General features: G+C 43.2%; 4 protein-coding genes and 1 non-coding gene across 7 annotated transcripts; 3 read left to right on the top strand and 2 right to left on the bottom strand.

Moving 5' to 3' along the window:
• Positions 1-15,972: 15,972 nt before the first annotated feature.
• LOC121584555 (glutaredoxin-1) lies at positions 15,973-17,686 on the top strand. The gene is made up of 3 exons (XM_041900504.2): positions 15,973-16,371; positions 17,176-17,296; positions 17,434-17,686. Exons 1-2 carry the CDS (start codon positions 16,165-16,167, stop codon positions 17,287-17,289), a joined length of 321 nt encoding a protein of 106 aa, XP_041756438.1. The 5' UTR covers positions 15,973-16,164; the 3' UTR covers positions 17,290-17,296; positions 17,434-17,686.
• On the bottom strand, positions 17,679-30,545 carry LOC121584554 (Rieske domain-containing protein). Its single transcript, XM_041900502.1, has 4 exons — positions 30,475-30,545; positions 24,752-24,967; positions 18,683-18,717; positions 17,679-18,346 (listed from the first exon to the last, which is right to left on the bottom strand). Exons 2-4 carry the CDS (start codon positions 24,936-24,938, stop codon positions 18,065-18,067), a joined length of 504 nt encoding a protein of 167 aa, XP_041756436.1. The 5' UTR covers positions 24,939-24,967; positions 30,475-30,545; the 3' UTR covers positions 17,679-18,064.
• A 41,527-nt stretch (positions 30,546-72,072) lies between these two features.
• LOC121584553 (ubiquitin-conjugating enzyme E2 R2) lies at positions 72,073-79,482 on the bottom strand. Its single transcript, XM_041900501.2, has 5 exons — positions 78,230-79,482; positions 75,561-75,647; positions 75,120-75,217; positions 74,616-74,750; positions 72,073-74,396 (listed from the first exon to the last, which is right to left on the bottom strand). The coding sequence occupies exons 1-5, from the start codon at positions 78,404-78,406 to the stop codon at positions 74,153-74,155; spliced, it is 741 nt and encodes a 246-aa protein (XP_041756435.1). The 5' UTR covers positions 78,407-79,482; the 3' UTR covers positions 72,073-74,152.
• Positions 79,483-111,822: 32,340 nt separating this feature from the next.
• Positions 111,823-131,347, top strand: LOC121584552 (ubiquitin-associated protein 2-like). 3 transcript variants are annotated; one of them, XM_041900500.2, is made up of 27 exons: positions 111,823-111,924; positions 113,680-113,817; positions 113,993-114,070; positions 114,243-114,353; positions 114,914-115,073; positions 115,194-115,280; positions 118,933-118,996; positions 119,186-119,277; positions 119,954-120,009; positions 120,105-120,166; positions 120,651-120,861; positions 121,024-121,270; positions 121,750-122,006; positions 122,245-122,438; positions 122,550-122,775; positions 123,090-123,129; positions 123,250-123,379; positions 123,606-123,663; positions 123,809-123,989; positions 124,133-124,224; positions 124,470-124,520; positions 124,808-124,886; positions 128,136-128,498; positions 128,764-128,868; positions 129,127-129,200; positions 129,982-130,173; positions 130,585-131,347. In XM_041900500.2, exons 2-27 carry the CDS (start codon positions 113,722-113,724, stop codon positions 130,675-130,677), a joined length of 3,399 nt encoding a protein of 1,132 aa, XP_041756434.2. In that variant the 5' UTR covers positions 111,823-111,924; positions 113,680-113,721; the 3' UTR covers positions 130,678-131,347. The 3 variants fall into 3 exon arrangements, with proteins under 3 accessions (XP_041756434.2, XP_045081561.1, XP_045081560.1); XM_045225625.1 differs by having other exon boundaries at positions 111,855-111,940; XM_045225626.1 differs by lacking the exon at positions 128,764-128,868.
• On the top strand, positions 122,863-122,940 carry LOC123492767. The gene has a single exon (XR_006661877.1). It is a non-coding gene; the product is annotated as a small nucleolar RNA SNORD121A (small nucleolar RNA).
• Positions 131,348-140,446: the final 9,099 nt, after the last annotated feature.

Genomic DNA, 140,446 nt, shown 5'->3' with positions numbered 1-140,446 from the left:
TTTAAGAGCAGTTGGAGGCTACTGAAGGAGTGTTGTATGGCATTGAAGCTCGTTTGGAGGTTTGTTAACACAGTGTCCAATGAAGGGCCAGATGTATACAAAATGGTGTCGTCTGCGTAGAGGTGGATCTGAGAGTCACCAGCAGCAAGAGCGACATCATTGGTATACACAGAGAAAAGAGTCGGCCCAAGAATTGAACCCTGTGGCACCCCCATAGAGACTGCCATAGGTCCAGACAACAGGCCCTCCGATTTGACACATTGAACTCTATCTGAGAAGTAGTTGGTGAACCAGGCGAGGCAGTCATTTGAGAAACCAAGGCTATGCCAATAAGAATGCGGTGGTTGACAGAGTCGAAAGCCTTGGCCAGGCTCGATGAAGACGGCTGCACAATACTGTCTATTATCGATCGCGGTTATAATATCGTTTAGGACCTTGAGCGTGGCTGAGGTGCACCCATGACCAGCTCGGAAACCGGATTGCATAGCGTAGAAGGTACAGTGGGATTCGAAATGGTCGGTGATCTGTTTGTTAACTTGGCTTTCAAAAACGTTCGAAAGGCAGGGCAGGATGGATATAGGTCTGTAACAGTTTGGCTCTAGAGTGTCACCCCCTTTGAAGAGGGGGATGACCGCGGCAGCTTTCCAATCTCTGGGGATCTCAGACGTTACGAAAGAGGTTGAACAGGCTGGTAATAGGGGTTGCGACAATTTCGGCGGCTAGTTTTAGAAAGAAAGGGTCCAGATTGTCTAGCCCAGATAATTTGTAGGGGTCCAGATTTTGCAGCTCAAAAGAGGGGTTTCCTTGATGGCCAAAAAGCTCAATTTTAGTCTCATCTGACCAGAGTACCTTCTTCCATATGTTTGGGAGTCTCCCACATGCCTTTTGGTGAACACCAAACGTGTTTGCTGATTTTTTATCATCTCTTCAGTAGGTTCTATGATTGAGTGTAGTCTGGCCCAGAGGTACAAAGGTGAACATCAAGGCACTGGAGTGACGAACCACCCTTGCAGTCTCTGCCTGGCCGGCTCCCCTCTTCGCACTGGGATTCTCTGCCTCTGACCCTATTACCGGGGCTGAGTCACTGGCTTGCCCATGCAGTCCCTAGGAGGGGTGCATCACGTCATGCCAGGCTTTTTCCGCTATACTCGACCTGGGTTGAGTCACTGACGTGATCTTTCTGTCTGGTTTTGCGCCCCCTCAGGCTCGTGCATTTGGGGAGATCTTTGTGGGATATACAGTGAGGGAAAAAAGTATTTGATCCACTGCTGATTTTGTATGTTTGCCCACTGACAAAGACATGATCAGTCTATAATTTTAATGGTAGGTTTATTTGAACAGTGAGAGACAGAATAACAACAACAAAAATCCAGAAAAACATATGTCAAAAATGTTATACATTTTAATGAGGGAAATAAGTATTTGACCCCTCTGCAAAACATGACTTAGTACTTGGTGGCAAAACCCTTGTTGGCAATCACAGAGGTCAGACGTTTCTTGTAGTTGGCCACCAGGTTTGCACACATCTCAGGAGGGACTTTGTCCCACTCCTCTTTGCAGATCTTCTCCAAGTCATTAAGGTTTCGAGGCTGACGTTTGGCAACTCAAACCTTCAGCTCCCTCCACAGATGTTCTATGGGATTAAGGTCTGGAGACTGGCTAGGCCACTCCAGGACCTTAATGTGCTTCTTCTTGAGCCACTCCTTTGTTGCCTTGGCCGTGTGTTTTGGGTCATTGTCATGCTGGAATACCCATCCACGACCTATTTTCAATGCCCTGGCTGAGGGAAGGAGTGCAATTGAATGCAAGCTTCACAAAAAAAGTATAATTGTTAAAACATTTCTAGCCTGTCTGTCTATGGGTAACAGGGTTGACATGTTATGCTCGACCCGTTCAGTTTTCCACCACCAAACACCAGAAAATTGCCAAAAAGAGTAGAACCAGCCCATCTGTTTTTATACTATGATTTGACTCTTCAATGTATTTTCTATTGTTTTTAAAGGATTAGTTTAACCATATTAAAATGAGAGTTCAGTTCACGTAACAGGATTGCTCTTAAAATGAGTGACAGGTGTAAATAAATTAATAATCACATTAAATAAATAATAATCTTCAGAAATGACTGTCAAAGCAACAAAATGACTAGGGCTTTACAATGATGGTGAAAACTTGGAGAAGTTTTGGGGATAAGTGGGTTAAAATCTTCCTAGAAGTCACAGAGGGTACACAGAGGGACATGTCAAAATGCTGAATCTTGGCACTTTAGTAAGTCTTTATTCAGATGTATACAATTTTCCATGTGGTCTATATTAAAGGGCACTTCATTTAATATAACAGGATTTTAAAATTCAATATTGGTGCACAATTTCTACTTAAAATATCAAAGGGACGCAAAAGGCACTCTTTCCGTGGAATGCAATATCTGTTTGCGCTTCTTGCTGTCAATTAGCAGTGTACAAATTATTTATAATTATGTTCCGGCCCCCCGACCATCCGCTCAAGAAAGAATCGGCCCGTGCCTGAATGTAGTTGGGGACCCCTGCTCTAGACTGCGGTCTATGAATTTGAGAGGGGTTACATTAACCCAGACCCATCCCTCAGCTGTATGCAAAAAAAGTGGGAGCTAGGCTACCGTTGTTTTGTTTTTTTAAATGCCAGGCTGTAGCTTTAATGAAGAAGATGAGCTCACTGTAGATGTATGAGTCATGCTTGATGTCTTTTTTCTAATGAGGAAATGGCTCACCATGGCTATGAGGTTGTGGTGTTATGTTCAATAGTGTATCTTTGTAATGTGGAATCTGTGAAATTGTAGTATTATGTTCAATAGTGTATCTGTGTAATGTGGTATCTCAAATAATATTGCATTTGTCACATGCGCCAAATACAACAGGTGTAGACTTTACCATGAAATGCTTACTTACGAGCCCCTTCCCAACAATGCAGAGTTAAAAAGTAAGATAAGATTAGCAACACAAAAAAAGAAGGAAATACTAACACAATACAATAACAATAACGAGGCTATATACAAGGAGTACCGGTACCAAGTCAATGTGCAGGGGTACGAGGTAATTTAGGTAATATGTACATGTAAGTAGGGGTAAAAGTGACTAGGCAATCAGGATAGATAATAAACAGAGTAGCAGCAACGTATGTGTGTGTGTGTGTGTGTGGCGTCAACATGCGTGTGTGTGTTTTGTGTTTGTGTGTTGGAGTGTCAGTGTAGTATGTGTGAGTGTGTGGGTAGAGTCCAGTAAGTGTGCATAGAGCCGGTGCAAGAATGTCAGTAAAAAAAAAGGGGGTCAAGGCAAATAGTCCAGGTAGCCATTTGATTAACTGTTCAGCAGTCTTATGGCTTGGAGGTAGAAACTGTTCAGGAGCCTTTTGGTCCCAGACTTGGCACTCCGGTACCGCTTGCTGTGCGGTAGCAGAGCGAACAGTCTATGACTTGGGGGGCTGGAGTCATTTACCATTTTTAGGGCCTTCCTCTGACACCGCCTGGCCTGGAGGTCCTGGATGGCAGGGAGCTCAGCCCCAGTGATGTACTAAGCCGTACGCACTACCCTCTGTAGCACCTTGCAGTCGGATGCCAAGCAGTTGCCATACCAAGCAGTGATGCAGTCAGTCAAGATGCTCTCAATGGTGCAGCTGTATAACTTTTTGAGGATCTGAGGGCACATGCCACATCTTTTCAGCCTCCTGGTGGAAGAGGCATTGTTGTGCCCTCTTCACGACTGTTTTGGTGTGTTTGGACCATGATAGGTCCTTAGTGATGTGGACACTGAGGAACTTGAAGCTCTCGACCCACTCCACAACAACCCAGTCGATCAGCTCCTTTGTCTTGCTGACGTTGAGGGAGAGGTTGTTGTTCTGGCACCACACTACCAGGTCTCTGACCTCCTCCCTGTAGGCTGTCTCATCATCATCGGTGATCAGGCCTACCACTGTCGTGTTGTCTGCAAACTTAATGATGGTGTTGGAGTCATGCATGGTCATGCAGTTGTGGGTGAACAGGGAGTACAGGAGGGGACTAAGAACGCACCCGTGGGGCCCCCGTGTTGAGGGTCAGCATGGCGGATGTGTTGTTGGCTACCCTCACCACCTGGGGACGGCCCGTCAGGAAGTCCGGGATCCAGTTGCTGAGGGAGGTGTTTAATCCCAGGGTCCTTAACTTAGTGATGAGCTTGGAGGGCACTATGGTGTTGAACACTGAGCTGTAGTCAAGGAACAGCATTCTCACGTACATGTTCCTTTTGTCCAGGTGGGAAAGGGAAGTGTGGAATGCAACATAGATTGCAAAACATGCAGGTATTACAGACTGGGTCAGGGAGAGGTTGAAAATGTCAGTGAAGACACTTGCCAGCTGGTCAGTGCATGCGCCGAGTACGCGTCCTGGTAATCCGTCTGGCCCTGCAGCCTTGTGAATGTTAACCTGTTTAAAGGTCTTACTCACATCGGCTACGGAGAGCGTGATCACACAGTCGTCCGGAACAGCTGGTGCTCTCATGCATGGTTTAGTGTTGCTTGCCTCGAAGCGAGCATAGATGCTATTTAGCTCGTCTGGTAGGCTCGTGTCACTGGACAGCTCGCGGCTGGGTTTCCCTTTGCAATCCGTGATAGTTTGCAAGCCCTGCCACATCCGATGAGCGTCAGAGCAGGTGTAGTAGGATTCCATCTTGGTGCAGTATTGACGCTTTGCCTGTTTGATGGTTAGTCGGAGGGCATAGCAAGATTTCTTATAAGCTTCCATTTTAGTGTCCCGCTACTTGAAAGCGGCAGCCCTTTAGCTCAGTGCGGATGTTGCCTGTAATCCATGGCTTCTGGTTGGGATATGTACGTACAGTCACTGTGGGGACGACGTCGTCGAGGCACTTATTAATGAAGCCGGTGACTGATGTGGTAAATTCCTCAATACCATTGGATTAATCCCGGAACATATTCTAGAATCTGCTAGTGAAACAGTCCTGTAGTTTAGCATCCACTTTCATCGGAGCACTACCATTTTGAGCGCATCACTGGTACTTCCTGTTTGAGTTTTTGCTTGTAAGCAGGAATCAGGAGGATAGAATATTGGTCAGATTTGCCAAATCATTTACATTTACGTCATTTAGCAGACGCTCTTATCCAGAGAGACTTACAAATTGGTGCATTCACCTTATAGCCAGTGGGATAACCACTTTACAATATGTTTTTTTTCTTTCTTTGGGGTGGGGTAAGGGGGGATAGAAGGATTACTTTATCCTATCCCAGGTATTCCTTAAAGAGGTGGGGTTTCAAGTGTCTCCGGAAGGTGGTGAGTGACTCCGCTGTCCTGGCGTCGTGATGGAGAGCTTTGTATGCGTCTCTGTATTTGGAGTAAAGGTGATCTAGAGTTTTTTCGAGTTGCACAGGTGACATGCTGGTAGAAATTAGGTAAAACGGATTTCCGTTTTCCTTCATGAAAATCACTGGCCAAATGGGTGAAAATGTTATTGTTTGCTTATGGCCGTATACAGCTAATTGAGTGCGGTCTTAGTGCCAGCATCGGTTTGTGGTGATACATATAGATGAGAACTCTCTTGGTAAATAGTATGGTCTACAGCTTTCATAAAGTGTTCTAACTCAGGAGAGCAGAACCTCGAGACTTCCTTAATATTAGAGATCGCACACCAGCTGTTGTTTACAAAGAGACACACACACCCGCCCCTGAGCTTCCACGACACTGCCGTTCTGTCCTGCTGATATATATTTTCCATGTCCTTGTTTAGCCACGCCTCTGAGAAACATAGGATATTGCAGTTCTTTAGATCACATTGATAGGATAGTCTCGAACGTAGCTCGTCCAGTTTATTCTCCAGTGATTGCACGTTCGCCAATAGAATGGAGGGTAGAGGCTGTTTATCCACTCTCCGACTAGTCTTGTCAGGTATTCTGCACGCCGGCCTCTATAGCGCCTCCTTCTCCGAGTGTCGGGGATTTGGGCCTGGTCCGGGATAATCAATATGTCCTTCGCCTCCAACTCATTGAAGTAGAAATCCAAATCGAGGTTAGTGATAGCTATTTTGATGTCCAGAAGCTCTTTTCGGTCGTAGGAAATTATGGCGGAAACATTATGTTAAAAAAAAGTTAAGGTCACCGCAAAAATACACAAAATAGCACAATTGGTCAGGAACCCGTAAAACGGCTGCTATTCCCTCCAGTGCCATTTCTGTGAATTTATGGTGTTATGTTCAATAGTGTCTCTGTGTAATGTGGTAGTTGTGAGGTTGTGGTGTAACGTCTTGGAATTGTTTGACACTCAATGCATGGGCAGGAAAATATTCACACGCTCATGATTTAAATCACAAACAGGGGTGAAGTGTGTGGTGTACATGGCTGTGTGTGAGTGTGTTCATGTTCACAAACTAACCTATACATATCAGTGGAGACTAGTGGGAGGAGCAACAGGAAGACAAGCTCATTGTAATGGCTGGACTGGAATTTATGGAATGGAGTCAAACGTGGTTTCTATTTGTTTGATGCCATTCCATTGATACCATTCCAGCCATTACAATGAGCCTGTCTTCCCATAGCTCCTTCAACCAGCCTCCACTGATACATATGCAGTAAGTATGTACATGTGTGCCACAGGAGGTTGGTGGCAACTTAATTGGGGAGAACGGGCTCGTGTTAATGACTGGAGCGGAATTGGTGGAATGGTATGAAATACATCAAACACATGGTTTCCAGGTGTTTGCCATTCTATCTGCTCCGTTCCGGACATTATTATGAGCCGTTCTCCCCTCAGCAGCCTCCTGAGATGTGTACATACAGGACTAACCTAAATACATACAGTGAGGGGGAAAAGTATTTGATCCCCTGCTGATTTTGTACGTTTGCCCACTGACAAAGAAATGATCCGTCTATAATTTTAATGGTAGGTTTATTTGAACAGTGAGAGACAGAATAACAACAACAAAATCCAGAAAAACGCATGTCAAAAATGTTATACATTGATTTGCATTTTAATGAGGGAAATAAGTATTTGACCCCCTCTCAATCAGAAAGATTTCTGGCTACCAGGTGTCTTTTATACAGGTAACGAGCTGAGATTAGGAACACACTCTTAAAGGGAGTGCTCCTAATCTAGCTTGTTACCTGTATAAAAGACACCTGTCCACAGAAGCAATCAATCAATCAGATTCCAAACTCTCCACCATGGCCAAGACCAAAGAGCTCTCCAAGGATGTCAGGGACAAGATTGTAGACCTACACAAGGCTACAAGACCATCGCCAAGCAGCTTGGTGAGAAGGTGACAAAAGAACTGTCAATCTCCCTCGGCCTGGGGCTCCATGCAAGATCTCACCTCGTGGAGTTGCAATGATCATGAGAACAGTGAGGAATCAGCCCAGAACTACACGGGAGGATCTTGTCAATGATCTCAAGGCAGCTGGGACCATAGTCACCAAGAAAACAATTGGTAACACATTACGCCGTGAAGGACTGAAATCCTGCAGCGCCCGCAAGGTCCCCCGGCTCAAGAAAGCACATATACAGGCCCGTCTGATGTTTGCCAATGAACATCTGAATGATTTAGAGGAGAACTGGGTGAAAGTGTTGTGGTCAGATGAGACCAAAATGGAGCTCTTTGGCATCAACTCAAATCGCCGTGTTTGGAGGAGGAGGAATGCTGCCTATGACCCCAAGAACGCCATCCCCACCATCAAACATGGAGGTGGAAACATTATGCTTTGGGGGTGTTTTTCTGCTAAGGGACAGGACAACTTCACCGCATCAAAGGGACAATGGACGGGACCATGTACCGTCAAATCTTGGGTTAGAACCTCCTTCCCTCAGCCAGGGCATTGAAAATGGGTTGTGGATGGGTATTCCAGCATGACAATGACCCAAAACACATGGCCAAGGCAACAAAGGAGTGGCTCAAGAAGAAGCACATTAAGGTCCTGGAGTGGCCTAGCCAGTCTCCAGACCTTAATCCCATAGAAAATCTGTGGAGGGAGCTGAAGGTTCGAGTTGCCAAACGTCAGCCTCAAAACCTTAATGATTTGGAGAAGATCTGCAAAGAGGAGTGGGACAAAATCCCTCCTGAGATGTGTGCAATCCTGGTGGCCAACTACAAGAAACGTCTGACCTCTGTGATTGCCAACAAGGGTTTTGCCACCAAGTACTAAGTCATGTTTTGCAGAGGGGTCAAATACTTATTTCCCTCATTAAAATGCAAATCAATTTATAACATTTTTTACATGCGTTTTTCTGGATTTTGTTGTTGTTATTCTGTCTCTCACTGTTCAAATAAACCTACCATTCAAATTATAGACTGATCATGTCTTTGTCAGTGGGCAAACGTACAAAATCAGCTGGGGATCAAATACTTTTTTCCCTCACTGTATGTACACATATCTAAAACTCGCTCAGTCCTTTTTGTACTGTGAACGCATGCACACACAAAGATCCATATCCGGTACATGCAAAAGGACCATTTTAGACCCACATGCAGCAGCATGTATTCTCCCTAAGCCACACATAACTACAATGAAGTAGATACACACAGAATGCCAACGTGGTTATCATGTTCTCCATGAACCATTATCCATGTCTCATGTTATCTCCCACAGCCTGTGCTTTAACCAACTGAGGGAATAGACTGTCTAAAACCACAAACCTCCTTTAGGCCCAACAGAGAGAATGAAAGACAGAGTGAGAGAGAAGGAGAAAATAGTTAAAATGAGTGATTGTGAGAGTGTGTCACTGCACTAAGGGACATAGCAATTGAGGAATACAGCCTGTGTTGGTGTCAGGGTGGTGGACTTTGGACTCAGTAGGGTCCTGGGGTGAGATATCAATCTCTCTACTATTATGTTTTCCTCACTCACACACATTAACACGTTAACACACACAATCCCTCATACAAGAACACATTTAGTCACTCATAGGCATACACATAATATGCACAATATACTTTACATACACATTTTCCCAACCACAAGTTCCCAAAAGAAAAACCCTGGCTACCCAAACTTGATCTCCCACTCTCTCCCATCGCCCCTATATAGTATCTCCTATAGCTATATTCCCCATGTGCCCCCCACCCCTAGTCCCCATGCACGTGAGCAGCTTCCAACGGGCTGCTGACCAGCCAGAGTAGGATTACATAACAAGTGGAAAAAGGGAAAAGCGCTTACACTCACTGCATTCGAGGGACTTCCTCCCCACCTCAACATTTTCACACACAACAGACTAGGGTTCAAATAGTATTTTTAATATTTCCAATACTTTAAGCTTGTGCTTGAGCCTGCCTGGAATGCCAGGTGGACAGGGGTTCTATTCGTCCATTAAGCCTGAAAAGCTCAATCAGGGACAGCTAGTGCTAAGTTTCAAATACTGTTTGAACCCTCAACCCAGGTCTGACATGGGCAATTCCATGGTAAGAGTGATGCTGAGACTAAGATTTTTCACTTTAAAATGTACAGTATAGAGCCCCACAGTGGAGGTGTCATAATACCCATAAAACCTAGCGGTCAAACAGGGAAATGGTTCCAATTGTGTTTCCACCATTCATTTTTCCCATAGGGGATTTTTGAAACAATTAAAATAAGGGCTGTGTTTCGTGTAGGCTTACCCTGCTGTAACATTTTGATAACCGTGTAAATCTCTCTCAGACAAGGTGACTTTTATCAATATATTTGTCTCTATTTACTCTCAGATTCGAAAAATACTAATTAGCATCAAAGTGGACATCATGCAAAACTACAAATCCCTGCAAGCTCCTGCACGTCATCTGTAGCTGACACCTTTGCTAACAGGTATTGTGTCAATTTAAAACATGCACAAGACAGTTCACAGAATTGTCCATTGAAATATATATATATTTTTATTCATTAGTACATTTAGCTAACATTAGATAGTTAATCCAGAGATTCTTAGCTTTGCCTTGATGCGGCAGTCTCATCCAGATCATCATGGCATTTGTAGTTCTTTATGATAGCCACATTAGCTGCTAATTAGCATTTAATTTTGGGGGGGTAAATACAGACGAATATATTGATAAAAGTCACCTTGTCTGAGAGAGATTTACACGGTTATCAAAATGTTACAGCAGTTTAAGCCTACACGAAACACAGCCCTTATTTTAAATGTTTCTAAAATCTCCTTTGGGAAAAATGAATGGTGGAAAAACTATTGGAACCATTTCCCTGTTTGACCGCTAGGTTTTATGGGTATCATGGCTCATACAGTAGTACTCTATGTCAATTAAAAACCAATGATTGCAAAGTTAAACAAACCATTCAACTCTATGCACAAGGTCTACTTTTAACAATTTCCATGGAACATTTTACAAAAACACATTTACTTGAAGAATAGTGCAGATGCAAAGTTTGGTAACAGAATGACGGCACAAACAGCACAAACCGTAATTCTGTTACCAGATCACAGCCACCCTCCTCCACAAAATCTTCCTCCCCAACCCCTCTGCCCTATGAGCCATTTTGTCAATCTGATTTCGCCCACCCCCTTCCCGCAAACACATGGCTATCAGGACCAACAGGTGTGATTGAGTCATTCAATCAACGCCTGTCAGCTCAATCAATCAACAACTGAAAACCGATCAGCTCTTTGTTTATTATTTTCTTTGTACAAAGACCTTTTTGCCTCGTGTGTGTGTGTGTGGGGTGGGGGGGGGGGGGGGGGGTGGATAAGGGTTAGGAGTTAGGGTTAGAGGTTAAGGTTAGGGTAAGGGTTAGGTTTAGGGTTAAGGAATATAGAATTTTGAATGGAAATACATTTGAGGTCCCCACGAGGATAGAATAACAAAACGTGTGTGTGTGTGTGTGTGTGTGTGTGTGCATCTCAGTCTACACATCTCAACACGTTGCTCCACATAGCAGTAAAACGGGTATGCCAGGTTGTAACAGAGAGGAACAGAAGTACTACTAATTCTTATCTAAAGGTACTAGCACAGTCTTCAGGAGAGCCAGACATCTTCACCACAAATAGCAACTTCTACAAAGCACTCTACTACAGGCAACTATCAAGGCATAACTTGTTAGACATAACCCACTGATATATATGTATTTTCAACGTCTTGTGCTCAGTGGGTTATGTCTAACAAGTTATATCTTGAACTCATCAGCCTTCAATGTAGTACACAAAGAACATTCTCAAACACACATGAAAACAGTGGGCATAATTAGCATACAGTGTGTGTATGTGTGTATGGGGGATGAATAGAATAATCTAGAAGATGTTTCCTGTGACAAGCAGTGGTCTTTGGTCACCAAATCTGGCGTGCGCTCTGGCTAGTCTGTCAGGAATGACAATGCCTGGTTCCAGTTTTAATGGCCAGAACTACCTATAGGTCCACCACAGGCGACTGGTGGCAGCTTAATTGGGGGAGGACGAGCTCAGAGTAATGGCTGAAATGAAATAAATGGAATGGTATCAAACACATCAAACACCTGGTTTCAATGTGTTGGATACAATTACATTCACTACATTCCATCCTTTATTATTAGCCGTCCTCCCCACACTAGCCTCCTGTGAGTTCCACATAGGCCATGGACAGTCTATAAGACTGTGAAATGAAACTGATTACCAGGAGTAACAAGATCAAGGAACACGGTGGGGAGCTGACTGCTCAGTAGGACACAGGATGGGTACAGTGCACTGGAGAGGGGGGCAGATACGGCGTGTTAGAAGTGCTCTTTAGTATGTAAATACAAAGAGTGAGAAGAGCCTGTGCCATGTGTGTGATGTGGATAGTTAGTATGTCTTCTCTGTATTCCTGTCCTGATCTCTACTACGGTGCTCCCCTGCCCCCCTCCTCGGCAGTACGAGGGCCCTGAAGAATGTTATCCGTCAACAAACCCCAATCACCAGCCCATGGCTCCCAGTTCACCATCCCTACCCCCTCTAAATACCACCCACCTCAATCTCATTTTACCACCTCTGTCCCGCCCCCTCCTCAGTCTCTCCACTGACCCCTGACCCCAACCTCTGCTCATCATCATTACCATCACCACCATCCCTGACTCTCTGTACCTCCCTTCCCCTGCCAGGCTGCCACCCACTCACCATGAACCTACCACACCAGTGATAATAATCAGAGGTGTCACAGGGGAACGTGCCCCCACAGATTTGTCCTGTAAAAGTAAAAATATTTGTTTGTTTGTTTGTTTCTCTGTAATACTACTAGCCAGCTAGCAAGTTTATGAAGTTGGCTTTAGCTAGCCCAGATTGGTTCCCAATCTCCAAACCTCATAACTAGCTACCAAGAAGCCATTTCAGGCTGTCAATCAAGTTAGAGTAGCTAGCTTGTCTAACTATCTTAGCTGGCATTCCTGCTGGCAAGGCTGGTAGACTTTAGAAAAGCAAGCAATAACTAAATGTACTGAATAAGACTCATATTCCTTTCAATCTTTTACCCAGAGTTTAGCAGAGCTTCATGGAAGAATATTTAGTTTCTTTTAAAAAATAACCACCAGTCAGGAGGATACAGACGGCTCAAGAGGTATGCTTAGATTTGCAGAAAAAATATACATATTTTTTTTACATAGAATTAAGCATAATGATTATGGCTCTAGATTGTCGGAAAAAGCTGTTTCAGGTGTTTGAATGCAAAATTGCCCCCTCAGATTTTTGGGGTGCATGACGCCCCTGATAATAATGCCCCTCTGTTCCCTTGGGGTGCATGGACAAAGATAGTACCACCCTGACACATAGCTGAGCATGTTGGAAATGAATCTGAGTGGCTCATCTAGGCATTCATATCAGGGAGCAGAGTGAGTGATGAGCATATAGCAGTACATCCATTGGGCTGTCGCTCAATCCCCCATAAAGGGAGCAGCAACTGCTTTGGCCAGTCATCAGTCAACAGTAAGCATGAAGACACATGCACATGTGCTCTCTCTTCCCTCCCTCCCCACTTACTTTTTCTGTCTCTGTCTGTCTTTCATTCTCTGTCTTTCCTTTATCTTTTTAGTCAGCCCCCCAGGCATGTGGCTGGAGCTTATTTCCGCCATGCCAAAGTCCCAGATGTGGTGGTCAGATCAACATACTGTAAGCAAGCTGCAGCAGTTTAGTCCAAGGGGGTAGGGTTGGGGATGGAGGTGGCATGAGAGAGTGAGGGGGTAGATGGTGAAAGGAAACAGGAGTTTTTGGCCTCAATGGCCTGACCCCTTGATCTGTGTGCAAATGTGTGCAAACTGCACAAGGAAAACCTCCTTTGAAAAAGCCTAACTTGGCAAACTTGTTGAATTGAAATGGCGAATAGCATCATTAGGTATAATGTGAGCTTTCTGTGTTCTATCAACACGAACCTAGAATGCACACTGAGTTCCATACTCTCTTGAGCAACTGTAAAGTCAAACTCTTATGCTTAGCATATTATTTTATCAGTTGGACTGCAGGGGTGGCAGGTAGCCTAGTGGTTAAGAGTGTTGGGCCAGACTGGTTCAAATCCCTGAGCTGGCAAGGTGGAAAAAAAAAAAACGGTTCTGCCCTTGAGCATGGCAGTTAACCCCCAACAACTCCACCCCGGGAGCTGACGATGTGGAGCTTGATTAAGGCTATGTAGATCTGTAGAATATAAAAATTATGACATTTTTAAGGCAGCAAAATGTGAGGACTGAATAGAAATACAAAAATGGAGAAGGCTACAGTACTACAGAGTACTGTACTAATTTCAACAGTAAGATCACTCCCTGGTGCGTTGATCGTGTCATGACACCTAATTCCATATCCAAACTTCACATACTGACTCATAAAGAAAACTGACTGACAAAAGTCAAAATTTAACTCCCTCTAAATCATTTCTCGGTAACCTCTCATTAGTACTACTGGCCTCTACTCCCTCGTCACACACCAGTTGCTGTCACACATCCATCCTCTGTCTAAAAGACGACCATAGGAGAGATGTGTGAACTCCATTCTGTGCAATTCTATGAAATTTGCTGCCCTTCCTGTGCAAGTGAGACATGCTGAAAAACACCAAACCCTTGTCTGAAAAGGAGGAAAATAGCCTCTGTCATTATATCGGTTTACATGAGTGTGAGCCTGCCATGTAGACAACATGGTACCATGTCTTGTCATCTTTTGAATTGTGTGTCGTATTATCAGTCCAATGATTTGTATTATAGACATAGTTTTTGTGTTTAATACACTACAGTAGGAGTTAGGGTTGGTCTGGACACTCCTAAGGTTCTCTCATGTTGGTTTGTAAGGGATCAGGGAAAGGAAGAGGTGGCAAGAGGCAGCCACACTGCAGTACATGACATAATGCACATACCATAATACATGACCCCGACAGCAATGATACATGAAGATTGCCTGTGTCGTGATGGCATTTTCCTGGAAGGAGACAGCTGTGACCGCAGCAGGCCATGTTTCATCAGTGAATAAAATACCCTCTTGCTCGCTAGAGACACTAAGTCAACAGATGATCCGTGTGTGAATAGTGCACCTTTTTAACTTTAATGGATTACACACCATGTATTTGGCTACACGTGTTATTGTGTGTGAGTATTTTTACATTTTAGTCATTAGGGTTAAGTGCCATGCCCAAGGGTACAGACTGAATTTTCACCTAGTTGGCTCGGGGATTCAAACCAGTGACCTTTCAGTTACTGGCCCAACGCTCTAAACCACTAAGCTACCTGACGTATGTAAAGACAATGCTGTATGGCTTTATGATATGGGTTTCCTACTTCTGGTGCGTGAGGAGGCATAAACTGAGAGCATTTCTTTAACCATCTCACACCAACTTTCCAGGTTAACGACCTAGCTACAACTTAAGGCACAAGAATGTATAGGCTCAACTTTAAGTATTGATCTTTGGGGCAATAGTGAACGTGATCTGGTCAAAAGTATCTGTGCCACAACCTTGTTTAACACTACAGTGAAGGTAGTGCACAACATACAAAAAAGGGTGTGAGATTCAGTATTGTAGTCTTAAGACTACAGAGATGGTCTCTGTATTGTCTTGGGATCGGACACCTTTGTAGGCTACTCGGTCTTGACTCAGTGTCTCGAAACAATATGTTAATTGATGTATAATAGTGCATTATTTCCTGTGATTGCAGACTGTGGATGGCCAGAAGACATTTAGGCAAAATTGGTGTTAGAAAATACCTTTTTCGAATCCCAAATATTTCATGGTCTCGAAACCTCCCATCCAGTCTTGGATCATCATTCTCCTCCTCCTCCTCCTCTTACTACTCCTCCTCCTCCTCTTACTACTATTACTATTACTACTCCTCCTCCTCCTCCTACTACTACTCCTACTCCTCCTCCTCCTCCTCCTCCTCGTTGGGTAAGGGCGGACTCTACTGGACAAAAGTGAAAATTAATAATGATTGGGGGGATATACAGTGAGATTATTGATTGTTTATAATAATTATTTATGTTTATCCAAATTAGTTTTATTACACATAACAATTTCAACACTTTCTTCAACAAAGAATAGGCGTAATGCTCAACTCACCACTTACCTTGTGAATGTTTTCACACACCCCATAAAGTCAAATACAATTTTGTCCAACTGATTTGAAGGTGTTTTATAATATGCAGTTCTGTATGGATCTCATGTACAATTTTGATAGATTGAAATTTGAGCTGACGTGCTTTACTATGGTCCATCCCACTATTCAAGTGAACTTGCTACTACAACTCCCTCACGCTGCACTGGTTTCGCTAGCCAGAATAGATTTCCACCATAGGCTTGCTTACACTGGAGTTGGACAGACTTCCTGTTTAGATTAAGACACTGTGGAGCCGGCAGGAGATATGGCTCCGAAAAATGTACCTGAATCTAGGGATGAGAAATGCGTTGTACTCCAAATTACCGCATTATCCCAACTGTGACACCGAGAAGATTGAACAACTGCTAAAAAACTAGCAGTCATTCGATTTTCTCAGTGTAACAGTTGGGATAATGGGACAATTCATTTCTCAGTACAACACATTTCTCATCCCTGTATTGAGGTACGTTTTCAAAGCCACATCTTGCGCTGGCTCCACAGTGTCTTAATCTAAACAGGAAGTCTGTCCGACCCCAGTGCAGCTGTAAGCAAGAGTAAGGTTGGAATCTATTCTGGCTATGGTTTTGCCAACTCTCTCACAACTTCAGTCATAAATATTTACAATCTGTTGGATCACTCTATTCATAACGCTGCGGCTCTCTAAATAGCAACATGGCTCAGGAATTTGTTACGGACAGAATTAAAGGGGATAAAGTAGTCGTGTTTCTAAAACCGTCATGCCCATATTGCGTAATGGCAAAAGATGTTTTGTCAAAGTATGGATTCAAATCTGGACACTTGGAATTCATAGACATCACTGGACAAGATGACATGAGTGAAATCCAGGATTACCTAAATAAAATAACTGGTGCGCGAACGGTGAGTGAACGCATGTTTGTTTCGCTTTGTTATCCATCCATTTCTAGACTTTTACTAGCCTATTTTTGTAACTTTTGTACAAGCCGACTGTTTTTCCCCCCCAGAAGGAGCCATATTTATTTTGTATATGGCAACCCTTCAAAGTACATAGAAGTAGCCTAATTTTGATAGTGAATTCATACTTTAATTTGACTCTTGCCACTATCAGTCACAGTGACTCAGCAAATGAGCCATGTTCAGAAAGGCGGGCAGAAGTTGCGCAACAAGGGTCTGCAGCACGCCTAACACTGCGTGCACACAGGTTGCATCATTACATTGCTGTACAGTAAATGTTAAGTAGTCTTCGCAATCCATGTACTGCATCAGAACAAAAAGAATCATGCTACACATTAGAAACTTATTCGGTGGTTTATCTATTTCCGTGTCTGATACCGCACAGAAAAGCAACACACATGCGACACACTGTGTAGTGTCCGCATAGTCCGCATAGTCTGGCAGATGAGTTGCAGTGGTACGGATTGCCTCCCATTGAAATGAATGGACTTCCGCTGGAAGGCATTCAGTTTGACACAACCGGTGTGCACAAGGCTTAAGTCCATTCCTTTCAGTGGGCTACTGTAGCCCCGCTGATTTCCCATTGAATTGTCAGGAAAACAGTACATTATGGAAATGAAAACAATCTGATACTTTGCAATGTTGATACCATCATGATCCAATTCTAATTAATCATCAAATTCCTACATTCATTTGCAGATATAATATTGCTTCTGCCTAATAATCCATATGAATTGTGTGTGTATGAAGGTGCCACGGGTGTTCATCGGTAAGAAATGTGTTGGTGGGGGCAGTGACGTTAAAGCGCTGGACAACAGTGGGAAACTGGAGGGAATGCTGAAGTCAATCGGATCGCTGCAATGATCTTCAGGTACTGCGATGAACAACATTTCACACTGTACAAGGCTTCTTCTTGATACTGTGACTGTGTAGGATGTCAGTGCTAGCTCACCTCTGTCTTTCCACACAGCCTCTCATCTCTCTGTCCTTCTCCTCTTTTTTGGCCAGAGGCAGCTGTGAATATCTGCGCCACCTGGAAGACCACTTGCCTTTGGTCTGTCTGCTGAACTGAGACCAAACACCGTGTGTGTCACCTATTGATATTAGAGGAAGTTTCTTCGTTCGTCACCTGTCTGTCTTCATGACTGTAGGCCTGTCTCGATTCCTCCAGTAATATTCCTCCAGTGATGTTTACATCTAAACATCATTAAATCACTTAACCACCATCTTTCGTACAAAATAAAAGACACAAAAACGTTTACTAGTTCTGCTTTTGTTCTTGAAGTCGTTTGCTGTACAGATGCAGACATTACAAGTCAAACAAAACTGAAGAAATATAGGAAGACTGCAGCTGTACAAAAATAGAACATCTTCAAAAAAATATTTAAGTGTGTACAAGTTTGGAAACCTGGGGGAAAAAATTGAGATTGAGCTCAGTCAGTGCACTGGAGGATACAAAAGTATAACCCAGAGATGACGCATTGAGCTGCTGATAAGGAAGCATTTAGTCAGTCTTGTACCTGCACCGCCCCTTTACTATTCCACGGCGCTAAAGAAAGACAAATTTAGTATGACTAGCGGTTTTTCCCTGACCAAAATGGCCCAAATCCTTACACTTCCTGCTCGTCAACTTCTCGTGTCATTTCTTAGTCTTGGGCTGGGCCTTATTCATAGTGGCCCTGTATCTCTCTGTCTGGTAGAAGTCAGAGTCAATGGCGTCCAGCGAGTCGTTAAATGTGACATACACATCCCTGTTGACCTCTGTGACCTGGTGAACCCTCTGTTTGACCCCTTTGGAGCGCCAGGTGGGTTTAGGGGGTGTAGCCGAGGGGTTCACCGCCTGGTACAGCCCCTCGCCTTCCGCCAGGGTGATCTTGTACTTGTGCCACGGACACACGATGCACATCCGCCCGTCAAACTCCTGGGCACATCAGAGAAATGAATGAATGAATGAATGAATGAACAAACAAACAAACAGAAAAACACAAAATAGTGTTTAGCTATGAGAATGGGCTGAGGAAGGAGAGAGAAGCGAGGGGCTCTTCTCAACTGTCTGTCCTCGCTCCCTTTTCAAAATGCAATGGAGATCCCTCCCCTCTAACATTTTCCTCCACTGCGTTTTGATGAGGCAAGGAAAGAGGACGGAAGGAATCGAGGAGAGACAATGGAGAAAGAGCCTGGGAGTCCTGGTAAAGCACGGGATTGATGAGGACAGTGTGGAACAAGTAGTAGGTCAAAGAGAAATCAGACGTCTGACCTCGATATCTCCTTCCTGCAGTGGTCCACCGGTATCTGGCAAGATAAGACAGTACAGCACCACTGGCATTCAGTGTCAGGGATAGATAGTATATCCTAATATAGCCCATTCATAGACGCAAACATCTAAAGACCTACAGTACCAGTCAAAAGTTTGGACACAACTACTCATTCCAGGGTTTTTCTTTATTTTTACTATTTTCTACATTGTATAATAATAGTGAAGACATCAAAACTATAAAATTACACATATGGAATCATGTATTAACCAAAATAGTGTTAAACAAATCAAAATATATTTTATATTTGAGATTCTTCAAAGTATCCACTCTTTGCCTTGATGACAGCTTTGCACACTCTTGGCATTCTCTCAACCAGCTTCATGAGGTAGTCACCTGGAATGCTTTTCCAACAGTCTTGAAGGAGTTCCCACATATGCTGAGCACTTGTTGGCTGCTTTTCCTTCACTCTGCCGTCCAACTCATCCCAAACCATCTCAATTGGGTTGAGGTTGGGTGATTGTGGAGGCCAGGTCAGCTGATGCAGCACTCCATCACTCTCCTTCTTGGTCAAATAGCCCTTACACAGCCTGGAGGTGTGTTTTGGGTCATTGTCCTGTTGAAAAACAAATGATAGTCCCACTAAGCGCAAACCAGATGGGATGGTGTCTCCCGAGTGGCGCAGTGGTCTAAGGCACTGCATTGCAGTGCTAGCTGTGCCACTAGAGATCCTGGTTCGAATCCAGCCGGGAGACCCATGGGGCGGCGCACAATTGGCTCAGCGTCGTCCAGGGTAGGGGAGGGAATGGCCGGCAGGGATGTAGCTCAGTTGGTAGAGCATGGCGTTTGCAACGGCAGGGTTGTGGGTTCGATTCCCACGGGGGCCAGTATGAAAAAAATTAAAATTATGCACTCACTAACTGTAAGTCGCTCTGTTAAATGACAGCAGAATGCTGTTGTAGCCATGCTGGTTAAGTGTGCCTTGAATTCTAAATAAATCACTGACAGTATCACCAGCAAAGCACCCCCACACCATCATGCTTCACGGTGGGAACCACACATGCGGCTAACATCCATTCACCTACTCTGTGTCTCACAAAGACACGGTGGTTGGAACCAAAAATCTCAAATTTGGACTCATCAGACCAAAGGACAGATTTCCACCGGTCTAATGTCCATTGCTCGTGTTTCTTGGCCCATGCCAAGAAACACGCATCTTCTTCTTATTGGTGTCCTTTAGTAGTGGTTTCTCTGCAGCAATTCGACCAATAAGGCCTGATTCACGCAGTCTCCTCTGAACAGTTGATGTTGAGATGTGTCTGTTACTTGAACTCTGTGAAGCATTTATTTGGCCTGCAATCTGAGGTGCAGTTAATTGCCGATTTCTGAGGCTGGTAACTAATGAACTTATCCTCTGCAGCAGAGGTAACTCTGGGTCTTCCTTTCCTGTGGCGGTCCTCATGAGAGCCAGTAAAATGTTTTATTTTATTTATTTTTATTTAACCTTTATTTATTTAGACAGTTTCATCATAGTGCTTGATGGTTTTTGCGACTGCACTTGAAGAAACTTTCAAAGTTCTTGAAATTTTCCGGATTAACTGACCTTCATGTCTTAAAGTAATGATGGACTGTCGTTTCTCTTTGCTTATTTGAGCTGTTCTTGCCATAATATGGACTTGGTCTTTTACCAAATATGGCTATCTTCTGTATACCAATCCTACCTTGTCACAACACAACTGAATGGCTCAAATGCATTAAGAAGGAAAGAAATTCCACTAATTAACTTTTAACAAGGCAGACCTGTTAATTGAAATGCATTCCAGGTGACTAACTCATGAAGCTGGTTGAGAGAATGCCAAGACTGTGCAAAGATGTCATCAAGGCAAAGGGTGGCTATTTTAAAGAATATAAAATATAAAATATATTTTGATTTGTTTAACACTATTTTGGTTAAAACATGATTCCATATGTATTATTTCATAGTTTTGATGTCTTCACTATTATTCTACAATGTATAAAATAGTAAAAATAAAGAAACTTTTGACTGGTACTGTACATCACTATACTGAGAGTGTCCGTTTCTATAAGGAAGTATTTGGGGGTCTTTTGCGTGCCCTGATACTGCACAAAGAGCAATCTCAAAATCAAGCCAAATCACACAAAATAATGTCTGGGCCCTTCTACAACAATACATTTAGATAAAAAAATAGAGATTTACTTCAGAAATAGGAAAATTCTCATTTAAGATCACAAATGCTTGCTCTAAAAGTTAACACACATCAATTGTGGTACGGTTTTGGAAACATAAGGAACATATCTTTCATATCAGCAATAAATAATCATTTAAAAAAGGTTAAATTACTACACACTTTTATAGGGTTAGGGTTCCCACACGGCCATATTTTATTGTTACTGCGCTTGTTTACGGAAAACAGACGGAAGACAGAGTCGACTACCTAAGCTAATTAGCTATCTGCATCTCCGAACACCTGTGTGTAGGCTAAATGGAAGACGGACGCCACAAACATGTTGTCACTGAAAAATACTGTTGGCTGCAACTGTGTTAAAACCGGTTAAAACTGTATATTTAGCATTTGTGCATTTTTTAAAATGTGATATGAAAGTAGCGCCTCTAAACAGAACATGTAAGGTCCTTGGACTATTAGGCTCCTTTACTCCATTATTGGGCTAATCCTAATAATGACTTTATTGTGCTGCTTTTAAAGGTCAACTGGTATGCTGTCCATCGTAAAACATGGGGAATGGTGTTTTGGAGGAGTGGAATTTTCTAGCCCCAACCCATTCCTTTCCCCAACCAGGGGTGTAGTTCTGCCGGAGCATGGAGGAGCGGGCGCTCCCTCACTTGTTTCAATTTGAGAATACACGGAGCTGGTAAAACTATTTCTGGCTAAATAAATTATATTTAATTACCACTAAAATGAAAAACAATAGAATGACAAACCAAATAAATACGTAGGTAAATGGTGTTTTCTTCTCTGGCAGTGGTAAGAATGAAGAAGTACTATAAGCTACGTGTGTGCACTGCGGAGGCCCGTCGGAGTCTTGACAACTTTGGCCAATCAGAATGGCCAAAGTGGGCGACACCGTTCTGCCGAGGACACCCAAACCAGAGAGGCCACCGTAAAGCCCAAGGAGCCTGACCCTCTCAAGAAGTTGCTGTAGCCCTGCTTGGGATATTGGCTATTGGTTGAGACGCAGGGCCCGTTCTAGCTTGGTATGTCAGGGTGGGCTATTGGAAATGCGAATTGGGCCAAGTTGGAGGTAATAATGCATTTAGGTTATAGTTTATTGAGATGCACGAATACATTACACCAAAAGCTTGATTTTATGGCTGTTTTAAAACGAATTTCTTGCAATTCTACGTGGTAATTATTTATGTTCACTATTCAATTGATTTGATAGTATTTAATCTGTGCAAATAAATTATATGAATTGATAGTTCACCTCTGTTTTATTTTATTATGTAATAGGGTATTTTGTAATCATGTGTTCAAGCTAATCAAATCAAAGTTTATATATAAGCTACACAATACAATGAAATGCCTACTCTCAATAAAGCTCTCCTCACAAACAGTGCAATGATATTAAGCTATATGTATTTGTATTTATAGTGAACAAAAATATAAATGCAACATGTTACAATTTCATTTATTTTACTGAGTTACAGTTCATATGAGGAAATCAGTCAATTGAAATAAATTCATTAGGCCTTAATCCAGGGGTGCAACTTTCACTGGGGACAGGGGGGACATTTTCGTGTCCCCCCCCCCCCCCAGTTTTATCATTGGAATGTGATACAAAACGAGGCAACTGTGTGTTTTAGGACCATGCGGACGCCTCCGAGCATCTGATAGGCTGTTTGGTGTGTTTAACCGATTGGATAAAAAATATATATAAAACCAAAGTTGCGCCCCTGCCCTAATCTATGGATTTCACATGACGGGGAATACAGATATGCATCTGTTGGTCACAGATACCTTAAAATAAAATGGGCCTCACAATGGGCCTCAGGATCTCGTCACAGTATTTTTGTGCATTCAAATTGCCATCGATAAAATGCAATTGTGTTCATTGTCCCTAGCTTATGCCTGCCCATACCATAACCCCACCGCCACCATGGGGCACTCTGTTCACAACGTTGACATCAGCAAACCGCTCGCCCACACGACGCCATACACGTGGTCTGCGGTTGTGAGGCTGGTTGGACATACTGCCAAATTCTCTAAAACAACATTGGAGGTGATTTATGGTAGAGAAATTAACATCCACTTCTCTGGCAACAGCTCTGGTGGACATTCCTGCAGTCAGCATGCCAATTGCACGCTACCTCAAAACATGAGGCATCTGTGGCATTATGTTTTGTGTGACAAAATTGCACGTTTTAGAGTGGCCTTTTATTGTCCCCAGCACAAGGTGCACCTGTGTGATGATCATGATGTTTAATCAGCTTCTTGATATGCCACACCTGTCAGGTGGATGGATTACCTTGGCAAAGGAGAAATGCTCACTAATAGGCATGTAAACAAATTTGTGCACAACATTTGAGAGAAATAAGCTTTTTGTGCGTATGGAACATTTCTGGGAACTTTTATTTCAGCTCATGAAACATGGGACCAACACTTTACATGTTGCGTTTCTATTTTTGTTCAGTGTACATTAGGCTGTAGCCTACTAATAGTCTCCTGAGTGGCGCAGTGGTCTAAGGCACTGCATTGCAGTGCTAGCTGTGCCACTAGAAATCCTGGTTCGAATCCAGGCTCTGTCGTAGCTGGCCGTGACCAGGAGACCCATGGGGCGGCGCACAATTGGCCCAGCGTCGTTCAAGGTAGGGGAGGGAATGGCCGGCAGGGATGTAGCTCAGTTGGTAGAGCGTGGCGTTTGCAACGCCAGGGTTGTGGGTTCGATTCCCACGGGGGGCCAGTATGGAAAAAAAAAATGAAAAAAAAAAGATAATAATGTATGCACTCACTAACTGTAAGTCGCTCTGGATAAGAGCGTCTGCTAAATGACTAAAATGTAAATGTAAATGTAATAGCTATACCACGTAGTCGTAGGCCTACTGCAAATTGTTGTTTGTTCCTGAACTGGCCGAATAGCAGAGCTTCCTTCAGCTATCCTTCAGCACCACTTGTTGGTTCAACTTCTTTAACAACATTGCACGATCCTGGCGCTGTCTTTCAGCTCCACATATGGGTTCGTCTCCAATCGCTTACAATTACATCTAATCAAGATCTGTTGCCTTTGCCTAATAGTCCTCCTCATCACTTATTACATATAGAAGATTATCACTTCTCACAATGGTGCTCGTTTAGTAAAGTTAGATCAAAAGCTAAATCAATGTCTCGTAAGATCACATAATGAATCGTTTGTATTTTACATAAGAGAACTGAATATACAGTAATACCATAGCATAGTAGGCCTATAACGTTACTGTTACACCAAAAACACCTCATTTCGAATGAGATTTTAGGATGGATAGCTGAAGCTGAATAGTCACATTTTTTCTGTCATGTGCCAAAACTCAACAGGATATATGTTTGTATTGAAACAAAATACAAGAAAGGCTATTAGTTTGTTAACACCATCTGCTCTAGTTCGCTCATGAAACAGTAATTCAAGAAGATCTAAATGCATATTCCCATTAAACTGATTGAGAACAATCAAATGATTGGCATGTAGATGCAGTTTGGACGTTTCACCGGTAAAATGTGAAGAATTGTCATGCACGATTGACAGTGATGATGGCCTATTTTGAAATGAGGTAGCCTATGCCTAACTTGGTGTTTGAGGGTATTGAAAATATAACATTTTCTTAAGACAATGTGTGTGGGCAGAGGCAGATGTTGCAATTGGAGGATGGATTTTATGCATATTCTATAATGATAGGATATTCAATTGGCTACATCTGTTGGTACAAACTTTGATTGAGGAAATTCCGACATCATGGAGAAGAAGAAAAAAAGGTACTCCCTCACCTAAAAAAAATAACAATACACCGCTGTCCCCAACATCCATTTTACACACACACACACCCATGACCCGATCCTTACGGTAGCAGCGCATGTCCATGGCGTGGAGCTTGCCCTGATGGCAGAGGACCAGCACGTCCCTCCCGCCCACCAGCTTGGTGACACGCTTGGCCTGGACCACGTCTTCTTTCCTCCCGATGAAGTGAGAGGATGGAGGTGGCGATGAAGAGGAGGATGTAGGGGATGTCTGCTCTTCCTCAGAGAACATGTTGGCAACTTCCAAATGTAGATGCACTCCTGAGAGAGAGAGATAAACATTTAGTCGTTTGTGTTTGTGTGTGTGTGTTTTAACATCAACCTGAACTAGGCCTGTAGGGGATGTCTGCTCTTCCTCAGAGAACATGTTGGTAACTTCCAAATGTAGATGCACTCCTGAGAGAGATAAACATTTAGTCGTTTGTGTTTGTGTGTGTGTTTTAACATCAACCTGAACTAGGCCTAAATTAGTTAAAGATCACTGTAATCTCAAATGCACCTGTGTCTGGACAGATTCACGAGTAAACTGCAAAGTGACAATTTCCGCAAGGATTTTACTTATGGGTAACTGAGATTAGCATTCATCAAGCACTCTGGCATGTTCCACAATTTGTGTTGCATGTTAAACCTTGTTCACGTTACCCATAAGCTCTGTTGCGAGACGGACACCGCATACTTTGATATTTTTCAAACTTTCCGTCGTCTTCAGTCCAGCCAGAATCCGTCGAAGAACAGGAAGTTACCAAACCACAGAATACATTTTTGGTGATGGCTTTATGGGATAGCTAGCAACTTGTAAACAATTACCCATTACTACAAGTTAGTACTATTTGAATAGTAATTTTAAATAATACACATTGGCTGTTAAGCCAATTATATTATATGACTGTTGCCTCCCGTTTAAGTTTGTGATGGTACATTCTTTTTTATTATTATTATTAGGTGGAGGTCGCTACAATGGTCTCTTCAACCTAGCCTAACTTGCTATAAAGTTTGAGGAACAAATTGAGCAAAAAGTAACACAACAAAACATATCACGTTGAAACAATATATTTATACTGTCTTGAATGAAAAGGTCATATTTTGCAATATCCCAAAATAAATGCGATCTCTGAGCGAGACACTCTCCGCCATCTTGCGTTACAAAAACTCAGGGTTACCAGAGCAAGAAAAAAATTCTAGCCCAATGACCTCTCAAAACCTGCCCACAAGGATTGAAAACTAGCCCAAAACATTTTATTTGCAGCAAGAGAAGAGTTGGCATATTTTCCAATAAACCCTTTTCCATAACGTTATCGAGCGAATTAAGATGGAATATCGGCTTAATTTATAATGACGTAGGCTAAGAAGCAAAATTCGGTTTTCCATCAGAAGAATAATTATTGTGAGCTTAAGAATATGTCCATCAATGGATGTTGATTTAACTTGTTTTGACTGCTATGATTAAGCAATAAGGCCCAAGGAGGTGTGGTATATGGCCATATACCACAAACCCCTGAGGTGCCTTATTGCTATTATACACTGGTTACCAACGTAATTAGAACAGTAAACATACTTTTTTTTTGTCATACCCGTGGTACACGGTCATATACCACAGCTTTCAACCAATCAGCATTCAGGGCTCAAACCACCCAGTTTATAATTGTAAATAAATCCCTTTTGTGCATGTGCATCACTATAGATAAATTCGACAGGAGAGTTTGAGTGATGAAAGTTGGACAGAGGATCTCGAAATTCAAAAAAGATATGTTTTCTGGCAATTGTGCCGTTATTATGTGCCAGATGTTAAGACTACAAACCATTATAAATGGCCTATTTGCGAGATTTACTTGTTATTTCAATAGGCATAGGCTACTGACTAAAATCTGGGTTTATAATTGCAATTCAACTTTGCCATGGTTTGCTGAGCTACATGCAGGTAGCCTATAGCCCCTGATAGGCCAACATCTAATTTCAGGGACCACAATGAAACTAACATTACATGTGGAGAATGATACATTTGCGATAGAGCTGTGACCATGATCACAATTGATAACCTCCAATTTAAGTAGCCTAACTAAACATGGCCATTAATAATTGCATAATAACACAAGACTACAACAACAAACTGAAGTTATAGGCTATTTATTACACCCGTTTGCCAGCCCCAGGTAGGCTACACAAATGGCACAAACTGATTTGCAATGACTCCAGTGATATCCTCATTTCAACATATTTATTGTATCCAGGGGCACAACTTTCACTGGGGACGGGGGGGACATGACCTTGTCCCCCCCAGTTTTATCATTGCAATGTGATACAAAAAAATCGGCATCGGTGTGCTTTAGGACCATGCGGATGGCTCTAAGTGGTCGGGTAGGCTGTTTGGCGGTTTTAGCCAGCTGGATTTAGGACCGCATTGGACACCACAGGGCGTGCGGAAAGGCTGTGTGAAGGCAACCGGTCAAAAGTTTTAGAACACCTACTCATTCAAGGGTTTTTCTTTATTTTTGCTATTTTCTTCATTGTAGAATAATAGTGAAGACATCAAAACTATGAAATAACACATATGGGATCATGTAGTAACCAAAAAAGTGTTAAACAAATCAAAATATATTTTATATTTGAGATTCTTCAAATAGCCACCCTTTGCCTTGATGACAGCTTTGCACACTCTAATGTCCATTGCTCGTGTTTCTTGGCCCAAGCAAGTCTCTTCTTCTTATTGCTGTCCTTTAGTAGTGGTTTCTTTGCAGCAATTCGACCATGAAGGCCTGATTCACACAGTCTCCTCTGAACAGTTGATGATGAGATGTGTCTGTTACTTGAACTCTGTGAAGCATTTATTTGGGCTGCAATTTCTGAGGCTGGTAACTCTAATGAACGTAACCTCTGCAGCAGAGGTAACTCTGGGTCTTCCATTCCTGTGGCGGTCCTCATGAGAGCCAGTTTCATCATAGCGCTTGATGGTTTTTGCGACTGCAGTGGAAGAAACTTTCAAAGCTCTTGAAATGTTATGTATTAACTGACCATGTCTTAAAGTAATGATGGACTGTCATTTCTCTTTGCTTATTTGAGCTGTTCTTGCCATAATATGGACTTGGTCTTTTACCAAATAAGGGCTATCTTCTGTATACCCCCCCCCCCCCCTATAAGAAGGAAAGAAATTCCACAAATTAACTTTCAAGAAGGCACACCTGTTAACTGAAATGCATTCCAGGTGACTACCTCATGAAGCTGGTTGAGAGAATGCCAAGAGTGTGCAAAGCTGTCATCAAGGCAAAGGGTGGCTATTTGAAGAATATAAGATGTTTTGCAGAACTCTCAACCTATGCTATACTTATGAGAAAGTTTTTGTTCATTTCATTTACGAGTTTTGTCAATTTATTCATCGTCTTTTGTTTGAAACGCTCCTGTCAATGTTGAGTAAGGATACGCAACCGATTACGCATAAAGAAGTAGGACTAGTCTACCTGGCCTGCGTGCAAATGTAGGCCTATAAATCTGGCCACTTGGGGATGTCTGAAGTGCTATAGTACTTCAGGAGCATAATGGCAGAATCTGTAAAGGCCAGCAGCTGGAGAAGGAGGGTTGGGAACAGTTTTTTCTTCTTCTGGTTAGGCTATCTTGATCTCTGGCTCCCTCTTGAGCCATTTGTTTGTCTTCATTATTTAATCAAACAGTGTGCTTAAAGCATCAGACAAGTTCAGTACATACAGTTGATTTTGTTAAAACAAATAGTGTGTGTCTATATATGGAAAATACACGTTTAAAAATGTCAACCAAGATTTATTTTTTGTCAGGGACAGCCTAGTAAAAAAGCAGGAAATGAACTTTAGCCTACAATGGCATATAAATGAATAGCCTACTTGATGGCCAACAGATGCAAATGTATCATTCTCCACATTTTATGTCAGTTTCATTGTGGACTTTTTCCCCATAACAGAAGCATCCAAGGGAGTTCCATAACATCCATTGCAAATGTCCACCCAAGAACTGAGCATGTGTAATACCCTTTGCGTGATACGGTTTTCCATAAGAAAAGTCAACATTAGAATCCAGTTGACTTTAAACCACCTCTTAGCGAATTTCTCGAAAGCCTTTAGTGTGCCTAATGTCGTTATCCAGAGCTTTGTCCCCGTTATATCAGTTCTAGCACGTTAATATGTTTTATGGAAAAAGGGTTGGAAATAGGTGTCTGCAATTTAGAAGCATCCCAAAAACCCGCGACATCGATTTTAAAGTAGCCCATTTTGCCAGGAAAACCGCTGACATGGCAACCCTGACTACATTTGTCCGTTCAGTAGCAGGGCATTAGCTAGGACGTCTAAGTCATGCGTAATTAAAGTGTTGCCAGCAGCACAGTTACAGTCACCAACGCTCTGGATAACATGAAAACAGCGTAACCAGCTCTGCTAGGGCGAGTAAAATGGTCAGAGTGAGGTGTTCTCTCATTTATGTCTGGAAGTAGCTAGCAAGCTAGCCAACGTTAGCCAGTTAGCTTGGGTGCTGCTGGCAACAATTTAATTACGCTTTTTTGCCAACGTTTACTGACACCAGCCATATTCAACTGGTGTTGAGTGTTCATAAATTAATCAGTTATTCTGCGCTCTGGCACAGGTACACTCAGAAGAGAGTGCTCTGAAATCTGAGTAGATAGCCAGAGCGAATTTACGAACGCACCTGAATGTCCATTGAGAACGCACAACGACTATATCACTTACGCTTAGCTAAACTAAGAATGAAGGGAATAATCAAGTCAATAAACGTTGGGTAGTTAGTTAGATAGCATATAGTTAATATACTGGCAAGTTCGATGTATTAGTAGCCAAGTAACGTTAGGTAGCTAGCTAACATACCGGTACATAATGCTGTAATGATATGCTATGCGGTTCGTAAGGATAGTGTAGCTAAGAAATTGTCAGCCAACATAACTTATTTGTAACTTATTTGAAAAGTCATGATTTTATTACATTGCTCAACATTTTCTTAACATTTGTCATAATTAGTTAAGCAATGAATTTGTATCCGATTTCGTTTGACTTCGGCTGCATATTTTCCGCCATTTTCTTCAAATCTGAAAACGTTGTGAAGCCAAGCCCATTTTCGGAACAATTGCATTTTGGGCCCTAATACTTCGTATTTTGGCAAATGTAGTACAACATCCGGGAACTTTTGGCATTGTAACAATATCCATACTATGACCAATAAGCATACTATATACTCAATTTACGTCACAAATAGTATGGTTAGTGCGGTTAGTATGAGTATTCGAACACAGCTATAGTCATTCAAAGACCTAGCTAGCTAATCAAATTGATGAGGTTAAATTATAATTCTCTTTTTTGCATTGCAGTTTTCAGTTAACACAGGCTTAGGAGATCTTATACGTTTTGTTCTATAATATAATTGCAGTCAGTTAACATGGCCTTTATGAATTATGAAGCCTTTGTGTTTATTTTTTTATAACATACATTCAAAAAATTATATAAAAAAAGTGAAGTTAGCTGATTAATATTATCTCATACAACAAAACGTATAAGACTTCCTAAGCCTGTGTTTACCACAGACCTTATTATCGGAGTTTATCCCAAAATTCTTAAAAAACGCCATTCATTTTCCTCATAGGCTTTGTCCAACGAACCATGGCGGGACTTAGTGCCTACAAATATACGCCATTACTATTACTAAATTGAGCACATGTTCGCTCAAATCTTTTAATTATTTTTATGTTGAGCGTATTTGGCTACCTCTTGAAGTATGAAATATGATAGCTGGCGTTTACTAACCCCTCTGAAGTAAGCGTTGAACTGGCACTGACCAGACAGGAAGAAGCGAGAGATTTTACTCCGCCCAAAATCTGTCCACAAAGTAAGGACTTTTTGTATGGAGGTCATTGAGAGTGTCGAATTTGGTCAACAAAACATTTAAGAGCTAATTTTCTACGTGAGGCTTATTTGATCTAATATACGTTTTGTAATGGTTAGGTTGTAACGAATGCACTGATAGACCTAAGTTTTATTTCGGCAAATTTGAAAAAAAAAACGACTTTATATTGGAGTTATTGTGCCTGTTGTCATAAGAGATAAATAGAAAACTCATCATGCATATAACCCGTTTTAGCATGGACATTGTCATTGAGGACTTCCACCACTGTAAAATAGTCAACTGGGTGGCGATTCATTTGAATTGGGAGCAATCAGCCAATGAAGAAGAAAATGGACTACTTTAAAATGGAGATAGCTTCAATGGCGCTGCCCATGCTGTCATTGATGCTTTAATAGCACACATACAAAGATGAGTCCTATCTCTATTTCTGCCTTCATGTGCTAGTAGGAACTAGGAAACTCTGATTGTAGTTAAACATGTGCCAGGGTTTCAGTTAGCCGGTAATAGTCAGCTTTTGTCCAATAAAAAATAAATGAAAGCCTATAAATAAAATCAGCAAAAAATATGTATAAAAGCCTATAAATAATATCCGTGTCAATTGTCCCGGAGAAGAATAAAAAATCCCATTGTGAAATAATGCTTTTTAGCCTATTCATTGATGGAAATACCAATCGATGTAAATACATTTGACTAGTCATGCTTATCGGTCTATAGGGTAGTTTGCATAATTTTGTGGAATTAAATTGCTGTGTGTGTACAGTATATTTGTTATGTATTTATCACAGGTGTACAGCATACAGAGACTTTGACTAGAAAATATGTCAGACAGTGCAAGCGCTGCTGCTGCAGCATCTTGTGGTGCTTTCAAGAAAATCTGTCAGACAGTGCAAGCGCTGCTGCTGCAGCATCTTGTGGTGCTTTCAAGACAACTGGGAATTCAGAAAAATATGAGGTCAAATCATGACATCAGTGATCTTCAGGTTGGAAAGTCGGAGCTCTAGAAAGAGGCCCGAGTTCCCAAGTTGGAATTCCGAGTTGGATGACCGTTCAAAGCGATTTTTCCCAGTCGGAGCTCGTTTTTTTCCCAGGTCCAAGTTGTCTAGAACACACTGAAGTCGGAAGTCAGAGATTTCCGAGTTCCCAGTTGTTTTGAATGCGGCATCAATTGGGGATCTAACGTCCAACAACTGTTCCAGAGTCTGTTTGGAATAGGCTATTTCTTTCTTGCCAAGCTGACCAATTGAATAGGTAGTCTAAATATTTATGGTATTGACATAGGCTAGTGATTTTGCTGTTTGTTACTCAAACATGTTTAAAGTACACATCAGAATTCGGCACATCGTTGCATCCTCCCAAGTGGCGCAGTGGTCTAAGGCAATGCATCTCAGTGCTTGAAGCGTCACTACAGACCCCCTTGTTCGATTCCAGGCTGTATCACAACCGGCCGTGATTGGGAGTCCCATAGGGTGGCCCCCAATGGCCCAACGTCGTCCGGGTTTGGCCGGTGTAGGCCGTCATTGTAAATAATAATTTGTTCTTAACTGACCCAGTAAAATAAAATATAAAAAAATCCGTGACTTGCATGTTCTGTTAATATGAATGACCATGTGATTTCTGTCATTCTGAGCACCTTGGGTGGACCCCCTAATCAGGTTAAGCACCCAATGAGTCTGGTACATTTCTCAAATGTCCGGTAAATTAAACTGTTGCTGGTCAAATGTCTAGCGCCACATTTTCCTATTGGAAATCCTGACACGTGCCGCGTTCAACCAGTTAGCAAGTTGGACATTTCTGAGTTTCCTAGTTCCAGCTAGCACATGAACGCGGCATATGGCCTGTTCACACGCGTATCTGCCCTATAATTGGCTAGAATGGTCCCACCTGATCTCGCCTCTTCCCGCCTGCCTTCCATCTTTGAGGGCATGTATTTCCATTGTTAGAGCGGTTACTTGAATATCTTGTCAATATATTAGACAATCTTGGCTCTGACTGAGCCGCTGCCACGCTAATGTTTGGTGTTACATTTAATATTATCCCAATGGAAACATGTTTTATTATGTTTCATACCGCGCTGTAATTGTGAATCAGTCACGTGTTGATTTCTCATATTTCCAAAATGCCATCAATCTAATGGTTCTAGATGAGAACTGTGGGAGTTTTTAAAGGCTGTCATTGTGTTTTCATTTTTGTATGATCAATCTTTCAATTCCAAGATTGACCACGGCTACGCCCCTCCCCGTCCTCCTTTCGGCAAATCTGACCATGACTCCAGTTTTGCGGAAAAATGTGGCTACTTTGAAAACGATGTCGCAGGTGAACATGTATTGGTTGAGGGTTTTTGGCCTATTTCTAAGTTGCACCGCGGCAGCAATTACATTTCTCTTAAAAAATATATAATTCACTGTAACCTGCTGATGACTGTCAGGCAGTGAGCAGGCTGTAGCTGAGTGAGTGGTGGGGAGAGCCGGAGGGGTGTGTGTGTGTTGAGAGAGCGCTACAGCTATTGGCTGAGTCACGTGAGCGAGAGCAGCAAGCGCGCACATCTTGACAACTTTTTACCGGTTGTAGGTAGGCTATTTACATTTACATTATTTCCAACGCCTTTTCCATAAAACATATTAATATGCTAGAACTGATGCTCATCAAGAAATAATGGCAACAAAGCACTGGAAAACGACTTTGGGCGCCATAGAGCGCAACACATACATTTGCTAGGAGGTGGTTTAAACTGCATTCTAATGTTGACTTTGCTTAATGAAAACGGTATCAAGCGAAGGGTTTTATGCATGCTCAGTTCTTGGGTCTCGGGGGCTGCCCGAGTGGACATTTGAAATGGAAGTTATTGAATTCCCTCGCGTGGCTCTTTTTATGGGGAAAAGTCCTCAATGAAACTGTCACAACTTCCTCCAAAGCTGCCTCCCCTCCTTGTTCGGGTAGGCTTCGGCGTTCGTCGTCACCGGCCTACTAGCCATTGCCGCTCCATATCTCATCATTCCATTTGTCTTGTCTTGTAAATTACACACACCTGGTTCATATCCCCTCATTAGTACATGTATAAGTGTTCCCTCTGCCCCCATTGTCCTTGTGGGTGATTGTTATTTGTGAGTTGAGTGTACCCTCGGTTGAGCTACCCGTACCTTGTATTTCCGGGGATATTGTTCCCCGTGTGCCTGTATGTGCCCCTCCTGCGCCTGACTCCTTCAAATCACATTCTCACAGAATCACCCACCCGCACTATGGAGTCAGCGGGAGAGGAGCGCATGCCTGGAGTCGTGGCACGGGTCCAGGAGCATTCCACGATGCTGGCCAGCTTGGGCGAAGCGATGGATCGGATTCTTCAGGTCGTCCAACGCCTGGAGAGGAGAGGACCCGATCTGTCGAGACCAGCTGGCCAACCGGAACCTGCCACCCACACCCCAGCACCCGGAGGGATCCAGATATCCTGACCACGGGAGTTCGACGGGACGGCGGCGCTCTGCCAAAAATTCCTCCTCCATCTGGAGCTCTATTTCTCCAGCATCAGGCCTGCCCCATCGGAGTGGGAGAAGGTGTCCGCCGTCGTCTCCTGCCTCTCGGGGAAAGCCCTGGAGTGGGCCAACGAAGGAGGAGCTGCGTTGGAGAACTACGGGGAGTTTGCTCGCCTCTTTCGGGCGGTCTTCGATCACCCGCCCGAGGGTCGAGAGGCGAGCGAGCGGCTGGTCCACCTGAGGCAGGGGACGAGGACCACGCAGGACTTTGCTTTTTCGGACTCTGGCAGCGGGGTCCGGGTGGAACGAGCGGGCCCTTATCGACCATTTCCGGTGCCATCTGCTGGAGGACGTCCAATGGGAGCTAGCTTGCTGGGACACCATGTTGTCTTTCACGCAACTGGTGGACATGGCCATCCGTTTGGACAACCTGCTGGCAGCCAGAGGACGTCCTGGAAGGGGTCTGCTCGTTCCCACCCCGGCCGACTCGGATCCCGAGCTGATGGAGCTGGGTGGAGCCGCCATCCGAGAGAGCGGAGGACGACAGCGACAGTACACCACATGGAGTCATCAACGCTCTTTTGGGTCTGGAGGCGGCAGGCAGGGCACTCTCGCATTACCCCAGGTATCGAACACCCACACTCGTTCAGAGCCCTCTGCTGCGCACTGTACCCTACCCATCTACTTTCCCGATCACATGGTAGTTCCCCAGTGTAAGGCGCTAGTCGATTCAGGCGCAGCTGGGAACTTTATGGACAGGGCATTCTCACGCCGTCTAGGTATTTCATTGGTTCTCTTATGCATTCCACTCCCCATCAGAACACTTGATAGTCGACCATTAGGGTCCGGGTTTGTTCAGGAAGTTACTGCACCAGTCACCATGATTACCCAGGAGACTCATTGTGAGCAGATCACTTTTTTATTATTATTGAGTCCCCTGTTTTCCCTGTGGTATTAGGTATCCCTTGGTTAGCACTCCACAACCCCACCTTCTCATGGCCGCAGAGGGTTTTCACGGGTGGTCGCGAGAGTGTCAGGGTAAGTGTCTAGGTGTTTCCGTTGGTGCAACCACGGTGGAAAGTCCAGACAGTACCTCCACCGTGCGCATTCCCCCCGAATACCTCGATTTGGCGCACGCGTTTTCAAAGACGTAGGCTACCAAGTTACCACCTCATCGGGCGGGGGATTTGTCACAATCATTTCTATCTCTAATTAATCAAACTTAATGCTCTGAATAATTCCCAGAGGGTGTAAGGCTCTGGTTTAATCATGAATTAAACAAAGGTCCACAACCGGCAATAATGATCTGTATGTTTAATCATGGAGAGCTCTGCCGCCAAAAAACACATATACAGCCTTTTATACTACTTCACACAAAGGCACTTTGCTCCGCCCACCTTTAGGAGGCCTTTAACCAGTTTCTCAGTCCCCTTCATCCTGGAATGTTTGTCTCAGCAGTTTCTAACTCACCCCCTCTGTTAGTGGGTTTATGATGATAACCCTAACACAGTTCCAACAGTCATCATCAGTATTGGGGTTAACAATTTTAGTCATAATCATAATTCCTCTATCAGTCCACCCTTTGACTACATTTTTACACCCTTAGGATACATTTATTTACAAGCATGACCAATCTGATCTTCATACGTCAGAACTAATAAACATTTCAACCAATTGCGGTCTTTCAGGGTCAAAGTCCTCGTCATCCACCAAGCCTGGAGGATTGTTTTTCACATTCCACTGGTCAGAGTCCGGATTCCCTCCATATCTCACCATCGGTTGAGACACTGCATTCTCCAACGCCTTACTCACCCTCGGACACAGGGAACAAGACAACAACCACATAATACAAGAATACCCATATAAACGCTGGCTGCCCCCAAGATGGTGGCTGCTATGGTTTTCCATTTACCAAACATTTCATCAAACCACCCTATCCACGATGTACTAACTTCTGAGTTCTCAGCTCATTCTTCACTTAGAGCAGTTTATTCTGCAAGAGCTCTGGTGACCGTCCCATCCAGTGTGGTGTTGTTAGGGATAAATGTGCAACAATGGCTTATCATTCTATAGACACCGCCCCTTTCTGCCTGATCTAGAGCCAACCTCTTTTCCTAAGTCATGAGTGAGATGGCGGATAATTGTTCAGAGATCCCTTTTACTGCATCCCTAGTCTGGCCAATACATCGTTGTTGGTCGTAATATATATAATTAATCCAATCCACAATTTTGTTTATTGTCACCCACCAAAAGAACGTGGTAGTAAATCCTTCCCCTAATTCTTTCATAGCTTGGTATCTATCCAGTACCCCCCTTGATACCCCAATAGCATCCATCTAAATAGGGCTATTCTCCTTCTTGTTAAAACTCCTCCTACGTCTGTTTAACCCTTTCCTTGGTTCTTGGTGACTCATATTAACTAGCTGAATCAGTAGAACCAGGGCGCACGTATCTAGCCACCCTTTTGGTATTCTCTGCCTTATACTGCCTTTACTGGCACACGCCCACCACCCATCGGGTACAGGGGCTGTAAGGTTCAGAATTCTCTCCTGTGCTTCTGAACTTAAGTCAATCACATTACTACTATCTCGAATTGATAATTGGTGATGTCTTTGTTCCTCTTTACCCCCCATCTGGATGTTCAGTCGCGCCCGGTCTCATATCCCTGTCCCCAAGTGTGTTTAAACACTTGAGTCTAGGAACAATCCGCCGTGGGGGCCGAACACGAATATAATGGGATTTTATAATCCCAAATTGCTTATTGACATGTACCCCACCCGTTGGCTACGTCCCTAACCTTTATTTTGAATCCTACAGTCTGCCCTTCTCTGACTCCCATTTTGAAGGCCACTCGTCCTTGACGGTCAATATGTCGGGTTGCTTCTCTTCTCTTTTACTTCTTAACAATGGTAAGGGCATAGCGTAATTGGTGGTGGATCTTGACATATCAAGACCATTGCCGAGACTATGATGCAGCTCAAGTCACCCCCATTCCCAAAAACCGCCAACCCTCTCCTGTCCTCAGTCTTTCTGCTTGGTACTACCCCATACTCACACCCTGAGAACACACTACAGTGATGATAGGTCAGGGTAGGAGATCTTCGTTAACAGAGGTGATCCCCAGACCCTATTGGTCCAGTTCTTCTCTCTAACTCTGTGTGTGTTCAGTGGTGCTTGTATATGTTCTTACCTTTTTGCAGTGGGTAACGTGGACCCAGGTTGCTATTTCTGCTATTCTAATGGCAAAGGCAGTGACCAATATAACCTGATAGGGCCCTTCCCAACAGGCCTGCTTCCAGTCTTTCTTCTTTAGGGACTGGATGCTCACCAGTCACCTGGTTAGATAGAGTGGGTCACCTTCTCCTTTAGTTCACCTGTGGGGCACAAAACCTCTGACATACCGGTGTGGTTAATAAACTACCTTCTCACGTGTTCTGCTAGGGTGCTCTTAATTTCTATTTCTGCCTTCTCCGGTCCTCCTAACTCGGGCATTCTGTATGGTCTACCAAATCCCTTCTCCAATGGCAATAACCCTTCTTCATCTGGAGTTCTCCTGATCGTCATTAATAGTATCGGTAGACCTTGTACCCCATTTCTTCCTGCTCTCCTGTGTGTTTTCCTTAACCCCTCTCTAATCATACTGTTCACATCAGTATTCTCTTTCTAGACTGTATCTAAAAAAATTTTTTTTAAGTATTTTGTCCTCTCCTTCGTTTATTTATTATTTAATCCTACCATCTACTATCATCCCCCCTTTTGACACATGTTTCTGCTCATGTGTCAATATTACCACCTACCTAAACAATCACTTAGGTAATATTGGTAATTTATCATCCAATTGCCATCCCTTATTTATTTTTGAGACTGTCCCTTGCTTCTTTATTGCTCCTCCCACTTCCTTTGTCTCTTATGGCGGCTAAATTCGACTTTCATTCAGTTCAGAATCAATAGTAATCCAATCAATCAATCCCTTATCTTGTTAAAACACTCATGTTTAGTTCAAACTCTGTTCTACCCCGGCTCTCCCGGGCTTGACCTGAAGACTGATGGTTGGACATGACAGGTCCATACTTAAATCTTTCAAACCTAACACAAACCCCCCTTCATGCTGTAATCAATCAAGAAGATAGCAAAGGAGAGACAAAGGTTTTAGCCTGAACTCTGCTCAACCCTGGCAGCTTTTTCCTCTATGTTTGAGGAGAGAAGGAAAAGGCTCCCTTCTGCTTTCATTCACTGATAACGTAGGACAGCCGTAGGACAGCCATGGATTCCCACTTCACTTACACACCTCTAAAACATTTAATCTAACCCATGACACATTATTTACTACTGCTCATTCTCTTCCTACAATCTGCAAATGTACCAATAAATTATTTTACCATCATTACTTGTCAAGCCCTGACTCTAGGGACTTGTATTGGTTGAGTCAGGGTGTGTATTTTCTGTGTTGGGTTTGTCTATGTTAGTTTCTAGATCGTTTAGATCTATGTTGGCCAGGGTGGTTCCCAATCAGAGGCAGCTGTAGCTCGTTGTCTCTGATTGGGGACCATACTTAGGTAGCCTGTTGGCACTAGTGGGGTGTGGGATCTTGTTCCGTGTGAGGTATGTTATTTGTCTACCTTGGACTTCACGTTTCGTTTGTTGTTTTGTCGTGTGTTTAGTACGTAAATAAATATGAATGCATATCACGCTGCGCCTTGGTCCTTCTCCTTCGTAAACGAACGTGACATTACTACCCCCTTTTCTGAACACATGAGTCACAACGTCACTCATGCTTTCAAAAACAAAATGCCAACATTGTTTATTAAACCATAATAAAAATGAAATTAAAATGACAACATCTGATAATACCTCAACTTACTTCTATCCCGTAAAGTAATCCAAGATTAGTACAATTGACTAGCAACAGGTATCCCTCATTCAGGGAAAGCTCTATCTCTCTTCTGTTATTTTATGGTTCAAATTATATATCTTATTACCAAATTATAATCTTCTTCACACTTTTCACAGTATTATAAATTACCCTCAACTTGGTAAAATAAACTATCTTAAAGTCCTCTTCTCATGCCTTTAGAATTACCAGTGTGGATGATTAATTAACACCAGAAAGTTAAAACAGAGTTCAGAGGCCATTGAAATCATTCAACAAACTATTCCATCCCATAGTATAGTAAACATGACCATCATTCTAAATATTTCATAAATGTTACTTATCCCAAGTGTTCATTAAGTCCTCATGACATTTATTCTCATAAGAAATCATGTATACCCTAAACTCAGTCAAAAACCCGAAAAACTCCATAAAATTCACTGTGTGTGCTCCTTTAAGACCCATCACCTATGAACTGTTGAAAACCCCCTAAATTCAACATAACAACCCTTTATAAACATCATACTAGGTGTGTTGTTTTTTATTTGAAAAACCCAATTGAAAAACAACAACCAAAAATAGCCAGGCCCCACTTAATTTGGTAGCTCACTTTTACGACCTAAATACTGCCTAACTTCACTACTGCTCCCCCTAGCCCTGGGCAACATTCCAATGAGATAACCTAATCTCTTTCTCCCGGTTATACATTTTGTTAACCTTCAATTACCATCAGTAATCTAAAGATGGTAAGTACACACAAAACATGATACAGATATCCCCAGTCCTAACTCATCAATCTGCTCCATGTGATCTCAACTCAAATGATCCATTATCAATTATTTTACCAAAACCATAGGAAAATCTGTCTCCCCTTCTATTGTTCCTTTCACCCCTGTAAATGTCCTATTTCATTCATTAGCCAATACAATCACATACTCCGTGTAAGTAAGACATTATATTTTATTCCAGGCATCCCCTTAACATAATGCTATAGGAGACTTCCATCAATCCTGGAAGACACTATATAATACCACGTTTCATTAAGTTCACTACACCTTCTAATATAACCCTATAACCCCTTTCTATTAATTTAATCATCGCAACCTGTTGCATTGATGTTTTTAAAAATATAAACCTATTGTTTAATAACTTCATACTTATAACCAATGTTTATTCAATCCATCATCCTAATAGTCACCACTATATCCCATTGTTCAACGTACCATGAACAGATTATCGTTTTAGAAATCACCAATTATTTTCATACACCACTGGTGTTACCCAACCTATACAATAAAGTAATAACCATTAGACTTTGTCAAAGAAATGCTTTTCATTCAACTATTCAAACTTCTGCTCGATATAGTCAAGCAAGTACAACTCTTTTACCCGGGAACTAGAACCATAAATTATTTTCCTTTGTCCTCAACTTAAATAATTTTCACAGCTCTATCGCAATTTCAGTTCGCTATTCAATTTCTTTAACTGTTCTCTCTGATTAGGCCCTAATTAATAAAACAAATACTTGCTATCGTTGATAAGCATACATTTAATTATATTCCTATCATTTGAACTATGTACTGTCTCTCACCCCTCATACATACAGATTTCACCTTATGCCATTGAAATGCCCAATAAACCATAATAGTTCAATGGAACCCTCTATTGGCTCTCTACTATATTATACATTACTTCTATAACCACATTAGTTATGGTCCGATTACCCATTAAACCTTATCACATAATCAAACAACGGCACAACCTTAAACTCATATTCTCTACTTTCTCACCCATGAGGTACGTCTACGTTTGGGTTAGCATGTTCATACGTATATATCGTTAGAATTTTATAGGTACCTCTCAAATAATTCCTTCGTGGTGTTTTTAGCCAATTCTTAATCGACACAAATCACTTCTTCAAACTTTTTACCTGTGGAACCAAAAAATAGACTGTCATTTCCCGGACACTGCCCTTTCCTTTATCTCTGAAGTCGCGATGGTTATGACCTGTTTTGTTACAGTATTTACACGGGGCCTCACACTCTCTGGCAAAATGACCCTCCTTGTTACAGTTAAAGCACTTCCTATTATCTCCTCCCCTATTCTGCCTCCCTGATTTATTATAGCTCTCTAATCTCTTCAACTCTCTGTGTTTAAATTCTATAGCCCTTCTTGACTCTTTCTCTCTATCCAGTTCTTTCCTTAGCCTGCCTATTTCCTTTCTACTCTCCCTGAGTTCTGTATGTTCTTTCTCTAAAACGTCCCTCTCTTCCAACATTCCGGCTTGGCCGTCATATGGTGGGGGCGGGGACCAGTCCTAATTTTCTCCTACACATGACAACGTTATCATCTGGGCTTTCTTTCCAAGCCTGCTCTGCTAAAACTCGATATAACCTTTCTGCCCTCTGCTCTGGGGGAGGCACTGAAACCTTAACTTTTACTTCATTTTCTCTCTGCATAATTTTATTTTTTATTTTCTGTCCTTCCTCTCTCTTTCGAGCCTCCAAAAGCCATACTCTTGCTGTCTCTAGCCCCTCCCCTCGCTGTTTCTTCAAATCCGTTCCACAGTTTACATGCATCTGCCTAATCATAGCCTCTGATTTCTCTACATCGAGATGCCCAATAAATCCATACCTCTTCTCCCAAATGGATCCATAATACATATTTCTTTGATCCCTTCCTAACATATATCTTTCATCCCCCGTTAATTCTCGGACCTCTTTAGAATATTTATTTCCCATGGTAGAAAAAGAAGAAATCCCCCCGTTTAGTAATAATTCAATCAATAATTATTTTATTTGGGACTTATTATTAGGTGCGTCTTTTGAGCAAATGTTATGATCTGCTTTTGTAATCAACCATTTAAATTATTCAACCCGTAACCCAGAGTTTTTTAAGACCCCAGTTTCATGAAACGGATGGGACAACCATTTTTTTTTCTCAATCGACCTATTTTAGTCCCTTCCTTGAAACAATTATCACGTATTTCGATGGATCATTAGGTCTCACACGTATACAACCTTATACGATTTTTTGCTAACACTATCCGTAACCCAGAGGTCGTAACTGCTCTAGTTTTATGAAATAGACAGAGTTAGAGCAAATCCCCAGTTGTTTATGACTCTTGACTTGTTTAATGTATCTATCTCACACAATGATAATTATCTCCCTTCCTGTTTATATTGTAAAGACTGTATCTTGTACAATCTCAATATTAACTAGTGTATTTTGGTATAGTTCTATTACCTAGAGTCATTTTCGGACCCCCCTTCCTTCCTTTATACCCTTATGATATTTTGTTAACTATTCTCTGCCCTTCACAAGAATTACTATTCTTATACAAGTTCAAATCATTTCACCAAAATTCATGAATAAAAATGACTGACCTTATCCTTGCAGTTGGGATTTAAATGCTTTTTCAGATCTCGTCAACGTCTTTATCGTTCTTAAGGTTCATCACCGGCCTGTTTATAACCTTAACATCAAAGCCCAGGTCTATTCTATACGGATGCTATCATCCGCCCGTGCACGGTTTTCGGTGTCCTCAGAACGATAAAGACGTATTTTGAGCTCCGCTCGAAGGACCATTTGTCACGAGAATTTGTATCTCTAATTAATCAAACTTAATTCTCTGAATAATTCCCAGAGGGTGTAAGGCTCTGGTTTAATCATGAATTAAACAAAGGTCCACAACCGGCAAGAATGATCTGTATGTTTAATCATGGAGAGCTCTGCCGCCAAAAAACACATATACAGCCTTTTATACTACTTCACACAAAGGCACTTTGCTCCGCCCACCTTTAGGAGGCCTTTAACCAGTTTCTCAGTCCCCTTCATCCTGGAATGTTTGTCTCAGCAGTTTCTAACTCGCCCCCTCTATTAGTGGGTTTATAATGATAACCCTAACACAGTTCACACAGTCATCATCAGTATTGGGGTTAACAATTTTAGTCATAATCATAATTCCTCTATCAGGATTGCACTATAAACCTCCAGGTAGACGGTGTACCCCCTGTCGCAGGCTGAAACGGCGGCTATGGAAACATACGTCACTGAGTCCCTGCGCCAGGGGTATATACGTCCCTCCACTTCACCTGCCTCCTCGAGTTTCTTCTTTGTGAAGAAGAAAGACGGCGGTCTGCGCCCTTGCATTGATTATCGACCACTGAACAAGGAGACGATCAGGTTTAGTTATCCTCTCCCCCTCATTCCGTCAGTGATCGAGTCAATGCATGGGGCGCGCTTCTTCACCAAATTAGATCTCAGGAGTGAGTACAACCTGGTGCGTGTTCGGGAGGGTGATGACTGGAAGACGACATTCAGCACAACCACGGGGCATTATGAATACCTGGTGATGCCCTACGGTTTGATGAATGCTCCATGTGTCTTCCAGTCCTTTGTGAACGAGGTGTTTCGGGACATGCTTGGTCGCGGTGTAGTGGTCTACATCGATGACATTCTGGTGTATTCCGCTACGCGCACCGAGCATGTGTCCCTGGTTCGCAAAGTGCTGGCCCGACTGTTGGAGAATGACCTTTATGCCAAGGCAGAGAAGTGTATGTTTTTCCAGCAGGCTGTCTCCTTCCTCGGATACCGCATTACCACCTCAGGGGTGGAGATGGAGGGGGGTCGCATTTCAGCCGTGCGTAATTGGCCGACTCCCACCACGGTTAAGGAGGTGCAGCTCTTTCTGGGCTTTGCCAACTACTATCGGAGGTTTATCTGGGGCTTTGGTAAGGTCGCAGCTCCCATTACATCTCTGTTGAAGGGTGCGCCGTCCTGGCTCCGCTGGTCTGCTGAGGCTGACCTGGCCTTCAGGAAACTGAGGGGTCTGTTCACCTCATCCCCGGTACTGGTCCACCCCGATCCATCACTACCGTTCGTAGTGGAGGTGGATGCGTCCGAGGTAGGGATAGGTGCTGTCCTATCTCAAAGCTCGGGCACGCCACCCAAGCTCCGCCCCTGTGCCTTCTTCTCTAAGAAGCTCAGCCCGGCGGAGCAGAACTACGACGTTGGTGATCGGGAGCTGTTGGCTGTTGTCCGAGCTTTGACCATGGGGAGGCATTGGCTCGAGGGGGCGAAACACCCTTTCCTCGTCTGGACGGACCACCGTAACCTGGAGTACATATGGTAGCGAGGAGGCTGAATCCTCGCCAGGCCAGGTGGGCCCTATTCTTCACCCGGTTCGATTTTACACTGTCATACATCCCGGGTACGAAGAACGTGAAGGCAGACGCATTGTCACGGCTGTATGACACAGAGGAAAGGCCCAGAGACAACACCCCCATACTCCCGGCTTCCTGCATTGTGGCGCCGGTAGTATGGGCGATGGACGCAGATATAGAGCAGGCATTATGCACAGATCCATCTCCACCTCAGTGTCCAGCTGGGCTGTGGTACGTGCCTGCTCTTATCCGTGATCGTCTGATCTACTGGGCACACACGTCACCCTCCTCTGGTCACCCAGGTATCGGTCGTACAGTGCGCTGCCTGACCGGAAAGTACAGGTGGCCTACCTTGGCTAAGGACGTGAGGGTATATGTCTCCTCCTGCTCGGTGTGCGCCCAGAGTAAGGCACCTAGGCACCTCCCAGCGGGTAAGTTACAACCTTTACCAATTCCACAACGACCATGGTCTCATCTAAGTGTTCATTTCCTGACTGATCTTCCCCTCTCCCAAGGTAACACCACCATCCTGGTCGTTGTGGACCGTTTTACCAAGGCCTGCTGCCTTCTTCCTCTGCCCGGTCTCCCCACGGCCCTGCAAACTGCGGAGGTCCTGTTTACACACGTCTTCTGGCACTACGGGGTACCAGAGGATATAGTGTCTGAGCGAGGTCCCCAGTTCACATCCAAGGTCTGGAAGACGTTCATGGAACGTCTGGAGGTCTCGGTCAGCCTGACCTCTGGGTTCCACCCCGAGTCTAATGGGCAGGTGGAACGGGTAAATTGGGATGTAGGGTAGGTTCCTGCTGTCCTACTGCTAGGACCGGCCGGGGGAGTGGTCGGTGTTCTTGCCATGGGCCGAATATGCCCAGAACTCTCTCCGGCACTCCTCCACTAACCTAACACCATAGCCAGACCGAGGCTCCTGCGGTGGATGACTGGTTTCGGCGCACGGAGGAGACGTGGAACGCTGCCCACATCCACCTCCAACGCGCCGTGCGTCGTCAGAAGGCCGATGCTGACCGCCACCGCAGTGAGGCCCCGGTCTTCGTACCGGGTGATCGGGTCTGGCTCTGCCCCTCCGCCTGCCCTGCCGGAAGCTGAGCCCGTGGTTTGTGGGGCCGTTTAAAGTCCTGAGGAGAATCAACGAGGTCACCTATAGGTTATTACTTCCCCCCGATTACCGTATTAACCCCTTGTTTCATGTGTCTCTCCTCAGGCCGGTGGTGGCTGGTCCGCTCCAGGAGTCTGAGGTGCGTGAGGTCCCTCCGCCTCCTCTGGACATTGAGGGGGCCCTGGCGTACTCCGTCCGTTCCATCCTGGATTCGAGGTGTCGGGTGGGGGGCCTTCAGTACCTCGTGGAGTGGGAGGGGTACAGTCCGGAGGAACAGTGCTGGGTCCCGGTGAGGGATATCCTCAGTCCCTCACTGTTGCGGGATTTCCACCGTCGCCATCCGGCTCACCCTGCTCCGCGTCCTACTGGCCGTCCCCGAGGCCGGGGTCAGCGCACAGCTGGAGCTGCGCGTCAGGGGGGGGTACTGTCACGACTTCCTCCGAAGCTGCCTCCCCTCCTTGTTCGGGCATGCTTCGGCGTTCGTCGTCACCGGCCTACTAGCCACTGCCGCTCCATATCTCATCATTCCATTTGTCTTGTCTTGTCAATTACACACACCTGGTTCATATCCCCTCATTAGTACATGTATAAGTGTTCCCTCTGCCCCCCTTGTCCTTGTGGGTGATTGTTATTTGTGAGTTGAGTGTAGCTCTGTTGAGCTACCCGTACCTTGTATTTTCGGGGATATTGTTCCCTGTGTGCCTGTATTTTGTTGACGCGATCCAGCGTAACTGTGTCCTATGGAATAAACTCTGTATTCAGTGATTTACCCTCCTGCGCCTGACTCCTTCAAATCACATTCTCACAGAAACTGACATGAAATGTGGAGAATGATACATTTCACTCTGTTGGCCATCAAGTAGCCTATTGATTTATATTCCATTGTAGGCTACCATTTGATACAATACATATATTGAAATGTCGATATCACTGGAGTCATTGCAAATCTATTTGTGCCACTTGTGTAGCCTACCTGGAGCTGGCAAACCAATTTAATAAATAGCCTTGTGTTATTATGCAATTATTAATGGACATGTTTAGTTAATTATATTGAAAGTTATCAACGCTCTATCGCAATTGCCGATCAGTTGTTATGATGCATTAGATTGACGGTAACAATAGTCAGAATAGGCTACAGGTAAAAAATAAAAATGCTTGTCAACAACACTGGCTGTTGTTGACGCGCATATTCAGTTCATAAACACTGGCTGTTGTTGACGCGCATATTCAGTTCATAAACACTGGCTGTTGTTGACACGCATATTCAGTTCATAAACACTGGCTGTTGTTGACACGCATATTCAGTTCATATACATATTACTAATATTGAATTAAGTCATTGAAATTATGACCCCATCCTCAGTAGCCTATTCCAGCAGGTTATTGGGAAACACAAGCACTTCTTACCTCGAAATCGCCTCGCTATTCATGTTGAATGAATTAGTCTGTTAATTTGAACTAAGCAAGCTGCTAAATCGTTCAGTTACATCTTGCCTGGATCTTGTCTAGGCTACTGTAGACTATCTGAAATTAGATGTAGGCCTATCAGGGTCTATAGGCTACCTGCCTTTATCTAAGCAAATCATGGCAAAATTGAATTACAATCATAAACCCTGATTTTAATCTGTAGCCTAAACCTATTGAAATGACAAGTCAATCTCGCAAATGGGCCATTTATAACGGTTTGTAGTTTTAACATCTGGCACATAGCAGCACAATTGCCCGAAAATAGTCAAACATTTGTTTTTTATGTTCATCCAAGTGTTTCTCGCAGATATTTAAAAATCCTCTGGCCAACTTTCATGACTCAAACTCTCCTGTTGGATTTACAGTATCTATAGTTATGCGCAAAGGAGATTTATTTACAATTATAAACCTGGTTCGAGCCCTGAATGCTGATTGGCTGAAAGCTGTGTTATATCAGACTATATACCACGTGTATAACAAAAAATAACTTTTTACTGTTCTAATTACGTCTAACCAGTTTATAATAGCAATAAGGCACCCCAGGGGTTTGTGGTATATGGCCAATATACCACGGCTAACAGCTGTATACAGGCACCCCGCGTTGCGTCATGCTTAAGAACAGCCCTTAGCAGTAATACGAGTTAAATCGACATCCATTGATGGAAAATGATCTGGCGAGTTAAATAAGGGCAAATTATATTTTCTCTTGCCACATGTTCAAATTCCTTTATTACGTCATGTCATACATAGCTTGCAATAAATATTATTTATACCACATTTTACAAGTTACAATGATGTTTCTTCTTAATTGGCTCGATAACGCTATGGAAAAAGGGTTTATTGTATAAATATGGCAATTCCTCTCTTGCTGTGGCTCAAAATAATGGGGCTAGTTTTCAGGCCTTTGGGGTGGGTTTTGAGTGGTCAGTGGGCTAGAAATTTTAGCTAGACCTGGCAACCCTGCACGACTCCATCTTGCTCCTCCCGCCTACAAACGAGGTCCGTGCTATCTGCAATCCTTGGGATGGCCCTACCCCATTGAAGTATAAATGTAAAATGGTTAGGGTTAGGTAAGGGTTAGGGTTAACCCACCAAACAATGTTACGATGTCACGACGAACTGACGACGTACTAGTTTTGTACTAATTACATAAGATAGTTACGAAACTACAGCACAGTTTCTAAACCCAGAGGCGCAACATCGGGCTCACGCTTTTGCCACATATCTGTCTTTCGGATTTAAAGGGAATAAGCAAACAATCAAACTTTACTCGGTGTGGCGGCAGTTCGACACGGCTGTGCTGTGACTGGGTCAGAGATGGTAGGAGATCGTGATGGAGAAGAAAGTGAAGCAAGTATGGAGCATAGCGGTAAAAATAAAGGGGGGAGTAGAAAGAGAAAAATAAAAAGTATATGGAGGCGGAGATGAAGAAGAAAAGGATGTTTGAGAAGAGCAACATAGTTTCCAACGCCAGCGGCAGTTTCGGAGGTAGAGAGTGCAGAGGAAGGGCAAGATAAGTCGCAAGGGGAGCATGGAGGTGAGGAGGAGCATAAAGTGATTCGGAAGTTTAGGGAGGAAGGAGGAGTTGGGGCGATGAGTCCGATAAGGTTGTGATAAAATAGTTGATTGGGGAAGTTGTCAATGCTAAAGTGTTAAGAAATGGGAGCTTGTTGGTATTCTGTAAAGACATGGCACAGAGGGAAAAAGCTCTCAGAGTGAAGCAAATAGGGAAGTGTCAGGTGGTGTCGAACAGCTGGACTGATCAAGCAGGGAAGCAGTGGATTAAAGGGGTGATAACAGGAGTGCCTGTGAGTGTTAGCAATAAAGAGATAAGCGACAACTTGAGAGGAGGCGTTCTAGTGAATGTTAAAAGATTGCAAGAAACAAGGGATGGAGTTGGTATTTATTTTTTTAGGATCCCCATTAGCTGGGGTCCACACAAAACATGAAGCATGACATAATACAGAACATTAATAGACAAGAACAGCTCAAGGACATAACTACATCAATTTTAAAAAGGCATACGTAGCATAAATATCAATACACACACACAAACTATCTAGGTAAAATAGGGGAGCGGCATTGTGCCGTGAGGTGTTGCTTTCTCTGTTTTTTTTTAAAACAGGTTTGCTGTTCATTTGAGCAATATGAGATGGAAGGAAGTTCAATGCAATAATTGCTCTATATAATACTGAACGCTTTCTTGAATTTGTTCTGTATTTGGGGACTGTGAAAAGACCCCTGGTGGCATGTCTGATGGGGTAAGTGTGTGTGTCAGAGCTGTGTGTAAGTTGACAATGCAAATAATTTGGAATTTTCATCACATTAATGTTTCTTATAAAAAGAAGAAGTGATGCAGTCAGTCTCTCCTCAACTCTTTGCCAAGAGAGACTGGCATGCATAGTATTTATATTAGCCCTCTAATTACAATGAAGAGCAAGACGTGCCGCTCTGTTCTGGGCCAGCTGCAGCTTAACTATGTATTTCCTTGCAGCACTCGACCACACAATTGGACAATAATTAAGATAAGACAAAAATAGAGCCTGCAGGACTTGCTTTTTGGAGAGTGGTGTCAAAAAAGCAGGGCATTTCTTTATTAGGGACAGACCTCTGCCCATCTTTACAACCATCAAATCTATATGTTTTGACCATGACAATTTACAATCTAAGGTAACATGAAGTAATTTTTTTCTCCTCAACTTGTTCAACAGCCACACCATTCATTACCAGATTCAGCAGAGGTCTAGAACTTAGGGAATTATTTGTACCAAATACAATGCTCTTAGTTTTAGAGATGTTCAGGTCCAGTTTATTACTGGCCACCCATTCCAAAACAGACTGCAACTCTTTCTTAAGGGTTTCAGTGACTTCATTAGCTGTGGTTGCTGACACGTAAATGGTTGAATCATCAGCATACATGGACACACATGCTTTGTTTAATGCCAGTGGCAGGTCATTGGTAAAAATAGAAAATAGTAGAGGGCCAAGAGAGCTGCCCTGCAGTACACCACACTTGACATATTTGACATTAGAAAAGCTTCCATTAAAGAAAACCCTCTGAGTTCTATTAGATAGATAGCTCTGAATCCACTATATGGCAGAGGTTGAAAAGCCATAACACATAAGTTCTCAACAACAAGTTATGGTCAATAATATCAAAGGCTGCACTGAAATCTAACAGTACAGCTTCTTATTATCAATTTCTTTCAACCAATTATCAGTCATTTGTGTCAGTGCAGTACATGTTGAGTGCCCTTCTCTATAAGCATGCTAAAAGTCTGTTAATTTACAGAGATATAGCATTGTATTTGGTCAAACCAACAGTTTCCAACAGTTTGCTAAGAGCTGGCAGCAAGCTGATAGGTCTGCTGTTAGAACCAGTAAAGACTGCTTTACCACTCTTGGTTAGCAAAATGACTTTGGCTTCCCTCCAGGCCTGAGGACAAAGACTTTCCTCTAGGCTCAGATTAAAGATATGACAGATTAAAGATATGACAGATAGGAGTGGCTATAGAGTCAGCTACCATCCTCAGTAGCTTTCCATCTAAATTGTCAATGCCAGGAGGTTTGTTATTATTGATCAATAACAATAATTTTCCCACCTCTCTCACACAAACCTTAAAAAATTCAAACTGTTCTTTCATTATTTGTTTTTTATGCATGAGTATGATGGCTCACTGTTCGTTGTTGGCATTTCCTGCCTAAGTTTGCCCACTTTGCCAATGAACTAATCATTCAAATAATTGGCAACATCATATGTTTTTTTGATGAATAATCCATCTGATTCGATGAAAGATGGAGTTGAATTTGTCTTTCTACCCATAATTTCATTATTCTTTATATCATTGATCTTGGCTTCATAATACAGTTTCTTCTTCTTTTTGTTGAGTTTACATTTACATTTGTACATTTTAGTCATTTAGCAGATGCTCTTATCCAGAGCTTTAGTCTCATAATTTCTCAATTTGCAGTAAGTCAGCCAGTCCGATGTGCAGCCAGACTTATTAGCCACTCCTTTTGCCCCATCTCTTTCAACCATACAGTTTTTCAATTCCTCATCAGTCCATGGAGCATTAACAGTTCCAACAGTCAGTTTCTTAACAGGTGCATGTTTATCAATAAATGGAAGAAGCAATTTTATCAAGTGTAAATTGGATGCTCCTTATTAATCACATCAGACCAACAAATAGATGTGCCAAGTAAAGCTGCAACCACAACATTTCAATAACACTTGACATAAGATCTTCTCTATGCATTGCAGGGATATGGCTCTGAATATTTACAGCAACACCTCCCCCCATAAGCATTCCTGTCTCTTCTATAGATGTTAAATCCTTGAATATGTACTTTCCTCTCAAGTTCTTGGCTCTTTCCAGAACAGCTACCTTGTTCTTGAACCTCAAGAACTTGACCACTATCGGCCTGGGCCTGTCACCTGGCCCGGTGGTGGTTTTCCAGTTCTGTGGGCGCGCTCCACCTCAATCTTCCTGTGGTCCATCTTCAGTTTCTCCGAGATCATTTCCCTCACTTTGTCCGCAGACTCTGTCTAGGTCTCACGTGGAGATTTTGCAATTCCGTCCACAACCATTTTGTTCTGCCTTCATTGTCCCTCGAGATAATCTGATTTCTCCGTCATTGTTTTCATGGATTCACATACAGAACTGATGTCCTCTCTCAATGACTTACAGATTTCTGTCATCTTGCCGTTCTCATGTTTAAACTCATCGAGCTGACCCTGGGAGAACTGCAAACTGTTCTTCAGGTCCTGGACCTCTCTGGTCAGGTTGTCCATTATTTTATTAGCTGACTCCACCAGTATTTGGACAAAACACTTGAAGCTATTTTGTTGTTGTAACAACTGCTTGTAGAACTCTTTTTTGTTTGTTTAAAAGATACTTCACCTGAGATAGAGAGACACCACTGTCCTCAATGGTACTCCCGCCGGCTTTGGTCTTTGTCATGGTAGCAACGTAGGTTACGCTGTTACTCCTCGCAGTTCCAGACAGGGCAGGTCGCAGGGAACAAACAGCAGGGATCTAGATAGCCACAAGCCCGGGACAATCCACAGTCCCAGCCACAATGGCTAACCACGTCGCGGGCTGCTTTCAAGCCCTCAAGAAAACCCTGCTAGCTTGATAGGCAGCTAGCTAGCAGCTAGGCTAGCTGCTACGTTAAACAGCTCCTCAGACCCGGCTTTCGTCAGCAGAATCACTGGAAAGATAATAGCGGTCCCAGCAACTGATGCCAACCGCATAAAGTAACCATATGATATGAGGATATGAGTTATTATGTGAGGGTTTACAGTGAGGGAAAAAAGTATTTGATCCCCTGCTGATTTTGTACATTTGCCCACTGACAAAGACATGATCAGTCTATAATTTTAATGGTAGGTTTATTTGAACAGTGAGAGACAGAATAACAACAACAAAATCCATAAAAATGCATGTCAAAAATGTTATGAATTGATTTGCATTTTAATGAGGGAAATAAGTATTTGACCCCTCTGCAAAACATGACTTAGTACTTGGTGGCAAAACCCTTGTTGGCAATCACAGAGGTCAGACGTTTCTTGTAGTTGCACACATCTCAGGAGGGATTTTGTCCCACTCCTCTTTGCAGATCTTCTCCAAGTCATTAAGGTTTCGAGGCTGACGTTTGGCAACTCGAAGCTTCAGCTCCCTCCACAGGTTTTCTATGGGATTAAGGTCTGGAGACTGGCTAGGCCACTCCAGGACCTTAATGTGCTTCTTCTTGAGCCACTCCTTCGTTGCCTTGGCCGTGTGTTTTGGGTCATTGTCATGCTGGAATACCCATCCACGACCCATTTTCAATGCCCTGTCTGAGGGAAGGAGGTTCTCACCCAAGATTTGAAGGTACATGCCCCCGTCCATCGTCCCTGTGATGCGGTGAAGTTGTCCTGTCCCCTTAGCAGAAAAACACCCCCAAAGCATAATGTTTCAACCTCCATGTTTGACGGTGGGGATGGTGTTCTTGGGGTCATAGGCAGCATTCCTCCTCCTCCAAACACGGCGAGTTGAGTTGATGGCAAAGAGCTCGATTTTGGTCTCATCTGACCACAACACTTTCACCCAGTTCTCCTCTGAATCATTCAAATGTTCATTGGCAAACTTCAGACGGGCCTGTATATGTGCTTTCTTGAGCAGGGGGACCTTGCTGGCGCTGCAGGATTTCAGTCCTTCACAGCGTAGTGTGTTACCAATTGTTTTCTTGGTGACTATGGTCCCAGCTGCCTTGAGATCATTGACAAGATCCTCCCGTGTAGTTCTGGGCTGATTCCTCACAGTTCTCATGATCATTGCAACTCCACGAGGTGAGATCTTGCATGGAGCCCCAGGCCGAGGGAGATTGACAGTTCTTTTGTCACCTTCTCACCAAGCTGCTTGGCGATGGTCTTGTAGCCCATTCCAGCCTTGTGTAGGTCTACAATCTTGTCCCTGACATCCTTGGAGAGCTCTTTGGTCTTGGCCATGGTGGAGAGTTTAGAATCTGATTGATTGATTGCTTCTGTGGACAGGTGTCTTTTATACAGGTAACAAGCTGAGATTAGGAGCACTCCCTTTAAGAGTGTGCTCCTAATCTCAACTCGTTACCTGTATAAAAGACACCCGGGAGCCAGACATTTTTCTGATTGAGAGGGGGTCAAATACTTATTTCCCTCATTAAAATTCAAATCAATTTATAACATTTTTGACATGCGTTTTTCTGGATTTTTTTGTTGATATTCTGTCTCTCACTGTTCAAATAAACATACCATTCAAAATTATAGACTGATCATGTCTTTGTCAGTGGGCAAATGTACAAAATCAGCAGGGGATCAAATACTTTTTTGCCTCACTGTATGTACCAAAGCCTTTAAGATGTTATAACTGCCAGAGGTTTGGGCATGTGGCAACAGTCTGTAAAGAGAAACAGAGGTGTGCCAGGTGTGGAGGGGAGCATGAGTATGGGAAGTGTGGAGATGGTGTACAACCAAAGTGCTGCAGCTGTGGAGGTGCTCATAGTGTGGCATATTGTGAGTGTGAGGCAATGAAGCAGGTAGTGGAGGTGCAACAAGTGAGAGTGGAGAGAAGGCTGTCATATGCTGAAGCAGTGAGGGTGGTCCAGGTCCATGGAGATACAGGTTCAAGGGAGAGATGGGTAGGAGCATCTAGACCTGGGGATTACGGGGCATGTGGGCGGCGATATGGTATACATAGATAAGAGAAAGCTGGTGACGTTCATAGCAGGTGCTATCAATAGCACTGCTAAAGTAGAGTCTAAAACGGAGAGGTTTCAGCTAATAGTGAAAGCGGCTGGGAGACATCTGAGTATGACAGGGTTGACATGGGAAGAGGTTCGAGATGACCTCAATCAGCCGAGGATGGAGTCATTTATTACTGGATCTTAGTTATGGTGGTAATACTACAATGGAATGCTCAAAGCCTGTTGGCTAATGGGCAGTAGTTCAAGCAGTTCATTGTGGATATACCAGCTAAGCCTGATGTGATTTGTATGTAGGAAACATGGCTCAAACCGACTTTGGAGTTTATCATACAGGGATATGTAGTGATTCGTAGGGACAGCGATATAGGGGGAGGGGGGGATGTGCCGCCATCATAAAGCAAGGACTTCCTTACAGGATGCTAGGGAAAGGTATTGAACAGGAATATGTGGTGGTGGAGGTGTGGTTGAGAGGAGGGGTGCTAGTGTGGGGGTGGGGGTGGGGGGGAGACCAGATGGCCAAGTGATGGAAAATCGGATAGAAATGAAAGATCTGGTGTGCCTGAATGATGGCCGAGTGACCAGCATTGATGTAGCCACAGGGAAAGAGTCTGCCTTGGACCTCACTCTGGTATCTAGTGTGATGGCAGGAATCTGTGAGTGGGAGATATGGGAGGAGTCAACAGTAGGGAGTGATAATTACCCCATAGTATGCACAGTAGGCTGGAGGGAGGAGGAGGCGTTAGTGGATGGAGTAGGCAGGTGGGTGTTTGGAACGGCAAAGTGGGATCAGTTTCAGGAGCTGAGTGAGCAGGTGATGGCTCGGGTGGATTTGAGAGGGCATGTGGATAGTATGAATAACTGGGTGAGAACAGCTTTAGTGGGGGCAGCTACTGAGGCATACCTAAGAGTTCAGGGAGGAGGAAGAGGAAAGCAGTCCTATGGTGGACGGAGGAATGTGGGGCAATGGTGAGGAGTAGGAACAGGACATTTAGAGTACTGAAAAGGACGCATAACTTCCAACATCTGATTCAGTGTAAGCAGGCCCAGGCCCTGGTGAGGAGAACTTCTGTCAGGCAAAGAGGTCATGTTGGCGTCGGTTCTGTGACACCATTGGAAGGGCGACACCTGTCAGGGATGAAGAGTGGGGTCAGAAGGGAGTGGGATTATCCAGTGTTGACGAGTGGGGAGGAAATGGCAGTAACAGATGAGGAGAAGGCAGAGATGATGGCCAAAGAGTTTGTTCAAGTGCATAGCTCTGCAAATTTGTCAGAGGAGGGGCAGAGGGGGAGAGAGGGAACGAGAGAGGAGCACCCTGGAGTGCTGGATAGGAGGGAGGATGTAAATGATGATTTGAATGCACCATTTACCATGGCAGATATGAAAAGGGCAATAGGTAAGACTGGGTTAACTTCACCTGGGGAAGATGAGGTGTGCTATGTTATGATGGCCCATCTTAGTGATAAGGTATTGGTGTTGTACAACAGTGTGGGAAGAGGGGAAACTACCAGGCAGCTGGAAGGAGGCAGTAGCTGTACCAATCCGGAAGCCAGGGAAGGACCCAACAAGGCCAACAAGCTATTGGCCAATAGCTTTAACATCACATGTATGTAAGATTATGGAACGTATGATTATGGAGAGGATAACTTACTTCCTGGAGAGCAGAGGGCTAATATCGCCACATCAGAGTGTGTTCAGGAAGGGTAGGGAAACTATGGACCCAGTGCTCTGCTTAGAAGCAGAGGTCAGGAAGGCTCAGGTTAACAAGGAGACTGTTGTAGCTGACTATTTTGATGTGGAGGAGGTGTATGGTATGATGTGGAAGGAGTGGTTGTCAATCAAGCTGATATTATGGGGGTAGGAGAAAGAACATAGAAGTGGATAAAGGATTTCCTGTTTGAAAGGTCTATCCAGGTTAGGGTGGGGAAGTCTATCAGGCAGCTACACCACATGTGTAAATGTAAAATAGCCAAAGGTATGTGGACACCTGGTCGTCCAACATCTCATTCCAAAATCATGGGCATTAATATGGAGTTGATTCTCCCTTTGCTGCTATAACAGCCTCCACTCTTCTGGTAAGGCTTTCCACTATATGTTGGAACGTTGCTGCAGGGACTTGCTTCCATTCAGCAACAAGAGCATTAGTGAGGTTGGGCACTGATGTTCGGCGATTACGCCTGGCTCGCAGTCGGCGTTCCAATTCATCCCAAAGGTGTTCGATGGGGTTGAGGTCAGGGCTTTGTGCAGGCCAGTCAAGTTCTTCCACACCGATCTCGACAAAACATTTCTGTATGGACCTTGCTTTGTGCACGTGGGCATTGTCATGCTGAAACAGGAAAGGGCCTTCCCCAAACTGTTGCCACAAAGTTGGAAGCACATGATCGTCTAGAATGTAATTGAATGCTGTAGTGTTAAGATTTCCCTTCACTGGAACTAAGAGGCCTAGCCTGAACCATGAAAAACAGCCCAAGACCATTATTCCTCCTCCACCAACCTTTACAGTTGGAACTATGCATTCGGGCAGGTAGCGTTCTCTTGGCATCCGCCAAACCCAGATTCGTCCATCAGACTGCCAGATGGTGAAGCGTGATCAATCACTCCAGAGAACGCGTTTCCACTGCTCCAGAGTCCAATGGCGGCGAGTTTTACACCACTCCAGCCAACGCTTGGCATTGCGCATGGTGATCTTAGGCTTGTGTCTGGCTGCTCGGCCATGGAAACCCATTTCATGAAGCTCCCGACAAACAGTTATTGTGCTGACGTTGCTTCCAGAGGCAGTTTGGAACTCGGTAGTGAGTGTCGCAACCGAGGACAGATGATTTTTATGAGCTACGTGCTTCAGCGGTCCTGTTCTGTGAGCTTGTGTGGCCTACCACTTCACGGCTGAGCCGTTGTTGCTCCTAGATGTTTCAACTTCATAATAACAGCACTTACAGTTGACCAGAGCAGCTCTAACACGGCAGAAACTGACTGTCACTGAGCTCTTCAGTAATGCCATTCTACTGCCAGTGTTTGTCTATGGAGATTGCATGGCTGTGTGCTCGATTTTATACACCTTTCAGCAACGGGTGTGGCTGAAATAGCCAAATCCACTCATTTGAAGGGGTCCACATACTTTTGTATATATAGTGTATATTGATTTTAAAGGCTTAATTTAAACTATGTTGTCTGGTTTCTTCATATAACCACAGTTTTGTTGATACAAAATGGAGCTACTCTCTCCCCATGCGTCCTATCGGTATGCACATGCGCCTCCGCAAGGGCTTCTAACGATCATAGATTACAAAAAGAAAGCCAGTCACATCGCAGACACCAACACCGAGAGAGGCCAACGCCGCCCGTACAAGCAAACACCTTTTTCTCAAGCTTAGAGCATAAGGACAACTCTGAGCTCCCAAGGAGATCCCCTGAGGACAACGAGGGCTACATACTTAAGGTCTCCACAGAGGACGTACGCAAGTCATTCAAACATGTTAATCCTCGCAAGGCTGCTGGCCCAAATGGCATCCCTAGCCGCGCCCTCAGAGCATGTGCAGACCAGCTAACTGTTGTGTTTTGACATTTTCAGTCTCTCTAGCTCAGGCCGTTATCCCCAACTGCTTCCAGATGTCCACTATCATCCCCGTGCCCAAGAAAGGGAAAGTAACTGAACTGAATGACTACCGACCCGTAGCTTCTGTCATCATGAAGCGCTTTCAAAGGCTAGTCAAAGACCACATCACTTCCTCCCTCCCCGACACACTCAACCCTCTCCAATTCGCCTACCGCCCCGACAGATGCACGGACGACACAATCGCCATTGCACTGCACACTGCCCTCACTTACCTGGACAAAATGAATGCATATGTGAGGATGCTGTTTATCAGCCTTCAATAACATAGTGCCCTCTAAGCTCTCCACAAAGCTTATATCCCTGGGACTGAACATATGCAATTGGGCTCTGGACTGGTGGTAGACACTCTGACGGCAGGGTACCAGGTAAATAAACTCTCCCACCGGCGTCATTGGCGTAGGGTTAGCTGGACGTTTCTGACTGGTAATGGAACTGTGACAACGAGCAGCCTCTCCCGCTTGGCTCGATGGGATATGTAGTGATTTTGCCAACATAGCCAGATACAGTGCATTTGGAAAGTATTCAGACCCCTTCACTTTTTCCACATTTTGTTACATTACATTTTGTTACGCCTTATTCTAAAATTGATTAAATTGTTTTTTTCTCTCATCAATACCCCATAATGAAACAGATTTTTAACCATTTCTGCAACAACAAAAAAAAGAATACACTGAAATATCATATTTACATACGTATTCTCACCCTTCACTCAGTACTTTCCTGAAGCACCTTTGCAGCGATTACAGCCTCAAGTCTTCTTGGGTATGATGCTACAAGCTTTGCACACCTGTATTTGGGGAGTTTCTCCCATTCTTCTTTGCAGATCCTCTCAAGCTCTGTCAGGTTCGATTGGGAGCGTCGCTGCCCAGCTATTTTCAGGTCTCTCCAGAGATGTTCGATCGGGTTCAAGTCCGGGCTCTGGCTGGGCCACTCAAGGACATTCAGAGACTTGTCCTGAAGCCACTCCTGCATTGTCTTGGCTGTGTGCTTATGGTCGGTGAGCGCTCTGGAGCAGGTTTTCATCAAGGATCTCTCTGTACTTTGCTCTGTCCTTCTTTCCCTCGGTCCTGATTAGTCTCCCAGTCCCTGTCGCTGAAAAACATCCCCACAGCATGATGCTGCCACCAGCCACCACCATGCTTCACCGTAGGGATGGTATTGGCCAGGTGATGAGCGGTGCCTGGTTTTCTCCAGATGTGACTCTTGGCGTTCAGGCCAAAGAGTTCAATCTTGGTTTCATCAGACCAGAGAATCTTGTTTCTCATGGTCTGAGAGTCCTTTAGGTGCCTTTTGTCAAACTCCAGGCGTGCCTTTTACAGAGGAGTAGCTTCCGTCTGGCCACTCTACCATAAAGGCCTGATTGGTGGAGTGCTGCAGAGATGGTTGTCCTTCTGGAAGGTTCTCCCATCTCCACAGAGAAACCCTGGAGCTCTGTCAGAGTGACCATTGGGTTCTTGGTCACCTCCCTGATCAAGGCCCTTCTCCCCCGATTGCTCAGTTTGGCCGGGCGGCCAGCTCTAGGAAGAGTCTTGGTGGTTCCAAACTTCTTCCATTTAAGAATTGATGGCGGCCACTTGTTCTTGGGGACCTTCAATGCTGCAGAAATGTTTTGGTACCTTTACCCAGATCTGTGCCTCAACACAATCCTGTCTCTGAGCTCTACAGACAATTCCTTCGACCTCATGGCTTGGTTTCTGCTCTGACATGCACTGTCAACTGTGGGACCTTATATAGACAGGTGTGTGCCTTTCCGAATCATGTCCAATCAATTGAATTCACAACAGGGGGACTCCAATCAAGTTGTAGAAACATCTCAAGGATGATCAATGGAAACAGGATGCACCTGAGCTCAATTTCGAGTCTCATAGCAAAGACTCTGAATACTTATGTAAATAAGGTATCTGTTTTTTATTTTTAATACATTAGCAAAAATGTGGGTCGGGTATTGTGTGTAAATTGATGAGGGGAAAAAATAATTGTATCCATTTTAGAATAAGGCTGTAACGTAACAAAATGTGGAAAAAGTGAAGGAGTCTGAATACTTTCCGAATGCACCGTATGTACACAGTTTTATACCCCCCAAAAAATGTCAACTGACTATCGTATATTTGTTAATTAAATCGGACTTTATTAATATAATGAGTAATCCAGGAATGTTATGAGTTAATTGACACAAGGAAACTTGAGAAAATAGCAACTCTAGAAATTGCTATGACTTTTTAGCAGTGGCAGAGCTGATCCCATTCAAATAAGCAAAACAAAGAGACATCCTAGGCTGAAACATATGCAAATCATCTGATGATCATTAGATTGATGGCATTTCTGACATTTCCATGTGTGTGTGTGCTTTTAGGCAGTATATCTGTTTGGGTATGTTACTCTCCTCTCACGTACAGTGAACGATTTGAGACACACACTTCAGGGAGATAGACACAATCCTTGTGTAAGTTTTGTTCAAATGTATTCAATTCAGATGTACAGTATTATTTATAATGTTGACATACCAAACTTTGCTGATCTATTATTAGAATATTGCTCATATTTTAATATTGATGCAATATATGAATGGTAACTGCTCAACTATGTCTAATGTATTGTTTTATTATCATTAATTATATTGTTATGATATTACGTTCCTTATTGAATGAGGTGCAGTTTCAGATTTGGCTCAGAATTTAAAATAAATGCAAATGTGCATGAATTCAGATATGATTCCCCTGTAGCTCAGTTGGTAGAGCATGGCGCTTGCAACGCCAGGGTTGTGGGTTCGTTTCCCATGGGGGGCCAGTATGAAAATGCATGCACTCACTAACTGTAAGTTGCTCTGGATAAGAGCATCTGCTAAATGACTAAAATGTAAATATGATGTCATTGTTTTAGCACTAGCCACTGAGTTCAACTACCGAGCGTGATATCAGCACAATCCACTTTTTAGTTTTTTCAAATTGCCGGCATCTTGAAGCTAAAATTGAGATCATGTATACTCCACTAATAACTATACAAAAAAAGAGAGCCACGGAGAGAAATGTACAATACGCCCAACATAGCAAAACAACATTTATTTATTTTTTTGCATACATTCTTTAACACGATTTTAATGTATTTTTCCAAACAACAAATTCTGTACATTAGTTTATACTGGATTAACTGTACATTTTCGTTAACTGTAATTTTGTTAGTTATGTTCCAACACTCCCTCCGGCTTGTACCAATATTAGTTATTTTTAGGTCTTGGTTCCAAAGTTTATATTTTTTTCGAAGATAATCTTTAAAAAACAATTTTGGGGTTAGATCAGCTTTAATATTTCAGATAGATTGTAACTTCCATCAATGTAATTGTCTGCATCACTTCCAATCCCCCATATGTTTTTTTTCTCGCAAATATATACAGTGGGGAGAACAACTATTTGATACACTGCCGATTTTGCAGGTTTTCCTACTTACAAAGCATGTAGAGGTCTGTAATTTTTTATCATAGGTACACTTCAACTGTGAGAGACGGAATCTAAAACAAAAATCCAGAAAATCACATTGTATGATTTTTAAGTAATTAATTTGCATTTTATTGCATGACATAACTATTTGATACATCAGAAAAGCAGAACTTAATATTTGGTACAGAAACCTTTGTTTGCAATTACAGAGATCATACGTTTCCTGTAGGTCTTGACCAGGTTTGCACACACTGCAGCAGGCATTTTGGCCCACTCGTCCATACAGACCTTCTCCAGATCCTTCAGGTTTCGGGGCTGTCGTTGAGCAATACGGACTTTCAGCTCCCTCCAAATATGTTCTATTGGGTTCAGGTCTGGAGACTGGCTAGGCCACTCCAGGACCTTGAGATGCTTCTTACGGAGCCACTCCTTAGTTGCTCTGGCTGTGTGTTTCGGGTCGTTGTCATGCTGGAAGACCCAGCCACGACCCATCTTCAATGATCTTAATGAGGGAAGGAGGTTGTTGGCAAAGATCTCGCGATACATGGCCCCATCCATCCTCCCCTCAATACGGTGCAGTCGTCCTGTCCCCTTTGCAGAAAAGCATCCCCAAAGAATGATGTTTCCACCTCCATGCTTCACGGTTGGGATGGTGTTCTTGGGGTTGTGCTCATCCTTCTTCTTCCTCCAAACACGGCGAGTGGAGTTTAGACCAAAAAGCTATATTTTTGTCTCATCAGACCACATGACCTTCTCTCATTCCTCCTCTGGATCATCCAGATGGTCATTGGCAAACTTCAGACGGGCCTGGACATGCGCTGGCTTGAGCAGGGGGACCTTGCGTGCGCTGCAGGATTTTAATCCATGACGGCGAAGTGTGTTACTAATGGTTTTCTTTGAGACTGTGGTCCCAGCTCTCTTCAGGTCATTGACCAGGTCCTGCCGTGTAGTTCTGGGCTGATCCCTCACTTTCCTCATGATCATTGATGCCCCACAAGGTGAGATCTTGCATGGAGCCCCAGACCGAGGGTGATTGACCGTCATCTTGAACTTCTTCCATTTTGTAATAATTACGCCAACAGTTGTTGCCTCCTCACCAAGCTGCTTGCCTATTGTCCTGTAGCCCATCCCAGCCTTGTGCAGGTCTACAATTTTATCCCTGATGTCCTTACACAGCTTTCTGGTCCTGGCCATTGTGGAGAGGTTGGAGTCTGTTTGATTTCTGTTTGGTTTCTGATGTATCAAATACTTATGTCATGCAATAAAATGCAAATTAATTACTTAAAAATCATACAATGTGATTTTCTGTACCTATGATAAAAATTACAGACCTCTACATGCTTTGTAAGTAGGAAAACCTGCAAAATCGGCAGTGTATCAAATACTTCTTCTCCCCACTGTATATACATACATCCATACACACACACATATCCTTTTTTAAATTATACAGTTGAAGTCGGAAGTTGGCATACACTTTAGCCAAATACATTTAAACTCAGTTTTTCACAATTCCTGACATTTAATCCTAGTAAAAATGCCCTGTCTTAGGTCAGTTAGGATCACCACTTTATTTTAAGAATGTGAAATGTCAGAATAATAGTAGAGAGAGTGATTTATTTCAGCTTTTATTTCTTTCATCACATTCCCAGTGGGTCAGAAGTTTACATACACTCAATTAGTATTTGGTAGCATTGCCTTTAAATTGTTTAACTTGGGTCAAACGTTTCGGGTAACCTTCCACAAGCTTCCCACAATAGGTTGGGTGAATTTTGGACCATTCCTCCTGACAGAGCTGGTGTAACTGAGTCAGGTTTGTAGGCCTCCTTGCACGCACACCTATTTTCAGTTCTGCTGAGAAATTTTCTATAGGATTGAGGTCAGGGCTTTGTGATGGCCACTCCAATACCTTGACTTTGTTGTCCTTAAGCCATTTTTCCACAATTTTGGAAGTATGCTTGGGGTCATTGTCCATTTGGAAGACCCATTTGCGACCAAGCTTTAACTTCCTGACTGATGTCTTGAGATGTTGCTTCAATATATCCACATCATTTTCCTTCCTCATGATGCCATCTATTTTGTGAAGTGCACCAGTCCCTCCTGCAGCAAAGCACCCCCACAGCATGATGCTGCCACCCCGTGCTTCACGGTTGGGATGGTGTTCTTCGGCTTGCAAGCACCCCCTTTTTCTTCCAAACATAACGATGGTCATTATGGCCAAACAGTTCTGTTTTTGTTTCATCAGACCAGAGCACATTTCTCCAAAAAGTACGATCTTTGTCCCCATGTGCAGTTGCAAACCGAAGTCTGGCTTTTTTATGGCGGTTTTGGAGCAGTGGATTCTTCCTTGCTGAGCGGCCTTTCAGGTTATGTTGTTATAGGACTCGTTTTACTGTGGATATAGATACTTTTGTACCTGTTTCCTCCAGCATCTTCACAAGGTCCTTTGCTTTTGTTCTGGGATTTATTTGCACTTTTCGCACCAAAGTACATTAATCTCTAGGAGACAGAACGCGTCTCCATCCTGAGCGGTATGACGTCTGTGTGGTCCCATGGTGTTTATACTTGCGTACTATTGTTTGTACAGATGAACGTGGTACCTTCAGGCGTTTGGAAATTGCTCCCAAGGATGAACCAGACTTGTGAAGGTCTACAGTTATTTTTCTGAGATCTTGGCTGATTTCTTTTGATTTTCATATGATGTCAAGCAAAGAGGCACTGAGTTTGAAGGTAGGCCTTGAAATAAATCCACAGGTACACCTCCAATTGACTCAAATTATGTCAATTAGCCTATCAGAAGCTTATAAAGCCATGACTTAATTTTCTGGAATCTTCCAAGCTGTTTAAAGGCACAGTCAACTTAGTGCATGTAAACTTCTGACCCACTGGAATTGTGATACAGTGAATTATAAGTGAAATAATCTGTCTGTAAACAATTGTTGGAAAGATTACTTGTGTCATGCACAAAGTAGATGTCCTAACCGACTTGTCAAAACTATAATTCGTTAACAAGAAATTTGTGGAGTGGTTGAAAAATGAGTTTGAATAACTCCAACCTAAGTGTATGTAAACTTCAGACTTCAACTGTATTTCCCTTCATTACTTTCCAACCCCACCACCCCTTCCCCAATTGGAGTAAACTAGTGAACAACAACGCTTAGGCCTCTACTTCCAGCCCATACATACTATATACATTTTATGGACACAGTCAAATTCTACAATAATTATATTTTGTTTGTTTTTACTCCTGAACTTCCTCCGATCATTTTCATGATGTCCATCTGGTTTGCTTCTATATGCCATATTTTTCTAACTGTGCTTTTCACAAAAGCTCTCACCTATAACCTATATACTTATTATGGACACAGTATGCTTTACATTAGTTATCTTGTTGTTATTAGTTGTTGTTATTAGTCCCATCTTTCAGCTCCATTCAACACCTCCCATCTATCTCTTAACACCATCCATATTGGATTTCTATTTGCCATATATTTTTCAACTGTACTGTGATGTTTTACAAAAATTCTGAACCTTTCTATTCTCATTGTTTCTACATATCGTAAATTGAAATAATTTTTTTTGCTAAAAGTATTATTATATTATTGATCGATTGACTATGACTTTTCAGATCACCCAGTAGTGCTATCTGCAGGGTTAGCTCCAGGTAAATATTGCAATCATTTAGCCATTCCTGGACCTGTGTCCAAAAACAAGCTACAAATGGACAGTACCAAAACAAATGATCTAATGATTCTGTCTCTTCGCAGCAAAATCTGCAGAGATGGGAAGCTTGTATCCCCCATATAAATAACATTCTATTGGTAGCAAGAATTTTATATAATAATTTAAATAGAAAAATTCTAAGTTTTGAATCCGGCGTCGTTTTGCGTATCAATTCATAAACACTATGCCATGGAATCGGTACGTCAAAAATCTCTTCCCAACTATTTTGCAATCTATATGGGACGGCTGTCAATCCTTTGGTCCTTAAATGAAACTGGTATACTTTTTTATTTATCACAATTTTCTTTAACCAATTATATTCTTTAATGCAAGGCAGACAGACAAGTTCCTTACTTTTTCCCCCTTCCACTTTCCTTTTCCATTTTTGCGGTAATGTTGCAATTATTTGGTTGTAATTTTGGGTAGAGCAGACATTTCCATATGTTTTTGTTAGCTGCATGTGCGACATAACTCCACCAGTCCTACCGATGATATCATTTACGAAGATTATACCTTTTTTAAACATTTTGTCAAAAAATAAAGTTTTTTTGTCAATTAGTATATTTGAATTTAACCACAATATTTGTTGCATTATTTGTTCTGTCGTTTCTGGAGGATTAAATTGAAATAGCAACCAACTTTCTATGGCTTGTTTTAGAAATAGTGATATTTGGGAGATGATTTCCTTTTCAAATAACTTAAAGTGAGAGGTTGTAATCTGAATAAAGGGGAAAAGGCCATTCTTGAACATTGGGTGAGACAATCTTACTAATTTGCTAGAGAACCAGTTCAGATTTAAGTATAACTTTTGTATGACTGAAGCTTTTAGTGATAGGTCTAATGCTTTAATATTTAATAATTTCTGTCCTCCAAATTTATAGTCATTATATAAATAGGCCCGTTTAATTTTGTCTGGCTTGCCGTTCCAAATAAAATGGAATATTATTTTCTCATATAATTTAAAAAACTGTTTGCTAGGCGTAGGCAAGACCATAAGCAAATAGGTAAACTGGGATAATACTAAAGAGTCAATCAGGGTGATTTTTCCACAAATTGACAGGTATTTACCTTTCCATGGTAGCAAGATCTTATCTATTTTTGCTAACTTTCCATTAAAATGCATTGGAGTGAGATCATTTATTTCATTTGGGATATATATTCCGAGTATATCCACATCACCATCAGACCATTTTATTGGTAAACTACATGGTAATGTGATAATTGTATTTCTTAGTGATCCAATACGTAATACAGTACATTTATCATAATTTGGTTGTAATCCAGAGAGGTTAGAAAATGTATCTAGATCCTCTATGAGACTGTGGAGGGATTCAAGTTGTGGATTTAAAAGAAAACATGAATCATCAGCGTACAATGACACCTTTGTTTTTAAGCCCTGGATTTCTAATCCCTTGATATTATTGTTGGATCTGATTTTAATAGCTAACATCTCGATTGCAATAATAAATAGATATGCCGATAGTGGACAACCTTGTTTCACTCCTCTTGACAGTTTAAAACTTTCTGAGAAATAGCCATTATTTACTATTTTACACCTAGGGTTACTATACATGATTTTAACCCAATTTATTTTATGGGTGCTCCTGAGTGGCGCAGTGGTCTAAGGCACTGCATTGCAGTGCTAACTGTGCCACTAGAGATCCTGGTTCGAATCCAGGCTCTGTCGCAGCCGGCCGCGACCGGGAGACTCATGGGCGGCGCACAATTGGCCCAGCGTCGTCCAGGGTAGGGGAGGGAATGGCCGGCAGGGATGTAGCTCAGTTGACAGAGCATGGCGTTTGCAACGCCAGGGTTGTGGGTTCGATTCCCACGGGGGGCTAGTATAAAAAAATATGTATTCACTAACTGTAAGTCGCTCTGGATAAGAGCGTCTGCTAAATGACTAAAATGTAAAATGTAAATGTATAAGAGATTGTCCAAAATTGAAATGCTCCAGGCATTTATATATAAACCCCTGTCATACTTTATCAAATGCCTTTTCGAAGTCTGCTATGAATAGTAGGCCTGGTTTCCCAGATTTTTCATAGTGTTCTATTGTTTCCAGTACTTGCCTTATATTATCGCCAATGTATCGCCCATGTAAAAAACCTGTCTGATTAGAATGAATAATGTCTGACAATACCTTTTTAATTCTATGTGCTATACATTTTTGCTAGAATTTTTGCATTAAAACACTGAAGTGTAAGGGGCCTCCAATATTTTTTATAGACTGGATCTTTATATTTTCTACTTGTATCCTGTTTCAGTAATAATGAAATCAGACCTTCTTCTTGAGTGTCTGATAATCTACCAGTTACATAGGAGTGGTTAAAACATGCTAATAACGGTCCTCTGAGTATATCAAAAAAGGTTTGGTATACCTCGACTGGTATGCCATCCAACCCTGGAGTTTTCCCAGACTTAAAGTCTTTAATTGCATCCAGAAGTTCCTCCTCTGTAATTTCACCTTCACATGAGTCTTTCTGTATGGCTGTTAATTTTACATTATCAATAGAAAAAAATCTCTACAATATGCTTCAGTTAGAGGAGATGGAGGCGACTGAAACGAAAACATATGCTTAAAGTACTTTGTTTGTTTCCTCCTTCAAAATATCATTTGGTGAATCATGGGTGACTCTGTCATTTGTAACCAGTTTCAATAAATTATTTTTGGTAGCATTCCTATGTTGAAGATTAAAAAATAATTTAGTGCATTTTTCCCCATATTCCATCCAGTTTGCTTTATTTTTTATAATATATTACACTTGATCTTTCTTGAATACGTTTCTCCATTTCTTTTTGTTTTTCCTCTAATTTATTCGGATAGGGTTTCTGCAAGGTTTTGTATATCTTACCTATCGTATGAGTATCCTTCTCTGACTCAAATAGAATTCCCTCAACATTGCTCTGATGTCCAAAAGAGTTGAGACCGCCATCTTTATGCACCTCTGCTATTGCTTCAGTAGAGAACATAAACACACACCCTCTTTCACCTCCACTCTCGTCCACAGACACTCATGGAGGACCTCTTAAAGGAGGGGTATTCCTCCAATCTCCCTCCCAACACCTCTCTCCTCCCCAACACCACCAATACCTCTCTCCCCTTCCAGCCCATCTTCGAGTGTTTAGATTCAAGAACCGCAATGGTGCTCTTCTCAGTGATCTCCCTGGTCAACTTCCTCCTCATGGTCCCCCTCAACACCTGGGTCATGTGGCTTGGAACCAGGCCGGGAGTTCTTATGACAACAACACCAACGACAACGAAAACAAACGAGATCTTCACCTGTAACCTGGCTGCCATGGAGATAGGCCACAGCTTCATAATCACCTGCTTCTCAATTAGCTACTACTTGAATGTGGATGCATTGATAATCATCTCCATAATGAGTGATAGCCTTGTCACGTGTGGTAGACCTCTGTTCCACTGCTGTACCTGCCTGGAGCGTTACCTGGCCATGGTCCACACTGTGGCCTACCTGAAACTCAGAGCCCCCCGGTACAGGTGGGCCCTGGCTGGGATCGTCTGGCTGGTCTCCCTGGGCTGGGTGGGGGTGATGGTATGGTGTTTTCCATTCTATCCCACCAAACCGCTTTTCGGCTTGTTCCTACCCCCTTTTACGTTCATGTGTTTCTGCAGCCTGGCCATTCTGAGGGTTCTGATTCGTCCAGGGCCGGGGGAAGGGGGCGGGGACAAGGAGCAGAGGGACCAATCGAAGATGAGGGCATTCAGAACCATCATGGTCATCTTGGCGGTGCTGGTGGTCAGTTTCGGGTAGTTTCTTATTGTATCGGTGGTGAAGGATGTGCTCCCCTATGACAATGGGTGCATAGCTCTCGTAGTGACCTTCCTGTTTTTTTCCCCCAGCTCTGCTGTTCAACCTGTTATTTTCTTACACAAGGTTGGGAAACTGCCTTGTCTTTAAAACCTTATGCCTAGGGCAGTGTTTCCCAACTCCAGTCCCAGAGTACCCCCAACAGCACACATTTTTGTTGTAGCATCTGACAAACTGACCTGATTCAACTCATTGAGAGCTTGATGATTAGTTAAATCAGGTGTGTTTGTCCGGGGCTACAACATAAATTAGTGTTGGGTGTACTGGAGGACTGGAGTTGGGAAACACTGGCCTAGGGAATGATATTCTGTATATCAGTGGCTTAGCAATCTGTTGGCCCTGCCCTGTAAAGGTTTTGTATAGCACATGCGCAGAACGTTACATGGACATTTGGAAAACGGGAAAAGGCGTCCTGGAGGGGGGGGGCAAACAGGATGCTAAAGCCTCAGGGCTTGTTCGACATTGCAGCTGACACTGCAGGCAGCTGCCGACTGACTGATCTACACATCACCTTGCATCATAAATAACTACTTCTTATTATCTGTAGGTCAGTCAATCACAATTTACCCATGATACATTATGGTTTTGATGCTCTCGAACACAGCCTCAATCTTCATTTTAAAGGTAGAGTAAGCTATATGATGTCACCATACACAGCGGGGTGACTTCCTGCACACATACACTGAGTGTACAAAACATTTTCCTAATAATGAGTTGCACCCGCCTCTTTTGCCTTCAGATCAGCCTCAATTAATCTGCATGGACTCTACAAGGTGTCGAAAGTGTTCCACAGGGATGCTGGCCCATGTTGACACCAATGCTTCCCACAGTTGTGTCAAGTTGGCTGGATGTCCTTGGGGTGGTGGACCATTCTTGATACACACAGGAAACTGTTGAGTGTGAAAAACCCAGCAGCATAGCAGTTCTTGACACAAACCGCTGCGCCTGGCACCTACTACTATAGCCTGTTCAAAGGCACGTAAATCTTTTGTCTTGCCCATTCACTCTCTAAATGGCACACATACACAATCCATGTCTCAATTGTCTCAAGGCTTAAAAAACCTTCTTTAACTTGTCTCCTCCCCTTCATCTACACTAATTGAAGTGGATCATAGCTTTCACCTGGATTCATCTGGTCAGTCTATGTCATGGAAAGTGCTGGTGTTCTTAATATTTTGTACACCCAGTGTATACCAACAACAACAAAATGTAAATCCACCAAGACTGACTCTAATCGTCTTCCTAATGCAGGCATGCCTCAAGGGAGGGCGCAAATTGGGAAGAGACAATAGTGGCAGTCTCTGAAGATTTGAATTCTGTTGATGTCTGTCAGCAATTGGTAAGAAAATGGCCCCTCAGATTTCATCTGGTCCTAGTTATGACCAACATCACAATGTATTTTTTATGATCTGTGTGCAGTAGCGCTTTCTGCCTACATGCTTGTTGGTCGTTTTTGGGGGAATGTGATTGTCCCATATTTATTTGTCCTCTTTTTGCCTTTGCTGAAGCCCATTTCAAACACTTTACTTTCACAAAATAATATACAAACACCATCATTTGTCACTTGAATGATCTTCCTCTGTAAGGAATGTTTATATCTGATATGATTTTACAATAAAACATGTTTTATTTTGGACTGTGAGTTTTCTTTCTCTTATTAAATTTTTATGTATAGACAAAAACACACAGGTGTTAGGCGATCAATCATCAGGCGATTTGAATACATTTCATTCTAAGATGTGTTTGTTTTGCTTATTTGAATGGGATCAGCTCTGCCACTGCTAAAAACATTCAGTTGTCAAACTATACTGTAGATAACAATTGTTTATTTTATTATCATTCACAGCCATCTAGACTGATGCTGTAAATTAGAACAAGCTAAAGCATGACAGTGCAATGTATCTCTTTATAACTCATTGCGTCAATGTTTTAATTGTATCTGTACCTGTAACAAAATATATTTTATCATTATTATATACAGGAACTAGTCTATGAGGGGTGGAACTCACAAAAAATGTGAATGAAAAAAAGAGCGATTTAAATCAAACTACACAATGCAGTCTATAGTCTCTTAAATGAACAAATGGTCAGCTTTCAATCAAACAAATAAAAGTTAAATCATGACCACAATTCAAATCATGAAAAGCCTAACAGTTGAATGAAATACACACCTCTCTAAATGTAATTGGAATTTAAGTTATTCAAATCAAAATGTATATCTCACATCTTGAGGCTTTCATTCAAACACTGTCTCTCTTATTTAAATAGTGGGACTTTCATTTGAAACGTGTTGCATCCCTAAACTGTAAATGGAATTACCCCGCCCAAGTAACGAAATAACAAAGCTTTCAAATGAAAGTCCCACTGTTGAAATGAAACCGGCTGTGCTTGAATGAAAGCTTTAACCATCCATACAGACTTCATTTTGAACCTGTACCATTATCCCATTTTCATTTCCATCTTAAAATCATTTTCTCAGAATGTACTGTATGTACATACGGTACATTCGCTCAGAGCTTTGCAGAGTTACTTGGCGAGAAATACCTCTATGCAAATGCTTGTGACAGCTCTCGGCTATGAAAACTATCACCTGTAACAAAACGAAGGGCAATATGGTAGATGGCATCCAAAGGTTTAAGAGTAGTAGCAGCTGCACCTTGATAAATAATATCACCATAATCCCCTACATCTTTCCCAATGAGTGTGAGCTGCTCCATTCGTCATCCCCCAAGTGTTGGGAGCGAGGAATGCTGGCCACCTTCAAAGCAGCTGAAATTGTGCAAGCCTGGATGGCTGTATGGCCCATAGAAATAGAATGCCAGTCCACCCATTATGCTATCACTGACTTGAATGGAGACACCCTTTCTATTCATTCTATTTCTATGGTGTGACCACCGATGCCGCTAACCTAGTCAAGACAGGTAATTTTCATCTACCTGAAGCTGGTCAGCAGTCATCCCACAGTGGAACATGCCACAGACATGGACGACCCACAGGGCAAGTCCAAGATCACGAATGTAGCTGAAAATTCCATCTCAAAAGCCTCCAACTTCAGGTCCTTGTGGGTGATGTTTTAACCCAGAGTAGCAAGGCCATGCTCCATGTAGTTGATGCTATCAGCCTGAAACCCTCTACAGACGTGTCCTCTACCAGTGATCGATTTAGAATCGCATCTGCAGCCAAGCAGAGAGAAAAAGGAAGGGGATGCTTCTCATCACTCTGGAGAGCTCTGCGAGGGAAAAATAAGAAGCCTGTACATATAATACTTATACCTTGTTGCCCTGTTATACAGTTGATACTGTTTATATCTTTATTTATTTTCAGGCCCATGTGGCTTTGAAGAGAGGACAGAAGCCAGAAGGTTGAGAGCCTCACCTCACCCCATACCACACAGGGAGATCAGTAGTGGGAGGCTCTCAATGCTGCAGACACCTGCGATTAAGACTATGTTGCCTTTGCACCAACCGATTTTACCATCAGTACACTTTTTGGGGGGCATTTCATTTAAATGCGTTTAGTTTTTCTTTGAAACCCCAATTCATATCAAACAAGTGGATTCTTAAATGGTCAAAAGAAACCTCACTTTGCAATAGCTTTGACAACATTTCCGGTGCCCTCTATTTATTTGTGCAACAAACAATCCAAAGATAAAGCCTTACACTCACCAAGGAAAGCCTCTTATCTTCGGTGAACATTCATTACTAGAAAACATTCATGACACATGTTAAGTTAGACCAAGGAAAACAAAAACAATGGGAATGTTATACTTAAACACGTAACATTAGCTGAAAGACACCAAGGGCCGTATCCAAGACAACCTGATTTAGCAATGTTTACGCAATATATTTGTTTACCTACTATGTTTAGGCCTAAATGCTATTGCGTGAATACTGCCCTGTGGGTTTGGTTGAATCGAGCCCCAAGTCTCTAAACTATCCTTGAAATTAATTATCTAATAAATGAGCATAATGGTTATGTAGCATGCCACTTGTTACCAAAGTGAATGCTTTTCTATTTATTGATTACCTATCTGGGGTCAAGGGGCCTGTGACTAGAATTGGGATGGGGGAGAGGATCTCTTTTTCCGCTTGTCTTATTTACCTCTGGTGTTCAAGTCCCCCAAAGAAAGATAGGGTAGTTACAAATCAGTCTCCACGGAAACAACTCTGTATCACCAGTCCGGTCTCCATGGAAATTATTCAGCGCTGGTACGGTACCAATACTCGGAAGCATCTTCTGTTTGAGGACAAGAGCTCAAATGATATCAGGCGTATGTCTTAGCATCCTGTCTCTGCGTCCCTTCATCAGTTCCAGGTGCATTTAACCTTGGAGAGGTTGGAGCAGAGATTGTTTCTCTGTGGTCTCTGGTTGGAGAGATGCATGCCGAGATGCATCCACTCAATCAAAGAGATGCATGTTGGTAGTAAGTGCCCAACCCTTCCCTTCTGTTAGCGAACTTTGATTGAGTGGATGACTGAAAGAGAAAAATGGGGAACCTACCAAAAATTGCAAAATAAGTGTCCTTTTTGTGTTCAGATCCCTGTCAGGGCAATACAGAAAATGAGTTATTTGTAATATATTTTTTACAAAAGGGTCTTCATCTTGTTGACTGTGTGAGACAGAGTAAGAGATGGGTATGTTCATTGAGTGCATCTTACCACTCTGTTCCACAGCTTAAGAACAAATTAGAATTTATATAAATTGTGGTTTTACATCTGAATAGGATTTGGTTTTACACAATTTATAAGGAATTTGAATTAGTTTGTAGGAGGCATGTGTATGTGAACCCTGGGAGGGATAGAGACCAGTGTTGCCAACTGAAAGTCGCTATATGTAGTGAGTTCAGACCCTCACAGCGACTTTTACTTTTCATAGAACCTAGTGACAAATTCAACTACTTTTCAGGCTGCCTTTGGGAATTTTTATACCATTTAACAACTTTTCCCACTCAATTATGCCGCAAACAAGAGTGGGAAAAGCTGCCTATGCAACAGACGTCACAGCAACAGCGCACACACAGGCAGAGAAGCACAAGGGGAAGGGGTTTGCGGCAGGAGAAGGGGCGAAAATGCAATGTTGGGGACTGCAGCAACGCAAATTGGAGCCGTGAAGTTGTCACGACAACTGCAAAATGTAATCTAGCGACAAATCAAGCAGCCAATAGCAATTCCCACAAAAAAGATGGTTGGCAACACTGGTAGACAGCATACATGCCAAATTGGTGTCATCAAAAAGCATGCAATTCTGTTGAACCGTTTAATACAGACTCATCAAATAGTTGAAAGAGAAACAACCGTTCTGGTTTATATCACTTTGTGATATAATTTACCACAAGTAAAGCTGCATAAACTAACCCACTAATTATGCCTAATGAACGTCAATGGGAGGGGAGATAAATTAGGAAACAAAAAATGCCATAATAAAACAATTAAATAAATCTGCCCCCATACAGCTGTTAAAATGAAGCATATGGGCATGCTTGACAGAGGTTAAAACAAAACTCAAGGTAAAGTAAGTGCTAAGGGGACGCCTTCAAGAAGGGATGGAGCCAGCAAAAGAGTATGTGTGCGCACGTGGGAAGGAATCAGAAAGTATGGACAGGACGAGGCTGCAGCGGAGTCCTCGGTAGGAAGGGTTTGGGAGGGAGCGAGATAAACAGCGAGGAGAAGGAAGGTCATGACTCTTCGTTGCCCGAGTCTTCCTCGTCATTGAAGCCACCCTCTCCTGCCATCTGGCCCACTGCCTCTGCATCATCGTCCTCCTCCTCCTCGATGTCAACATCGTAGAGGTCATCGTAGAGCAGGTCCGAGCTGCTGTCGTGGGAAGGCACTTTGGTCTGGATGCAGTACTCCGCCAGCGTAGTAGGCACCTTCACGCCGTCCCGCTCCGCCTCCACTTTAGTGGACACTATCTGCTTCCTGAGAAAGATGGAGAGCGAGAGAGAAATAACGAGAGGGAGAGAGCACAACCGACAGTATATACAATGTGAGACAGACAGAAGAGTGAAAGAGAGAAAGGTTCCAGATAGAAAAATTAAGTGATTGATCGCACTGAATTTGTATGTTTAGTTGTATGTGTGTAAATGAGCATGTTGTTGTTTGTCATTTTGTGTTTAAAAGAAAGTGAATTCTAAGAACCTGATGATCTCAGCGTAATCTTTGTCCTTGCCCTTGCTGTCTCTCCACTTGCGGAACATAACAGAGGCATCAACATTGGCCGGGGAGAAGGTGTTGGGCTCATTCAGCAGAGAGATCACACTCAGTAGGATGGTCCTGAACACACAGACATGTTCATATACAAATGTCAAGAGAGTCAAGAGTGCGTTCAGTTGATGAAACATTTTACAATGGTACGTACTGAAAGACACATTCTCCCGAAACGTTGCACACCATTTTTTTACTCTGAGGTATATAACTGCTTTAGTTTTGTGGATGAAACCTCTGACCTTTGAGTGTGACCCGAAGCAACGAGTGGCGTATTTGATGAAATGGTAAGAGATGTCCAGCATCACACCGCACAACCGCCCTCTGAGCCACCATCATTACAATGTTCCTCAACAGGTCGTTCAGAACAGTACCATGTCCGTTCACGTAAATGTTTGCTAGGTTTCCTTCATCCTGAACGCAGCCCAGGTGTTTTACCTGACATTCTGGGTGGGGTTCCATCTCTCAGAGGGCAGCTCTCCGCTCCGGGGGTCGTCAACAGGCGGGTGAAGGATGGAGATACACACGTCCCCATTCTGTAGACAAGCAACATGTTACACTCCACAGCAATAGCAACAACTGGCCATAAATTCCTATAATCACATAAAACCAAGTCACAAAAACACACACAAATGTAGCGGGGGTCAGTGTGCTGCTAATAGCTTAGCTTCCTCCACTGTCCCGACTGCTCCATACTGGGCTCGAACCAGTAATCCTGTTTCGCAACACGTTACCGCCCTCCTTGACAATGTTCCAACGGGTTGAGCCACCCAAAAGGTACCAATTGGATGTCTCTATCCGAGACATTTCAAGCTAGCTGTGGAGTGAGGTTACGGTCCGTTCTTAACTTACACAAACATACAATGTGGTATACCTCACCTCATATATGTTGGGGTGCCACATCTTTGTGAGGAAACGGAAAGTAGGTGGACAGTAAGGGTAGTCAACTGGAAACTTAATGTGTGCCTGGGAATGAGAGAGAATCAGTGATGTGTGAGGGAAGGAATACTTTGACATTTCACAAATAGTGTGTTGAAACCAAATGGTGGGTTTTGGCCTGGGTGACAGGTAATGACTCAGTTGAAAAATTACTGCTACAAGTGGTATGCCAAGTTTGTGAAACAGTGCTCTCTAGGCCGGGGTATGAACTCACGTAGCCCAATAATGGACTAAAGGTTCCTAAAGTTACTCCTTAGTCCAAGGACCTTCCATGTTCTGTTTAAAGGGTGAATTGGCTCTGGAAGCCAAAACAGCCAACTACTCCATCTAAATGTGAATCGATTGTCATTTGCGGTACGGTTCTAGAAACATAAATCCCTCTACTTTCATATCACATAAAAATTATTTCACAAATGCAAATCACACACTTACTGTAGATTGTTTTAACACAGTTGCAGCCGACAGTATTTTTCAGTGACAACACATTTGTGGCATCTGTCTTCCGTTTACACCATAGATTGTGGTTTACACACAGGTGTTCAGCAACACAGATAGCTAATTAGCACAGGTAGTCCACTCGGTCTTCAGTAAACAAGCACTGTAACATGGAAATATGGCTGTGTGAGAATCCTAACCCTATAAAAGGTGTATCAATTTAACCTTTTGTTTTTTGAAAATTATACTATTTCTCTCACATTTTCTGCACAAATTTGTTTACATCCCTGTTAGTGAGCATTTCTCCTTTGCCAAGACAATCCATCCACCTGACAGGTGTGGCATATCAAGAAGCTGATTAAACAGCATGATCATTACACAGGTGCACCTTGTGCTGGGGACTCTAGAATGTGCAGTTGTCGTCACACAACACAATGCCACAAGTTTTGAGGAAGCGTGAAATTGGCATGCTGACTGCAGGAATGTCCACCAGTGCTGTTGCCAGAGAATTTTATTTTAGAAATTAGAAACCTGCACACTGCTCTTGCTAGTATCACTGCTCTTTAATAAGCTTTACGTATCGGCCTCAAAGCCTTCGTCAGAGCTTTTAAAGGCCTTGAGGCCGATACTTAAAGCGTATTAAAGAGCAGTGATACTAGCAAGAGTAGTGTGCAGGTTTCTTATTTTTTCACATCTTATTCAACTGTTACCATGCACCTGCAAAAAAGATAGCTCAGATGTGCGAGTGCCTTTTGAATTTTGAATGTTAATTTCTCTACCATGAGCCACCTCCAACGGTATTTTAGAGAATTTGGTAGTACGTCCAACCGGCCTCACAACCGAAGATCATGTTATAACCACGCCAGCCCAGGTCCTCCATATCTGGCTTTGTCACCTGCGGGATCGTCTGAGACCAGTCACCAGACAGCTGATGAAACTGTGGGTTTGCACAACCTAATAATTTATTCACAAACTGTCAGAAACCGTGTTAGGGAAGCTCATCTGCGTGCTCATCGTCCTCACCAGGGTCTTGACCTGACTGCAGTTCGCTGTCATAACTGACTTCAGTGGGCAAATGCTCACCTTCGATGGCCACTGGCACGCTGGAGAAGTGTGCTCTTCACAGATTAATCCCAGTTTCAACTGTACCGGGCAGATGGCAGACAACGTGTATGGCGTCGTGGGTGAGCAGTTTGCTGATGTCATGGTGGCGGTGGGGTTATGGTATGGGCAGGCATATGCTACCGACAATGAACACAATTGCATTTTATCGATGGCAATTTTAATGCACAAAAGCTGAAGAACATACGTACATCCAGGTACTTTCCGCAGGTGCTGGAGTTGTAGGCAAACTCATGGAAAACAGAAAGGCACATTTTAATGCACAGACATACCGTGACGAGATCCTGAGGCCCATTGTCGTGCCATTCATCCGCCGTCATCACCTCATGTTTCAGCATGACAATGCATGGCCCCATGTCGCAAGGATCTGTACACAATTCCCGGAAGCTGAAAATGTCCCAGTTCTTCCATGGCCTGCATAATCACCAGACATGTCATCACCCATTGAGCATGCATGTTCCATTTCCCACCAATATCCAGCAACTTCATACAGCCATTGAAGAACTGGGACAACAGATGTGTTGCGCTGCATTAGGCAAATGGTGGTCACACCAGATACTGACTGGTTGTCTGATCCACACCCCTACCTTTTTTTTAAGGTACAGTATCTGTGACCAATAGATGCATATCTGTATTCCCATTCATGAGAAATCCATAGATTGGGACCTAATGAATTTATTTCAATTGACTAATTCAGTAAAATATTTTAAATTGTTGCGTTTACATTTTTGTTCAGTTTATTTCTCGCCGATTTGAAATACAAGGTCCTTATGTTTCCAAAACCGTACCACAAGCGAGCGTCGGGGCTCTTAACAAAACTTCCCACTACAGAAGGCGCCTTCCTTCAATGACTCTTACGTGTAATGTAATAGTTAGTCATGATTAAGGGCTAGCACTCACGTTGGCCAGTCAAACACTGATTGTCTACATATAAATATTACAACAAAAGTGTGTTATGTGTTGTTTTATGTCTATACCATAGACTAGAGTTAGCTACAGGCCCGGGATCAGGTGTACTGCCCACAGACAAGACAGACTAAACTCTCCCTCACCTTGAAGTATCCCCCCTCGTAAAGTGTGTTGGGGGGTCCAAATATGGCCACCTCCCAGTTGTACAAGTCTGACTCTTCTACTGGGGTGATGCGGAAACCCTCCACTGGTTCCTCTTGGAGAGACTTCAGTTCAAGCATCAGTGCCTTATGAGAGCTTGGCATCTGCTGCTGCGCCATGGTGACCCAAGAGTAATGAAGTGTCAAAACCGGACGACCCCGTTTGCTCTCGCGCTTTGGCAGCTTTCTCAACAGCCAGTCAAATAAAACAGAACCAATTCAAATTGCTCGTCCCAACAAGCAACATCTGGTTGTCATATAAATGGGATGCAAGCATTACCCACCACGTCTTGTTGGTAGGTGGCTAGCTAGCTATCCATCTAACGGTGCAGCCTGCTCTAAACAAGTAGAGCATTAACTAGCTAACGTTAGCTAGCGAGGTAAACAAAGCCACAAAACTGCTGCTGGCTCTGTTGACAGTTCTGTAGATAACGAAGAAGCTACTTTTGGTAGAGACTAAAATATTTCTATACCGTTTTATGACACGCCAAATGTTTTATCGCCGCATATTCCTCGATCTGCGCATCTGTTATTGTTTTATCCTGGGGAAGGTTAGGTGGTGCCGTTTACAAATTATATTCGTGGTGCCGTTTACAAATTATATTCTGTCCCCACGTTCAAAATATAGCTAGCGTCTTTGATATCATCCAACCATTTTAACTTGTTTCATAATGTTATAAAAAGTATAATTAGATGACAAACGGTGATTGTTTTTCCTGTGTCATTCGTCCGTTCGCTGTCGATCTGTCTAGAGTCGGCAGGTCCAGCGGGTTGTTTTGACATTTGTTTGTTTGTGTGAGCGCTCGCTAGCTGCTCCACGAGTCTCAAACTCTACCAACGTTTATGATTAGTTTTAAAACCCTCTTATGACTAGCAAAATCTCTTCAAAACAACTACAGTGTTATAAATGAATCCAGATTTGTGTAGGAACTTCCTTTCTCTCTCTTGTTCCCCGCTTTGTTTCCAGGAGATTCCACTGCGCTTGCTGCTTCGCGCACTTACGTTGCAGCGTAGGCAACACATTGCACTTACGTTTTACGTGAAAAACTACGTTCAAAATATAGCTAGCGTCTTTGATCTCCAACCATTTTAACTTGTTTCATAATGTTGTAATGAAAAGTATAATTAGATGCCAAACGGTGTTTCTACAGTTTTTCCTGTGTCATTCGTCCGTTCTCTGTCGATCTGTCCAGACTCTCGGCAGGTCCAACGGGTTGTTTTCAGTCACTTGTTTGTGTTCGGGAGGATTGCTTCTCTGTAACCCACGCCCCTTACGAAACAAAATTGCAGAGTGCAGTATAACCGCAGTACACTGTAGTATAACTGTAGTTAGAGTGCAGTATAACTGCAGTATGCTTCAAATACTACGTCCAAAATAACACCGTATTTTTTTGCAGTTATTCTGCAATTACTGAGTCCAAAATACCACAGTTGGCTGCAATTAATGCGCTTTTACTGCAGTTTCTAAACTGCAATCATTTTTGTAAGGGGTGCTGCTAGTGCTCGCTCCACAAGTCTCAATCTCTACCAATGTTTATGATTAGTTTTAAAGCCCTCCTATGACCAGCAAAATATATTTAAAATAACTACAGTGTTATAAATGTATCCACATTTGTGTAGGAACTTCATTTTCTCTGTCTCTCTTTCGTTCCTCACTTCTCTTTGCTTCCAGCAACACCTTGCACTTACGTTACAAATATAATGTACTTTATAAACGAGCCTACATAGAACAAAAGTTAAGCTATGTTCTAAATGAAGAATACAGTGATTCAGCCTACAATAACTTAATTGTAGATCAAATTCATGAATTATTGTAGGTTTACAAATAAGACAATGAAGTAAGGAAAAAGGCTAGTTAGACTTTTAGACCTAGGCGAACCACTTCAGACACAGCGGTGACTGTTTGTTGGTGGGTGGGGCAGGCCTCTGTGCAGGTGTAGTGGTTCAGATCCCACCAGACACTACCTGGCCTCTTCTTCTACTTACTGTCTTACAGGGCAACTTGGGCAAGTACACCGCCACTTATGCCATAAAGGTCGAGACCTCTTGGAGGAGACCACCTACACAGTACACTCAGTACACTCACAGATGCTGCTCTCTCTCAAGCAGCATCCCATGCACAAACCCAGAGGAGAACACAGGAAAACTTCCAACAACAGACCAGATGGGATATACTACAAAGCACGATCAATGAGTTAGCCAGCTAACTTTGATAAACAACCAGAAATAACTATTGATTTTCTGGTTCATTAATAAAGCTAAACTTAGATATGTGTTTTTGGTTGTTGAGTCAATTTCTTTTTTGAAGAAATTCATACATGGGCTACTCAATACATATAGCCTCACAAAGCCACCTGATCCCGCGAGCTTACATTAAATCCGTGCAGCGTTTAATGTAAACTTGTGGCATCAGGCAGCTTTGCAGGGCTACAATACATAGGCCAGTTGTAAAATGTAAGTAGACTGTGGGATGACTAGGTGTATACACACCTTGTGTTGTGACCAATAACACAGTGACCCGACAAGCTCAATCTGAACCAGTTGATGTCTTTTGATTAATATTTGTATACCCGGTGGTTACAGCAAAGTGAGCTTAGTAGGCTAGTGTTATTAATCACATACAGGGAGGCTAAACTTTCCCTATCTAGACCACATGTCAAACTCATTCCACAGACGGTTGAGTGTCTGTGGGTTTTCGCTCCACTCTTGTACTTGATTGATAACCCCTCACCTGGTTGTCTAGGTCGTAATTGAAAGGATAAACCAAAAACCTGCAGACAGTCGGCCCTCTGTGGAATGACTTTGACACCCCTGATCTAGACTCTCTAGATACAGAGGATCACTTCCAACACAGGCCTGAGAAACCGTGGGGATTATCCCACCGCTGCCACCAATGCACTAGTGATTGAAGTGAGATAGTTTTGGAGCTTGAACCTGGGATTCTGTAGTTAAAGGGCAAACACTACCCAAAAAAATCACTCTGGGAACCCTCCAATGTAAAATCATTGAATTCAGCACATTGTTACATGTCAAAATGATTTCACTCCTTGAATTCAATGTAAAATGCAAATTTCTGCAATGTCAAAATGATTTTCCATGGATTTCACTTGCAAAATTCAAGCCCAGTATTTCCCCCTGACGTTCAAGCCCTGGTAGCTCGCCGTGATCGTATAATGGTTAGTACTCTGCGTTGTGGCCGCAGCATCCCCGGTTTGAATCCAGGTCACGGCATTACGATATACAATGTCATGGCAAAAGAGTGCTTTTTAGATGTCTTTAAAATCAACTTTGGCTCCCCCACACAACAAAAAACAAGGTAACTCTGACATCTATAGCCTTTGGCACACCAGCTAACAAGCTACTCAAGATAGCATTCAAAATCATTGCACAAAGAACAGCAGATAAAATGCCAGGAGCTCAGCCAACAACCATGTGAGTGCGGTGCTGTGTGTAAATGGAATTGTTCCATATGGGACTGTAACTCTGATCTGGATGCTGGATGTATACTGTACATCCAGTATAGACGCCTTTCCAGTACAGGACACACTGCCATCACGCACAGATGCACGCGACTCTTGGCTGCAGTAAGCCATGCCATCTGCGCCCATTCAACATAGCCTAGATGTACGTTTTTATTACTTCTAAACAAAATAATTTGGGGGGGTTCTCATATGCTTACAATGATGTTTTGATTCTTGCTTGAACAGTCGCTAAGATTGTATTTGGTTGTGAAAAATAACTATTTTGGATGCAGCAGTTGTTAGCTAGAATGCTAATGCTCATTGACATAGGATGTAGCAAAAGCTAGCCAAAGAGCCATTTTACTGGTTGAAGTGTTTTTTAACTATAAGGCAGTTGATTTGCGATGATGACACAAACATTATATTAAGCAGGACATTCATACAAGCCTTAAAATCCAATTATAATCCAAAAGTAGCGTGAAATGCATTCATAAGTAACATGTAAAACCTGTGCGCATCGCCCTTGTGCGGCAATGTTTGCAAACACAGAAAGGGGTCTATAGCATCAAGCTCAGAGTTACAACATCCTGCATAGCATCCAGCTCAGAGTTAAATCCAGCATCCAGCATCCGGTTCAGAGGTACATCCAGCATCCAGCTGAGAGTTACATCCAGCATACGGCACAGCGTTACATCCAGCATCCGGCTGAGAGTTACATCCAGCATCCAGCTCAGAGTTACATCCAGCATCCGGCTCAGAGTTACATCCAGCATCCAGCTCAGAGTTACATCCAGCATCCGGCTCAGAGTTACATCCAGCATCCAGCGTCCGGCTGAGAGTTAAATCCAGCATCCGGCTCAGAGTTGCATCCAACATCCGTCTCAGAGTTACATCCAGCATCCGGCTCAGAGCTTCATCCAGCATCCGGCTCAGAGTTACATCCATCATCCGGGTCAGAGATACATCCAGCATCCGGCTCAGTTATATCCAGCATCCGGCTCAGAGTTACATCCAGCATCCGGCTCGGTTACATCCAGCATCCGGCACAGAGTTACGCCCAGCATCCGGCTCAGAGTTACATCCAGCATCCGGCTCAGAATTACATTCCTGCATCCGGCTCAGAGATACATCCAGCATCCGGCTCAGTTACATCCAGCATCTGGCTCAGAGTTACATCCAGCATTCAGCTCAGACTTAGTTCCCATCGCTTTTCACATGCCAAAATAAAGGTTATGTGATTTCCGATTTCAAAATTAAGTCCCCCGATTTGTCATGCCAAAATAAAAATCAAATCAAATGTTATTTGTCACATGCTTCGTAAACAACAGGTGTAGACTAAGTGATATGCTTGCTTACTTACGGGCCCTTCCCAACAATACAGAGAGAGAAAAAATAGAAATAATAAAAAATATATATACAAATAAACACACACATGGGGAATAAATACACAATGAGAAATGATAACTTGAATATATACACGGGGTACCACTACAGAGTAGATGTGCAGGGGTACAAAGTAATTGAGGTAGATATGTACAAATACTCTAGGTTGGGATAAAGTGACTAGGCAACAGGATAGATAATAAACAGTAACAGCAGCATATGGGAGTCAAAAGAGTCAATGCCGATAGTCCGGGTAGCTATTGATTAACTATTTAACTAACTATTTAGCAGTCTTATGGCTTGGGGCGTAGAAGCTGTTCAGGGTCCTGTTGGTTGCAGACTTCGTGCATCGGTACTGCTTGCTGTGTGATAGCAGAGAGAACAGTCTATGACTTGGGTGGCTGGAGTCTTTGACAATTTTTAGGGCCATCCTCTGACACCGCCTGGTATAGAGGTCCTGGATGGCAGGGAGCTCAGCCCCAGGGATGTACTGGGCTGTATGCACTACCCTCTGTAGTGCCTTGCGGTCGGATGCCAAGCAGTTGCCATGATGCAGCCAGTCAAGATGCTCTCAATGGTGCAGTTGGTTGTAGAACTTTTTGAGGATCTGAGACATCCCCCTAGATGCTGAAGTTGAGCAATCGAGACGTCTGCATCAACCTCAGAGTTATAGCTGCCTCTCCTTTCAAGCGTGCCCTATAACAAAGATGGTGGATGAATGAAGATTTCCCAGTCAGGCCGTTTACCATAGAAAAAATGTGGCACAGTTCCAGTCTGTTTAAGGGGGTGTCTCTCTCATAGGCACCAGTGCATTAGCAGCTGGGTCTGGTCTGCTTAGTTCATTGACTATATGGCTGCGTTTACACAGGCAGCCCAATTCTGATATTATTTCCACTAATTAGTCTTTTGACCAATCACAACAGATCTGTCACGACTTCCGCCGAGGCTGCCCCCCCCTCCTGGTTCGGGCAGGCTTCGGCGTTCGTCGTCACCAGAGTACTAGCTACTGCCGATCCCATTCTCATCACTCCACTTGTCATGTCTTGTCAATCACACACACCTGGTGCTCATTCCCCTAATTAGTATGTGCATAAGTGTTCCCTCTGTTCCCCTTGTCTTTGTGAGTGATTGTTTGTTGTGAGAGCGTGTAGCTCGGTTGAGCTACTATTCACTGTGTTTATGCCAAGGTGGATGTTTTCCCTTGTAGTAGTTTCGTTTGACATGTTGGGCGTTTGATTTATGTAAACGGAATAAACTCTGGACTTCAGTATTTTACCTCCTGTGACTGACTCCTTCATTCACACTTCGTCACAGAATCACTCACCTGATCTGATATGGAGTCAGCAGGAGAAGGCCGCATGCCTGGAGTTGTGGCAAGGGTCGTTTTTGATCACCCGCCTGAGGGTCGAGAGGCGGGCGAACGACTGGTTCATCTGAGGCAGGGGACGAGGACAGCTCAGGACTACGCGCTGGAGTTCCGGACGCTGGCAGCGGGGTCCGGGTGGAACGAGCAGGCCCTGATCGACCATTTCCGGTGCCACCTAAGGGAGGATGTCCGACGGGAGCTAGCCTGCCGGGATGCCATGCTATCATTCTCCCAACTGGTGGACATGGCCATCCAGCTGGACAATCTGCTAGCATCCAGAGGACGTCCTGGTAGGGGTCTGCCCGTTCCCACTCCGGACGACTCTGACCCCGAGCAGATGGAGCTGGGGGGAGCCGCCGGTCGAGAGAGCACAGGAGGACAGCGACAGTGCCACTCTGGTGGCACGAAGGGAGAATCCACCTCACGTCGCAGTCAACGTTCTTTTGGGTCTGGAGGCGGTAGGCAGGGTACTCACGCATCACCCCAGGTAACGAACACCCAAACGTGTTCAGAGCCCTTTGCGGCGCACTGTACTTTATCTATCTCCTTTCTCGATCACTTGGTAGGTTCCCAGTGTAAGGCGCTAGTCGATTCAGGCGCAGATGGGAATTATATGGACAGGGCATTTGCACGCCGTCAAGGCATTTCATTGGTTCCCCTAACCATTCCACTCCCCATCAGAGCACTCGATAGTCGACCATTAGGGTCCGGGTTGGTTAAGGAAGTTACTGCACCATTCACCATAATTACGCAGGAGATGCATGTTGAGCAGATCACCTTTATGATTATTGAGTCTCCTGCTTACCCTGTAGTCTTGGGTATCCCGTGGTTAGCCCTTCACAACACTAATTTCTCATGACCGCAGAGGGTTCTTACGGGGTGGTCGCGTGAGTGTCCGGGTAGGTGTCTAGGTGTTTCGTTGGTGCGATCACGGTGGAAAGTCCAGACGGTACCCCCACCGTGCGCATTCCCCCCGAATACCATGATCTGGCGCTCGCGTTTTCCAAGACGCAAGTGACTAAATTACCACCTCATCGGGAGGAGGATTGCGCGATAAACCTTCGGGTAGACGCTGTACCTCACAGGAGTCATGTGTATCCCTTGTCGCAGGCTGAAACTGAGGCTATGGAAACATACGTCACCGAGTCCCTGCGCCAGGGGTATATACGTCCCTCCACTTCACCTGCCTCCTCAAGTTTCTTCTTTGTGAAGAAGAAAGATGGCAGTTTACGCCCGTGCATTGATTATCGACCACTGAATAATGTGACGGTACGATTAAGTTATTCTCTTCCCCTCATTCCTTCAGTGATTGAGTCAATGCATGGGGCCTGCTTTTTCACCAAATTAGACCTCAGGAGTGCCTACAACCTGGTGCATATTCGGGAAGGGGATGAGTAGAAAACAGCATTCAGCACAACCTCGGGCATTATGAATACCTGGTGATGCCCTACGGTTTGATGAATGCTCCATCCGTTTTCCAGTCCTTTGTGAACGAGGTGTTTTGGGACATGCTTGGTCGCGGTGTGGTGGTCTACATCGATGACATCCTGATGTATTCCGTTACGCGCACCGAGCATGTGTCCCTGGTTCGCAAGGTACTGGTCCGACTGTTGGAAAATGATCTTTATGCCAAGGCAGAGAAGTGTGAGTTTTTCCAGCAGTCAATCTCCTTCCTCGGATACCGCATTACCACCACAGATGTGGAGATGGAGGGAGACCGCATTGCAGCCGTGCGTAATTGGCCGACTCCAACCACGGTAAAGGAGGTGCAGCGCTTCCTTGGCTTTGCCAACTACTATCGAAGGTTTATTTGGGGCTTTGGCAAGGTCGCAGCTCCCATTACCTCCTTGTTGAAGGGTGGGCCGTCCCGGCTCCGACTGGTCTGCTGAGGCTGATTTGGCCTTCATTAGATTGCGGGGTCTGTTCACCTCAGCCCCGGTACTGGCTTATCCCAACGCTTGGGCACGCCACCCAAGCTCTGCCCCTGTGCCTTCTTTTCTAAGAAGCTCAGCTCGACGGAGCAGAACTACGGCGTTGGTGATCGGGAGCTGCTGGCTGTTGTCCGAGCTTTGACGGTGTGGAGACATTGGCTCGAAGGGGCGAAACACCCTTTCCTCATCTGGACAGACCACCGTACATTCGGGCAGCGAGGAGGCTGAATCCTCGGCAGGCCAGGTGGGCCCTCTTCTTCACCCGGTTTGATTTCACACTCTCATACATTCCGGGTACGAAGAACGTGAAGGCAGACGCACTGTCTTGGCTGTATGACACAGAGGAGAGGCCCAGAGACAACACCCCCATACTCCCGGCCTCATGCATTGTGGCGCCGGTAGTATGGGCGATGGACACAGATATAGCGCAGGCATTACGCACAGATCCATCTCCACCGCAGTGTCCAGCTGGGCTGCAGTACCTGCCTGCGCTTATCCGTGATCGTCTGATCTACTGGGCACACACGTCACCCTCCTCTAGTCATCCAGGTATCGGTCGTACAATGCGCTGCCTGACCGAGAAGTACTGGTGGCCTACCTTGGTTAAGGACGTGAGGGTATATGTTTCCTCGTGCTCAGTGTGTTTCGCCCAGAGTAAGGCACCTAGGCACCTCCCAGCGGGTAAGATACAACTTTTACCAGTTCCACAACGACCATGGTCTCACCTTAGTATTGATTTTCTCACTGATCTTCCCCCCTCCCAAGGTAACACCACTATCCTGGTTGTTGTGGACCGCTTTTCTAAGCCCTTCCAATGTGTTTTAGGTTACCAACCGGTCCTGGCACCAGAGCCAGACCAAGGCTCGTGCGGTGGATAACTGGTTTCGGCGCGCGGAGGAGACTTGGGACGCTGCCCACGTTTGCCTCCAGCGCGCCGTGCGTCGTCAGAAGGCCAACGCTGACCGCCACCGCAGGGAGGCCCCGGTGTTCGTACTGGGGGATCGGGTCTGGCTCTCGATCTGGAATCTGCACCTCCGCCTGCCCTGCCGGAAGCTGAGCCCGCGGTTTGTGGGGCCGTTTAAAGTCCTGAGGAGAATAAACGAGGTGACATACAGGTTGTTATTCACCCCTGATTACCGTATTAACCCATTGTTTCATGTGTCTCTCCTCAGGCCGGTGGTAGCTGGTCCGCTCCAGGAGTCTGAGGTACGGGAGGTTCCTCCACCTCCTCTGGACATCGAGGGGGCCCCGGCGTACTCGGTCCGTTCCATCCTGGATTTAAGGCGTCGGGTGGGGGGCCTTCAGTATCTCGTGGAGTGGGAGGGGTACGGTCCGGAGGAATGGTGCTGGGTCCCAAGGCGGGACATCCTCGATCCCTCCCTGTTGAGGGATTTCCACCGTCGCCATTCGACTCGCCCTACTCCACGTCCTCCTGGCCGTCCCCGAGGCCGGGGTCGGCGCACTGCTGGGGGAGGGGGGTACTGTCACGACTTCCACTGAGGCTGCCCCCCCTCCTGGTTCGGGCAGGCTTCGGCGTTCGTCGTCACCGGAGTACTAGCTACTGCCGATCCCATTCTCATCACTCCACTTGTCATGTCTTGTCAATCACACACACCTGGTGCTCATTCCCCTAATTAGTATGTGTATAAGTGTTCCCTCTGTTCCCCTTGTCTTTGTGAGTGATTGTTTGTGAGAGCGTGTAGCTCGGTTGAGCTACTATTCACTGTGTTTATGCCAAGGTGGATGTTTTCCCTTGTTTTCCCTTGTTTGACGCTTTGGGCGTTTGATCTATGTAAACGAAAAAACTCTGGACTTCGATATTTTACCTCCTGTGCCTGACTCCTTCATTCACACCTCGTCACAAGATCTTTTCACATCTTTTTCAGAGCTGATCTGATTGGTCAAAAGACCAATTAGTGAAAAAAATATCAGAATTGGGCTGCCTGTGTAAATGAACCAGAAAAAAATAGTGAGTGAGATATCACAGAGTTTCTAAACCCAGAGGCGTAACATCGCAGACCAGGCCGGGATTTGGGGTTTGAGAAGTCAATGAGAGAAGTGAAAAATTATTCCTTAGTTGTTCATTTTCTCAAAATCTAAAGGCACAACCTAGATTCGAGCCAATGTCTTAAAGATGCACTATGCAGAAATTGCTCTGCCATTTCCTGGTTGCAAAAATTCAAATAGTTAGTCTAATTTCAGTTTGTGACAAAACAAGCAAGTATAGTGTAGAGAATCAAATCAAATCAAATTTTATTGGCCACATGCGCCGAATACAACAGGTGCAGACATTACAGTGAAATGCTTACTTACAGCCCTTAACCAACAGTGCATTTATTTTTAATAAAAAAGTAGAATAAAACAAAAAAGTGTTGAGAAAAAAAGAGCAGAAGTAAAATAAAATAACAGTAGGGAGGCTATATATACAGGGGGGTGCCGGTGCAGAGTCAATGTGTGGGGGCACTGGCTAGTTGAGGTAGTTGAAGTAATATGTACATGTGGGTAGAGTTAAAGTGACTATGCATAAATAATTAACAGAGTAGCAGCAGCGTAAAAAGATGGGGGTTTGGGGGGGGGCAGTGCAAATAGTCCGGGTAGCCATGATTAGCTGTTCAGGAGTCTTATGGCTTGGGGGTAGAAGCTGTTGAGATTGCATCATCTGTGGATCTGTTGGGGCGGTATGCAAATTGGAGTGGGTCTAGGGTTTCTGGGATAATGGTGTTGATGTGAGCCATGACCAGCCTTTCAAAGCACTTCATGGCTACAGACGTCAGTGCTACGGGTCGGTAGTCATTTAGGCAGGTTATCTTAGAGTCCTTGGGCACGGGGACTATGGTGGTCTGCTTGAAACATGTTGGTATTACAGACTCAGTCAGGGACATGTTGAAAATGTCAGTGAAGACACTTGCCAGTTGGTCAGCACATGCTCGGAGTACACGTCCTGGTAATCCGTCTGGCCCTGCGGCCTTGTGAATGTTGACCTGCTTAAGTGTACCATCTTAACCGCTGTGAAATATATTTTCCATAACCAAAAATATTGTATTTTCAGCTGTTTGAAACTGGTGTACAAAACCGAAAGTAAAAAACGTAAAAACGAAATTTAAGAAATGGAAGCATAGAAATAGCGCACCAGATCTACCACTTCTTAGACTTGCTTTCAATGAGAATGACAGATCTATAACTAACATTTCTATGTGAATTTGGTCGGGTCTCTCCAAATTTACATATTGCAGCTTTAAGTAGACTCGATGATGTGATTCTGCGCATGAGTTTAGCTAGCCAACGTGACCATGACATCGCCTACAAGTGTGATCAGGGATTTCTATTACAGAAGCAGTTTCTTTGGAGATATCTCGCTTCTTCTTCTGTCTCTGCCAAATAATCAGGTTTCCACTAGATAACACAGCAACAAAGTCAAAATGAATGAAAACAAAAATGTGCTTTTTTTTGTCTTAATTTAAGGTTATGGTTAGGCATAAGGTTAGCGGTGTGGTTAAGGTTAGGGTTAAGGTTAAGGTTAGGCTCTGGAGTTGTGGCTCAAACCCCCCCTTCTTACTTCACCCTGTGAGTCCACTGGTGATTCATTCATTTGCACCATGGACCCCCTCTCACTTTCTTGCTTCAAGTAGGCAGGCTGGCAGCCACAGACTCATTTCTGGGAGTGCAGACTGGTTGTGCCCAATGATTTATATATCCACTAGATGACGCAGTTTTGAAGCCACCGCGCCTCCATCTTGGCATTCCCCCACCATTGTAAAAAATATTTTGGAAGCTATAGAAATGAATTTATTAATGTCTAAATTTGATTTTGCCACATTTCTTCTATTACAGACACCTTAATGCAGTGGTTCCCAACGAGGGGTACTAGGACCCCTGGAGGTACTTGGCATATCCACAGGGGGTATTTGAGAAGACTCATGAGACCATAGGCTTACTGGTAAAATGCACATGAGTGGGTACTTCAGGGGTACTCCGGGCAGAGCAAAATTCATTTGGTGGTAGAGTAACTGAAAAAGGTTGGGAACCACTGCCTTAATGCATACTTTTAAATTATATTATGTGAGCTAAACATATATTTTTCTTTTTTACAAATATATAAAAACATTTTCCTTAAAGTATAATTTTTATGAAGTTCTAATGTTACTGTCCCCACTACAACAACAAAATATATACTTAAATATATAATTTTGTCCTTGAAACATTTAATTAAAATACTGTAGAATTCCATTCATTCATATGAAGGACTGCTTCTTTTGGGGAGTGCCAATATGGCCGACCGGTGGCTTCAAAGCCGCTCATTGGCCAATACATAGCATCAACAATCCAGGGCTTATACATCATTGGTTGTGTCCCTCCTAAAACAGTGACACCTGAAGGCCACATGGATCAGAGGAGATCCAAGATGGATGCCGCTCCTCTCTGGAGAATGGATGTTCCATACTCACATACACAAGCTTTTCAACGCTTTTTTTTGCATTGTTTATGTGAGTAAATGCCACCATCTCATGGACATTGTTAATTTGTGACAATTAGGGCATCACGTGTTAAGAATAGTAAAATGTTATTCTAATACTCTTGCGTTGTCTTTTCTGACCAGCTATGACCAAACCCTCTACCTCTGTGGTCTCCCTGGTGTCTGTCCAAGACCAAGGAGGAATCCTGAAAACACCAGCCCAGTTAGAGAGTGAAGTCCTGGGCTCCAGAGACTCATCCTGGCTCCCTGGCCCTTCTCCACACACCCTCACTGTATCCAACGCATACAACCAAGTGCTCCCAAGGCCCAGTCCAGCCCAACACACACACCGCACCCTCTGCCTACCACCCATATACGACAACATACACATAAGCCTCCCATCGCCGCTAGAAACACTCTCCAAAATATACCCAACTCCTCCATCCCTACTGTGCAAATTCTCCAACAAATTAACAACACTTGTCCAATTTAACAACATTGTGCAGGACCAATCTCAGTCGTCTAGTTCAAACAGTCCTCCTAATCCCCACACTCCATGCTGTCTCAGCAGTTCAAGCAGTTCACACAGTCCAGACAGTCCAAACTGGACAGTATGTTACAGCACATTGGACCCCCAGCCAACCTCTCCCTCTCTACTCAGGATGCCCTTGAGGATGCCCAGTAAGTTCAAGTCTCTCGCTTATGTAGCATGAACAATGTGTAGGTGTGGTGTCTAAGCAATTTATGACTTTGCTAACGTTTGCAAATGGTATCTTAGAGGATGTTGATTCAGCTTAGGGAAGCATCTGGAGAGCAGTTCTATAGGGGCACCCTAAAACAGAGGAAGTCTGTTGTGTGGAGTCATGGAATTGGTCTGTAGGGGAAACCACCCATATCATGTTAAAGATTATAAATACTTGGTTGGGACAAAGGAGGACAGAACAACATATTAGATTGGGTCCGTTGTTCTCCAGATGCCTGCAGATGTCTGTAAATTTACGCTGAAATCTTTTGAAATAATAAACCTTTATAATCAAAGTACAGTGTAAGCGGACTCCTTGTTCTCACAGCATAATTAGCATCATTATTTAGATACTACAGAATGGTGCCGAGGTAGTTGGGACGTGCTGCGTCTCTCCAGTGTTCCATTCATGAGCTACGAAGTGACTCCCGCTCAAGACGCCGGCTCATAAGGTGAGATTTCTCACAATTTTGTGCGCTGGTCGGTTCGTTTGCTTATGTGGGTGTGTGCGCTGGGGAGATGTACCGTTTGAAAGACTTATGTGTGCATTTTGCTGTTATTTGCTGTGGGATAAGAGTCCGTTCTAAATTTCAAAATTTGTTTGCGTTGAAAGCAACGCAAACAGGGGGGAGTGTCTATAACTATTGAAGAATAGAATGAAGGAATAAGGCCAAGGAAAATGTATACAAATTAGGACATCGCGAATCTATGATAAGCCCTCCAACGAGGCGATCATTAGGATGGGCCGAAAATCCTAAAAGCACATTAGGTGAATTTAGGTCAGTCCCGGGGACTGGGGTTTGTGGTATATACATTCTATTGCAAGTTACCGCTCAACTTATAGTTGACGAAGTATATGTTTGATGTAACCGCTCATTGAATATCCGCGAACTCGTGGTAGCAGAAATTTAGGAACAATGGAAAAAAAACGGCGCGATGGAGGTAGAATACTGCCTTAGGGGTCCGTAGGAACGAAAAAAAAATAAAGAAAATTAAATAAAGACGTCTCTGTTGTGTTTAAACTGTGTGTCGACTCATGTTAGGATAATATTTATGTTAGAGATATATACATATATATGTTTTGGTTGAGGACAGGGGTTTTTGTTTTTATAAGGAAATATGTAAGTTAAGGTTAAAAATCTTATGAGTCTCCGTTGGTGAGAACGTTAATAATTGTTAACTATATATGAGCCCCCTGGAAGGACGTTACGGTTAAAAATCTTATGAGTCTCTATAAAAAGAGAACATTTACTAACTATTAGAATATCATGAGCCTACAGGGAGGAGTTTTTAAGAGTGTATAGAGATGTTTTGTAATGGATAAGAAAATAACTTTAAATCTGCAGATTAGGATAAGTGAAGTTAAGAAACTTCAAAGTAGGATTTGTGTTCTATGTTTTGTGTTGGTTTGTGAGCTCTGTTAAGTGTTACTGTTTGTCTGTTGGGGGAAAGAACGGAGGTACAGTTGGTCTGTCTACTTTCTGTTGTTTAGCCTGGAGAGAGCTGCTTGGGAGCTCCTTCCACTCTGAAATCGCATTGGTGAATGAACTACGCATGCGTGGGATTTTATGAGTTTAGAGTTACGTAGCGCAAATATGCCACTCCCCTGCCTGCACTGAGCTGCTGGGAGACGCAGACTCAGAGCAGACAGAGAAGAAGGGGGAGATTTAGACACTAATAGAGTAGACTGTTTGTTAAATCGGCTGTTGTTTAACGATGAAACTATTTGATTGAGACCTATTGAATTGATAAACTAGAGATATGTTGACGGATTAAAAATAAATAAAATAAAATGTTATTGAGCTATCTATAAATATTCCTGAGTTAAGTTGTTTGCTTATTTCTTAGCGCAAATGTGAACAGAGGAATATTGAATGGTTGAAATAACTCAGTGAGTGCATAAAATACTAAATTCTTGTCTGTTCTTTGTTCTTCTGTCATATGAGAGACGATAAGGAGGAGACAGAGAGAGAGAGAGAAGGTGCTGACGAGTGCATAACGCGACAGGGTGTGCTGCAACAGATCCAGTCAAATTAAGGCCAGTACTGTTCTATTTACAAAACTTACCTTCCCATACAGGATATTTTGTGTGCCTAGCATATTTCATGTTGTGACAATTTGACAGGGACTTGGCAACAGACTGATCAATTGATGTAATTGCATATTGGAGTTTTTGTGCATAAGTTGGTTTGATTAGAGTTGTGTTGGAAATCGAGTACTGACATTATTCTGTAAAATTAAGGTCATTGGGTGCTTATTAAGCAATTGGTTTGTGAGTGCTGTAGTGTTGCTGGAGTAGAGGTCTTTCTTTTTTTGGATTGCTCTGAAGTTGACTACTTTCATTTACTTTTCCTGATCGGATGTGGTAAGATTGCCACTAATCAATAGTTTGGTAAAATAAAATAAAATAAATTGATACAAATAAGTAAATTGATGAATAAATTGATGAATTGTTTGATTGATTAATTAATTAATTTGGGGGAGGGGGGAGAGAAAAAAGGGAGGAAACATAAGCTACATAGTCTAAAATAATACAATAATTCACAATAAAGGAATATAAAAGAGTTGTTACAAGGGGGAAAAAGGACATCAAAACTATGAAAGTAATTACTCCTGTTGATGTAGTACAAAATAGTAATCCTCTAGTTAATGGTATTGCAAGGTTATCTGGAAAATGGAATAAACGTTGGCATGACATTGAACAACCATGGCCAGTGGAAGGGACTCTTAACCCAGACGTCATCAACATAATGAAAGTGATTGAATAATAGAGAGAGGAAAAGCAGAAACGACCATAAAGATGAATCCAAACTCCAAAAGTAAGAAGAAAACGAGATGCCTGGATAAGGAGAATCATTTAGAAGAAGTAAGAGAACTGGAAGAACAACTCAAGAAGCTGAAGATACAGAAGAAAAAACTGCTGAGAAAAGGATCCCAAGAATTTGTCACGCCCTGGCTCTGGGGACTCTTTTATGTTGAGCCAGGGTGTGTAGGTTCTATGTTATAGTTTTCTAGGTTTCTGTTCTAGATCGTTGTGTTTCTATGTTGGCCAGGGTGGTTCCCAATCAGAGGCAGCTGATTCTCGTTGTCTCTGATTGGGAACCATACTTAGGCAGCCTGTTGGCACTTTTGTATTGTGGGATCTTGTTCCGTTAAGGTTTGTGTTATTTAACCTAGGACTTCACGTATCGTTTGTTTATTGTTTTGGTGTGTGTGTGTACACAATAAAGTATGTACGCTTATCGCGCTGCGCCTTGGTCCGCTTCATCTTATAACGATCGTGACAGAATTGGAGAAGAAGTATACATTGAGGCCAAGGAAAGAGGGCACCAGTAAGAAGATGATGCCAGATGATATTTTGAGGACAGAACCTAGAATATAAGCCTTTGCAAAATACCGATATGTCAGATATACTTGAGAAGCTGTCTACTCTTCAAGATGGAGCATATCCTTGGATTTCAAAATTCTAAGAAATTACGGTGGGAACACAGTCTGCCATAGGAGACATTAAGATACTTTTGGCTAATCTCCTTGGGATTCCAGATATGGAAGAAATATTTCAGAGAGCTGGACTCAATAGATATGTGGGGACTGCAGTGAATGACCCTGAATTGTTGGCTGCAAGTAGAAATCGGCTGTGGAGAGCACTGAAAGATACGTTTCCAACAAATGTGCATCCTGACAACATTCTGATTGACCCACTAGGACAACAAGAAAATCAGAGAGCCTACAGTGGGGAAAAAAAGTATTTAGTCAGCCACCAATTGTGCAAGTTCTCCCACTTAAAAAGATGAGAGAGGCCTGTAATTTTCATCATAGGTACACGTCAACTATGACAGACAAAATGAGAAAAAAAAATCCAGAAAATCACATTGTAGGATTTTTAATGAATTTATTTGCAAATTATGGTGGAAAATAAGTATTTGGTCAATAACAAAAGTTTCTCAATACTTTGTTATATATCCTTTTTGGCAATGACACAGGTCAAACTTTTTCTGTAAGTCTTCACAAGGTTTTCACACACTGTTGCTGGTATTTTGGCCCATTCCTCCATGCAGATCTCCTCTAGAGCAGTGATGTTTTGGGGCTGTCGCTGGGCAACACAGACTTTCAACTCCCCTCCAAAGATTTTCTATGGGGTTGAGATCTGGAGACTGGCTAGACCACTCCAGGACCTTGAAATGCTTCTTACGAAGCCACTCCTTCGTTGCCCGGCGGTGTGTTTGGGATCATTGTCATGCTGAAAGACCCAGCCACGTTTCATATTCAATGCCCTTGCTGATGGAAGGAGGTTTTCACTCAAAATCTCACGATACATGGCCCCATTCATTCTTTCCTTTACACAGATCAGTCGTCCTGGTCCCTTTGCAGAAAAACAGCCCCAAAGCATGATGTTTCCACCCCCATGCTTCACAGTAGGCATGGTGTTCTTTGGATGCAACTCAGCATTCTTTATCCTCCAAACACGACGAGTTGAGTTTTTACCAAAAAGTTCTATTTTGGTTTCATCTGACCATATGACATTCTCCCAATCCTCTTCAGGATCATCCAAATGCACTCTAGCAAACTTCAGATGGGCCTGGACATGTACTGGCTTAAGCAGGGGGACACGTCTTGCACTGCAGGATTTGAGTCCCTTGCGGCGTAGTGTGTTACTGATGGTAGGCTTTGTTACTTTGGTCCCAGCTCTCTGCAGGTCATTCACTAGGTCCCCCCGTGTGGTTCTGGGATTTTTGCTCACCGTTCTTGTGATCATTTTGACCCCACGGGGTGAGATCTTCGCGTGGAGTCCCAGATCGAGGGGAGATTATCAGTGGTCTTGTATGTCTTCCATTTCCTAATAATTGCTCCCACAGTTGATTTCTTCAAACCAAGCTGCTTACCTATTGCAGATTCAGTCTTCCCAGCCTGGTGCAGGTCTACAATTTTGTTTCTGGTGTCCTTTGACAGCTCTTTGGTCTTGGCCATAGTGGAGTTTGGAGTGTGACTGTTTGAGGTTGTGGACAGGTGTCTTTTATACTGATAACAAGTTCAAACAGGTGCCATTAATACAGGTAACGAGTGTTGGACAGAGGAGCCTCTTAAAGAAGAAGTTATAGGTCTGTGAGAGCCAGAAATCTTGCTTGTTTGTAGGTGACCAAATACTTATTTTCCACCATAATTTGCAAATAAATTCATTAACAATCCTACAATGTGATTTTCTGGATTTTTTTTCCTCAATTTGTCTGTCATAGTTGACGTGTACCTATGATGAAAATTACAGGCCTCTCTCATCTTTTTAAGTGGGAGAACTTGCACAATTGGTGGCTGACTAAATACTTTTTTTCCCCACTGTATGTGTCAAGAGTTCATCAAGTGTGGAGAAATATTACCGGAAATGATCCAGATGTGAGTCAAATTGAGCAGTCAATTTTGAGAGCTAAACTGCAGATGGGACTGCCCTCACCAGTAAGGAGCAAACTGGCAGAGGTGGTTGGACTTGGAAGCATGACAAAAGGTGTCTATATAGATCATATAGCCCATCAAGTGGATCTGTACAGGAAAAAGGAACACAACTAGAAAGAACAGGACCAAGAAGCTCTCAGAAAACTCAATGAAATACAACTGGGGGAGAATAAGAAGGAGAAGAGACAAGCTTTGGTTATGCAGAATCAGTGTGCACCAAATCAACAATCACTGCCACAGCTTCAACCGGACCAGTTCCAACCGCAATTGTACCAGCCACCAATAGCGGTACCAGTTGTTTCATATCCATAGACAGTTTCTGGACAGACACAGAATTGGAGAGGAAGAGGACGAGAAGGCTTAGAAAGAGGAAGAGGAGGAAGATTTAAGCCATACTTCCAGCAATCTTCAGAAGTGTGTTATAGTTGTGGACAGGTTGGTGACTTTGCTGTGAGTGTAATGGGCCAGAAGGAAACACAAGAGGGAATTTCAGAGGAAGATACAGGGGCAAGTGAAGATCATCTGGAGGACAGGTGAACCCTTATAGGGGCCAGGAGCAAGGATTCTAGGGGTGCCCAGAAGATCCGAAAGGGGGGTGTCAGCTGGTAGCATCAGGACCGGAAAAAGAGGTGAAAATAAACAACATACCATTGGAAGTGATGGTGGATAGCGGAGCTGCTTTTATCTGTGTTCAGCCTGAAGAGGTTACACATCTCACTATGTCAAATCAACTAATTAGGACAGGGATTTGAGGGAGTAAAACAGTTGATTACTCTTAAGGAACCAATTGAGCTCTGCTATAAAAATCAGAAAATTACAATACCTATTCTGGTATCAGAACATATACCTATTGCATTGTTGGGAAGAGATGCATTGTGTAAGTTGAACTGTACAATAAGATGTACACCAGACGGCTGTCTGGTAGAAGTGCCAAAGGAAAAGGTTTACCAATTGTTGATGATGACAGAGATGGATTCGTCTTCAGTATTCTGGATTGGAAATCTCAGTGAAGATTTTTTGAAGCAGGCTAAGATATGGGAGAAATTTATTGTGGCAAATATGCCAGATGCGAGGCTTCCGGAATATACATTTCATTGTACGCTCAAATATTTCAAGAATGCTGCCCAATCGAACTCAGGGGAATGGTTGAGTCATCAACCAAATAAAGTTCAACTCAGCTCATGTTGCATAATTTTAGAACCACAAGGAGCAGCTATGAAGATAAACACAGACGATTATCTGGATAAAGAATTTGAAATTGAGAAGAGTGTGCCACATGTGACCTTGAGCAGAAGCAAATAGGAGAAATTATGACAGAAGCAGAGAAAGCTGTTTTTGTACTGATGAAAGAGAATTCGGGGGATTTGGAGGAGTGAAGATCAGCGATTTCTCAAAATAATGATTTCGGCTCAAGGACAAGGAGAGCCACAAGCTGTACGGATGACACATGAATCTATTTGAAGTGTGAAGATGGATTAAGAATCTATGGAAGAGGAGATGTTGCAACAAGTTCAAGAATGTTTGTGGTCTCAAAGTAGTACCGATATTGGACTTGTGAAATCAGCCCGATTGAGGTGAAAGTTGAACTTCAACCAGGAGCCAGACCTCCTTGGAAGAATTAGTATCCATTGAAAGATGAAGCAATCCAAGGGATTGAACCATAAATTGAAGGACTTTCAAAAGCAGGTGTTTTGAAGACAATAGAAAAAATCCTCAGAGTAAGAATGTTTGTTGTTTTGGAGAAACCATGAGGGGTTGATAGTAGTGCCTCTAGACCTATTAGGTCTGATGATTTAGGAAGCTATGGGTTAGCTCATGTTGCAAGGGGGGAGGTTAGGAGAAAGATTATAAAGGAGTAGGGTTTTTGGGAACCAAATTTGCTTGAACAGATTGACTATGTCATAGGCAGGTGCACAATCTGTCTGAAAAATAATGTTTACAGGGGGTGACTGTTATTCTTGGTTACATTCCTACACCAAGAGGTGCATAAGATGTCAAACTAAGCTAAAAGATGCTGTTAAGATAATTTCTATCTCTAATTCAACCTAAGCTTGAATCATTACCAGAGGTTGTAAGGCTCTGGTTTTAATCATAAATGATTCAAGGTCCACAACCAGCAAGAATGATCTGTATTTTTATTCATGGAGAGCTCTGGCGCCAAAACCCATACCCTCCTGTTTTATACCCCTTGACACACAAAGGCACTTTGCTCCGCCCACCTTTAGGAGGCTTTCTTAAACAGTTTCCACCTTTCTCCTTCACCCTGGAATGTTTAGTCCCGCCCCCCTCTGTTAGTGGGTTGATAATTCTAACACAGTTTACACATTTATACTGTATTTGGGGTGAAATCCTTTAGTCATTATTCTTAAAATACAAATTAATCTAACAATCCACCCCTTTGACTAAATGTCTTCACATTCAGGATAAATGTATTTTACAAGCATGATTAATCTCAGAGATCACGTCAGAACTAATAAACATTTCATCAAATTGCGGTCTTTCAGGGTCCAAATCCTCGTCATCCACCAAGCCTGGAGGATCGTTTTTCACATTCCCCTGGTCAGAGTCCGGAGTCAGTCCATCTCTCATCATTGTTTAGATACTGCATTTCACCAACGCCTGACTCCCCAATCCTCGGACACAGGGAACAAGACAACAACCACATAATACAAGAATACCCATACAAACACTGAACGCTCCTAAGATGGTGGCTGCTATGGTTTTCCATTTACCAAATATTTCATCAAACCACCCTATCCACGATGTACTAACTTCTGAGTTCTCAGTTCATCCTTCACTTAGTGCAGTTAATTCTGTAAGAGCTCTGGTGACTGTCCCATCCAGTGTGGTGTTGTTAGGGATAAATGTGCAACAATGGCTTATCATTCTATAGACACCGGCCCTTTCTGCCTGATCTAGAACCAACCTCTACTAAGTTATGAGCGGGATGGCGGATAATCGCTCGGAAATCCCCTTTACTGCATCTCTAGTTTGGTCAATAAATCGTTGTTGGTTGTAATAGATATAATTTATCCAATCCACATTTTTTTTTATTGTCACCTACCAGAAACATTTTGTGGTAAAACCCTCCCATATTTGATTCATAGCTTTGTATTCGTCTGGAACACCCCTGGGGATGCCTATACCATCTATCCAAATTGGGCTATTTCCTTCCTGACCTATATTTCTCCTCCTCCTGATTATTCTTCCTGTCACTGGTCTTTGATGACTAATTCTTGCAGGTTTGGACCAACAATACTGGTGCACAAGTACCCACCCATCCTTCTGGTAATGTCTGTCGAATGCTCCCTTTGTTAGTACATGCATTAGTCAGAGGGATGGTAAGGTTCCTAATTTTTCCCCTCCCTTCCTTATCTAAATCAGTCACATTAATTTTCTCCTTACAGCCATCAAAATCACCCAAGTTACGGGTGCCATTTCTATGTCTGCAACACTGGTATTCGCCAGGAGTTAAAGTGAATCTAGGTGGGCTGGTCAAGTAAGTCAACTTTGCCAGCCCAATCCCTGTGCAATTGGGCTCTTTTTGATTGGACCCCAGGTCTAATACACAGGGAAACATTGCCTTTGGCATTGGGGCGGTCAACATTGTCGGTCGCCCAATGGAGCATGCATAACAATTGGTCTCCCCCTAGGCCCTAGCGGTGTACTTCATCCACTTTAACCAGAGATTCTCATCAGGGACCCCCTCCACTTCCCCTTGGTTCCATTCTTGGAGGAGAAAATCTTTCATAGTGGACGGGTTAGTCGAATTGACTCCGTCATCCCTTGACTGATCTACTCGGTCTATTGCTATTAATGGATTAATGACAGTACCTGTGCCCTCCATATCTTTTGACTCCATCAAATGTAATCTTAGACAAGTATCCCGTCCGTATTCGTCCGCGCAAGCCCAGTAAGTTCTTTTCATGTCCTCTTTATTGACCTTTACTATTGTTACTACCATCTCCGTGGGGTTGTCGTTATACCTTCTTATCCTCCATCTGGACGTCCAGCCCCCCCCCCGTCTCATATCTCCGTCCCCCAGTATCTCTAAATACCTGAGCCCAGGAACAATCCGCCGAGGGAGCTGAACATAAATACAATGGGATTTTATAATCCCACGTTGCTTGCTTATCCGTCCTGATAAGATCCCTAATCCTAATTTTGAATCTTACTCCCCACCCTTCTCTGACTCCTATTTTGTAGATCACTCGTCCTTGACGGTCAGTATGTCGGGTCGCTTCCCTTTTATTTCTTAATAATGGTAAGGCCATAGCGTAATTGGTGCGAGGTGGTGGTGGATCTTGACATACCAAGACTATTGCCGAGACTATGATGCAGCTCAGGGTCACCCATATTCCCAAAAACCGCCAACCCTCTCCTGCCTTTAGTCCTTCTGCTTGGTACCACCCCATACTCACACCCTAAGAACACACTACAGTGATGATAGGTCGGGGTAGGAGATCTTCGTTGACAGAGGTGATCCCCGGACCCTATTGGTCTAGTTCTTCTCTCCAACTCTGCGTGTGCTAAGTAGTGCTTGTATGTGGTCTTACCTTCTTGCAGTGGGTAACATGGACCCAGGTTCCTCTCTCTGCTATTCTAATGGCCAAGGCGGTGACCAATATAACCTGATAGGGCCCTTCCCAACAGGCCTCCTTCCAGTTATTCTTCTAGTGACTGGATGCTCACCAGTCACCTGGTTAGATAGAGTGGGTCACCTTCTCCTTTAGTTCACATGTGGGGCACAAAACCTCTAACATACGGGTGTGGTTAATAAACTATCTTCACACATGTTCAGATTAATCTAACAATTTCTGACTGCATTCTCTTTCTAGACTGTATGTATAAAAAAAAATTTTTTTAAGTATTTTGTCCTCTCCTTCGTATATTATTTAATCCTACAATTAGCCTCTTCCCCCCTCTTGACACATAGTTCTGCTCATGTGTCAATATTACCACCTACCTAAACAATCACTTAGGTAATTTATCAACCAATTGCCATGCCTTTCATTTTTGAGACTGTCTTTTGCCTCTTTATTTGTGATTAACCCAGTTATATCTAATAGCCCACCAAAAAAAACCTCACCATCTTTAAATCACAACCAATGTCATATCCCTATTTACTCTCTACCATTTTGGTAACTTCCCTGATATATGTATGAAAAGCTAAGACTGTTTGGGAAGAGAGCAACAACATAAACTGTTCTTCCTCCTTAGAATTCCAAATGATTTTACCATGGGCTGCCATTGCCTTCCCATAGATAAGATCACTTAATTTACCAGTATGCAGTACATAATGGAGTACCCAAGCTTTACAGCAGTCCATCATCACCAAAAAGCTCATCATTCTTCATTAAAAAAAAAAAAAATTCTCTAGTCCCTATCTTACTGATCCTATTGCTAAATCAATGATCTAGGCAATAGCTGTCTCGCCTTAGATTGTACATTCCTCTGATTACTGCAGCTTGTTGCATTAATTTAGGTTCAAATATCCCCCAACAAACCGTTCCATCCCACAGCATAGTAAATACCACCTATGAACTGTTGAAAATCCCCTAAATTCAACATAACAACTCTTTATAAACATCATGCTGGGTGTGTTTTTTATTTATTTGAAAAACCCAATTGAAAAACAACAATCAAAGATAGCCAGGCTCAACTTAATTTGGTAGCTCCCTTTTATGACCTAAATACTGCCTAACTTCACTACTGCTCCCCATCACTCTTAGCAACATTCCAATGAGATAAGCTAATCTCTTTCTCCTGGTTATACATTTTGTTAACCTTCAATTACCATCAGTAATCTAAAGATGGTAGCACACACAAAACATAATACAGATATCCCCAGTCTTAACCCATCAATAATGTTTGTATCAATCTAATTCCTCATAACTAATCCATAAAACCACTCAAAATTCCTCGATTATACAATGATTATTTAATTGATTACCCTAAATCTGCTACATGTGATCTCATCTCAAATGATCCATTATCAATTATTTTTTCAACCCCTTAGGAAAATCTGTCTCCCCTTCTATTGTTCCTGTCCCCCCTGTAAATGTCATATTTCAGTTTTTAGCCAATACAATCACGGTTACATCAAATGTTCCCTCAGTTAATGGTATTTTCTCCCTAATATTTCATACTCTTCTTATTTCCCTAAATGAGATTTAATCCCTTGCCTTTCCTCTACTATCCTTCTATCATTACTGAATCAATGATAATAACTATAATAACTATCAATAATAATTGTAATAACTATTACAAATTATATTGTGCCCTTTTTCTGATAATGTTATAATTGTAGCCTATTCCATCACTTTAGTTTAAAATATACATTTCTTTATAACAAATCCAGAACAGGCTGGCACTATTCCCCCAGCACAACAGCCAATGCCACTTGCTTCCCCGTAACGAAAATAAATTATCGTTCTAAAATTTACCAACTATTTGTATTTTCTCTCTTTAACCGTTCTCTCTGATTCGGCCCCAATTAATAAAACAAATACTTGATATCGTTGATAAGCATACACTTAATGACATTCCTACCATCTGAACTATGTACTGTCTCTCACCTCTCCCCCCTCTCCTGCTCCTTCCTATATTATGGGGGAGGCGCGGGGACCTTCCCTACAAATCTTCCTTCTTAGGAAATAATGTCATTCGTACTTGTAACATATTTTCATAGACCTATCTAGAATACTACTAAAGCTATCTAATGCAACTTTTAATACACGTAAAAACTCTCTCTCCCTACACCCATTCCCCATTGAATAAGTGCGTCTTCCTAGTTACCCCCCAACTACGCCTCAAATCTTTTATTCAGCATTAACCAACCAAATACTAAGTAGTATCCGGTTATCATTCATACCAGCCGTTGAATTCCCTCATACACACAGATTTCACCTTATGCCATTCAAATGCCCAACACAACATAATAGTTCAATGGAACCCTTTATTGGCTCTCTACTATTTATACATTACTTCTATAACCACTTTAGTTATGGTCCGATTACCCACTAAACCTTATCACATAACCTTATCACCTAATCAAACAACGGCACAACCTTAAACTCATATCCACTGGCTGGTAGCCCAGTAACCAAGCGCACCGTTTCAGTAACCAAGGTCGCCGGCTCCAACTCCCGAGCCGACCAGGCGAAAAATCTGCCGATGTGCCCCCGAGCAAGGCACCCAACCCCCACTGCTCCTGCAAGTCGCTCCGGACCAGAGCGTCTGCCAATTGACCAAAAATGCAAATGTAAATATTCTCTACTTTCTCACTCATGATGTACGTCTACGTTTGGGTGAGAAAGTTCATACGTATATATCGTTGGAATTATATAGGTACCTCTCAAATAATCCCTTCGTGGTGTTTTTAGCCAATTCTTAATCGACACGAATCATTTTTTCAAACATTTTACCCGTTTAACCAAAAAATAGACTGTCCTATCTCCGACACTGCCCTTTCCTTTACCCCTGCAGTCACGATGGTTATGACCTGTTCTGTTACAGTATTTACACGGGGCCATACACCCTTGCCAAATATTCCTTTGTTACAGTTAAGCCCTTCCTCTCTCCTTCGCGCTTAAAAAAGACCCTCGCTGTCTCTAGCCCCTCCCCTCGCTGTTTTTTCAAATCCGTTCCACAGTTTACATGCATCTGCTTAATCATAACTTTTAACTTTTCCACATCGAGATGCCCAATAAATCCATACCTCTTCTCCCAAATGGATCCATAAAACATATTCCTTCGATCTCTTCCTAACATATATCTTTCATCCCCCGTTAATTCTCTGACCTCTTTAGAATATTTATTTCCCATGGTGGAAAAATAAGAAATCCCCCCGTTTAGTAATAATTCAATCCAGAATTATTCTCCTAGGAGCTATTATTAGTGTGTCTCTTGAGCCAATGTTATGATCTGCTTTTGTAATTAACCATTTAAAATTATTTAACCCCTAACCCAGAGTTTTCTATTTAAAACTCCGGTTTCATGAAAAGAGTCAGATAACCATTTTTTCTCACGTGACTTATTTTTAGCTCCTTCCTTGAAACAATTATCACGTATTCCGATGGATTCTCAAGTCTCACACGTACACAACATTATACAACCATTTGCTAACCCTATTTGTAACCTAGAGGTCGTATCTGCTCCAGTTTCATGAAACAGACAGAGTTATAGCAAATCCCCAGTTGTTTACGCGACTTTTGACCTGTTTTATGTATCCATAGCACACGACGAAAATCATCCCCCTCCCTGTTTATATCGTAACACTGTACCCCGTACAATCTCAATAAAAACTAGTTTATTTTGGTGATGGCCATTCACCCTGAGTCATTTCAGACCCCCTCCCTGTTTATATTGTCCCACTGTACCCCGTACAATGTCAATATTAACTAGATTATTTTGGTAATAGCTATTTACCTAGGGTCAATTACGGACCCTCCTTTCTTCCATCATAATAATTATTACTTCCTTTGAGATTTTGGTAACTATTCTCTGCCCTTCACAAGAATTACTATTCTTATACAAGTTCAAATCATTTCACCAAAATACATGAATAAAAATTACTGACCTTTTCCTTGCAGTTTTGATTTAAATGCTTTTTCAAACTCGTTAACGTCTTTATCGTTCATAAGAGTAATCACCGGCCTGTTTATAACCTTAACGTCGAAGGCCAGGACTATTCTCCACGGATGCAATCACCCGCCCGTGCACGGTTTCGGTGTTCTTAGAACGACAAAGACGTATTTAAGATCCGGCTTGAAGGACCACTCTGTTAAGATAATTTTTATCTCTAATTCAACCTAAGCTTGAGTCATTACCAGAGGTTGTAAGGCTCTGGTTTTAATCATAAATGATTCAAGGTCCACAACCAGCAAGAATAATCTGTATTTTTATTCATGGAGAGCTCTGGCGCCAAAACCCATACCCTCCTGTTTTATACCCCTTGACACACAAAGGCACTTTGCTCCGCCCACCTTTAGGAGGCTTTCTTAAACAGTTTCCACCTTTCTCCTTCACCCTGGAATGTTTAGTCCCGCCCCCCTCTGTTAGTGGGTTGATAATTCTAACACAGTTTACACATTTATACTGTATTTGGGGTGAAATCCTTTAGTCATTATTCTTAAAATACAGATTAATCTATCAGATGCTCAATCGTTTGCCAAGTTCTTGTGTAAAGAAGTCATAAGCAGGTGGGGACTTCCCGATCACATATCCTAAAATTAGTGGGAAAGGAATTTGTGGATGAATCAGTGAAATGGTTTTTGAAAAATTAGGAGAAAAAGTCAGACTAAAAAGTTAAGAAAACTAGGGTTGAAGGAACTCTAGGACAGTCAGCTAAGCTTCAATGTTAGTACGAGAGAGAAAACAGTGGTGAAGGGAAATTTAGAGTTCAGTGGAGAGATAATTATGGAGAAGAAGTGTTGTTATCAGGACCAGAAGTAGAAGCTGTGCCCCCTAGTCAAATGAAGTATATTTTGTACAACGATATGAAGTGGAAGAGGGTTATGAGTGATTGCTCACTTATTTTGCGTAATGTTACATGGAAAGATCAGGGAGAATATATGTGTACTTATTTAGTGCAAGCATTAAAATTTGTTCCGGTTAAGAATTATTGGTTAAAAGGCTATGTAACTCGTAAGTTGACGCTTATGATGGAAGATTTGAAGTCTGTTGAAGCTTCCACAGTCACCAAAGGAGTTCAGGAGAAGTATATTACAGTAGCCACTCCAACAGTAAATAATACACAGAGGATATCTGTAACTTTCCCACTGGAAATAGTTAAGAGTGTTAATACATGAACTAAAGCAACTATTTTAATAGTAACATTGAAAGAGATTAATGGTACGACGGCAATAACAAATTCAGGAAAATATGACACAGACACCAACAACAACTTTTCTGAAACTAAAGGATGTAGTAAGAGTGACTCAGGAGTTTATGATAAGGATGGAGAGTGCTGTCAATGGTAGTAAGGATAGTGTTGAAATAGGAGAGCAGATGGTAGTAGAGAATGATGTAGATTCATCTGAAATAGTGCAGAATACTATCATGGAGGTACAGGATGATTTCTTTGATTTTAATGGAAGACAAGAAGATATGTCTGATCAATACCGCTCGTTAGGGAAGAGAGAAACTAAATGGAAGGCATATGGATTTGATTCTTCTGTTTTGCAAATTAAAGATGGATGGGCAGGTAGGAATCTTTGGTTCCAGCAGTTAACTCATTCTGTAAGATCAGTGAGGAATCTTGAGGGTCCATGTCTGTTGAGAATTCCAGCACCAGGCACATGGGGTTCAATCTTAGAGAAGGTAGCTCAACCTCTATCAAGTATGTGTAAATCTTATGCTTTGTCATGGCTGTTGTATCAGCAACAATCATTAACAGATACAATAATGTCATTGTCGAAGCATTTGTTTAGGCCTAGGTTTAAGTGTTCTTGGTTAAGTTAATTACCCTATGTGAATTTGTTAGATGGGAAGGAAAATCAGTTAACAGCGATTCCTGAAGCATTGGAGGTGAAACCCGTGAGGGCTAAAAGCTGTTTTTGTTAAAATAAAACATATGATGGAAAGGGGATGTTTATGGGAATATCAGATTGTGATGATTATATGATGACTTTGGGTAAGCATGAACATAAGGTTAGTAATGAGAAATATAATGTAACTTTTTATGTTCCAGTTAGTAAGAAGAGCAGGACTTTGATGGTGAAAGATCAGCTTTTGCCTGGTAATGTGACTATTGGGAATTTTAGAGATATTTGGTGGGTTTGTGGTGATAAAGCATATATATTCTTACCCTATGGATGGACAGGATGTTGTTACATGTCGACGTTGAAGCTTCCATATGAGGTTTTTACCATTAAAAGAGGGGAAGCACCGGACACAGATAAATCTGATTCTAGGTTTGGAAATAGGGTGAAAAGGGACATGGCGAAATTTCATAGTCTGGAAGCCTACCATTGGAGGATAAGTCTAGGAGAGAAGTGGGGACTTGGACTTTTTCCATGGTATGGTGTAACATTTTTGGCAGATCACATTGATAATATTACCTATACTTTGCAGGGTTTTGCAAATGAAACAATAAGAGGGTTTAACCTTCTGTCGAATACTCAAAGAAGTCACAGACTGACGCTGTTGAAACATGACATGGCTCTTGACTATGTTTTAGCAAAACAAGGTGGCTTATGTTTGGCTATGAATTTGACAGGGGATGATTGTTATACTTTGATCCCAGATAGTTCCGATAATATCACTAGTGTTATAGATGCATTGAAGAATATAAGGGATGCGTTTGGTAGATCTGAAGGAGCTGGATGGTCAGCGAAGGCTTGGTTGCAAGATCAGTTAGGCCCAGTGGGAGCAGTGATAGTTCAGATTTTAGTAGCAGCTCTGATAGCGCTGTGTGTGATGTTTTGCTTTTGTACTTTGTTATTAACTTTTGCGAAGGCTATGATATTGAGATGGGTTGGAGTTGTGATGCCTGGAGAAAACACTCAGATGCCGTTGTTAACTGTTACTGATCTAGATGAAGATGAACAAGTGGGACTGGATGGAGTATTGATGGATAGATATCCATTTTGAATATCCGATCATTTTTCACATGTTTTTAAATATTAGTGTGATTTTAGTATTTTGTGATGAATCAAAGGGGAGAAATGGAATGTGATTCATTTTATATATAATTGTATATATCATTTTTAGTTGATATTGATGTTTTAATTTGAATGTGTTGTTTTGCAAAATATACTGTTTGGTCTTTTCTTTTCTTCCAGAAGCAAATGGGGGAATGTGTAGAGGGGATTCAAATACTCAGACATGGACAATATGAATGGACTGGAGGAAGTGGAACAAGGAAGGTGTGGAAATGTTCAGATTCCATCATCGACGTTGCATTGGAAGTCGACACTGCTGAGGAGATGAAGTGTAGTGGACTACATTCCAGTGTCTGCAATGATAAATAGACATATTTGCATGTGTAATACATAATTTGTGTCATATTCTTTCTGTATACATTTTTGAAGAATGATATTTGCTGTTATTGGGTACATGTGGGGATCTCAGATGTTTTTGTTTATTTCGTGGATGCTTAGGGATATTGGGTCTAGGCAGGGATAGAGAGAATCCACATGAGGGTCCGATGGGTCGACCAGCCTAGTGTGGACATTTTTGATTGTATTTTGTTTGCTGAGGCTGTCATGTGTATTCAAATTGCATCATATTCTAAAATGCATTGATAAAGATTTATGAATTGATCTGGAGTACTTAAGTGGTTGCCTGGGGCAGAGGGGCCGTGAGAGAATTTTACTGTCTTGATTGATGGATGGATATTTGGAAAGAAAGCTGCCAGACAGGTTTTTCGCTCTCACACTCCATAAAGATTTGTTCATATTTCATAGAAATGTATTTACACTCCATAGAAAAATTTGTTTTTGGTTTATTGTTAAAGATACTCAATAAGAGAAATTGTTATTTGTCATAATCCTATTCTTTTTGTTTTCGAGACTTAATTAGTCTCGAAGGGGGGAAATACGTGGTGTCTAAGCAATTTATGACTTTGCTAACGTTTGCAAATGGTATCTTAGAGGATGTTGATTCAGCTTAGGGAAGCATCTGGAGAGCAGTTCTATAGGGGCACCCTAAAACAGAGGAAGTCTGTTGTGTGGAGTCATGGGATTGGTCTGTAGGGGAAACCACCCATATCATGTTAAAGATTATAAATACTTGGTTGGGACAAAGGAGGACAGAACAACATATTAGATCGGGTCCGTTGTTCTCCAGATGCCTGCAGATGTCTGTAAATTTACGCTGAAATCTTTTGAAATAATAAACCTTTATAATCAAAGTACAGTGTAAGCGGACTCCTTGTTCTCACAGCATAATTAGCATCATTATTTAGATACTACATAGGTTTATGGTTTCTTACTCATCCCCCTCTCTATCTTGCCATCTCTCCCTCCCTCCCGCTCTGTTTCTCTCTCTCCCTTCTGTGTTCCTCAGGTGGTGTATTATCCAGGCTCATTGGGAGCAGTTGGAGGAGATGGAGTCTCTGTGTTGTAGAGAGGGGACACTGTTGTGCCAGCAGCATGATATGGTGAGAACTCAGCACTTTGTACATGCAAGTATTCCAAAGAGAGATATATCAATATACTAGCTGATAAATCATGGATCGGATTCATTAGATTCTTTGCGATTACTATTTCTGTTGGTGAATAGGACACTTGGTTTGAGAGTAGTGCTCTCCATTGACTGTCTACCATTTGTTGATTGCGACCAAAGAAAGATGGACAGAGGTCACCTCATGTATAACTTCTGATTGAGTTTCACTGTACATCCTAGAGGACTGAGGAGATGCTAGACAGTCATAATCTTCATCATGTCTCAGGAATACCAGACCAGATACAATTTTTGTGCCCAACCACAAGAATGTACACAGAAGTAATCTTAGGCCAACATTGACATTTGACAGTACAATAGGCCTCCTTGACAAACATTTCTCAGTCTTCGGTTATTCTGTCATGAACAGAGAAGATCCTAGTTTTCAGAGTAGGAAATGTATTGCTGTCCGAGCAGCAGAGTCCCTGATTTTGCAGATAGCAGCTATTTTGAACATTTTGCAATGATTGTGTGATGCATATGTGGTTGTACCTACCTTAGTTGAATGCACTGATTGTAAGTTGCTCTGGGTAAGAGAAGACGGCCTGCTAAATGACTAAAATGTCAATGTAAAATGTACTGCTTTGCTTGTGTCCAGTGAAGATAGTCGTGGGGCAGGAATAAAATCCATTGGTCTCTTGATTGATAACTAACATTTTGGGTTTGAGCTCACAAAATAGTTTAATCACATTGTGTTTTCGCCCTATGTCTATATCAGACTGTAATACCTTCCTTTTCTTTGGTCATTTTGGTAGATAAGAATTAACATAAGATGTGATTCCCTTGAGCAGGGGTGGGTAACGTAAGGCCTGCGGGCCGACTTCGGCCCGTGAGCCCATTCAATCTGGCCCGCGGGAGGTTTGAGTAAAGGCTCAGACACACAAATAGCATTTGCTGGCCAAGAGTACTTAGCACCTCTGAACTTAATTTGCGAACCAAGTGCGCTGAATGATAAGCATACCAACACTAGATCCACATTCTGTGTTTTTTGGAGGTTAAAAAACACTACAGGCAACTTTTGAACATCTAAAACTAGACAAAGTATATAGAAATCATACATTTTCAAATAACTGCCCTTTTTCTGGCCCGCTAAAAAATATCTGTGCGACTCTCCTCTGAATTTTGAAATCCCGATGTGGTTGGCGATTTACTGCCACCTACAGTTATGGGGGTGGGGAGATGCTATACTAACCTCATGAATATGCATAGACCGTCTCGAATTTCAACAGGGACAACTCTGATATAAAGTGTTTTTTCTCAAAGTTGCCTGGATGTCACGTGCATAACACCCTAAGCATTATGAAACTTATATTAGATCAAATAAGCCACCTATCAAAATAGCAATACATTTTTTTCTTGACTAAATTCGACACTCTGTCATTGACCCCCCCCCCCATACAAAAACTCCTCAATTGCTAAAAAAAAAACATTTTTAAGAACAGGAGAATCTCTTTAATTATTCATGATCTGGACACATTTGGGGCTGAGGAAACCCTCTCTCTTCGCCTCTTTCTCTCTGACTGCGCTTTCCTGAGGTGGAGGGAGCAAGCACGTACACGAGCAGAGTGCGTAAAACCATCTGATCTGCTAGGCCTGTTGTGAGTGGCTGGTTCAGTTATTTAGGGTTGAACAACAGTGCGGTGGGTCACGTGACGGCATCTGCTGCTGGCTGAGCGAAGCGTGTTAACAGGTAAAGAAATAAAAAGGTTTGTTATGATAACATAAACGAAAAATACAGTGCGGGCAGTTGTTGTATGCGTTTGATCCACTTCACTGCAGTAATACTATTCGAGAAGAGACAGACTGGGCCATCATTTCACGTTACCAGTTAGCCACTTAAGTGCTAAAGTGACGACGAGGTGCGGATGGAGCTAGCGAGATGCTAGCCCTGCCGTACCAATTGCATTGTTCGATCGTTTTCAAATGCTAGAAACATTTGCTAGTATGCTATCAGCTAACCCACGGGTCAAGTAGTAACTACTGGTTAGTTAGCCATGTTCACACGCTTCTAGTTAGCAAATAGTTTCGGGTTACATTATAGTACTTTATACAAGTTATACATAGCTGACGTTACTACATTGTATTAGTTAATTTAACATAAGTTGACGTGTGTGGAGTAACTAATGTTTCTGGTCGAATGTGAGCGACCAGTAGTAGCTAGCTAACTGGCTAATATTAGCCGGTTACACACAGACTTCCGTCCTCAACATTGTTTATTTTTATCTCAGAGAACTCAAGTGATCTGCTGTGAATTAACGTCGTAAGCATGCTTGTCTATGGGGCAGTATGGGATTAATACCTAAAACATTTTGATATTTAACGTTGAGGCAATTAGCTAGTTAGTTTGGGCTTTGTCCGATCTCAATTTGGACATTTGAACAAATACTCTTTATTGGCAATGTTATAACTAACGTTAGTTAGCAAGTCAACGTTAGTCATCCTCTTGACATGTGAATCATCGAAATAAACAAGCGCTGAAGCTATAATTTTGGGATGCACTGATTCCTGCAAATAACGCAATCCTGCTAACAAATATTTTAGTAAGATTTATTTTCGTTCAATAACGAAGACGCTCGTCTAAATTAGCTACCTAACTACCCTAGCCTAATTTAGTAGTTAGTTAATATAATCAAAATCTGGTTTGTTCATGTGTTCCCACCCGGATTAGAGAACGCAGATGTCACAATATCTAATAATGGCAGTTGTTTTGTTAGCGAGACGAGTGCCAACAAGCCAGCTACGCACTACCATAATATTAAATTAATCAGTTGATTTTCCAACTGACGTTAGCTAACTACCTAGGCCATATATCCGCTTGCCAGTCCGTTAGCGAGGCCTAATTTAGCTAACTAACGTTAGTTGTTTTTATTAACTTCACGGGCACATTAACCCTTGGCACGTCGCAAATTCGTTTTTTGCAATCCCAAATGGCTGCCCATGATTTGGAATAGGTGCTGTGGGTTGCACAAGGCCCGAGTTAGAACTTTCAAAATAGCTGACTAAGCTACGTTAGCTACACGCACTAGCTTCATATTCACCGCCATACCAAACTACTTGGCCATGTCAATACAGAGCAACATAATTGCCCTGTTTTATAAGTAGTCAATACTCACAGTGCCATTTTATAAACTCGAGTCTATGATGTTCTAACCTTAGCCAGATGTATGTATGATGCTTGTTTGACCTGTACATCTAGCTATGTTTGTGAGACAGTTTTTGACTGCATGAGATATGTAAGCTGACACCAGAACAACCACCCCCTGGTCTGGATGTCTAAATTTAAACATGAGGGGCAATGGATGGGGTTAGTCTTACATGGCACAGGCAAAGTTAACAAAAGCAAGGCTCCGTACTGTATACAGTACAGAGATCCAAGGCTTGTCTAGCAGGTTTAAATTATTGATGTCCCTTTCACTGATTGAAGATCCCCCATAATCTGTTTCAGATTTTTCTATTTTGTACATACATTGTTTTGTATATACTGTATATGATGACTTCAGTGGTCAGCAATCCAGCTCGAGGAACTCGGGACAGAGCGCTGCCCACTACCACACAAACCACACAGCCACAGAAACAGATACAAGTGAGTTTCATACACACTTTCAGAGTAGCGTCACAATGTACACTGTGTACCTTTTGGTTCTCATGTTATTCTTGCCATTACAGTAAACATTTTTTATGTGCATATCACTTTTTATAGTCTCATTACACAAGCCAACAATAGTTGCCGTGTGTGTAACTGCCCTCTTTGAATGCAGGCCACAGCAGAACAGATTCGGCTTGCCCAGATGATCTACGACAAAAATGATGCAGACTTTGAGGATAAGGTCAAACAGGTGAGTACAGTGTGAAACAAGTTGTGAAAATGTGGCATATTTATGTAGCCTAATCTGTGTATGATTAAGTACAGTACCAATGCACACTAGCCCCACACCTGTCTGTGTGGGTGTGTTTGTGTCAGTAAAGCTGAGTTGTTTATGTGCACACTTGCTGATTGTGTTCCCCCAGCTGATTGAGGTGACTGGGAAGACCCAAGATGAGTGCATGGTGGCCCTCCATGACTGCAATGAGGATGTCAACAGAGCCATCAATTTCCTGCTGGAAAGCACCTCTGACACAGTGAGGGTCCCCGCAGGCGCTCACGCGCACCCATGCTCTGACACATCCAGTGGCACGAACTCTCATTAAAGTGGTAATCTGTAGTTCAAACAACAACAGTGGACACCTCGCTACTGTTTTGGTAAACAGCTGAGTGATAGGGCTGAAGAAATGTAACCACTCTCAAATTCATAGACCGATTTATGGACTGACCATCCATGAGATAAAAATGATAGTTTTACCATGTTTTGTGGCTATAGTGTTTGTTTACATTGTTTACAAACAAAGGAGTAAAACACGGTTGTATTTTGGCTTCTGATGGAATGCGACAGTTGAACTAAGCTAATGTGGCATTTTTAAGTTCTATTCTTTAAGAATCCATGAGTATACATAATTGATTTAAAGGTAAACATTTTTGGGGGGGGTGTACCAATTGCAGATAGCCCCTTTAACCACTTGACTAATCAGTACCAAGTTTGCACTCTATATTCTCAGAACCTAAATCTACTACCTATTTTCCAAGTTTGCTTATTTAGTGTTGAGTGTCTTCGTGTTTGCAATAAGTTATCTTTGTCTGTCAGACCTCCTGGGAGACAGTTGGGAAAAAGGCGCGAGGCCCGGGGAAGGAGGGAGTACCCTCGGAGATGAAGGACAACCGAGAGAAGAGAGGAGATCGCGATGCAAGCCGGGGCCGCGGGGTCCCCAACAGGAGGGGCCGTGGAACCAACCGTAGCAGAGAGGGTGAGAGGGGGACTCCCAAGGGAGAGATGTGATAGGAAGTGTGTTAGATAAATCCCATCTTTGTGTTTTTGAGTGTGTTGACTTGTATGTAATTGTTTCTCTCTTTGCCTCTCCTTTTAGTGCGGCCAGAGGAGAATGGGTTTGCAATGTGTTCTGTGGATAAAGTGGCCGACCGTGGTCGCAGGGAGAGGGGCGTTGCTGGCAGAGGTGAGTGTTACTGCTACTAAGAAATTGATGTACACTACACGCCCAAAAGTATGTGGACACCTGCTTGTTGAACATCTCATTCCAAAATCATGGGCATTAATAAGGAGTTGGTCCCCCCTTTGCTGCTATAACAGCCTCCACTCTTCTGGGAAGGCTTTCCACTAGATGTTGGAACATTGCTGCAGGGACTTGCTTCCATTCAGCCACAAGAGCATTAGTGTGGTCGGGCACTGATGTTGGGCGATTAGGCCTGGCTCGCAGTCGGCGTTCCAATTCATTCCAAGTTGTTCGATGGGGTTGAGGTCAGGGCTCTGTGCAGGCCAGTCAAGTTCTTCCACACCGATCTCAACAAACCATTTCTGTATGGACCTTGCTTTGTGCACGGGGGCGTTGTCATGCTGAAACAGGAAAGGACCTTCCCTAAACTGTTGCCACAAAGTTGGAAGCACAGAATCGTCTAGAATGTCAGTGTATGCTGTAGCGTTAAGATTTTCCTTCGCTGGAACTAAGGGGCCTAGCTCAAACCATTATTCCTCCTCCACCAAACTTTACAGTTGGCACTATGCATTGGGGCAGGTAGCGTTCTCCTGGTATCCGTCAAACCCAGATTCGTCCGTCGGACTGCCAGATGGTGAAGTGTGATTCATCATTCCAGAGGTGAATCTGCTCCAGAGTCCAATGGTGGCGAGCTTTACACCACTCCAGCCGACGCTTGGCATTGCCAATGGTGATCTTAGTGTTGTGTGCGGCTGCTCAGCCATGGAAACCCATTTCATGAAGCTCCCGGCAAACAATTATTGTGCTGACGTTGCTTCCAGAGGCAGTTTGGAACTCTGTAGTGAGTGTTGCATCCGAGGACAGACAATCTTTACGCGCTTCAGCACTCAGCGGTCCTGTTCTTTGAGCTTGTTTGGCCTACCGCTTTGCGGCTGATCCGTTGTTGCTCCTAGACGTTTCCACTTCACAATAACAGCACTTACAGTTGACCGGGGCAGCTCTAACAGGGCAGAAATTTAACGAACCGACTTGTTGGAAAGTTGGCATCCTATGACGGTGCCACTTTGAAAGTCAATGAGCTCTTAAGTACGGGCCATTCTACTGCCAATGTTTGTCTGTGGAGATTGCATGGCTGTGTGCTCTATTTTATACACCTGTCAGCAACGGGTGTAGCTGAAATAGCCGTATCCACTAATTTGAAGGGTGTGTACACATACTTTTGGACATGTAGTGTATCTGAATTCTATAGCACTGATGCAATGCATATTATTCGATGTTGGTTATTTGATAAATCCATTGCATCGGGAGCGTTAGTGTGCAGATACATTCTTACTTTTCTAAGTGTTCTGTCTGCCTGCACCTTTGTCAAATCAGTTATGTTTTTTTTGCCCATTGTACTGTTACTGGCCAACATGACCCAATGTACCACCAAGCCTTGTTGTACCTTGCCACGCCCTGCACCACAATAAGATTCCACTTTGCCATGCTATACAACAGCCTCTACAATAATCCTCCCTGATCTTAGCTGTGCTAAACCCACTCGCTATAGTCGACCGTGCCCTTGTGTACCCGAAATGGCATGTAAAGTGGGTATTTGTGTATCTAGTTGGTGTAGGGTTTTAGTTGGCAATGTGTCCATTTGTGTCAGCAATTACTGCAAGTGCCATAACGTGTGATATGTACAGTGTCTTCAAAGTATTCGTACCCTTTGACTTATTCCACATTTTGTTGTTACAGCCTGAATTTAAAATGACATAATTTCTCAATACCCCATAATGACAGTGAAAACAACATGTTTTTATTTTGTAGCAAATTTATTGAAAATGAAATACAGAAATATCTAATTTGCATAAGTATTCACACCTGAGTCAATACTTTGTATATGCACCTTGGGCGGTGATTACAGCATTGAGTCGTCTTGGGTATGTCTTTATCAGCTTTGCACATCTGGTTTTGGGGATTTTCTCCCATTATTCCTTGCAGATTTTCTCAAGCTCTTAAATTAGATGTGGAACGGCGGTGAACAGCAATCGTCAAGTCTTTACACAGACTGGCTGGGCCACTCAAGGACTTTCACATTCTAGTTCTGAAGCCATTCCAGCATTGCTTTGGCTGTATGCTTGGTCATTGTCCTGTTGGAATGTAAATCTTAGCCTCAGTCTGTCGTTTGCACTCTGAAGTAGGTTCTCCTCAAGGATTTGACTGTATTTGGCTCCGTTCATTGTTCACTCTATGCTAATCAGTCTCCCAGTCCCTGCCGCTGAAAAGCTGTCACACCATGCTTCACGGTAGGGATGGTGTTAGACGGGTGTTGAGCTGTGCCTGGTTTTCTTCAGACATTGCAATTTGCTTTCAGGTCAAAGAGTTAAATTTGTGTTTCATCATACCAAAATCTTTTGCCTTATCTGTCTTTCACATGCCTTTTTGCAAACTTCAGGCGTGCTGTCATGTAACTTTTTCTCAGGAGTGGCTTCCGGCTGGCCTCTGTAGAAACTGTTGTCCTTCTGGCAGGTTCTCCCTTCTCAGCCAAGGAAGTCTGTAGTTCTGTCAGAGTGCTTCTTGCCCGGTTGCTCAGTTTGGTCAGACGGCCAGCTCTAGTCTGAGTCTGGGTAGCTCCATATTATTTTCAATTTCTCAAGGATGGAGACCACTCTGCTCTTGGAAACTTTCAACACGATATAAATTGTTTTCTACCCTTCCCCAGATATATGCCTCATCACAATTCTATCTCAGAGATCTACGGACTGTTTCTTGGACTTGGATATGGTGTCTGCTCTGACATGCGCTGTCAACTGTGGGACCTTATATAGACTGGTGTTTCTTTCTCAAATCATGTCCAAACAATTGAATTGGCCATAGGTTGACTCCAATCAAGTTGTAGTGACATCTCAAGGATGATCAAATGACATTGGATGCACCTGAGAGCAATTTGGAGTGTCATAGCAAAGGGATTTTAATGAATATGTAAATTAGGTTTCTGTATTTTATCTTCAATGCATTTGCAAAACATTTCTGAACATGTTTTCACTTTGTCATTATGGGGTGTTGTGTGTAGTTGTGTGAGAAATAAATATTTAATCCATTTTGAATTCAGGCTGTAACACAAAAAAATGTGGATTAAGTCAAGATATACGACTACTTTTTGAAGGCACTGTACTGTCCTGCAGCTGTTATAGAGCGGGGAGGGGTGGTGGACAAGCCAGGGAGGTTGTTTTGGTTGGGACAAAGTCAGACAGACATGCAGAGTGAGGGAGTGGAGTCATGAGTGATGGCAGTTGCTGTCTGTAAATGTATTTATCATATGTCCTAAGCTGTCTAGGCTAAGTCAATCCTTGTGTACTGATCTAAGACCTGTCAAATGCTGTCACTAATGCTGTCAGCCTGAAGTCTAAACACTGATTTCTGATAAGCAAGTAGTGTCAGGTTTTCAGTCTGTTCAAAATTCTCTACCAGTCTGCATGGGTAACTGACCCATAGCAACATACTCAACATACTGTACCATGCCCCCCCCCCCCAACCTGTTTTGAAGCAATACATATCAGACATTTGTGCAGAAAACATGTCTGTTTTAAAACGCACAGACATCAGGTGTGATTATTAGACTGGTGTGTGTCTTGCAGCTGAGGTCAGACGTAGTGTTTCTGTGTGTCTTTAGGGTTGGGGGGTCGCGGAAGGGGAAGAGCAGCTGGTGGTAACAGGTTCTCCTCTCAGGGGATGGGGTGAGTTGAAGATCCACACTGGAGAAGATCTCCCGCTGTTCATGTCTATTCAGTTGTGTATTCTGTGGTTTTTGTGTGTGTGTGTGTGTGTAGACGTGGCTGTTTCACTGTATCATAGCATTGCTTAATAATGAAGATAATGATTACAAGCACATAGTTGAACCCCTAAACCACCTCTCCCCACCTAAGGATCTTCAACCCCGCCGACTACAACGCTAACTCTGGCGCATCTTGCCAGGAAACTTGGGAAGCAGAGGGGAACGAAGGTGGAGATGGTACAGGTGAATAGGGTTGGGTGGTATCTCGATTTTCATACAGTTTCTGTATGATCCCGGGGTATGCGGTGTTACTGAATGTGCACACAAGGGGTGCTATAAAAAAACTCACAAAACATTGAGGCAACAGGGATCTTGATCCAGGAGGGGATTGAATGTCTCTGCTTAACCAAGAAGCTTGATCTTGACATCTAAGTCATGACTGTAAGTCGCTTTGGATAAAAGCGTCTGCTAAATGGCATATTATATTATCTAGCCACTTAGCTAGCAAGTTAGCAAACCAAATACAACCCCCCCCCCCCCCCTACAGTAGATTCTATACGGTCAAATAGGTATGCCTGAGGTCTGAAATGTAGCCTGCTCCTTTTCGAAGTGTAGGTTTTAGAGCTTTAAAGCATGGTTGTAGTAGTATAGTCCTGGACACAGTTGGAGCAGTGCGGTTTGGCCTCAACCAGGATTGTGTTCATTAGGCACCGAAAAGGAAGAAGGGGACTACCTGGGTTTGTCCAATAAGAAACACAGTTGTTTTCCTTCGTGATACGTTGTAAAGCGTTTTCGCCGTGCGTCCCTAATGAACACAACTCTGAGTTGTGCTAGTGACTAAGCTCTGTTGGACAGAGGGGTACCCCCCCAGGCATGATGACTAACTCGCGTACCCCTTCTGTCCCCTACCATCTCATAGGAGGAACATGGAGAGGCAACTTGGAAGACTGGGCCGCAGAAGACTGGAATGAGGATGTGAGTGATGGTCTCCACTTTTGACTTTGTTATAGTGGTTACACAAGCACACACACAAACGGTTCTCTTCCTGATATTTCTGTTTTTATCAACAGCTGTCTGAGACCAAAGTGTTCACTGCCTCTGCTCCTGCGAACCACATCACATCTGGACACAAGTAAGGGCTCCAATCTAATGCTCACAGCAAAGCAGACTTAACCCCGTGAAAAACACTATCTCTGTCATCTCTCACCCAGTCTTATAGCACGAATTCTCACAACAAAATAACAGTAAAATGGCTGGGGTTGGAATGTGACGGTTTCATAGTAATGATATGAGATGTGGGTGTATGTAATTGTTTCTCTGTATTGGCTTGTCAAATGATGGAGATGATGGTTACAAGCACATAGCTGAACCCTTTGTGTGTGGAATACCTCAATCTCCTTTCTTCTGGTTACTGAATTATTTTTCCATTGCATTCACTCTTCTCAACTTCTCATTGAGAGAGCGATATATAAATGAGAGGGGTATTATGAATAAATAGAAGTGATATTACATTGTGACAAAGCGGGGGGAAAAGAAGCAGGATCAGGGTACAACACTAAACTATCCATTCAGTGTCCCATTTGTAAACTGTACTGGTTGTCGTCTTTCCTCTCCAGTGTGGACCTGGGCTCGCTGCTGCCGAAGACGGGCGGTGTGGAGCTGGGTGGCATGGAGCCCCCTGCCGCTGAGGGCGTGGGGGGCCAGAGCCTGGTGTTCACCAACTCCCACCACAACGGCACTCGCACCACCACACACAGCTATGCCAGCGCCGCTGCCAACAGCTATGCTAGTGCCGCCTCTGGTACCAGCTACGCCCACGGGGCCCTGGTAAGGCAGCCACACACACACTCCTTTACATGTTTACACACGCGTATTCTTCTGCTTATACATACACACTAGTAATATGCTTTTAAGTGAAGTTACACACATCTGTACAGGCTTACTCACACAGACACACTATCAACTCTCTCCTCTCTCTCTGTCCGTCAGTCCTCAGTCCTGGGCTCTGTTTTTGGGGCTCTGAGTGGGCCCAAGCCGACCCCGGCTGAGGTCAGGATACCAGAGCAGCTCAACGGTCCCCGGCTCACCCCGCGGACCAATCAGCAGCTGGTCACCGCGGGCAACGGCAGTGTCGCCAAAGAATCCGGTCCACCTGCAGCTCAAGGCTCTGCTCCCATTTCTGCCTGCAAAATCAAGGCCCCGAGAGTGGAGAATGGCCCTGTTCCAACCTCTCACTGTAAGACACACACATGGGTACTATCATATGGAAAACCTTCAAGTGAAGTGTGGGTACATGTTATTGTTTGTCTGTATCGACTTGTCGAATAGGAGGAGATAATGATGGTTACAAGCACATAGCTGAATCTTAATATGTGAACTACTTCAATGACTGAATCCTCAAATTGCATTCTTTCCCCCAATACATTATCACTCTGCTGAACTTCTCATTCTACCCCCCCCCAAAAAGTAAAATGTATGGAGATCTAATGGTGACACTGTGGGGGGGACGCAGCCTCATGGTACATAGCAAAGCTTCAGTCAGTGTCCCAATGTAAACTTTGCCACACACATAGCCAGTCCCAATTCACTCTTCCCTCCCTTCCCCTGGGTCCAAACCCATTTTGATGTTTGCAGATTTGATGAGTCAGATCTGTATTTACTGGACTGCTAATGCCACCAATAACCACTCTGTCGGGCGCTCTCCGTCTTCTCCAGTGGATCTGAAGATGCAACCAGAGCCGTCCGCTGTCCTCAGCCAGCTGGCCCAACGGCAGCAGCAGGCCCAGCAGAGCTCCCTGCCCCAGGCAGAGCCTCTGTCTCATCCCCCCCAGGTCCCTACTCCCCCAGGCCACTACGACGCCGGGCCCCTGCCTCCCAGAGACGGACCTTCCCTGGACCACCAGGCTCCCATGGCTGAACCCCCACAGAGGCTGATCAAGACCCAGAGACGCAGAGTACCTCCTCCTTCCAAGGTTAGGAAACGTATGTGGAAATAGAGGCTGCCTGCTCACTCAGAGGGTACATTCAATTAGTGTTTGTTTCTCAACCATTTGTAAACATATCTAAAAGTACTGTAGGTAAATGCAACTTAGCACGCTGTCAGACATTGGGTCTGAAATGTCTTCGAGCGTTTGTCTGAAAGGGATGGGATTTCATGTGTTAATGTCCCTCTCACCCTCTTTCTTAATCCCTCTTGCTCTCTCTCCTCAGATCCCCTCGTCTGCGGTGGAGATGCCAGGCTCAGCAGACGTGTCTGGTCTCAACGTGCAGTTTGGGGCCCTGGACTTTGGCTCTGAGCCCAGTGTGATTGACATGGGCCACCAGGCCGAGCCTGCCAGGGAGCCGGCCCCCATAGCCGTACCCCAGCCCCAAAGCAGCTCTTTCTCCAAACCTGGACCTGTCAGGTGTTTATTCATTGAATTTTTTGGCTTAATTAGTACCACTGTGTTGTATAGGGATAGAGGCCAAGGTGAACTTGTTTTACGCTAACTCGTCCCTTTACCTTGTTGTTACAGTGAGCCCCTGGGCAGCTTGTCGTCCATGCCTCCGTCGATATCAGACCCCAGTTTCCCGTCTCTGGGCTTGCCCAGTGCCACGCTGTCCCCCTCCCTGGGTCTCCCCAGCGCCGCCCCACCCTCCTCCACCCCCTCAGCTACCAGAATGGACAGTGGCCTCCCGCGGAGCATGCCCCCCCACCTGGGCTACCCCCAGAGCAAAGACGCCCCCGCCGCCCCTCTCACCGTGAGTCACCCACACTGCACTTGTCAGGTGTGGTCAACAGAGACATACTGTCTCGATTAAAAAGACTACTACTCCTGTCACTCATAAATATTGAGATAATGATGGTTACAAGCACATATCTGACTCTTATTATGTGGAATACCTCAGTGACTGAATCTCCTATGGTCAACGGATACTTAAGACCCTCAGGTGTGATTTAATATTACTAGAGCTCTACTATAACAGCACTGTATAGCCGAGAACACCCTTTCAAAACGTGTGTTAGTGTAATCAAGGTGGCCCACTGATGAGAATGTCAATGTCTCCTTTCACAGAATGGCTATGGTGGCGTGAGGACACAGGGCCCACAGGACTGTAAGTACCCAGGAGAATTTGTGGTTGTCAAAGAAGAAACCCCTTTTGAAGGAAAAAGTGTTCTTATTTCATGGTTAAGACAAAAAGTACAGCATGCTTGCTTATCTGTCTCTTTCTCAGCGACGTCGTTGGCCTCTCGAACTCCTAAGCCCGAGTCGCCTCCCATGAGCAGTGACAGTGGCTCCGTCCACCATGTTCCCTCCCCAGCCCCCACACCCTCCCACTCCGCCCCTCTGCCATCCCTCAGCAGGTAAGCCCAGCACTCCCCTCCCCCCAGTCATTCTCATAACGGAGATGATGATGGTTACAAGCACATAGCTGAATCTTAATATGTGGACTACCTCAAAGACTGAATCTCCAATCTCCTCTATTGACTGACAAAATAATGAAGTCCTTGTAATGAGTTGGTTCAACCTTTTTAAAGTCTCATCGGATGATTTAGTAACGTTACCTGTTTTCTCTCCCACGGTCTCCAGTCATGTGACCAGTACATACTCGTCAGCATCTGCCCTCGCCACTAGCTCCTCCCTTACAGTAAGCACAGCGTCTTCTTTTGGGGATAATGTAAATCACGTCCGAAACTGATCTAAAATAAACACTGAAGGTGAAGAGGGGAAAAATGCAACCAAAAAAGCTAAACTGCTGTCAGGCCAACTCTCGCTCTCCCTCCACCCTATAGATGACAAGTGAGGAGAGCAGTAGTCTCCACACCTTCTCCTCTGGTCCTTCCATCAATGCCGCGGTTAGCAGCTCCAACGCCATGATGCATGTCCCCGGAGTGCCTGGTCTATCCGCCAACGGCAACACTGCCCTCTCAGCTGCCGGGCGCACTGCCCAACCACTGCTGAACACCACCTCTGGTGAGTCCAGGATAACCCTGCTGTCACACATAGGTTTGTTATGGTCACTTAACGGTCCTTCTCTCTCTCTACTGTCGGTATTATTTCACTGTAGACCCGTGTGATTTTGACTCCCCTCTTTCTCTCTCATTCTTGTTCCACAGGCAAAGCCCCCCCTAACCTGGCTCAAGGAGTGCCCCCTCTGCTGGCTAATCAGTACATTATGGGCCCTGGAGGCCTGCTCCCCGCGTACCCGGTAACTACGCCAACCCTCTTTATTTTTCTATTGCTTGCTCTCGTTCTTTGTTTCCATGAATTCCCATCCATTTCTCTTTACCAGTCTCGTTTTCCCCAAGTCTTTCTCTCACCGGCCTGCCATCACACCCTTTCTCTCGCTCTCTCTCTCTCGCTCTCTCTTCCCTTTCATACCATTGGTTCTTGGTTGAATATTTGGATTATTTCAGTTGACCTGTTTCATTTGTTTGTTGTACCGCTCTAAAGCAGATCTATGGATATGAGGACCTACAGATGCTGCAGTCTCGTCTGCCTATGGTGAGCGACCTTTCACACATGGAACATCACTTACTACGTCGATGAAGAGCAATGCAGCACACATTTCTGTTTGCCCAGATGGACTCTCGCACGGTCTCTGGTTTAGATGTAGATTTAGTAGACCCAAACATAAATAAATGTTCATGATTAATATTGCATATCTGTGTCCCTGTCATGATATGGAGATGATGGTTACAAGCACATGGCTGAATCATAATATATGGACTTCCTCAATGACTGTTGAATCGGATTATTTGGTGTCTCTCCTGGTGTCTATTTCTCTGTAGGACTACTATGGAGTCGCATTCCCTGGTACAACTGCAACGATGCCTGGCAGAGATGGGTTAGCCAACAATCCATACTCAGGTAAAGCTTGTTCCACACTCATTTACAAATGCACTCTTCTCGGAGGCCAGAACCAGCTCTTGGGTGCACACCATAATATGGAGATAATGATGGTTACAAGCACATAGCTGAATCTTAATTTGTGGACTACCTCAATGACTGAATCTCCCATCTCCTCTGACCAACAGTATAATTAAAGCTTGATTTACTTCTGGTGGTGGAAGTGGCTGAATTGAGCAGAAATAGCTAATTCAGCTCCTACCAACTACTCATACTCACACCTACAGTGCCTTGGATGTGTAGATGGATGATAAATCAATTTAAGCAGTTTTGAATTCAGGTTGGAAGACAAAATGTGGAGTAAGTCAAGGGATATAAATACTTGCTCTCATTCCCTCTTATGCATTTGCCTGTTCTCAGAGGGGAATTCCGACCCGGGTTAAGCACGCGTAAATGGAACCTAATTCCCTTTTTATGCACTTCTCTCTACACGTATTCTGACCTTGAATTTAAGCATGAGAATAGCATGCTATTCACCCGCTATTCGTTGGGGGTGGAGATCAAATAAATTAATCTGTGGGGGAGGTGTCTACAGATATTTTAAATTTTTGTCATTTAGCAGACGCTTTTATCCAGAGCGACTTACAGTTAGTGAGTGCATACATTTTCATACAGATATGCCATATTTGGACCTTGACTTAATTCCCTCCTAATTCCAGCACCTTTACGCACGATGAAATGATTAAGGTCGAGCAACCTGTCGGTTCCAAGTGGAACAACAGCTACTTCATTATTTCCTATGTAAATAACACCATTCTCCATGCGTTGTAATTTTCTAATTGGTAAGAGCTAGGTAAATGAGTAAGCCCTTTGGATAAGGGGATTGTAAATATAAATGACAATTGTTTTAGATCTATTTTACCTTATGATCGTTGGAGACTAATGTGAAACCAGTCATATGGCAGCAAACTGAAGCATATCACCATCCTTTTCCACAGTGAAGTTGATGAAATGCTGGCCTTTTAACTTGGGATCAAATTGCGGTCCAAACTATAGGCTTCTATAGCCATGCACAAATAACAGTATTGAGCCAAACCTAGAGTTAATTTATGATTTCTAGAATGTTTTAATTACACTGAACAAAAATATAAATGCAACATGCAATGATTTCAAAGATTTTACTGAGTTTTTTTGTATTTATTAAGGATCCCCATTAGCTGCTGCCAAGGCAGCAGCTACTCTTCCTGGTGTCCTGCAACAGTAAGGCAGTTATATACAATAATATTACATGACATATTTCATAACACTTTACCCAATACATTTAGTGTGTTCCCTCAGGCCACTACTCCACTATCACATATTTACAATACAACATCCATGTGTACGTGTGTGTAGAGTGAGTTACAGTTCATAGAAGGAAATCAGTCAATTAAATAAATTAGGCCCTAATCTATGGATTTCACATGACTGGGAATACAGATATGCATTTGTTGGTCAGCGATACATGTTGCGTGGATTCGGCTATTTCAGCCACACCCGTTGCTGACTGGCATAAAAAATTGAGTACACACCCATAAAATCTTCATAGACAAACATTGGCAGTAGAATGTCCTTGCTGAAGAGCTCAGTGACTTTCAACGTGGCACCGTCATAGGATGCCATCTTTCCAACAATTCAGTTCATCAAATATCTGCCCTGCTAGAGCTGCCCCGGTCAACTGTAAGTGCTGTTATTGTGAAGTGGAAATATCTAGGAACAACAATGGCTCAGCCGCAAAATGGTAGTCCACGCAAGATCACAGAATGGGGGGGGACCAACTCCATATTAATGCCCATGATTTTGGAATGAGATGTTCGACGAGCACTTTTGGTCATGTAGTGTACATAAAAAAAAAAAGGTAGGGATCAGAAAGGTGTGTATCAGAAAACCAGTCAGTATCTGACCACTGTTTGCCTCATGCAGCACGACACCTCTCCTTCGCATAGAGTTGATCAGGCTGTTGATTGTGGAATGTTGTCCCACTCCTCTTCAATGGCTGTGCGAAGTTGCTGAATATTGGCCGGAACTGGAACATGCTGTCGTGCACGTCGATCCAGAGAATCCCAAACATGCTCAATGGGTGACATGTCTGGTGAGTATGCAGGCCATGGCAGAACTGGGACATTTTCAGCTTCAAGGAATTGTGTACAGATCCTTGCGACATGGGGCCATGCATTATCATGCTGTGACATAAGGTGATGGCGGTGGATGAATGGCACGACAATGGCCTCAGGATCTCGTCACGGTATCTCTGTGCATTCAAATTGCTATCGATAAAATGCAATTGTGTTTGTTGTCCGTAGCTTATGCCTGCCCATACCATAACCCCACCGCCACCATGGGGCACTCTGTTCACAACGTTGACATCAGCAAACTGCGCCGACACAACACCATACACGTTTCAACTGCCCGGTACAGTTGAAACCGGGATTCATCCACGAAGAGTTCACTTTTTCAGCGTGCCAGTGGCCGTCGAAGGTGAGCATTTGCCCACTGAAGTCGGTTATGATGGCGAACTGCAGTCAGCTCAACCCCGGTGAGGACGAAGAGCATGCAGATGAGCTTCCCTGTGGCGGTTTCTGACATAGTGCAGAAATTCTTCGGTTGTGCAAACCCACAGTTGAATCAGCTGTCCGGGTGACTGGTCTCAGACAATCACGCAGGTGAAAAAGACTGATGTGGGCTGTCGTGGTTGTGAGGCCGGTTGGACGTACTGCCAAATTCTCTAAAACAATGTTAAGGGCGGCTCATGGTAGAGAAATGAGAGAAATATGCTTTTTGTGCACATGGAACATTTCGGAGATCTTTTATTTCAGCTCATGAAACATGGGACCAACACTTTACATGTTGCGTTTATTTGTTGTTTTTGTTATAATTTGTCTTATGTAAAATATTAGCCCTCATCTGTAGCCACCGTCAGTTATACCCACATACATTTATAACTGTTAGACGTTAGTGTTAGTTTACCTTTATTTCCTCTGTCACGTTCGTTTGGTTGTTCCTGAGGATCGCTAGCAATAGTGGATCATATTAGACTAACGTATTACAAGTTGTGCAATAATTTGGGACATGTAGCCTATTTGAATCATTATGGAACGCAGACCATACGTAGCAGTTTAAACCTGCCACACGGTTCATGACAACTGGACCGTTGTCATCACAGTTCCATGATTAGTGAGGATTATTAGTGAAGATTTATAGGACTATTGTTCAACCCCTATTTTGTTTTAGGTGAAGCGACCAAGTTTGGCCGAGGGGACTCATCGTCCCCAGCTCCCCCCACCAGCCTGTCGCAAGGTCCCTCCGCTCAGCCCCAGCAGCCCCCCCAGGCTCAGAGCCAAGGTCTGGGACAGAGCCAGGGCCAGCAGACCCAGAACCAGGCCTTCCTCAACCCACCTCTGCCCCCGGGCTACGGCTACACCGGCCTTCCTTACTACGCCGGCATGCCCGGGGTGCCCAGCGCCTTCCAGTATGGCCCCACCGTCTTCGTGCCTCCGGCCTCGGCCAAGCAGCCCAACATGGGCCTGGGGAACCCCTCCAGCCAGTACCACCAACAGCATCAGCCCAGCTACGGCCAGCATGCGTATGGAACAGGTGTGTGTGTCAGTGAGCGAGATTGAACTGAAATCACAAACCGTGTGTGTGGCTGAGAGGGAGAGTTCTTGCTTAGCGAGCATGGCCCCACCCCCCTGCAGGATATAGTCGCTGTTCACATGCTATTCTAGCCAGTTGCCTTATTGCTTCTCTCTTGGTTCTTCTTCTTCCCCTTACCCCTCCCCCTTCCTCTGCTGTCCTTTTTACTCTCCCCCTCCACTTTACTCATTCCTCCTGGTCCTCTTCCATTCCTCCTCTCTCTCAGCTTTTGACGACCTATCTCAGGGCCACGCGGGGGAGTACAGTAAGGGAGGGTACGGAGGCTCTGCCCAGTCACAGGCCAAATCAGCTGGCAGCGGCCCAGGGAAAGGTACACTCACTGAACTCAGCTGCCCCAGGACGCACCCCCCTTCCCCTCCCCGCCCCCTTCACTGATCAGCTGTGATATACTACTTATACTACTGTTCTGAAACCCCCCTCACTACTAACCAAGAAATACTCCCTCAGTCACTATTAACTCTTGAAATGGTGAACTCCCTCACTAGAAATGTTGAACATTGCCTACTGGCGCCGTGCCACCTCGTGGGGGCAAACTGACATGTTGTTCGACGTGTCCTCTCGCTCACAGCTCCAGGTTTGTCCGGCTCAGGCAGCAGTGGAGGGGTGCCTGATATGGGTGCTTCAATGTACAGCAAGACACAGGTGAGCTCAGTGACACTCAGTATACCATGGCCCATGATGAAGTCAGTCCACACCTGGTTTATAGTTGTTGCTGTTAGTGTTGTCGTGATACCATGAAGCAAGGGAAACAAAACATGATGCAGATTTAATTTTTTGAGGAAAAACAATCCTAATGTTGGAAAAGAATCTGCCTTATTTTCCAAGCTATAGCACACAATATTTTACAAAATTAGTTTTTAAAGGTTTAGTCTGTTTCATGTTTTCTTTTTTGCCAAAGAAAATGGTATAGTATCATGATACTGGTATCGTGACATCATTAGTTGCTCTATAGTTGTTTAGGCGTTTTAGCCAATGATGTGTATAGAAATCATTGGTTTCAGCCAGGGCATGTCTGAGAAAAAGTGGCTTTAATTGAAACGGCTGGTTGGATTAATTGAGTTTAAGACCACCTCAGTACAACAGGTTTGAAACATGATTTTTATTTTATTTTACCTTTATTTAACTAGGCAAGTCAGTTAAGAACAAATTATTATTTACAATGACGGCCTACACCAGCCAAACCCGGATGACGCTGGGCCAGTTGTGCGCCGTCCTATGGGACTCCCAATCACGGCCGGTTGTGATACAGCCTGGAATCGAACCAGGGGGTCTGTAGTGACGCCTCAAGCACTGAGATGCAGTGCCTTAGACCGCTGCGCCACTATGAATGAAGATAAATTCAGGATCATACCTCTTATGCTCAGACATTACATAATATAATGGTCCTCTCCAACAACCTCTGCCCCCCCCCACCCAACCCCAGTCTTTTGATAAGCAGGGCTTCCACACGGGAACGCCCCCTCCCTTCAGCCTGCCGTCTGCCCTCGGGGGCACGGGCCCTCTGAACCCCGGCGGTGCCCCCGGTTACGCCCCGCCACCCTTCCTCCACATTCTGCCTGCCCACCAGCAGCCCCACTCCCAGCTGCTGCACCACCACCTCGCCCAAGACGGACAGGTAACACCCCCTCAACCTGTTGTTAATGAACACCAAACACTTACAATCTCCACCTGTTGTTAATAAACACCATAGACATACATGGACTTAGTGTGGGAGCTGGACCACAGTGGTTCAGACTGCCTCCATTGAAAATGAGTGACTTCCGCCGGATTGCCAAGGTTTTAATGCAGTCTGTCAAGATGGGGCGTAAGACTGACGTTACCGTTAACATACCATTAACATATAAATAAGTGGAGATGAGTTTCTGGAATGGGTTCCAATGAGTTTTGACTAGGAAGGGCTGTTTCTGTATATTACCATCTTGCGCAAACAACTTTTCTACCCTCTAGTTAATACCCCTCTCCCTAGTTTAACCCAATAGCCAATAATTGACTGTGGTGTGTGTGTGCGCTTTGTCTCCCCCTGTAGGGTGGTCCGGGTCAGCGCAACCAGTCCAGCAGCATTCAGCAGAAGAGCCAGAGCAACAAGTCCAGTTATGGCAGCCCTTACTGGGCCAACTGAAGGGTACACCTGGGGAGTCTGTCCTGGCCCCCCATCATAAAGGCTCTGTGTGTGTGTGTGTGAAGCTAAACAAAAACGCACTACCCAAACATCCCCCCTCCAACTCCCCCCACTACCCAAACATCCCCCCTCCTCATACATTTTTATTTGTTTTCCCTTTTCAAATTGGTTGTACATGTAAGATATTTATGTATGTATTTATATATATATACTGTATATGTAATAGTAGAACATGAAATGTGGTTGCTGCATTTTATTTTTGAAAGACGTTTTTGTTTACTTTTTCAAAACTGCAGGAAGTCATTACAAAAATAATAAATATGAGAATTCCTATAGAGGAAAAGGAGAGCTTCAGCACTGAACGAAATGAGGACATCTCAGATGGGGGGTTTCCACATTAACAAACTGCGTTTGTCTCCTTTTTTATACACAACTCTTGAGTTACCCAGCTTATCCCCCTCATTTTCACCCTCGTTTTAAAACTTCATTTTGTGGCTGTAGGTCTCTTCCCTCCATCCTTCACTCAGTTTTCTGATTGGGTGGCTCTGGAGAGTGGGGCTGCCTCTGTGCCCTCCCCCACATCAATACCCCTCAAAGACCTGCCCATTAAAATTGTATTTTTTAATTTCATTTTAACCGTTTCCATCTGAATAAAAGTTCTGAGCAGTAACTATCTTGCCCAAGTTCTTTCTCCCCGTCTTGTTTGTGAGGGCAGACTGGACTTGGATGTTGTGATGAATGTGTGATTTGTTGTGTTGACCCCATCCCGACCAAGGCTCGAACTGACCAGGGCTACTACTGCACAACAACTCCTTCATACTTGAGCGCCATCCATACCACTGACCCAGCAAAGCAGAGATGTTTATTGCACAGTGGCTAATCTTGAGGCGAAAGAAACGCACACCTGTTTAGGCGAGGTGCTGGCTAGCGGAGTCGAACACTTGAAAAATAAAAGGAGAGCCTCACTAGGAGCTCAAATGCAATTTAATGACCAACATTTCGACAGATGAAGACAGCTTGTCTGTCAACGTTGGTTATTAAATTATTGCATCTGAGCTCTTAGAGTGTGAGGTTTTCCTTTTATTTTTCTGTTGCACAATGGCTGACACTAGCACACACACAGCTAACTTGGTTAGCAATTTTAATTTCGCATTGGTTAAACATGCACAATACTCATCCTCAGAAACCCTAGCAAAATCTCTGGAAATGCTCAAGTTGTAGCAGTTTCAGCTAGATCTCACATTTCTGTAGAAAGAATGGTCAAAACCGCATAAGCAGCCTTAATCTTAACAAATGTTAGTTGAATGTAACCGCTATGTACACGGAGTAAAAAAAAAATTTCAATGTTAGTTTTATGAGCTGAAAAAATGTATCCCAGAAATGTTCCATATGCACAAAAAACGTATTTCATTTTTTTTGCACAAATTTGTTTACATCCCTGTTAGTGAGCATTTCTCCTTTGCCAAGATAATACATCCACGTGGCAGGTGTGGCATATCAAGAAGCTGATTAAACAGCATTATCATTACACAGGTGCACCTTGTGCTGGGGACAAATGAAAGGCCACTCTAAAATGTGCAGTTTTGTCACAACAGAATGCTACCGATGTCTCAAGTTGAGGACGCGTGCAATTGGCATGCTGACTGCAGGAATGTCCACCAGAGCTGTTGCCAGATAATTGAATGTTAATTTCTCTACCATAAGTTGCCTCATGTCGTTTTAGAGAATTTGGCAGTACGTCCAACCGGCCTCAAACCGCAGACCACGTTACCACAGCAGCCCAGGACCTCAACATCCGGCTTCGTTACCTGTGGGATCGTCTGAGGGGGGATGATGAGTAGTTCTGTCTGTAATAAAGCCCTTTTGTGGGGAAAAACTCATTCTGATTGGCTGGGCCTGGCTCCCAAGTGGGTGGGCCTATGCCCTCCATGGCTGCACCCCTGCCTAGTCATGTGAAATCCATAGATTAGGGTCTAATTAATTTAATTGACTGATTTCTTTATATGAACTGTAACTTAGTAAAACCGTTAATTGTTGCATGTTGCGTTTTCATTTTTTGTTCAGTATGTGTGTGTATATATTTATATATATATTATATATATACTAACACAAAGCCAGTAACATTATAGAACATCCATAATACATTAGATTGCAGGCTGTTATAAATTCTGTAAGCATATGCCTATATATTCTCTCCTGCTGTTGCAGGCTCACTGTAGTTTCCGCCTAGTGGTTTGTTCCCATGACATATGGTGGCTCAGCATGAGAGCAATGCACACAGGGCTATGGAGCACCACTCATGATGAGAATACACAGGTGGTGCACTGCATAGGCTTTTAACAGCAGAATCCTAACCAAAACTCACAGCAACAAATACCCTCGCTGTAATGTTATTCAACACTGGAGGGCGCACGCAGTCCTGAAGTTAGGACTTCAATTAGGTGCCTGTCCCAGGCTTACATTCTATAAAATGTGCACTGGAACACTTCTAGTCATAAAGCGTTTAGATTGGTAAGACTAGAGGCAGTTTCCACCTGATATGCACCATACTCAACTTAAAATTGGAGCATAAACATGCTGATTCTAATGCTAATCTTTTTTACTGATTCAAATGGTAAAGCTGAGCTTTTATATGATATCATTACACTTTTGGAGGTAACATTTTACATTTCAGTCATTTAGCAGACGCTCTTATCCAGAGCAACTTACAGTTAGTGCATACATTTTTCATACTGGCCCCTCGTGAGAACCGAACCCACAACCCTGGCGTTGCAAGCGCCATGTTGCAAGCGCCATGCTCTCCCAACTGAGCTACAGAAGCCATGTAAGATTAGCTGCTGTTGGATATACCCATTGAATATAACTTAATAATGCCTTATTAAATGTATCCAACCGTCTTACGCTATACCCTAATTACGTGTAGGCGCAGACAGCATTCTCTGAGCTATGTGATAGAAAGTATTATCTATCCATATACATAATATTTTGACCCAAAATATTAGTGTGGCCCACAGAATAGAGCTCCGTATTCCAACCAAATGAGACCGGAGAATGACGGTGAGTGGCTGGGGCCATTGTGCTCAACTGCAGAAGTCTACACAGCACTTGGGTCAGAGGTCAAAGTGAAGTTGAAAAGGTCAAATCTCCCTCTCTGGAAGGCCACCCAGAGAGAGAGTGAGGAAGGGGGAAAGGAAAAACAAAGGTCCGGCTAGAGAGAGCAGTAACGTGAGCAGGACAGTTTGAATAGTCCTTAAAAATCCACGACTGGTTATCGCCATCCCTGATTTGTCTCGATCATTATGAATGAGCATAACCTTGGCCACTTGTAAATGAACTCGTGCTTTTGGTTTCCAGCAGGGTTCTGCTTCTCTAGCCTGATCCATGACCAGTGTTGGGGAAGCTTCTCTAGCCTGATCCACGACCAGTGTTGGGGAAGCTTCTCTAGCCTGATCCACGACCAGTGTTGGGGAAGCTTCTCTAGCCTGATCCACGACCAGTGTTGGGGAAGCTTCTCTAGCCTGATCCACGACCAGTGTTGGGGAAGCTTCTCTAGCCTGATCCACGACCAGTGTTGGGGAAGCTACTCTAGCCTGATCCACGACCAGTGTTGGGGAAGCTACTCTAGCCTGATCCACGACCAGTGTTGGGGAAGCTACTCTAGCCTGATCCACGACCAGTGTTGGGGAAGCTTCTCTAGCCTGATCCACGACCAGTGTTGGGGAAGCTACTCTGAAATCCTGGTTTACTTACTTTACACTGGAAGACGTTAAGCTATGCTAAAACTACCCTTAAGAGAAATCTAGTTTATTTAACTAAAGCTACTTTGAAAAAGTAGTTCACTACATCCAAACTACTGTACTTCGGGAAAAATTATCATTTCTAAATCTGAAATGTCATAGACTACAAATTGCAAGAACAGATCATCTGGGGCCAGGTGTTAACAGTAAATGAGACTACTAAACACAAAAACGATGTTTCAAGTGAGAATTAGGCAGGTCTGATGCTAAAAAATAAAGGAAATTATTGCCTATTTCCCCCGTATTTTAAAAATCTTTTTGCAAAAAAAAGTTGTGCGTAGTTCCAGTAGTTAGCTACATTTACATTTTAGTCATTTAGCAGACGCTCTTATCCAGAGCGATTTACAGTTAGTGAGTGCATACATTTTCATACTGGCCCCCTGTGGGAAACGAACCCACAACCCTGGCGTTGCAAGCGCCATGCTCTACCAACTGAGCTACACGGGACACCACGACTTGGCAAAAAAGTAATTAACTACTGAAAACACTACCAAGATTTGAATTTAGTTCAACTACCACCAAGCGACTACCAAATGTAATTGAATTACTAGTTGAACTACATGTAGTTCACTACTCCCCAAACACTGTCCACGACCATCCTTACTGCTGCACTCTCGTTTTGTTTCACTTCATCAATCAGTCACTAAATCCGTGTAGCAAAACATAATCTAAGCTCACAAGATCAGGATGGTCATAGGAGGCTACTGCTTCTCAGGACTTAATCTATCTGGCCCTGTATGCTGCTGTAGTAGGAAGAATAGTGTGTAATGTGTTATGCCATAGATAGTCTCTGTATAGCTAGCTACTGTATATGATTGGCCCTCGCCAGAGGCGTCACCCACCTATTTATTTTTGAGGGGGCACTTTCTATCTTCCACCATATCTTCAATATTTTCCACATGCAGGTAAATAAAACTGAGGAGGCCTTTTCACTACAGAGAAAGCCCCATAAAGGGGCCCCACTAAAGACCCCCAAGAACCCCTAATGTGACGATAGTATATTAATGTTATATAGGCTGGTATAACTCTGTTGCCTCATACTTGATGTTTCTATCCAGCTCAATTCTAAGGCTACCACCATGTTACACAATGGCTCAAAATAGGCCAATAGTGGCAGCACAATGGTGGATGTCTAAGCTCGATCTCGAATATTTCAATGAACACGAGCAGGAATGTATGTAGGAATGCTGATGTTTGTTGTCACTCGTTACTGCTCTCTCAGATGCTTTTGACAAAGACGTTTTGTGGGGGTTCACTTAGTTCATTCCCAAATATGGGGGCTGTCAAATGGGATTTGGCCCCCCAGCAGTGAGGTTGCACAGTGAATGGAAGGCTCGTGAGCTGGGTAGTTGATTTCGTTCTCAAATCATTGCCTGTTTTTCCTCCTTTCAACGCTTTAAATTACAAGCCTGTCCTTGCGCTGAATGCTCGCCGTCACAGGGTGTTTTGGTTCCTTTCATCTCGTTTTGGAGGACCGTGAGATATTATTGTCCCCTGCTCGTTGTTAGATTTGACAGCGGGGTCCATTCACCGAGAAATTGGACGCAATTAGAGCAATTATGCTGATTCGCTACTTGTGTTCGAGGCAGAATAGAGTTTTCGCTGTGTGTGCGGTCAGAGATATGTGGCCTATATAATGACGAGATACTTATGTCTCCGCCCTAACAATGTGAATCGTTGTCCCAAAGGCAGGAAGGCAAGCGACAAGCTTAGGTCCAAAATAAGACTATAGAAATGCTTTGGGCTTATTTTGGACAGATTTTGGCGAGGGTGAAAACTCTCGCTTTGCCTCTTCCTCTCTGGCGCTGTCCCTGGCTTGCTACGGAGTTACTCCGGGCAACTGCTATGAAAACAAAAACCTAGCCATCAGTAGGCCTCAAATTGGCCAACAAATAACACCAACCTCAATAATGACATCATTAGCCTACTACCGTGACAAATATTTAGTGGAATGTAGGCTACTGTGCCACATCTTCAACAAGGCTGAGCACTGATGAGGGAGGAGGCAGCAATAATGAATTATTACTGGCTTGGAATCTTCATGATAACAATCTACACAAGGGATTTTCATCTAGTGTTTTATGCTAAAATAAGCCCACCCCAGTGCGTAAAATGTTGTTTTCCCTATTTTGTGAAACTATAACTAGGTTTCCATCTTTATTTGAGTAAAGTAGTCTACATGTTGGATAGAAAATGTCACGAAAGGCCTGATTGAAACAGCTAATTTGTTGGTAAACTTTCCAAATGTTGACAAAACAAAATATGCTAGACAAAGTGGGATCTTTTTGTGTCTGGAAAATTAATTATGCGAGAAATGGCGGTGCCTGGAAACGCTTTTATGCACATATATTGATATAATAACTGTCATATTGAAGCAAACTTGGAGTCACACAATGATACGTTTTGTGGTCCTCTCACTACGACTCGGGAAAGCATGTAGTTTATTAGGCTACAGATGAAATAAGTTACGATGAACTTCACAGGGTGGTGAAAGTGCACGGTGATGAGCTTGATGCTCCTTTCCAATAAATTTACATTTTAGTAATTTAGCAGACGCTCTTATCCAGAGCGACTTACAGTTAGTGAGTGCATACATTTTTCTTGTGGCCCCCTGTGGGAAACGAACCCACAACCCTGGCGTTGCAAGTGCCATGCTCTACCAACTGAGCTACAGTTGAGGGTCTTATTCTGGTGACATGATGATTGATGCTTGGTTACCGTTTGACAAATAAAAATAATCTAGCTCTTTTGTCCATAATAGCCTAATCCAGCGTTTCCCAAACTCGGTCCTGGGGACCCCAAGGGGTGTACATTTTGTTTTTTGCCCTAGCACTACACAGCTGATTCAAATAATGAACTCATCATCAAGCTTTGATTATTTGAATCAGCTGTGGGCCATACCGGCACTGTTTCTGTAAGCTGTTGGCAAGAGCGCACATGCCAATACTAGAGTGGGCACATTCACTACATAATGCAACATTTAAAACATTTATCAGTAGAGTTTCAAATGCGATGGAAACCCATTTACAGTGCCTTCAGAAAGTATTCATACCCCTTGACTTTTTCCACATTTTGTTGTTTTACAAGGTCTACACAAAATACTATAATGTCAAAGTGGAAGAAAAATTCTAACATTTGTCAACAAATTAATAATAATACATAAAAATAACTAAAATCTTGATTACATAAGTATTCAACCCCATGAGTCAATACATGTTAGAATCACCTTTGACAGTGATTACAGCTGTGAGTCTTTCTGGGTAAGCCTCTAAGATCTTTGCACACCTGGATTGTACAATATTTCCACATTATTCTTTTAAAAAGTATTCAAGCTCTGTCAAGTTGGTTGTTGATCATTGCTAGATCATTGCATTTTCAAGTCTTGCCATAGATTTTCAAGACGATTTAAGTCAAAACTGTAACTTGGCCACTCAGGAACATTCAATGTCGTCTTGATTAGCAACTCCAGTGTATATTTGGCCTTGTGTTTTAGGTTATTGTCCTGCTGAAAGGTGAATTTGTCTCCCAGTGTCTGTTGGAAAGCAGACTGAACCAGGTTTTCCTCTAGAATTTTGCCTGTGCTTAGCTCTATTCCTTTTCTTTTCATCCTAAAAAAAACTCCCTACTCCTTGCTGATGACAAGCATACCCATAACATGATGCAGCCACCATCATGCTTGAAAATATGAAGAGTGGTACTCAGTGTTGTGTTGTGTTGGATTTTCCCCAAACATAACGCCTTGTATTCAAGACATAAAGTTAATTTCTTTGCCACAGTCTTTGCAGTTTTACTTTAGTGCCTTATCGCAAATAGGATGAATGTTTTGGAATATTTTTTGTCAGTACAGGCTTTCTTCTTTGCACTCTGTCATTTAGTAACTACAATGATGTTGAGTTTTCTCTTATCACAGCCATTAAACTCTGTAACTGTTTTAAAGTCACCATTGGCCTCATGTTGAAATCCCTGAGCGGTTTCCTGCCTCTCCGGCAACTGAGTTAGGAAGGACGCCTGTATTTTTGTAGTGACCTGGGTGTATTGATACACCATCCAAAGTGTAATTAATAATTTCACCATGTTCAAAGGGATATTCATTGTCTGTTTTTTTTAATCCATCTACCAATTGGTGCCCAACTTTGCGAGGCATTGCAAAACCTCCCTGGTCTTTGTGGTTGAATCTGTGTTTGAAATTCACTGCTCGACTCAGGGACCTTACAGATAATTGTATGTGTGTGGTACAGAGATGAGGTAGTCATTTAAAAATCATGTTACACACTATTATTGTACACAGAATGAATCCATGCAACTTATTATGTGACTTGTTAAGCAAATTTTTACTCCTGAACTTATTTAGGCTTGCCATAACAAAGGGGTTGAATACTTGACTCAAGACATTTCAGCTTTTCATTTTTTATTAATTTGTAGAAATGTCTAAAAACATAATTCCACTTGGACATTATGGGGTATTGTATGTAGGCTAGTGACACAAAATCTAAATTTAATCCATTTTAAATTCAGGCTGTAACACAACAACATGTGGAAAAAGTTAAGGGGTGTGAATACTTTCTGAAGGCACTGTAACTTGTATTTTTCTATTCATTTACATTTACATTTAAGTCATTTAGCAGACGCTCTTATCCAGAGCGACTTACAAATGGATTTGGTACATGGGAATTTAACTGCATTTGTAAGAAATTGAAATAAGCCTAGTTAGGCCTATAAAGTAACAAAGTCTGGAATGTTGTTCCAAATCACACTAACCCCGACTGACTATTGTGTTATAACAATGTTTAATAGATAAATATATAGTAGGCCTATTCAAATGGGCTAACGGTCTCTGTGAGAGATACAGTGCCTTCGGAAAGTATTCAGACTCCTTGACTCTTTCCACATTTTGTTACGTTACAGCCTTATTCTAAAATTGATTAAATCATTCCCCCCTCATTAATCTACACACAATACACCATAATGACAAAGCAAAAACAGGTTTTAGAAATGTTTGCACATTAAAATAAAAAATGGAAATATTACATTTACATGAGTATTCAGACCCGTTACTAAGTAGTTTGTTGAAGCACCTTTGGCAGCGATTACAGCCTCAAGTCTTCTTAGGTATGACGCTACAAGCTTGACACACCTGTATTTGGGGAGTTTCTCCCATTCTTCTCTGCTGATACTCTCAAGCTCTGTCAGGTTGGATGGGGAGCATCACTGCACAGCTATTTTCAGGTCTCTCCAGAGATGTTAGATCGGGTTCAAGTCCAGGCTCTGGCTGGGCCACTCAAGGACATTCAGAGACTTGTCCCGAAGCCACTCCTGCATTGTCTTGGCTGTGTGCTTTGGGTCATTGTCCTGTTGGAAGGTGAACCTTCGACCCAGTCTGAGGTCCTGAGCGCTCTGGAGCAGGTTTTCATCAAGGATCTTTCTGTACTTTGCTCCGTTCATCTTTCCCTCGATCCTGACTAGTCTCCCAGTCCCTGCCGCTGAAAAAAATCCCCACAGCATGATGCTGCCACCACCATGCTTCACCGTAGGGATGGTGCCAGGTTTCCTCCAGACGTGACGCTTGGCATTTAGGCCAAAGAGTTCAATCTTGGTTTCATCAGACCAAAGAATCATGTTTCTCTTGGTCTGAGTGTCCTTTAGGTGCCTTTTGGCAAACTCCAAGCGGGCTGTCATGTGCCTTTTACTGAGGAGTGGCTTCTTTCTGGCCACTCTACCATAAAGGCCTGACTGGTGGAGTGCTGCAGAGATGGTTATTCTTCTGGAAGGTTCTCCAATCTCCACAGAGGAACTCTGGAGCTCTGTCAGAGTGACCATCGGGTTCTTGGTCACCTCCCTGACCAAGGCCCTTCTCCCCCGATTACTCAGTTTGGCCACTGTCTCAGAGTTCTACGGACAATTCCTTCGACCTCATGGCTTGGTTTTTGCTCTGACATGCACTGTCAACTGTGGGACCTTATATAGACAGGTGT

This window comes from Coregonus clupeaformis, chromosome 16 (assembly GCF_020615455.1).
Source record: "Coregonus clupeaformis isolate EN_2021a chromosome 16, ASM2061545v1, whole genome shotgun sequence".
In the NCBI taxonomy this organism is placed as follows: domain Eukaryota; kingdom Metazoa; phylum Chordata; class Actinopteri; order Salmoniformes; family Salmonidae; genus Coregonus; species Coregonus clupeaformis.
Note: the sequence above shows the minus strand (reverse complement) of the source record. Positions and strands in the feature narration are given on the sequence as shown.

Bases quoted from the DNA above. Each gene is read 5' to 3' on its own strand.
- LOC121584555 (XM_041900504.2), top strand. From the start codon at position 16,165: ATGGCTCAGGAATTTGTTACGGACAGAATTAAAGGGGATAAAGTAGTC. The intron at 16,372-17,175 runs GTGAGTGAACGC...GTGTGTATGAAG, and splicing joins AAATAACTGGTGCGCGAACG to GTGCCACGGGTGTTCATCGG.
- LOC121584554 (XM_041900502.1), bottom strand. From the start codon at position 24,938: ATGTTCTCTGAGGAAGAGCAGACATCCCCTACATCCTCCTCTTCATCG. The intron at 18,718-24,751 runs GTAAGGATCGGG...TTATCTTGCCAG, and splicing joins CATGGACATGCGCTGCTACC to ATACCGGTGGACCACTGCAG. The intron at 18,347-18,682 runs GTCAGACGTCTG...TGATGTGCCCAG, and splicing joins TGCAGGAAGGAGATATCGAG to GAGTTTGACGGGCGGATGTG.
- LOC121584553 (XM_041900501.2), bottom strand. From the start codon at position 78,406: ATGGCGCAGCAGCAGATGCCAAGCTCTCATAAGGCACTGATGCTTGAA. The intron at 75,218-75,560 runs GTGAGGTATACC...GCTTGTCTACAG, and splicing joins GGCACCCCAACATATATGAG to AATGGGGACGTGTGTATCTC. The intron at 74,397-74,615 runs GTTCTTAGAATT...CATCTTTCTCAG, and splicing joins GATTACGCTGAGATCATCAG to GAAGCAGATAGTGTCCACTA.
- LOC121584552 (XM_041900500.2), top strand. From the start codon at position 113,722: ATGATGACTTCAGTGGTCAGCAATCCAGCTCGAGGAACTCGGGACAGA. The intron at 119,278-119,953 runs GTGAATAGGGTT...ACCATCTCATAG, and splicing joins CGAAGGTGGAGATGGTACAG to GAGGAACATGGAGAGGCAAC. The intron at 124,521-124,807 runs GTGAGCGACCTT...ATTTCTCTGTAG, and splicing joins TGCAGTCTCGTCTGCCTATG to GACTACTATGGAGTCGCATT.